Source organism: Macaca nemestrina, chromosome 5 (genome assembly GCF_043159975.1).
Source record: "Macaca nemestrina isolate mMacNem1 chromosome 5, mMacNem.hap1, whole genome shotgun sequence".
Lineage (NCBI taxonomy): Eukaryota > Metazoa > Chordata > Mammalia > Primates > Cercopithecidae > Macaca > Macaca nemestrina.
The window spans coordinates 156,411,335-156,553,462 of NC_092129.1; the positions used below are offsets into that span (position 1 = coordinate 156,411,335).

The following is a 142,128-nucleotide window of genomic DNA, read 5'->3' on the forward strand; positions in this document are numbered from 1 at the left end:
TCCTGGCTGCTTATAGAAGAGAGTACTCCTGATGGTGCAGCTTGTTAAATGTGGGTGGAGATTCAGGGGGAGCAGTGAGAACATTTTGAAAACCTAACAGAATCCTGGGTCCCCTAAACAGTTTGTGTATTTGAGGATGACAGGGCGCTCTTGAATAATTTTCCGCAGGTTTGAATTTTCTCTAAACTGAATTATCTGTTATTTTTCTTCCACTTTTTAATGGATTTGCCCAGGAACTAAAAAGGGAAAACACTTCAATTAGAAAACATAACACATTTAAGTTTGAATTTGAATCTGGGTAGTTGGATTCTTAAGTCAAAGCGACTTGAATTACTGGTGCTGCAATGCAGAAGAAGTCACTCTGACCGTGGAACTTTTCCAAGCTGCAAAATCCCATTCTGTAAAGACATCAGCACATGGAAACTCCTAGGACACAGAACCAGTTTGTAAAGTCAAGTCTGTGTGGTTAAGTTGGGGCTGTAGGCAACCAGCTGTCCTGTGCCTGTGTTACTTGCTACAGTTAGAAACAAAGTTCATGCCCAAACCAAGGAACCCAGTGTCTTTTCTCTTGCAAAAATCAAAGCGTGAACTCATGGGCGAATTTTAAAAAATAACTTTCACCGGATACTTAATAGAAATTTATCGCGACACGCTACTAACTAACATGATGCCCTCAGCCCATTGGATTCTTGTGAAAAGCAGAAGGGATTTTTAAAAATATCTTTCATCAATTGCACGAGATTCGTGAAAACACAAACAAGTATGTGAACCTGGAGGCTGTTTTCCTCCTTTGGAGCTTCAAAGTGCCAAATTCTGTACCGTTGTTTTAAGCATTTAATCAAATTTTGAGGACTAACAAACACAATTTGGGAGTCCAACAGCGAGCGGCGGCGGCCAGAGGGCGGCGGATTGGACGCTCCACCAATCACAGGGCAGCGCCGGCTTATATAAGCCCGGGGCCCGAGCATAGCAGCAATGCAAAACTTGCTCTTTGGATTTTGAGCTTATTCTCTTCTAGCAGTTTCTTGCCACCATGTCGGAAACCGCTCCTGCCGAAACAGCCACCCCAGCGCCTGTGGAGAAATCCCCCGCTAAGAAGAAGGCAACTAAGAAGGCGGCCGGCGCTGGCGCGGCTAAGCGCAAAGCGACTGGGCCCCCAGTCTCAGAGCTGATCACCAAGGCTGTGGCAGCTTCTAAGGAGCGCAATGGCCTTTCTTTGGCAGCTCTTAAGAAGGCCTTAGCGGCCGGTGGCTACGACGTGGAGAAGAATAACAGCCGCATCAAGCTGGGCCTCAAGAGCTTGGTGAGCAAGGGCACCCTGGTGCAGACCAAGGGCACTGGTGCTTCTGGCTCCTTTAAACTCAACAAGAAGGCGGCCTCCGGGGAAGCTAAGCCCAAAGCCAAGAAGGCAGGCGCCGCTAAAGCTAAGAAACCCGCGGGGGCCACGCCTAAGAAGCCCAAGAAGGCTGCAGGGGCGAAAAAGGCAGTGAAGAAGACTCCGAAGAAGGCGAAGAAACCCGCGGCGGCTGGCGTCAAAAAAGTGGCGAAGAGCCCTAAGAAGGCCAAGGCCGCGGCCAAACCGAAAAAGGCAACCAAGAGTCCTGCCAAGCCCAAGGCAGTTAAGCCGAAAGCGGCAAAGCCCAAAGCCTCTAAGCCCAAAGCAGCAAAACCTAAAGCTGCAAAGGCCAAGAAGGCGGCTGCCAAAAAGAAGTAGGAAGCTGGCGTGTGAAAACCGCAACAAAGCCCCAAAGGCTCTTTTCAGAGCCACCCAGAGATCTCTAAAAAATTGCTGTGCACAATGTGTTAGATCAGGCAGGCAGTTTTCGAAGTTGGTGTCAAACTTTTTGTCTGACGCCTAGCTACAAAGAAGCTTCTTAAATTTTAAAAGCCCCGCTCTATAATCTGATTGGTCAGTTTTGTTCCATCATCAGTACGTGGTTTCTCCGCGTTTAAGCCACTTAGGCGCCAGCTACTTCGGCGTTACTGTGTTCGGCATTGATATAGCCAATTTGATATGACTATCATTCTGTACTGGATTCCTTTTTTTCTTTACCCGAGTCAGAGTCTCGCTCTGTCACTCAGGCTGGCTTGCAGTGGCGCGGGCTCGGATCACTGCAGCCTCAGCCTCCCCCACTCAAACGATTGTCTCACTTCAGCCTCTGAAGTGCTAGGACTAAAGGTATGCACCATGCCGCCCGGCTAATTTTTGTATCGGCTATGATGCCTAGGCAGATCTCGAATTCATGAGCTTCAGCGATCTTCCCGCCTCAGCTTCCAAAAGTGCTGGGATTACAGGCGTGAGCCACTGCGCCTGGCCCTGGATTTTTTTCTTATTGGCTCTAGTACATATAACACGCGATGAATAAACACAGCGAACACTCTTGTAAGCCCTGTATTAAATGACTTGTTCACATTCTGACTTAAACAAGTCACCTGAATCCTGTAAGGTTTTCCCTAAAGTCATTACTAAGCTTTAGATGAAAAATGCTTTTCTTTTCACAATAAACGTTCCGAATGTTTAACCAGTGGTCCAGCTCTCCCGCAGAAATAGTAAGTGGCTCTGAAAAGAGCCGTTGTATTGTAAAGTGACGCTATGGAGACATTATTTGCTCTTGGCCTTGTGATGACTCTCCGTCTTCTTGGGCAGTAGCACGGCCTGAATGTTGGGCAGGACACCACCCTGAGCGATGGTCACTTTGCCCAGCAGCTTGTTGAGCTCCTCGTCGTTACGGATGGCCAGCTGCAGGTGACGCGGGATAATACGGGTCTTCTTGTTGTCGCGGGCGGCGTTGCCCGCCAGCTCCAGGATCTCGGCGGTCAGGTACTCCAGGACCGCCGCAAGATACACCGGGGCGCCGGCCCCGACACGCTCAGCATAGTTGCCCTTGCGGAGCAGCCGGTGCACTCTGCCCACGGGAAACTGGAGACCAGCCCGAGAAGAGCGGGTCTTGGCCTTGGCGCGAGCTTTTCCTCCCTGCTTGCCGCGTCCAGACATGACGAAGAAACGATCGGTAGACAGACTGAGAAGAGATTAGAGAACTTTGCCAGAACTCCACTACTTATAGTCAATACTGGGCGCGAAAATAAAGCTGTGCCATTGGCTCAAATTGCAGTTTTATTTAAACCAATGGAATCGCTGTTATGAAACACGTTTCTTTGGATTGGACAAAAATGCATATGACGTCATCTAGAATCGCCACCAGTCCTACACACTAATGTATTAATCACCTCATTTGCATAAGAATTCGTGAATAGGACGTTACAACGCACAGGTTTTTCTTCTTCTTTTTTTTAAAGACATGGTGTCCCTCTGCCGCCCAGGCTGGAGTGCAGTGGTGCCATCTCGGCTCACTGCAACCTCCGCTCCTGGGTTCAAGTGATTCTCCTGCCTCGGCCTCCTGGGTAACCGAGATTACAAGCGCCAGCCACCACAGCCCGGCTAATTTTTGTAATTTTTAGTAGAGACGGGGTTTCACCATATTGGTCATGCTGCTCTCGAACCCCTGATCTTAGGCGATCCGCCTGCCTTGGCCTCCCAAAGTGCTGGGATTACAGGCGTGAGCCACCGCGCCCGGCCACTTTTTTTTTTTTTTTCCTTGAGACAGGGTCTGGCTTTGCCCCCAGGTTGGAACGCAGCGGCGCGATCGTGGCTCACCGCAACCTCTTTCCTGGCTGAAGCGATCCTCCTCCCTGAGCCTCCCCAGTAACTGGGATTACAGGCGTGCATCACACGCCCAGCTAATTTTTTAGATGTTTTTGGAGAGGCATGGTTTCGCCATTTTGTTCAGGCTGCTCTGGAACTCCTGACCTCAAGTGATCCGCCCATCTCCGCCTCCGCCTCCCAAACTACTGGAATTACGGGCACGCGCTGCCGCGCCCGGCCGCTTTTTCCTATTCTTTGTACCTTTTCTGCAGTTAAATTACAGCACGCCTGACCCCACCAAGTCAGCCCCAGCCCTGAAAAAGGATTCCAAGGAGGCTATTACTAAGACAAGAAGCGAAAGCGCAGCCGCAAGGAGAGCTGCACCGTGTACTTGTACAAGGTGCTGAAGCAGGTCCACCAACACCGGCATCTCTTCCAAAGCAATGGGGATCTTGAACACCTTCGTTATGACATCTTCGAGCGTTTCGCTGGCGAGGCTTCCCGCCTGGGGCATTACAAGCGTTCGACCATCACCTCCAGGGAGATCCAGACGGCTGTTCGCCTGTCACGCACGCGGTGTCCGAGAGCACCAAGGCCGTCACCAAGTACACGAGCTCCAAGTCAGCTCCTCTCTGGTTCGTCCACTTGGAACTCCACCAGGTTCTTCCTGACCCACACCCTAAAGACTCTTTTCAGAGATACCCACACTTCCTAAACAACTGACGTTCGTTTATCCCTAGTTTTGAAACGTTCAGTTAGCTTTAACCTAAAGCCTTTCATAAATGCTTCTTAATTTATGCAGTAGATACATTGTGGCCTTATGATATTTCCAATATTATCTGCTACCAAGAATTTTATGTTACAAACGTCAAATACACAAAACGGGAGTTTTATTGTGCGTATTTCACTTATCCGGACTCAATTTCAACGCTGAGGATCCCCTGTTGAGTAAGTTATTCTCTAGAAAACCAAGTATTCTTTAAAGTAAAAGTCCTATCAACCTCTACTGAAATATCATTGGACGTTTTACAGGTTACACCACAATTTTCAGGCCTCCTGGTAGGATGCTCAGTGACTAGCATGTAATCCAGGTGGCATTCTCTTTCAATTTTTCTTTTGTAACATGAATGCTGGGAATGTGCTTTCTTGCTGCCTCCACTTTAGGCCTAATTTGCACAAAATGACCTAAAGGTATTGAGATTAAAATGGAGAAAGAAGAAGGAAAGAAATAAGAACCAATTTACATCACCTCTTCCCACCAGTTAGAAATGAGGTCTGGATCATTCCTTCCACATGCCATGCTGGCAGATGGAATTTTTCTACTAATTAATTTCTTTTACATTTGTCCTAGGTAGACCAAAGTACTCCACACTTCTCCCGACTTTCACACCTGTCTTATGAAGCTCCTCTAAGATGTAACTTGATTATGCTTCATGCTTTCCTCTCACCTTTAATGTCTCACCACTATAAAGAATGGCATTTCTGTTTACTATACTTTTAACATGATCAAAATTTTCCTTGATTAAGAGTTTAGAATGTAGGTCAGTTTCTTTTCTGAGTCAGCTCCACATTTCATCTCACTTTATATTCTCCTTACTGGTTTTTTCTGTAATAAGGGGGAAATTATAAACAAAAAGGCAATATTTTTGAAATGTGAAGGCAGGAGAGTCATGGGAAGGCCTTTTCTCTATGACAGAAGTGCAGTCTCCCAGTGTTTAGGCTGGGAAAACCATTTTGCCTTTTCCAGTAATCAGTGTGGAAATACAAGTCCCAATTGTGCTACAGACTATCAGATACCAGAATCATGAAACTTAACACCTTTGTTGTTTTTCTAGGTATTAATCAATCTTTTCTCATTAAAAAGCTGGAGGTCTTAGATGGGCCTATGTGAATGAAAAGCACAAAATCTAGGCTGAATTTATGAGCTCAGAGAGCCAAGGACAGTTAAGGCGCCAAGCACAGTTAAGGAGCCAAGTCTGCAGTCAAAACCAGTGACTGTCTTCTCTCCAACTTCCAAAATATTGCTAGAAACATTTGCAGAAGTCTATTGCTAGGCTGGCGCTGTAGCTCATGCCTGTAATCCCAGTATGTTGGGAAGCCAAGGTGGACAGATCACAAGATCAGGAGTTCAAGACCAGCCTGACCAATATGGTGAAACCTTGTCTCTACTAAAAATACAAAAAAAATTAGCCAGACCTGGTGGGCACATGCCTGTAATCCCAGCAACTCCAGAGGCTGAGGCATGATAATCACTTGAACCCAGGAGGTGGAGATTGCAGTCTGCCAAGATGGCACCACTGTACACCAGCCTGGGCAACAGGGCAAGACTCCAACTAAAAAAAAAAAGAAAGAAAGAAGTCTATTGCTTTACTAGATCCACCAACATTATTCAATCTGAAATTAGTACTGTTACTGATACAGTCAAGGAATGAAATAATATTAGGCTCTCAAAGTACAATTATTATTTCCTGAAATGTTTCTTATAGCTGTCCTCCATTTCTGTAAAGTCACTTTTTGTCCACACTTTGAGGACCATCCCAAGTCTTACTTCCCCTGAAACCTTTTTTATGTCTATTACAATTTGCATTGTTTTCCTGTCTTGAAGCTTCTCCAGAGTTCCTTCCTGTTTGAACCATTCCCACACATATACGCCCTGCCTATGAGCAAGCAGAGATCTTGTCTTTCCTGTATCTTTATAATTTTTGTTCTGTTAGACCCAATAATCTCAGAAATACAATTTGTTTCTAGATAGTCTTCTATTTGTCTTTAATATTTTTGTTTTGTAATCCATTTTTCTTTTTAAAAATTTTTTGTAATCTATTTTTAACCCACATTACCTATCTTCTCTTTTAAGGTTGGCCTATGGGACTTACACCGGTATTCAGTTTTGAAATTAGGAGACCAACTCCTAAAACAAATGACCATTTCAAGAGGTCAAGATTTTGGTTTATTTGACACCCAGCTTCTATATTTGTAAGTTGGAGATAACAGCAATTCATAGTCGTGTGAGTGTTGTAAGGATCAGTGAGAATACTTTGTGAATTATGATTATACACATATTTCATGTACATTAAAGAGGAATCTTATATATTTATTCAACACTTGAAAGGCTTAGGGCACCCTCACCTATCTATCAAACTGAATCACAAAGCTCCGCCCATGCAGTGCTGTTTTCCAGTTCCTTTTTATTTTCAGTAGATACTTGTTGAGCACATGCTGTGTTCCAGAAACTCTTCTAGACCAGAAATACACACACACACACACACACACACACACACACACATATATATATATATATTTTTATTTTTTTATTTTTTTGAGACGGAGTCTTGCTTAGTCGCCCAGGCTGGAGTGCGGTGGCGCGATCTCGGCTCACTGCAAGCTCTGCCTCCCGGGTTCAAGCCATTCTCCTGCCTCAGCCTCCCAATTAGCTGGGACTACAGGCGCCTGCCACTACGCCCGGCTAATTTTTTTGTATTTTTAGTAGAGACGGCGTTTCACTATGTTAGCCAGGATGGTCTCGATCTCCTGACCTGGTGATCGGCCCGTCTCAGCCTCCCAAAATGCTGGGATTACAGGCGTGAGCCACCGCGCCCGGCGGCCGACCAGAAATATTACAGTGAACTAAACAGACAAAAAGTTATGCACTCACAGTTTATTTTCTAATAAGGGAACTATATATATATATATATCTTTTATGATGTAAGATAATATTAAATGTTGGGGAGGAAAATAAAGCAGAAAAGAAAGATAGGCTTTGTATTTCTTATTTTAAATAACATAATCATAGAATGTTCATCAAGAAGTTGAAATTTTAAAAAAGATGAGATGAGGGAGTGGGCCTTTGGGGATTGTAGGCAGAATAAAAAATGAATAAGTAAAGAGGCCCTGAGGTGTTTGTGGGAAGGAGAGATACCTGGTATTAGTCAAGGAACAGCAAAGTGGTCAGTGTGGCTGGAACTGAGGGAACAAGGAGAACAGTAACTGGAAGTGGAGTAACACAAATGGGGAAGCAGCCTCAAGAATGTATAGGACCTTATATCACACTGTAGTAGCTTTGGATAGTATTGTCCTAAATTTCAAATTTTTAGTAGCTGTAGAAAGCTGTGGGTTTTGTGTGATCAGCTGTACCCATCTTAACCCCCTGTTCCTGGACTTTAAAGGGATAATATGCAAGGTACTCCACATGTCATTACTTCTTTGTTCAACCTTTCAGAAAGGATAGAAGGAAGGAAAACCTCCCAGGGTAAGTCAGGGTATGAAGAATCCCGAAGAAGTGCCAGACTCTTCCCTAAAGATATGGGAACTCAAGGTCTTTCACTCTTAACAGCTGCCTTTTTTCCCAGAATAGTACCCGTTCCCCACAGCTTCCTTAACTAAGCAAATGCTGGTGGGAGAATCACGAATTTTGAATCTGCGTCCAGTTGGGAGCATTAGAAACACCACAAACATGGGCCTGTGACAAATAAGACTGTCTCAAATATTAAAGCCATGCCCACCATGTGATGCATGTCCCTACTTCTGACTTTCAGTGTTCTGCAACTTCTTTTTTTGAGAGGGTGTCTCGCTCTGCCGCCCAGGCTGGAGTGCAGTGGCCAGATCTCGGCTACTGCAAGCTCCCCCTCCCGGTTTCACGCCATTCTCCTGCCTCAGCCTCCGGAGTAGCTGGGATGACAGGCACCCGCCACCACGCCCGGCTAATCTTTTGTATTTTTTAGTAGAGTCAGGGTTTCACCATGTTAGCCAAGATGGTCTCGATCTCCTGACCTCGTGATCCGCCCTCCTCGGCCTCCCATAGTGCTGGAATTACAGGCGTGAGCCACCGCACCTGGCCGGTGTTCTGCAACTTCTTTAGATCAGTACCTTATTTCTACCTGTCTCAGAGCAAGACAGCAAAATCTCTCATATTTCCTTGTGTAGTACATTATCCACTAATTAGGTAATAATCAAATGGCCCTTTCAATGATATATCAGTTTTTTTGTTTTTGTTTTTTGTTGTTGTTTGTTTCTTTGCTCAACCTTTCAGAAAGGATAGAAGGAAGGAAAACCTCCCAGGGTGAGTCACGGTATGAAGACTCTTTGTTTAGCTCTTGTTGCCCAGGCTGAAGTGCAATGGCCCAATCTCGGTTCATTGCAACCTCCGCCTCCCGGGTTCAAGTGATTCTCCTGCCTCAGCCTCCAGAGTAGCTGGGATTATAGGCATGCGCCACCACGCCCAGCTAATTTTGTATTGTTAGTCGAAACGGGGTTTCTCCATGTTGGTCAGGCTGGTCTCGAGAACTCCCGATCTCAGGTGATTTGCCTGCCTCGACCTCCCAAAATGCTGGGATTGCAGGTGTGAGCCACCGTGCCTGGCCTATTTATCAGGTTTATATTCCCTATTTCTCATTCTTCTTTCAACTAATGGTCCCCAACTTTAATCATACATCACAATCGTTGGTAGAAGTTTGTGGGGGAAAAAATACTATTAACTAGACCCTACTGCAGAGATTCTGATTTAATTGATTAGGAGCGGGGCCTGAGCATCTGGTATATGCACACATTTCTTTTTCCAGATGAAGTCTTGCTCTGTTGCCCAGGCTGGAGTGCAGTGCAGTGGCCCTATCTTGGCTGACAACAATCTCCGCCTCCCAGGTTCAAGCGATTCTCCTGCCTCAGCCTCCCGAGTAGCTGGAATTACAAGCGTCCACCACCATGCCTTATTTTTTATTTTATTTTATTTTATTTTTTTGTAGTTTCAGTAGAGACAGGGTTTCACCATACTGGCCAGGCTGGTCTCAAACTCCTGACCTCAAGTGATCCGCCTACCTCGGCCTCCCAAAGTGCTGAGATTACAGGCATGAGCCACCGCGCCTGGCCGCAACTGGTATATTTGAAACTCCCCAGGTGATATTATGCCTGTAAGGACTGAGAGACACATTTTTCAGTGTGTACTGTGGAAACAGCCTAAAAGATGGCTTCTGATATTTGCACCTTTGTGTAGCCCTTTCCACATTGCACCAGGGTTGGTGAGAATATGGCAGAAGTGATGGTATGTCACTTCCAAGATTAGATAAGAGATTTCCATCATTGCCAATCTCTCTTGGATCACTCACTGCAGAGGAAGGAAGCCAGCACTTATTAAGAGTAGCCCTCTAGAGACGTGTGGAAGAAAATGAGTCCTCCAGCCAACAGTTACATAAGTGAGCCTCTTCTTGCAACTTGGAAGTTACAGTCCCAGTCAAGCTTTTAGGTAATCACAGTCATTGACTGCAGCCTCATGAGAGATAGACACTAAGTAAAAACCATTCAGCTAAGCTGCTCCCAGATTCCTGACCCTCAGAAACTCTGAGAGGTAATAACTGTTTACTGTCATAAGCTGCTATATTTGGGGGATAATGTGTACACTGTAATGGATAATACAACCCTTTCTTTCAAGGTTGAGCCTTGTCATATCTCTTCCAAAAAATTTTCTCAAATTGCAGCATTCCAGAATATTTACCCTTTCCAAATTCCTATAGCAGTTATAGTTAATATTAAAGACAGCATAATTTATATGTTCTTATAATATAAATAGACATATAATTTATAAAGATAATATAAAATACTGTAGTCTTTAGTGTCATAGGGAATTGATTCCTCTAGCATGCCAAAAACCCTGGATGTTCAAATCTGTTGTATAAAATGGTGTAGTATTTGCATATAACCCACATATATCTTCCCTATATTTTAAATCATCTCTACGCATAATATTTAAAACATGCAAATGATATATAAATAGTTGTTATATTGTATTTTTTTATGTCACTTTTTTATTGTTGTTATTTTTGATGTTTTCCCCTAAATATTTGGATCCTTGGTTGGTTGAAACCATGGAAGCAGAACCACATATACAGAAGGCTGGCTGTATAACCATAGTATCTTTTGCCATTTCCTGTTTTATGACATTGGTTATTTTATTTAGTATTGTTCAAACTTCAGTTATGTGAGTACCACTTTAAAATTCTTTTTCTTTTTGCTGTATTTGGATACAAGCTACACTATGTATAAAATGAAATCAATTTATTTTAAAAGCTTTACATCAGTATTCCAGTGGAAAATTTCTACCTCTGATCATAAAGAGAAGGTAACTATAAAACAGTATAAAATAAAACAGTAGTATTCAATTCTAGTTATATGCTGCTTGCTGTCTGCTACTTAGAGCCTAAAAACTGTTCTTTGTTACAAAATTGAAAACAAAAAAAAAAAAAGAGAGAGAGGAAAGATTAACAAGTGTTAGAGAGGCCTTAAACATCTGCTAGCACCAAATTGACACTTTTCTTTCCAGTCACTTAATCAGAAATATTTAAAGAGAATAGAAAAGAGAATGATATTCTTATTCTCTGTTCCAACATTTAAAAAACCAAAGTTCATAAACTCCTCATAAACATTGTCCACAGCTCTAGTGGTACTTGATACAGATCTGAGAAAACACTAGTTTCATTAATGTATTATTTATTTGAGCCACTACTGTATGCTCAACTCAGGAAATACAAAAATATATGACCTGGAGAGGCTTACATTGTGGTGGAACATTTACAAAATTATGCTTACTTTTATTTCTCAAGCTTATTTTGTTGAAAGGAAAAGTAAATTGTAATGACTATTTCACAGTAACTTTCATATATACACCTCATCCAGGTTCCAAGAACATGCTTAGAAGCAGTGGACATCATCTCATAAAGTACTTGTAAGAAAAGTGGGAGTTTATTATTATCTCCGTATTGCAGACAATCAAGAGAATTACACACTCATTGAGGTATTTAAGTTACCAGGCTAGCAAATATGGAGTAGGATGTCCATCTCCAAAGGGCTTCCAGGGCTGTACTCCTTCCCTCTGTTTTAGGCAGCTTGGTAGGTTCTTCACTAATGTGGAATATCAGAACAACCTGCTTCAGTGCCACATCTACTTTTTCTATTTTCAGTATTTTGTTATTCACATATTCATCTTGCTTATTTCCCTGTATATCTGAAAATTCTTGATTTAGTTTGCTCTAATACTCTGTTACGGACTCCTGAATGTCAAAATTTGCATTATGGCTCTGCATTTAATGATCTGCCCACAAGGATTAAACCATACGGTACTTATATCTTGCTTTTGCCACATTGGGGAAAAAAATAACATTAGTCATCAGCTGCCATTTATTGAGTGTGTACTATCTTCTAGATACTATGCATTACTTAATTTATTTTTCCAGGCCTGGGAGGTAAGTGCTAGTGGTATCTATGATCCACTAGTAAGTGCTAGTGGTATCTATGATAAGGAGACAAAGGATTGGACATGTAGCATTATAATGTATTAATGTATTGACTGTTGTATTAGTTTGCTAGGACTGCCATAACAAGGTACCACAGACCTAGTGGCTTAAACAACAGAAATTAATTTTTTCACAGTTCTGGAGGCTAGAAGTCTGAGATCAAGGTGTGGTTTCTTTGTTTTTTGAGACATAGCAGTATTAGTTTCTTCGTCTTCTTCCTTCTCCCTCCTTCTTCTCCTCTTCTTCTCCTTCTTCTCTTCCCTTTCCTCCTCCTCCTCCTTTCTTCTCTCTCTCCTAGCTTGTAGATGGCATCTTCTCCCTGGGTCTCCAGGTCATCTTTCCTCTGTGCATGTCTGTGTTCAAATTTCCTCTTCTTATTTTGTAGTTTAAAAAACATTTTTTTAAGAGATGGAGTCTTGAACTCCTGGTCTCAAGCTATCCTCCCACCTCACCATTCCAGAGTGTTGGGATTACAGGCCTGAGTCACCATGCCTATCCCCAAATTTCCTCTTCTTAAAAGGAAACCAGTCATATTGGATTAGGGCCTACTCTAATTACCTCATTTGCATTAATTGCCTCTTTAAAGACTCTATCAACACACGGTGGCTCACACTTGTAATCCCAGCACTTTGGGAGGCCGAGACGGGCAGATCACGAGGTCAGGAGATCGAGACCATCCTGGCTAACACGAAGAAACCCCGTCTCTACTAAAAATACAAAAAATTATCGGGGCGTGGTGGCGGGCACCTGTAGTCCCAGCTACCCGGGAGGCTGAGGCAGGAGAATGGCGTGAACTCGGGAGGCGGAGCTTGCAGTGAGCCCAGATCACGCTGTGGCACTCCCACCTGGGCAACAGAGAGAGACTCCGTCTCAAACAAACAAACAAAACAAAAAGAAGACTCTGTAAACAATTACGGCTACATTCTGAGGTACTGGGGATTAGGACTTCATTTATTAGGGATGGGGAGGCACACAATTTAGCCCTTAATAACTGCTTTCCTACATGAAGAACAGTCCACAGGAGTCAGAAATGGGTGACTCCCTTCTCTGGGCTAGGCCTAAGTTTGGTTATTTGATAATAAGCAATAAGGAAGACAAAAACAAAACAAAACAAAAACTAAGAATGAGGATATGATAACTTTTAAACTGCTACATTTTCAAAAAATGTATTGCAAATAATTAAACATTTATGTCTTTTCCACAATGAGATTTTTCAGCTCTTTACTTGGGCAGATCTAAATTTTCCACCCTCTAGGAGGGTGAAAAAAGAGGGTCTTTCTACTGGGGCTACTACTTTAGACAGAGAGTGCTCATAATTCCCTATCTAAAGTTACTTCATGTTACTTCATCACTGCTTTCAAGACAGCAATGATGGTCAACTGCAAGTTGGCAGACATTTTAGACAAAAGACATATAGGGGGTCTGCAGGCATTATGTGACCTACAAGTTGCAATTTTTCAATAGTCTCTTTTGAAAAAGTTTCATACAGACTTTAATCTGTCTTAATTTCAGTACGATACTCAATAGGCAGACTGCTATACATGCTGGTTTCTCACAGGAAAGGCAAAATTTAATTGTGTGGTGATGATATGGTGAAATTGCTTGATCCTCCCTCATAAAGAGAATTTGTCCAGGGTTCTCTAAGAACAAATTTCTATTTGCCTTTTATCCTAAAATTTGGAAACAAGAGGGAGAAAAACATTTTTTTTAGGTCTAGAATGACATCTTATTTGAATTATTAAAACAAAACAAATACAAATGGCTAGTTCTCATTTGTTTGTAAGTATTTTATTTGATGGTACAAAAGATCATGGAATCTATCCTTTCTACAGGGAAGGCCACCCACCACCACAAAGTTCATAGACTGACTCTCTCACTGATTCTCTAAGTGATATACTGAAAATACTCCCATTCTCTGTCCATCAATTTTTTCACCCATAAACTAGGGATAGGATGATAGCAGCCTCAAAAGGTTATCGCAGGCCATCACCTTCATACATAGAATGGACTGAGATTCCCAGTTGGAGGAGATGAAGTTTTTTCTCACAGTGAATGGTATATATTTTTCAATGTTTCTTAATTCCATTTTTTTTTTTTTTTTTTGAGACGGAGTCTCATTCTGCCACCCAGGCTGGAGTGCAGTGGCACAATCTCGGCTCACTGCAACCTCCACCTCCTGGTTCAAGCGATTCTCCTGCCTCAGCCTCCCCAATAACTGGGATTACAGGCACCCGCCACCACACCCACCACCACGCCTGGCTAATTTTTATATTTTTAGTAGATATAGATATTTTTAGATATAGATATATTTTAGTAGATAATAGTGGTAGATATAGATAGTTCTGAAAAACAAAGCAGAAGTGAAAGTTCTACCAAAGGAAGTACCAAAGGTTTTGCCATGTTGGCCAGGCTAGTCTCGAACTCCTGACCTCAGGTGATCTGCCTGCCTTGGCTTCCCAAAGTGCCAGGATTACAGGCATGAGCCATCGCGCCTGGCCAATTCCATCAAATTACAACAGAAAACTCAAAGTCATGCTTTGTGCCTTGTTAGAAGTCTATGCTCCATGGGTGTGACCACTGCCAAAGCACAACACCAGGACAGAAAGAAGCAACAATTGCATTAAAGGACATGAAGGTAGCTGAAAGAGAGAAGCATCCCTTAGAAAGGCAGGATGGTCTCCAGGGATTGGATCCAGCAAAAATAGATGACAGAATTACCAAAGGACAAAACTGGTAAAGCCATTTCATTGCAGATGTCACTTAGTTCTCTGATGGCTTGAGAAGGATCATCTTAATGTGAAAAGTGGTAGATATAGATAGTTCTGAAAAACAAGGCAGAAGTGAAAGTTCTTCTTTCTGAAGTGAAATATGTGATTGAACAGATGAGACGTTTGATTAAAATGTCCCAGATGGTAAAGTGAATATATTTTGATGGTTCAATGTTAAGCTCTTTGGTGAGAAAAACATAGTCAGGATGAATTGCCTAGCCTTCAAGAGATTTGATTCCAATATGATATGCACTTTTTAAGGTACTTGCTATTTCTTCTACCAATAAGGTAGTGCAATTAATGTCTGTATTTTTATTTTGGACTTCACAGACACTTGAACTATAAAAGTCATTCATTTGTTTAAATTTTGAAACATGATTTCTTGATCCAACAATACATTGTTTAATCTCTTCCTCTAGTTCTATGGCTAGGTATTTATTTATATTTCATTTAGCAACTTACTTCTTTGGTGGTGATACACAACTGAACAAACATGGCAACTAATTTGCTAACTTACACATCATTAGTGGGAATTTGAATTATTATAGGAGAAATCCATCCCTGGACCAGAGAGTATGACAGCACTGATCTATATCATTTTATACAACTACATTTTGAAGATTTTAAGAATTGGAAGTCCTAGAATAATTTAGTTATTGATATTTTTAAAACATGTTAACAAATACTATACTATTGATTCTATTTTTAGTAATTATTTTCAGTAATGGTATGCCAGACATCTTAGATCAACCCTTATGTTTAAAACAACTAGAAAACAATCTGACTGGAACTGTAGGAGAGGGAAGACTCCCTTTGCCCTCTGAGGGTTTGATAATTAAGTGTATGAAATAAATTGACAGCAGGCAGATTAATAAGAGAAAGACACAAAAATTTATTTTGTGGCCGGGCGTGGTGGCTCACACCTGTAATCCCAGCACTTTTGGAGGCCGAGTGGGCGGATCACGAGGTCAGGAGATCAAGACCATCCTGGCTAACACAGTGAAATCCCGTCTCTACTGAAAATATAAAAAAAATTAGCCGGCGTGGAGGCTGGCGCCTATAGTCCCAGTGACTCGGTAGGCTGAGGCAGGAGAATGGCGTGAACCCAGGATCGCGCCACTGTACTCCAACCTGGGAGACAGAGCAAGACTGTGTCTCAAAAAAAAAAAAAAAAAAATGTATTTTGTTCATGGAGGTATCATATGAAAAAGAAGTGAATGCCCCCAAATCCAGTGAGATCTAGAAGTTTATATACTCTCTTCATAGGGAAGACAGGAAGGGGGATGTAGGCAATGTAGGGGAAAGGAAATTATTTTTGGAAAAGATGAATGGTCCCTCCAAAGAATAGGTGACTGCACAGTATCAACTTCCAGTCTCCTCTCCGGTGATACAAGTTAATCTTCCCTGGGTGATGAGATTGATGGGGAGGGGACTGATGACACTCTAGTTCCTTTTGGAGGGATTGTCTATAGGCAAATATGGGGAATTCAGAGAAAACCCCACCTTGCATTTGCTGTTCCCTAAGTGCCGCCAGTGACATATTTTGAGGTGGCATTTTGTGAACTTCTTCAAAACTGTCAGGCAGCTACCAAGACAAGGAAGAACTACAGAGCAATAATCTGAAAAGGAAGAAAACCCAGAGTATTTTGCAGCTGTGAAATAATAAAGGAGGAAAATCTCCACATATTATAAATGATCTTTAAGATATATATGTGAAATAGGCAAGATAGAGAAAATTGTTATGTAGCACATTATTGTTTATCTAATAGAAGGGTGTTAAGAATACAAACATATATGCCTATAATAAACAACAGAAGGATACATCATAACATTTAAAACTATTACTCTAAGGTGAGAGAGGCTATTAGGATGAAGGAGAAAGATTTCTTTGGATATAATTTGATTTGACCTTGGGACTATGTAAAAATATTTTATTTAATGGTAGAACCAAATATTAAAAAATCCAATCCCTAGACATCAACAGCAAAATGAATTAAATAGATTTGTATATCTAGATCATAACATAAGCGTGCAGGAAGGGATACTCCAAATACTTTGAAAAATAGTCATTTGAACATAAATGAACATTACTAGTGTGGTATATACCCTAAGGCAGCAGTTCTTGAACCTTCTGGTCTCATGACCCGCTTATACTCTTAAAAAGTAATGAAGTGATGCAGTTGACAATTTGAGAATGCCTTGGGAATTAGAGTTTGGATGCCAGCAATGACAGTCATTAAAATGAAATATGCTCTCCTGAAATAACATTTCAGTGAACAAAGCACCAAGGAGTTTTCCAGGGAGCTCTCTTTTGAACCTTGATCTATAGCACGTTAGGTGGTGGAGCTTTAGGATCCAAAGAATTTGTGTTTCTGTAGGTTATAACTATTGACATTTACCATATTATAGAGTAAAACAAAAAAATTGGTTAATTCATTTAAAAATAATAAAAAACCCATTTTATATTAGCATACATATTTTATGAAAAATAGCTATATTTTTAAAATAAAAAGAAGAGTGACACTGTTTTACATTTTTGCAAATCTCTCTAATGTCTTGTTTAATAAAAGACAGCTGAATTCTTGTTTCTGCATTCAATCTCTTGCAATATAAATGTCATCTGAAAATAATAATGAAAAAGAAAAATAAGTGTCAGAATTATTATGAAATAATATTAGCCCACAGACCCACTAAAAGGGTCTCAAGGGTCCCCAGATCACATTTTGAAAATCACTGCAATTGTTGCCATTATAGAAATCACTGTCCTTAGGACAAAAAAATAAAGCAAACATTTTTTAAAAATTATGTTCTTAGTAACAATATTGTTGGTGACACTGGTGGGGATGACTATGGCAGAAGCTGATACAGATGATAATTTGAGAATGCCTTGGGAATTAGCGTTTGGATTCCCAGCAATGACAGCCATTAAGATGAAATATGCTCTCCTGAAACAACATTTCAGTGAACAAAGCACCAAGGAGTTTTCCAGGGAGCTCTCTTTTGAACCTTGATCTATAGCTTGGTAGGAGGTGGAGTTTTCCCCAACGTAAATACAACAGAACCTTACAAATGGAAGGATGGGACCCTCCTGGAGAGCATGATGCTCGTCTCAGGGATGTAGGGCACAATGACCTAGGAGAAGACAAATCCTAGACCACAGTGTAAGCTTCTTATTCAGCTCATCATAGTGTTTGTTCCGATTGATTATCGTCATGGATTCCTGGCGTTTTACATGCTGAATCTATTCCAATTGACAACTGTAATTGTTCTGTTTAATTAAAATTCTCGAGTTAGCAATACTAATTCTTAGTGGGGATTATTTCAGGCTTTGTTGCCTCTCTCCTGCCCTAACTTACTGTTTATTGCTTCTCCAGACATCTGAGATTATCCTCACCTCCTGTCAGCATGATGTCCTACACTCATTAGGATTTCCTATTCCCCAAAACTTGTAATTGGATCCTCTTCAAGAACTTTGGGTTCTTGACTAGAAACTAAAAATCTCTACACTACGGTTTACGTTAGATTGTTTTCTGTGTGCACTGATGCACCTGGTTGACTTCTGGGACTTTTAGATGATTTTTTAGTGACAGATTTAAAATACTGACATTTGGCCAGGCGCGGTGGCTCAAGCCTGTAATCCCAGCACTTTGGGAGGCCGAGACGGGAGGATCACAAGGTCAGGAGATCGAGACCATCCTGGCTAACACGGTGAAACCCTGTCTCTACAAAAAATACAAAAAACTAGCCGGGCGAGGTGGCGGGCGCCTGTAGTCCCAGCTACTTGGGAGGCTGAGGCAGGAGAATGGCGTAAACCCGGGAGGCGGAGCTTGCAGTGAGCTGAGATCCGGCCACTGCACTCCAGCCTGGGCGACAGAGTGAGACTCTGTCTCAAAATAAATAAATAAATAAATAAGTAAATAAATAATAATAAAACACTGACATTTTTTGCTTTTATTTCCTCCTCTCTCACATATCAAAGAACGGTGTTTTTAAAGGATGAGTGCATGTTACTCCTTTCACTGAATGTCCTTTATCCTTCCTAAAAAGTTTTCCTTTTTAAAACTAACTCACTTTTCTTCCCGATCTAAAAGCTTCATTCTTCTCTGTCATAAAAAAAATTCCTTTACCAAGGTTAATTTACTATATTATGGGTTGTTAATTTAAATAATGTGTTTAAAGAACAATATTGTTTAAAATTTTAGAAAGCACAACAATGGACTTTTATCCACATATTATTAAAGTCACAGTAGTGACTTTAACATTCTACATTGAGCATTTAGGACAATTAATATACTCCACAGCTAATAAATGTATGTAGTTACTGTGTGTGTGTGTTTTTTTTTTTTTGTACTTTAGAGTTCTAAATGATGCCTCCCAGTTTTTATTATGTGTATAGCAGTGTTTGAAAAGAAAATGAAATGGAATTTTAATTTTCTAACACTCTTACTCCAAGAGAACAACAAAATTACAAAGGTATCATTGATGTCCAGTTTATTATTATTCCATTAACTCCATTAAATATAATATGAATAATATATTGAGTGTATGTATGTATAAAGTGTCATTTGGCTCATGGAATATGTAGCTAAAGCATCAAAAGATTGGACCTATCTATATTCTCCATCTCACTGCTGAGATGAGCTTCATAAGCACACAATAATGTGGCCAAATATAAGTATCTTAATAAACACAGAATTTCTTGATATTCTATAGTTTATTTTCAAGACGTCAATTTAAAATGTTGGAAAAAATAATTAAATTATGATCAAGCTACAATGCATTAAAATTAATATCTAGAATTAAAGTCCAGTGTCAATGTTGTCTCCAAAATTTTAGTGCAATTATTTATATAGTTCAATATTCTTGAAACACCATTTCACAAGAACCAACTAGTAAATGATAGTAGTATACTTGGGTTATAATGTATTTTAGGCGCAACTCCATATATATTCACATCACATGTACAAACTTCTAATATTAATTAAGGTAACTGAGATGTAAATTTACAGGGTTTTTTTTTTCTTTGAAAAGTGCAGACACTTTAGAAGTTATCATTACAGGACCTCCTAGTTCTATGTAAAACTTGAATTTTTGCATTAATAGGTGATGCCTATACTCTCAGTTTTATATTCTGTATTAATTCTACTATTAAAGCAAGCATGATATAAAACATAGCCTTAAGAAATTAAAACACACACAAAAAAATCCCTTAATTTATTAATGGATACTTTTCTTCATTCTAAGCAGCTGAAGAAATCCTCTGGCAAATAGTTTGTATCGATGTTTTAGTATAATATATTAAACTAAAATTATTATTTTTAAAGTAGTGTCTAACATAATATGGCTTCCAGAAAGATATAGGCCATACCTATTTAGCTTTGAATGCTAGGCTTTAAGCAAAAATTCAAAATTTCTCTCTTTTCCATATCTCAAGATCACAGCCTAAGAGACTTTTAATGGGCAACCACTAGCTTATATCTTGGGAATACTGCAAATTAAACAAATTAGGTCACCTATATGTATCTTCATATGCAATTTGAACAAAAGGGAAATACAGCAGTAAGTGGTTAATTGGCCGAATGGTGTATGTTTTTGTTCTTCAGTAACAAGATGTTTTCCAGAAGTTTAGTAGCTAAATAGATAAGAAATACATAAACAACCTTATATTTTTTTTTTTTTTTTTAAGACGGAGTTTCGCTCGTGTTGCCCAGGCTGGAGTGTGATGGCGTGATCTCGGCTCACTGCAACCTCCGCCTCCCGGGTTCAAGTGATTCTCCTGCCTCAGCCTCCTGAGTAGCTGGGATTACAGGTATGTGCCACCAAGTCCAGCTAATTCTGTATTTTTAGTAGAGATGGAGTTTCTCCATGTCAGTCAGGCTGGTCTCAAACTCCCGACCTCAGGTGATCCGCCCGCCTTGGCCCTCCAAAGTGCTGTGATTACAGGTGTGAGCCACCGTGCCCAGCCTATATTGCCTTTTAATTCTTGTTTTTACAATGATGGCAATCCATAATGTTATTTAATTGTTGTTTAATCCTTTCATAAGAATGTTATTCTAGTTTTTTTGGTAATTAAAAAGACAGCTCTGGAAACTTCCATAGACTTACCTATTGTTATTGTTTTGATTTCATATCACTTTTAAAGATTGTGTACTTTGTTTTGTTTTGTGTTTTGTTTTAAGTAACATGGTCCCGTTAGTCGCCCAGGTTGGAATGCAGTGGGGCCATCCTAGCTCACTGCAGTCTTGAACTTCTGGGCTCAAGCTATCTTCCTACTCCAGCCTCCCAAGTAGCTGGGACTATACACAGGAGAGGCACCTCTCCTAGCTTCACTTCCAAAGGTTTTAAAATCTAATCTTTCTCTGGTTTTAGCTTGCTTAATACAAAATTCAGTTATGTTCTATAGGAAAAATTTCCTCTACTTTGGGATCTTGGCAGTGATCCTCCTAGCAATGGTGATGGGCAAAACAAAAGGCTTTTGATTTTGTTGAAATGTGTTTGATAGGCTACATTAAAGCCACAGCACAAAGAAACCTCATAGAGCAAAGGAATAAAGAAATTTTGATGAAACTCTGAATCCTGGAAGGAAACTCAAAGATCATCTTACTAAACCCTACCTTTATTTACATTTGAAGGAATGGAAACCAAGAAGTATTTGTGAAAAGCATGCTGTCACACCAGAACCCAGATCTCTGGGATTCCTGTCCAATGTGTGTGTGTGTGTGTGTGTGTGTGTGTGTGAGAGAGAGAGAGAGAGAGAGAGAGAGAGAGAGAGAGAGACAGAGAGTGTAGGAGAAAATGCAGGAGCAGGGGAAGGAGAAAAGGAGTGAGAAAGCACAATTCTCTCACTCAGCACATATGTATTGAGTGCCTACTATAGGTCAGGGATACACCAATAAATGATATGGATTGTAACACATATTTACTTTTGTAAATGAGCAATTCTATTATAAAATATAAATATGCTTTTAGTTAGTAAATCGTAGGCAAAAACGCTTAAGATGTTTTAAGTAGACATAACTAGTTAGTAAATAGAGAATATGTTGTTAAATATAGATATAAGGGATGGAAGGGTCAAAAGATACCTAATGTTCATGAGGCACAAAATATACAAAAGGAGCCACACATTCAGAATTCACAGATATATGAGACATTGAAGCACTGACTCATTATTCATGAGGCCTTGAGTCAGCCACACATTGGAGACACCATAAGTTCTCTACTTCAGAAACAAAAATAACATCCATGGCTGTTCAACCAACTAATTGGTTGGGACCAGGCATATATATCTCTGTGTCTGTCCTATAGGTTGATTCAACGATGTAAGAGATGATTCAACAATGTAAGAGAGCTCAGATATATGGAAATTGCTCACACTTGATTCAGATAGTGCGGTTCTTCCAATTCACTTACACACTAAACTGTTAACTTGCTCTTCTTTTTCCCCTTGCTGTTTGCTATGTTTTTTAATGAAGCTGTGATTTGAGCATTTTACTGCATAGTCTGCAAACCTATTTGTGCTGTGTCCTCTGGGAGAGCTTGCATGGGACTGTACTTGGAGCCTACCAGGGCATCAAGGTAATTTCTCACATGGTACCAATAAGGACCCTCTATCATAACAAAAATGTAGAAAAGTCACCTTTAGATGGCAACTTGCCAGAAGTAAGGGGAAAATGATGGAGGTGTGTTCTAGTCAGAGGTAAAATAAAGTACAGGGGCTCACAGGGACACAATGCTCAGCAGTTTGAGGAACATCAAGGGGGCCAGGGTGGCTAGAGCAGAGGAAACAAGTGAGACAGCCCTAGGAGACGAGGCCAAATACATCACTGGGGCCAGAGTATGCAAAACCTCATAAGGCAAGGTAAGGGCTTTGGAAGTTTCTGAGTCAAGGAGCAGGTGATCTGACCGAAAATTTTAGAAGGGTGTTAGGATGCTGAGGGGAGCACAGACTGGAGAGGCACAGAGATAGGAGCAGGTACTACAGGTAGAAGCTATGCAATAACCAGGAGACAGGAGGTGGGTGCAGAGTAGGTCAGCACTGGCAATGGAAAGTAAAGGGCTCCCAGTATGGATTATTTATCCCTAGATTACTGCCAAAGAGGTCTTCTTTCCTAGTCTTATTACTCTGTTCAATTCTGACCAATTAAAATCTCCAAATGTCACTTCTTTTTCTTCTTAAAAGCACTTTTCTTTTTTTTTTTTTTTTTTTTTTTTGTGATGAGTCTTGCTCTGTTGCCCAGGCTGGAGTGCAGTGGCGCAATCTCAGCTCACCGCAAGTTCCGCCACCCAGTTTCACGCCGTTCTCCTGCCTTAGCATCCTGAGTAGCTGGGACTACAGGCCCGCCTCCACGCCGGGCTAATTTTTTTTGTATTTTCAGTAGAGACGGAGTTTCACTGTGTTAGCCAGGATGGTCTTGATCTGCTGACCTTGTGATCCGCCCGCCTCGACCTCCCAAAGTGCTGGGATTACAGGCGTGAGCCACCGTGCCCGGCAAAAACACTGTTCAAAACAGTGCTTTCCTTTCCACACAAACAAATCTAAACTAATCAGCCTGGGCATTGTGTTTCTTGAGCCCTGGATGATGGTGCCTGTTTTGTTGAAGAATTTGCCCATTCTGTCTCATCTCTCTGACTTAGGACACACCACACTAAATCCTGATATATCAATTATATATATCATTAAGGCTTCTTTAGTTGTCGTCTATTTTGATGTATGTCCTTTAGGACGATGACCACGTTCTTTTGTACTGACTGTTTCTCCAAGGGCACATTCAATGATAATCAATGGGGAGGATTTCCGAGTTAATGACCCTTTGCCATCACAGGTTGTCCACCTCTTCTCAGCATTAAGACCCTCTGCTTATGCACATGCCCACAGCTCTAGAGGGGAAGAAAAGAAGTTTAGAAATACCCAACCAGGCACATGGACAAATTGACCTACATAGGCCTCCCTCCATGCCTCCTCTTCCCCTAAACCCACATTTATTTTCATTCCTTTCCTTCTAGTCTGGCACAACATGTCAGTAAAAAGGACACAAGACCAGAAAGCAAATTCTGAGATTTGGAGAATCTGTCTCAGAATAAGCAGTTGCAATATGCCTTATCTTTCCCAGAACATGTTCTTGCTCCACGTCTAGCAATAAAGTTCCAAGAAGGGGAATTCATCAACATCTCTCTGACTGATTTAACACAGTGAAGACATATCTGTTTAAGAAGTATTGCTGGTGGCCAGATGAGAGAAGCTATTGAGACATCTGCAGTGAGGCACCTGTTGCAAAGCCCTACCTAGAAGGGGGCTGTAGGGAACTCATTCCTTCTTTGGGATCAGTATGGTTCTGTATTATATTTTTCAAACAGTTGAGTTTCCATGTGTTCTTAAGGTCTAGGATGTATACAGGAGCTCTGGTATCACAGTGGACCCCACAGAAGTGGCCAACTACTTACATTTTAATTAGCTTTCTCTGCTTTTTTGTTTATCAGGCTAAGGCTGAATGTGAATCTGATGGCTGCTGCCTTAGTTCAAAGCCAGTGGAGTGCTATACCTACAGAAGCAGAATTTTAATAAACTGGCCTGAGCAATAGCAAATGGGGAGGACTTCCGAGTTGATGACCCTTTGCCATCACAGGCTGTCTACCTCTTCTCAGTAATAAGACCCTCTGCTTATTCACATGTCCACAGGTAACCTCTAGAGGGAAGAAAAGAAGTTTAGAGATACCCAACCAGGCGCATGGACAAATTGGCCTACCTAGGGCAGATGCCTCAAGTATTTTTCTTCTGCAACTGACTATCAGCACTGCAGACTATTTCTGGGGGACATTCTGGCATTATTAGAAGCCCTCCAGCCACTCTCAGCTTTGACATGTCCTCTATGTAGTTTCTGCAATGAAAGTAATTAATGTAATTGTTCTCATAGAACAGTGATGGTTCTTAGGGAGCATTCTGGAAATTAAATAAGTTGGGTTTTTGTTGTTGTTGTTGTTGTTGTTTTGATGTCCTGGTGATTGGGAGAGGGCACAGTACTGACATTTAGGGAAGGACCAGGGATGCTAGATGTCCTGTGAAGAAGTCTCAACTCATGCATGACTTCCAGGTATCTCAAAATCAATCTGAAGGTGAAAAACCTGATTATTTGAGGCTAAAACAGAATTCCTTTTACACATAAGCATGCAATGCTTGTGTGTGTGCATAATTTAATGTGCACTGAATTTTCCAAGAATGCAATCACTTTACAAATTAAGAGAAGACTGTATTTTGTTGTATTCAAATGTCACTCAGCATTATTGGTCTTTTCAAAAAGAAAAAATCACATTGCTGAGAGTAATGTCCCTTGTGGTATTTGAGTTACCTAAGTCAGTTGGTTTGGTCCTTGTTGCATTCGGGATAGTTCCATACAGAGCTAAAACATCCAACTACTTCATTTTATTTTCTAGTATAGGGCCCAAGCATTTATAGGTTGAAAGTATCTTTATTATTAAAGATACTTTATTATCTTTATTATTAAAATACCATCCTTTATTTAGCTTTTATATCATATTAAGGTGCTTTAGCAATTTTTGAAAAATTAAGTTAAATAGTATTACCTAAGAATTTAATTTTAGGCTGTAAAAAGGATCATAAAAGTATTAGATATAAAAAGGGAGCCTAGGCCTGACAGGTGTGAGAACCACTGCTTTTAATAAATTCTCATTTGTAAGCCCTGTTTAATGAGCTACACAAGCACCAACCTCACAGAAGGTCAATAAATACAGGTCACAACCCTCACTGCTACTTCAAATGGTTACACCAGGACCTGACTATATGATTTCAAGCCTGAGTTGCTGCCCTTGTGCCTTGGGATTTTAAGGCTCTTCCCAAATTAATACACTTAGAATCCCAGTGTTTTCTTACAGCGTTTCTTAATTTCTCCATCAAAAATAATTCCTTTTCTCTAGTATAACTAAAGAACTATGGCTGAGGCACTTTTATTTTTCCTTATATAGGTGGGAATTCTTACTGTCAGGGGATGAAGTTATTTGTTCTCACAGTCTATCCCCATTGTTCTTTGCATTCTCTGACCCTCAATAAAACCTTGTTAAGTTTCATCACTCACATTTACCAACCCCCTAGAGATACTTGTGTGCGTGTTCAACTCTGGAAATTAATAGAAAAATTTTTTTTTTCTTCTGAGATGGAATCGTGCTCTGTCACCCAGGCTGGAGTGCAGTGGCACAATCTTGGCTCACTGTAACATCTGCCTTCTGGGTTCAAGCGATTCTCCTGCCTCAGCCTCCTGAGTACCTGGGATTACAGGTGCACACCACCATGCCTGGCTAATTTTTGTATTTTTCGTAGAGATGGGGTTTCACCATGTTGGCCAGGCTGGTCTTGAACTCCTGACCTCAGGCGATCCACCCACCTCAGCCTCCCACAGTGCTGGAATCACAGGCATGAGCCACCGCACCTGGACAGACATTTTTATCATTATTCAAGTGTGGAAAAATTTTCTCCTGTTTTTTAGTACCACGCATCTGCTTTACCTCATGCAGTCTCCTAACCTTTATGATTTGGTGACAGTATCAGAAAAGGAGAGGCTCTGAAATACAAGTTAAAAGGAATTGGGAAATGAATAAATTGACCATCTGCAGAAGTAACAGATATTTGAGATGGTTTGGAAATGGATGGATGATGAAATTCACACAATGTTTTTTCACATCAAGTAACAGGAAATGGACCTCAGATAAGTTGTGATCACATTAATTTAACATGCCCTTTATCAGGCAATGTTTGCTGTAATGAAATAAACAAACAAAAAAACAAAAACAAAATAAAACAAAACAAAATAAAAAAGGAGCATGTCCAATACTATGTCATAACTGAAGAATGGCAGACTGCATGAAATTTAGAAATGAGTGAAAAAGAATTAGGCTTTGTTAGTATGTTTCTTGCAATCTCCATGGAAGGGAGTGCTCTGTTTCCAATGAGGAAAATATAAATTTTTCTAATCTGGCCAAAGACCATTTATTCAGGTAAATAGTTGTTTTTTCAAGACATAGCTGTAAAAAAAGAAAAAAAAAGTCCTTTAGGACCAGATTCTCTCATATAATTCTATGTTCCAATCTGTTCCTTTTTGCCCTATAAATTGTTTTCAGGAAAAAAAAAAAAAAATTATATATATATATATGTGTGTGTGTGTGTATATATATATACACACACACACACACACAAAAAGTTATTTGGGGCAAAACATGAATCATGTGCTTTCTTGCAGCTACCATATAAAAGTTCCAGTGTAAAGCACTAACGTGACATGCTGGTTTGGATTAGCTCTAATCAATTCCCCAAGGCTGAATAGTAATGTCGTAAATTAATCAAGATTGTTTCAGCAACAGAGGGTACCATGCTTGGCTACGAGGTGCAAATAACTTAAAAGATCTATCTTTGAGTCCTTATTTCTCTTTCTCTCTCTGTTTTAGAAATTTTAACCTTCTTAATAACTGAGAGTAATGGGCCTGATATGTAAACTTTGTAAAGAAGTGTTCAATTTTTTTCTTAATGCTTCTCTCCATTCTCCACGTAGATTTTAGCCACCCCACACACAATATTCTTCTAGACATCTTCTTCCCTGCTGACAATTCCAAGTTATTTAAGTAGTCCCTGATGGCCCAAACTTACATATAGACATACAGATGCAGAAATATAGACATCTATCTATATTCTCTGTATGTTTAATAAGGAGTTACTTCACTATTCTTTATTCTGGTCTGGAGAATGTGTTTAGGTAACTTAATCCTTCTACATCCCCTTCTCACTTTCTCTTCTGGATTTTAACTACAGATTTCTCCATTCCATAAAACAAACCAACAGCAGAATTTCCTGCTGATTATCTGTATTAATGGAGAGGCTCAACGGCACCTGTGCTATGAAAAGTTGTGATGAAAAAACTCAAATGTATGATGAATTTACTGTCCTCAAGTATTTTGGTGTGAAATGGTGGGAGGAGAGAAGATACATAAATGAAAAGAGTATAATCTCTGTTCTAACAGAGAGAGGAGTATACACACATACACATACATAACATATATACAAAATACACATATACATACACACACACAGCCTCCAGAGAGATGTTATAAAGATTTTGCGGGAAGTTAAGTAGAGATTTATAAGAGTTTAGAGGAGCTGAAAGAAGACAGAGCTCAGCTAGGTTCTAATAGAGAGGGCTTCAGAGAGTGAGACTTGTGTGAACTTTGGAGGATAAGTTAGGATTTAGATAGATGGAGAAGCAGAGAGAAAGAACATTTAATTAAATGGATTTCATGAAGTCTGAATTGTTTTTTTTTTTTTTTTTTTTTTTTTTTTTGAGACGGAGTCTCGCTCTGTCGCCCAGGCTGGAGTGCAGTGGCGCGATCTCGGCTCACTGCAAGCTCCGCCTCCCGGGTTCTACGCCATTCTCCTGCCTCAGCCTCCCAAGTAGCTGGGACTACAGGCGCCCACAACCGCGCCCGGCTAATTTTTTGTATTTTTAGTAGAGACGGTGTTTCACCGTGGTCTCGATCTCCTGACCTTGTGATCCGCCCGCCTCGGCCTCCCAAAGTGCTGGGATTACAGGCGTGAGCCACCGCGCCCGGCCATGAAGTCTGAATTGTATCAATTCTGTGCCAAATGCAGATTCAACACATCAAATAATGTGAAGAAATCAACTATAATGAAGCACCATCAAGGTCCTCCAAGCACTTCCTAGGAATCAGGATTTTTGGTCTAGGGTCTTTAGTCTACAGATTGAGAAGCAAGGGTACCTGGAGATTGGTTGCTGACTCTTAATTTTAGCCAAAATCTTGAGCTTTCGGAATCCATCCACCTTCTTAATGTCCTCCGTGAGTCTTCTTTTTCTCCTCCTTAAGAGAGGAGGAGCAATGAACAATATTTAGAAAATGAATAATATTTATGGAAACACTATTAGGTTTGAGTTTCTCATCTATAAATTTTTCTTTATGACAAACTATGTGATGCTTGTAACTTGTTTTTACACTGGGAGTTTTTTCCTATTATATTTTCCAGTATAGTATTAGATACATAAATTTAATATATGTAACATATATTTAAAATGTAAATCAGGCTGGGCATAGTAGCTCATGCCTGTAATCCCAGCACTTTGGGAGGCCGAGGCGGGTGGATCATGAGGTCAGGAGTTCGAGACCAGCCTGGCCATCATGGTGAAACCCCAACTCTACTAAAGATACAAAAAATCAGCTGGGTGTGGTGGCCGGCTCCTGTAAACCCAGCTACTAGGGAGGCTGAGGCAGGAGAATCGCTTAAACCCGGGAGGTGAGGGTTGTAGAGAGCCGAGATTCTGCCATTGCACTCCAGCCTGGGTGACATGGTAAGACACTATCTAAAAAATATATATATACACACACACACACACATATATATATAAAGTTTAAATCAAATTATATCAAAACCCATGATAAAACATCTAACCCAAAACTGGAATATTGGCAATAACTTGTATTTACCTCTGTGTGTTTCCCCATCCCATGTCTTGCCTTTATCACTAAGATAGCCACTGCCAGGTATTTTTAAAAGTCTCTCTTAAAAGTTTTCATTATCACACACTTATGTATACTTATTCTGTATAAGTGCTTCTATATATACTTCAACAATGTATAATTTGGTTTTATTTTCATTTTACTGTTGTTTTTTTTTTTTTTTTTAAGAGATAGGGTCTCACCATGTTGTCCAGGCTGGTCTCAAACTCCTGAGCTTAAGCAATCCTCCCACCTCAGCATTCCCAAAGTGCTAGGATTACAGGCATGAGGACCTGCCCAGCCATGGTTTTACTTTTGAGTTTTAAAAAATGTTATTATATATGAACCTTCTGAGACTTATGTTTCTAAAATTCAACCAGGTACTACTGTGTGTACCTCAATAAATGCATTATTTTGACCATGAACATGTAATTGTCTCTAGTATTTTTATCTATTAAAAATAGCATATTTTCCATTCTCATATGTCTCCTCTTGCATGTGTGCAAAATATTCTCTCATGTAAACATCTAGGAGTCAAACAGTTGGGTCACTGGAGTGCACTTACTGGATAAAAAATACTATCAAAAATCTTCAGCAAATACAATTCGATGTGGAAGAGTTCCCACACTGATTCTTGGCAAAGACCAAAATACTTTTAAATATGCCACTCCTAAGTGTTTAAAATGAAGACACTTACTCTGATTTCCTCAGTTGGGGGTGGGGGAAAACAATGGAGAACAGCCCTTCTCCTCCTCTATTTTTTTTTCTTTTAAAATTTATTCCAATTAATAGAGATACAGTAAATGCAAGTGACACAGATAAGAAAACATGGAGCAGATCCTAACAGAAAAGGTAGGGAATAGAAACTATGTTCATAAACAGGATCCACACAAGAGAAATATGGGAATGAATAAAACGGCAAGAGTCCTCCAAAAAACCCGCACTGCCAAGAATTTTCCCAATTAGAACACTCACCAGAGAAAACGGTGGTCAAGTTTCAAACTGCCCGCGCAGCGTCGGGATTGGCCATCGACATCAACTCGGCCCGATTGACGTGTACTATGCTGTAAACTGGGTTCAAACTTTTTTCTGCTGCCTTTCTATCTCAATATTTAGCAAACTCAAACTGGGAACAAGGGAGGAGAAACAGCACCACTCTCAAAACAAACAAGTTTAAGTCGATTTGTACGTTTCTGTGTGTGCCAACTGCTTCATTACTAAAGTACACATGAAGTTTAGGGACAGAGCGCCGGAAACACTATGGATATTTTACCAGTTGACACTTAAATATTGTATTTTATTTGTAGTCAACAGAAATTGAATTTTCCCTTTACTAGGTTTGTCTGATGATAAACCTGATCCTTCTTCAGATAAAAAATTGTCTCAAGCGTTGCTGCAACATGCAGTACACTGCAGTGCTAATCAATTTTTTCTTTCTTTTTTGAGACAGAGTTTCGCTCTTATTGCCCAGGCTGGAGTGCAATGGCCCGATCTCGGCTCACTGCAACCTCAGTCTCCCGGGTTCAAGCGATTCTCCTGCCTCAGCTTCCCGAGTAGCTGAGATTACAGGCGTCCGCCACCACGCCCAGCTAATTTTTTTGTATTTTTAGTAGAGACGGGGTTTCACCATGTTGGCCAGGCTCGTCTTGAACTCCTAACCTCACGTGATCCACCCGCCTCGGCTCCCCAGAGTGCTGGGATTAGAGGCTTGAGCCAAAATTAGTTTCTAACAAGGATAAAGTAAGGAATCTTGTAAATCTTCTTTGTAACGAGTAACAAATATCTGCTGTAAGAAAAGTGAGTGCCAGCTCTCTTTGGGAAGACTGAGTGGCTCTGAAAAGAGCCTTTGGGGTGTGGGCCGAGACTGACCGAACGTTCCGCGGTGGGCGGGCTCACTTGGAGCTGGTGTATTTGGTGACGGCCTTGGTGCCCTCCGATACCGCGTGCTTGGCCAGCTCCCCGGGGAGCAGCAGGCGCACGGCCGTCTGGATCTCCCTGGAGGTGATGGTCGAGCGCTTGTTGTAATGCGCCAGGCGGGAAGCCTCACCCGCGATGCGCTCGAAGATGTCATTGACGAAGGAATTCATGATTCCCATGGCCTTGGACGAGATGCCGGTGTCGGGGTGGACCTGCTTCAGAACCTTGTACACGTACACGGAGTAGCTCTCCTTGCGGCTGCGCTTGCGCTTCTTGCCGTCCTTCTTCTGGGCTTTTGTCACCGCCTTCTTGGAGCCTTTCTTTGGGGCGGGAGCAGACTTTGAGGGTTCAGGCATGGCTGGTAGTAACTGCCGGAAAATTAGAGAAAAAAAGGGAAGGAAGTCGGTAGCACTGTCTAACTACCGCTTATTCCCTGCTTCTTAACGCAAATGGAGCGGACAATGAAGGCGTGCGTTTAACTAGTGGTGAGTCCTGGAAACGTATATTAACTTTGTCCAATCAAAATAAGTGTTTTTCAAAACCGCAATCCCATTGGTTAAAGCGAAACTGTAATGTTAGCCAATAGCATAGCTTAGTTTTCGTGCCTGTATTGACTATAAGTAGCCGAGCCTTAGTGTTGCATCAGTCTCAGGCACGCTGCTGATTGAGTATATTTGTCATGTCGGGACGTGGCAAGCAGGGCGGCAAAGCTCGCGCCAAAGCTAAGACCCGCTCTTCTAGGGCGGGTCTTCAGTTCCCCGTGGGCCGAGTGCACCGACTGCTCCGCAAGGGCAACTATGCCGAGCGGGTAGGTGCCGGCGCGCCTGTGTACCTGGCGGCGGTGCTGGAGTACCTGACCGCCGAGATCCTGGAGCTGGCTGGCAACGCGGCCCGAGACAACAAGAAGACCCGCATCATCCCGCGCCACCTGCAGCTGGCCATCCGCAACGACGAGGAGCTCAACAAGCTGCTTGGTAAAGTGACCATCGCCCAGGGTGGTGTTCTGCCCAACATCCAGGCCGTGCTGCTGCCTAAGAAAACTGAGAGCCACCACAAGGCCAAGGGCAAGTAGTGGGTCTGGAGTAGTGCATTACTCATACCTCGGTCCAAACCAAAAAGGTTCTTTTCAGAGCCACCTACTTTTTCACCAAGTAGAGCTGTGTTCCACAGTTTTATCCGATGTCGAGTCATCTTGCAATGGCACTGAAATGCTGTATAGAGATGAAGCAAAACCAAAGGGCTTTTACACCACATTGTTTTGAGATAGAAAGTAGACATTGAAATATTCGCTGCACATCAAGAAATTTAGGCGCGGCAGCTCGCGCCCGCAATACAGCTGAAAACAATAGGAAAAGTGGGGCAAGAGAATAACAAAGGGAGCTGGAAGTTGGTTAGAGGGCTGAATAAGTAAAAGCAAAGGGCAGAACTAAGGTGGACGGGCGGGTGAACAAGAAGCGAGATAACAAGCAGTGAACATTTTGCAGCCGAAACAAAGGTGAGATAATGTGAGCAAGGACCTCGTGGCCGGCAAGATCTGGAACAAACCAGTAAAAGGCAGCTCTTCAGAGATGGGCATGCGTATTAGGGAGGAAAAAGTATCCTTAACAAAAGCCCATATGATAATCAGCTACTTAAGGTTCATGCATATGGGCTGCATATCTTGCATGTATTTAAGATTATGAGATAGAGGTGATGCACAAGCCACAGAGGCCAAAGTAACTAAGCAACAAACCTATCAATAAAAGGGCAGATACTGGCTATAGATTAGGCGGCACTGGGAAGAGAAAAACACACGCACACACATAAAAAGACTTAAACTGCAACAAGCTGATGCTGATCTCATCTCGCAGAGGTCAATGCGCTCTCCCCCGCCGAGAGTGTAATACTCTGCTTAATAAACTTTTGCTGCTTTGCTTTGCTATCTGTGTGTGTGTCGACTAGTTTGCTCCTGGCACCAAGAGCCTGGAACTGCTTGGCACCATCCGGTAACACAACCACTTTGGGAAGCCGAGGCGGAAGGACGGCTAGAGCCTTGGTGTCCGAAGTCAGCCTGATCTTTACAAAAGTAGAATAACTGACTGTGCCTGGTGTCTCATAGCCTGTAGTCCTAGCTACTCGGGAGGCTGAGACCAGAAGGATCACTTGAGCCCAGGAGTTCGAGGCTGCAATGAGCTATGATTGCACCACTGCAGTCCAGCTTGTGTGACAGAGCAAGAGTGTTTCAAATGAACCTAGTGTCAGATACTTACTTTCTGTATTACAGAGGACTGAAAGCTAGCTAAATAATAGTTTTCAGTGTACCTGGGTTCCAGAGAGAAAATTGGTAAACTAACCTTTGCTCCTTGCTTGGGCTTTTAGTTTATACTTCATAAGACCATGGAAGCAGAATTTGGGTATCTGACCCTTCTGCAGAATTTAGGACCCCACGTGCGTTTGGCCTACCTATTCCAGTTCAATTGAATCTTTCCCAGCACCTATGGTGTGCCAGGCACCCTCCTAAATGGGAATACAATATTAATCCAGATACATAACGTCTATATCCAAAAGGAGCTTCAAGTTGACTTGGGCAAAGAATACATGTCATAAAGGACTTTATGTAAATGATGGGAAAGGGTTGGGGTTAGGGTGTGAGATTACGTTAGAACGTGTTACTTAAAAACAGTATGAATGATGGACATTGTAAGTCAGGTTTTTTATTATATCATAGTCATATAGCCCTGTTCCTGTCAGTTTTTCCTGCTTCCTTTCTCTCATCAAGATCACTCCCTTCCTCCTCAGATCACCAAGTCCTCCTAGCTAGAGAGGGCCTTCTATTCCTCTCCACCTAAACTTATATAAGCTACTGTGTTCCTCATAAAGACATGTTAATGAAAACGAATTTCTACAGGATCTCTAGTCCATTGAAATACATTAATTTTTGAGTCTCTGCACACATTTTTATTTCCTAGATTTGTCTTAATTGCAATCGCATACAACTAATATTTCTCGGAATAAAACAGCAAACACAACTGTCATAAATATTACTTTTTTAAAAAAAGTTACGATTATTTGATGTTGAGGACTCCATCCTGATTTCAATGAATTAATTCATTCGTTCCGTTTTAAAATGTCATCTGCGTTATTTGTGTGTATAAATTTTCAATAATTGTTTCTGTTACAACCATCAATATAAAGTAAATGATATGGCTCCATAGAAGGCCTATAAGATTTTTGAAATTAAAATAAGTTTTTAAATAAAATATGCTGTCATGATCATTGAAGTTGATGATAAAATTATTCCATTGTTTCTATTTCTCCCAAGAACCACTATCTAATCATGAAAGCTAGCTAAGTAATAATTTTCAGAGTTCCTGAGTTCCAGAAGTAAAATTCTTTAAGCTAAACAGTTTGTAAAGTAACTTTTGCTTTATAATTATTACAATTTTTGGTGTTATTTATGCAAACTCAATGTACTCATAATCAAAACACTGACAAATGCAAACTTATGTATTAAGTAAAATAAAATATACAAGTGTGATATATCATTATTTATAATTCTACATACACATGTAAAGAAAAATGGAGGAGCTGTTAAATGTGTAGTTTCAAAGTAAGTAAACTAGAGGAGGCAACCTTAAGATCAGAGGGATCCAAGGGGCAAAGAGCAATTAGGAAGATTTATAGTGCCTTATCACTTTATGGTATCATATCATCTGTGAAATATTGAATTAAATTAATGTCCTTACTGATTTGGTGCCCTCTGAAGGTTCGTTGAAAAATCGGACATGAGGCAGATTAATAGAAAAAAAAGCAGACAAATTTACAATGTGCATGGGGAGAATCAGAGTGATTGCCCACCCCAGAATGTGGTTCAGAAGTTTATACACCATCCTAGAAAAACAGTTTGAGGGAGGGAGAAGAGGAATTCATTTGAGAGGATTACTAGGAAGAATGAATGGATCAGGGAAAAGAAATTAAATTTCTACCTTATCTTGTGAAATGAGCTCTTCAGGTGTGATTACATTCATCTTACAGGGATTCATTTTTGGTGAGTCTGGATAATAGGCAGATAAAGGTTGGGGAGGGGGAGAAGGTCTAAGAGACTTTGAGGCTTCTGCAGTTCAGCTAGTCACCATGCCATAGTTTGGGGTATTGGTTTCTGAGCCCCGACATTGACAATAAGCGCTAAAAATAAATATTTGTTATTTAAATTAACTACTTAATGTGTTATACATAATTAGATTAATTTATGATGTATTAACGTATTTAAAGTATAATATAAACAAAATATTTGTAAATTAGTTAAAAAGAAAAAATTATATTAAATAGAGGTTGGCTTTCTGCTTGATATTTTATGTACATTATCTCCATTTTTTTTTTATTAATTTTTTTTTTTTTTAGATGAAGGTCTTGTGATGTTGCCCAGGCTAATCTGTGACTCCTGAGCTTGCACAATCATCCCACTCCTGGACTCATGCAATCCTCCCACATCAGCCTCCAGAGTAGCTGGGACTACAGGCAGGTCACTGAGCCTGGCCTCTATTAATTCTTATAGTAGCTCAAAGAGGTAAATACTGTAGGGGCTAAGGGAAGTTTCACAGATAACCAACTGACAAAAGGCAGGATAATGGGAGAAATTTAATAATGTGCACGAGGGAGAATTACAAAGTGATTACCCCAGTCCCCAAAGGGGTACAGGTTATGTAACTTTTTTCATAGGGGAAGGAGGAGATGGGAAAAGTAGACAATTCCTTTGAGGGGCAATAAAAGATTGTTATAGAGAATAAATGGACCACAGAAATAAATTAGCTTGTAAATAATTGTCTTCGTAATTTATGTATTTATTTTGAGATGGAGTCTTACTCCATCACCCAGGCTGGAGTGCAGTGGCACAGTCTCCACTCACTGCAACCTCTACCTCTGGGATTCAAGTGATCCTCCTACCTCAGCCTCCTTAGTAGCTGCGAACACAGGTGTGCACCAGTACACCTGGCTAATTTTTTTTTTTTTTTAGACGGAGTTTCACTCTTGTTACTCAGGCTGGAGTGCAATGGTGCAATCTTGGCTCACTGCAACCTCCGCCTTCCAGGTTCAAGTGATTCTCCTGCCTCAGCCTCCCAAGTAGCTGGGATTACAGGCATGCGCCACCACCTGGCTAATTTTTTGTAAACTTTGTAGAGACGGGGATTCACCATGTTGGCCAGGCTGGTTTCCAACTCCTGAGCTCAAGGGATCCACCTGCCTTGACCTCCTACAGTGCTGGGATTATGGGGAGGAGCCATGGCATCTAGTATGTCTTGGTAATTTAAATGAGATGGAGAGGAAGGCATTATCTTGAAAAGTCCATATCCAGTCTTCTTTTCTGCAATAATGAAATAACTAGGGAGGGGATAGAAGGCAATTCTGTTTCTTTTGTTAAGAAATTTTCTTAGTCCGATTAGGAAATGTCAGAGTTCCTTCGCATGTATAGGACAGAGAAACAAGACGAGGTTAGAGGGGCTTTGATTCTGAAGCTTATTTCTGAGGCCTTTCAGTGTTCAAAAGCACTCAGCATGCCCAAGAACCACATTTTGGGGAATCATTCTGCACCCCAACAGTACCATCACTATCCTGATCTAACTTTGTAGATGAGCAAAGATTTAAAGAGAATAAACAAGTCACTTCGCGTCTGATCGGTAACAAGTCAGCTTGAGTCTGATAGGTAAACATTTAATCTAAAACCAAAGTTTTCTAATTCCAGAGTTTCAGCTCTTAACTACTTTGTAAACAAAGAATTGAATACTAAGAGATTATATTAAAATAGTTATAGGAGTTTTATAATTTACAAAGGTGTTAAAATAATTTCAGAGTGGCCGGGCGCAGTGACCTCACACCTGTAATCCCAGCACTTTGGGAGGCCAAGGTATGTGGATCACCAGATCAGGAGTTAGAGACTAGCCTGACCAACATGGTGAAACCCTGTCTCCACAAAGATACAAAAAAATTAGCTGGGCGTGGTGGTGAGTGCCTGTAATCCCAGCTACTCGGGAGACTAAGGTGGGAGAATCACTTGAACCCTGGAGGTGGAGGTTGCAGTGAGCTGAGATTGGGCCATTGCACTCCAGCCTGAGTGAAAGGACAAGACTCTGTTACAAAAAAAATAAAAATTTCAGAGTATAACCCTGTATTTACTAAGAAAGAAAATTAAATATACGGAAACAAAGTTGTTCCATGATGGTTGATAACAAATCTTTAGTTGGGTCATGTAAAAGTGTCTTTTTTAAAACCTACAAGCGTCCAAGCGCGGTGGCTCACGCCTGTAATCCCAACACTTTCTGAGGCTGAGGCGGTCGGATCACGATGTCAAGAGATCAAGACCATCCTGTCCAACATGGTGAAACCTGGTCTCTACTAAAAATACAAAAAAATTAGCTGGGCGTGGTGGCGCATGCCTGTGCCGCGCTACTCGGGAGGTCGAGGCATGAGAATTGCTTGAATCTGGGAGACGGAGGTTGCAGTGAACCTAGATCGCGCCACTCCTCTCCAGCCTGACGACAGAGCCAGACTCCATCCCCCTCCCAAAAAAAGCGCCCGCCCCACACACAAAACCTACAAACACCAATTTTCTACTTATAAGAACTTGTTTTAAGGATATTAATTCTATTCCAAATAAGTCTTAACGCTAACGCAATTATTATCAAAATCTCAAAGAGATTTTTATTCAGACTTCACAAAAGGTCTCCAAAGTTGCCAAGAAACCTTGGTGAAACAGATTAGGAAACTTGGAAAGGAAATAATGAGGAGACCAGCAATACCAAATCATGAGACCTCTAATTCAGTTTTAAATATTAATGTAGTAAAAATTTAAAGTTTGGTGTAATAAATCATACAAATTTCAATATTGGTCCCAAGCATAGAGAAAAAATAAATTTATTTTGAATGTTGAAAACATTATTCTTAAAATACAGCGGATTAAAAAATTGCTGGGGAACTGATTAAAACTATATTGATAATTCCTAAGAAAGACACTATTTTATGTCTTTAATAGAAATTGATTAAACTGTAATCAATATAAGGAGGTTACAAAACGCCATATACAACACTGTATACATTTTCTTGGAAAAATATGTGCAACTGCTTTGCAAAATACGTTATAAACTAGCACTAGTGATCTCTGTGTGATGGGATAACAGGTTGTACTTTCTTAATTTCTTGTCGTTTCTTGTATTCCCCACAGTATTGATGTATATCTTCTGCGTTCAAAAGCAATTTTTTAAAGCCTTATAACGTGGTAACAAAATAGTTTGCACATTACAAAATTCAGAACACGGAAACAAGAAGCTCGCCTTTTTTCCCTATTTCGGTTTGGCCCTTTCGATTTCCCCTCCCCCACCGGGGCGGGACTTCCCGCCGACTTCTTTCAGGTTCTCAGTTCGGTCCGCCAACTGTCTTATAAAGGCCCTGCCTCAGGCCAGAGTCCTCACAAGGCGTTGTGTACGACTCGTCTTGCTCATCATGTCTGGCCGCGGCAAAGGCGGGAAGGGTCTTGGCAAAGGCGGCGCTAAGCGCCACCGCAAGGTGCTGCGTGACAACATCCAGGGCATCACCAAGCCGGCCATCCGGCGCCTTGCTCGCCGCGGCGGCGTGAAGCGCATCTCTGGCCTCATCTACGAGGAGACCCGTGGGGTGCTGAAAGTCTTCCTGGAGAACGTGATCCGGGACGCTGTGACCTACACGGAGCACGCCAAGCGCAAGACGGTCACCGCCATGGATGTGGTTTACGCGCTGAAGCGCCAGGGTCGCACCCTCTACGGTTTCGGCGGTTAAGCGTCCTAGTCTACCAAGAAAAGGCCCTTTTCAGGGCCCCCACTTTCTCAGTTGAGGAGCCGTGATGCTTGTTTGCCCAGATTCTCTTTACTGTTTGTCCGCACCTGCTGAGTTTGCCCTATCGGAGCATGCGTCCCTCCCTAGTCGCTGTAAGTAGGTATCAGTCACTAATCGCTTTCCAGTACCAGTAAATACAATACTCAACACAGTTTCTTTCAGGTGTTCCAGGGCTTACTGACATGGGGTGTCGCGCAGACCGTAGTGCAGTGTCATGGCTCACTGTAGCCTCCCGATTAGCTGGAACCTCGCGCGCGCCACCACGCAACGCTGTTTTTCCAAAGACCAGGTCTGCGTATGTTTCCCAGGCTAATTTCAATATCCTGGCCTCAAATAATTGTCTCGCCTATACCTAGTGTTGGCATTACAGGAGTGAGCCACCACACATGGCCACGATACTCTTTGAGGTTTTAAAGTTAGTTATATTTAAGTGCCAATTTTCGAAGTATAGCTGGGGAAGAAAGTCAAGCAGTTGTTACATGTTTCTGGCACTGTAAATCCAACTGCTGAACACAAGACCTTCTTATGCAACAACCTTTAATCCGTGAACCGTAAATAAGTTTAGTTTATCGGTTTTGGCCCAATTCTTGAGAAAAGTGAGAATTTGAATCCTTGAGTAAAAATATGTAGCTACTCAGTACAACAAAGAATGATCACAACAAAGACTAACTTACCCTTTGTTACTGAACGTGGGTCAGAGCTTTACCGCTGAGAATTCCTCAGCCTTTGAGTGTTCTCTTATTTAGAATTGAAGTTGATAAGATGGTATTAAAAGTGAGATTCCTAAGTAAATTTAAAGGCCTGAAGGAGCAGTGATTAATGGGAAGTGCTAATAAGTCATATTTGAGGTTATCCAACCCGAGATTCTGATTTAATTGGTTTAAGGACACCATCACCTTGTAGGTTAGATTTAAAAAATAATAATCGCATTAAGGAAAGAAACTGTTAGTATTTAAACAGAAAATTTTCCTTCCTGATTCTTACATGCTGTCACTTAGACAAATCTCTGGTCTACATGGCTGGATCTCTTTCTGCTAAATTCTGTGCTACCCTGTAAAAAAGAACTGAGATTAATAAAACGGTAGTGAGAACACAGGGAAAGATAAAAATCATAGCAAGCCTATCCAGTCATGCTGTAGTCATCCTCATAAAGATAGGGAAGGATCTTGCCTTTCATTTACCACACAAAGTATGAGTACAAACTTTAAAAAGATAGGATACTATAGGAATAATGAAGATGTCTCCACTGGCAAAAACTGTGTGAAAAAATGCCCTTGACACAGGTCTTTCCTATGGCTTCATAATAGACAAAGATTTGATTACACAATTGCTGGCTGAATCTAGAATACTAAAATGTGGCTGTTAGAAAATGTTGCTGTCTGGGCCTGGTGTCATGCCTGTAATCCCAGCAATTTTGGAGGCCAAGGCTGGCAGATAGATTTAGGCCAGGAGTTGGAGACCATTCTGGCCTACATGGTGAAACCCCATCTCTACTAAAAATACAAAAAATTAGCCAGGCGTGGTGGCACACGCTTGTAATCCCAGCTACGCGAGAGGCTGAGGCTGAGAATCGCTTAAACCTGGGACTCAGAGGTTCCAGTAAACCGAGATCACGCCTCTGCCCTCCAGACTGGGTGACAAGAGTGTCACACACACACAAAAAAAGATTGCTCTTACCCAGGGATGATGGTCAGATGCAATTACGGGTTATGGGCCTGGCATAAATGAGTAATGCTAAGTGTTTCACACTAAACATACTATTGTCAGTGTCCTAAGTGCTTTTTATTTACCAATTCATTTACACTTATTCTTTGTCTTTTTTTTTTTTTTTTTTTTTTTTTTTTTTTAACTTTTTGTGGTAAACAGGGTTTCACTACATGGCTTAGGCAGGTCTCCAACTCCTGGGCTCAAGCTGTCCTCCCACATCTACCTCCTTAAAAGTGGAGATTACAGGCATGAGCCACCTGGCCCAACTCATTTAATCCTTACAACAACCCTTAGAGCTAGGAACTATTTTTATCATCATCACATAATTGTTTACAAAAATACAGAGGCTTAGAGAGCATATGCACCTCACCCCAAGATCCCACGACTAGAATATGATTGTTACAGATTTGATTGCAAATAATCTGCTTCTTATGACTGTGCTTAAATTTTTCACCATGTCACATCGCTTTGGTGGTGTAAAGTTATAAAACATTTACGTCTTAACTTTAAAAATGTATTTTTGGCCCAGCGCGATGGCTCATGCCTATAATCCTAACACTTTGGGAGGATGAGACAGTCAGATTGCTTAAAACCAGGAGTTCGAGACCAGCCTGAACAACATCCTAAGACCCCTTCTCTACTAAAAAGACACAAAAATTAGCTGGGCATGGTGGCTTGCATGTATAATCTCAGCTACTCCGGAGACTGAGGCACCAGAACCGCTTGAACCCAGGAGGCAGAGATTGCAATGAGCGGAGATCCTGCCATTGCTCTCCAGCCTGGGTGACAGAGTAACGCTCTGTCTCAAAAAAAATATATATATATATACATACACACACACACAGATATACATAGTTAAAATATATATATTATTTTTTACATCTTAAAGAGAAACATTATCATTTATATCCAAAAAATTTATTTAGGCCCATGTAGCAATTCCAGATCTGACAAATTTTTGAGATTTAAAACTGTTTTTCATGTAAAATACAATATTTTTCCCTTAACAAAACTTCAAGTTAAAAAAAAAGTATAATTTAAATTCCCCTATGGTAATTACTTGGACTACAAAGTTTTGTACTTTTGCTTTAACTGAATCAATGCCACTATTATTGTCCTTCCAGATCTTTTGATATCACCAATTACACATCCATCATTTTCATGATCATAACGAGTGACTGAGCCTCACCAAAAAAAAAAAAAAAAAAAAAAAAAAAAAAAAAAAAAGCTTTACTCACTGGATTTCATTTATGAATTTAAACTTATAAAGCTCTTTCAATAAATCAAGTATCCAATGCCAGATGAATGGATACAGAAAATGGGGCATATATACAATGGAATACTACTCAGCCTTAAAAAAAATGAATCTTGTCATTTCTTACAACATTATTCTAAGTAAAACAAACCAGGCACAGAAAAACAAAAACAGCATGATATCACTTACATGAGGAGTCTAAAAATGTTGAACTCAGTAAAATGGTCCCTGCCAGAGAATGAGGATGGAGGTATAATGGGACTCAAGAGATATAAATTCTGGAGATCTATTTTAAAGCATGGTGACAATAGTTAATGTACTTTATACTTGAAAATTGCTGATAGTAAGCTTTAAATGTTCTCACCAGAAAGTGAGATGGATGTTAAGCTCGATGTAATCATTCCACAATGAATGTATGTCAGATCAGATTGTACATGTTGTAATTTGTCATACGTTAATGAAAGTGGAGAAAAGTAAAAAATTCTCTTAAAATCCCTTAAGAGGCCGCACGTTAGGAGGCCGAGGCGGGCGGATCACGAGGTCAGGAGATAGAGACCATCCTGGCCAACATGGTGAAACACCATCTCTACTAAAAACACAAAAATTAGCTGGGTGTGGTGGCGCATACCTGTAATCCCAGCTACTCGGCAGGCTGAGGCAGAATTGCTTGCACCCAGGAGGCGGAAGTTGCAGTGAGCCGAGATCGCGCCACTGCACTCCAACTCGCTGACAAAAAAAAAAAAAAAAATACTTGTGGATTTAGGGGTTTTATCAAAAACCATTTCCGATGACCATTGTCAAGCTCACTACAGGGACTACAAGAGTTACTGGTACTGCACATTCCCCATTACGTAAACAAGCTCATGAATTTTCAGCAAATTTAGACTGCATTACAACTCGTAATTAGTTCTACCAACGGTGACCGCGGGTGAATGACCTCGTGTGCCGCTGTCTTCAGAAAACTGCTCGCCCCAAAACTGACTTAGAAGCAAGCAAAATTCCAGCCCTACCAAATCCAGTGTTACCACTCCTCAGCTGAGAAAGTAGGGGGGCCCTGAAAAGGGCCTTTTATTGATAGAAAATGACGACGCTCAGCCACCGAAACCGTAGAGGGTGCGACCCTGGCGCTTCAGCGCGTAAACCACATCCATGGCGGTGACCGTCTTGCGCTTGGCGTGCTCCGTGTAGGTCACAGCGTCCCGGATCACGTTCTCCAAGAAGACTTTCAGCACCCCACGGGTCTCCTCGTAGATGAGGCCAGAGATGCGCTTCACGCCGCCGCGGCGAGCAAGGCGCCGGATGGCCGGCTTGGTGATGCCCTGGATGTTGTCACGCAGCACCTTGCGGTGGCGCTTAGCGCCGCCTTTGCCAAGACCCTTCCCGCCTTTGCCGCGGCCAGACATGATGAGCAAGACGAGTCGTACACAACGCCTTGTGAGGACTCTGGCCTGAGGCAGGGCCTTTATAAGACAGTTGGCGGACCGAACTGAGAACCTGAAAGAAGTCGGCGGGAAGTCCCGCCCCGGTGGGGGAGGGGAAATCGAAAGGGCCAAACCGAAATAGGGAAAAAAGGCGAGCTTCTTGTTTCCGTGTTCTGAATTTTGTAATGTGCAAACTATTTTGTTACCACGTTATAAGGCTTTAAAAAATTGCTTTTGAACGCAGAAGATATATATCAACACTGTGGGCAATACAAAAAAGTGACCGGGCTCGGTGGCTCACGTCTGTGATCCCACCATTTTAGGAGGCAAAGGTGGGAGTGTACCTGGACGTCAGGAGTTTGAGATCAGCGTGAGCAAAATAGTGAGACCCCCATCTCTACCAAGAAAACAATTAAATTAAATTAAAACATTAGCCCAGCGTGGTAGCACTTACACTTTAGGAGACCCTCTTTTTTTATATATTCATATTTAAAAAAAAAAAAAAACCAGTACACTAACAACAGCCTGTTATCCCCATTTTCCCATCACACAAAGAGCTCTACTGCTAGCTAATAAGATATTTTGGTGAGCAGATAAATGCACATTTTTTTCCTACAATATGTATGCAGTATATGGCATTTTACAACTTCGCGCTGTTATTTTAATCAATTTCCCTTATCTAAAGAGTTTACAAAAAGTGATTTTAATGTCTGCTTATTATTTCTCCTCCTGAATTCTCCCTACTAAAGTGTTAACCAATTCTCTAGGAATTTATTAATCAACAAGATTTTTAAAATAATTCATCTTCTCCCTGCTGATTAAGTACCACCTTTAATATTATACATACTCGGAACTATTACCAAAATTCTATTCTGTCTATAATTTAATCAAGATGGTTTGCAAAAGGGAATCTTTGTTCACAGTTAAAAGTTTAGAAATTTCACATTAGGAAAATTTTTAAAAGCAGTAATTTATATCTCCTTAATATTCCATCATAGGAATTTTCTAGATCCACTTTAACAATATTTCTAGTATTTAGCAAAATGTGCTTTCTAATTTTCTTTTTCCTATTTTAAAGGAGAACTGTACAAAATTTACTTCCTGAGGAAAATGTAGAATTGAAGTGTTTTGTCACAAAGGATGCAGATTTTAAGGTATTTTGATGACTGTTACTACATTTTCCTCAAAAGTTTTATTCCATTCACTTTTGCCAGCAGTAACTGTTCTTGTGTATGTTTACCATCATTGAGTATTATGGTTTTTAAATTCTGTGTTACATTCAGAATTTACTTTTGGTTTTGTTGATTGAGTCTTGAGTTAATGAACTAGTTACTCAGCAAGATTTATTGATTTGTTTATAAGTAATAAATTGTCATCTTTAATATAAGCTTGTTTAGGCTGGGTGTGGAGGCTCATGCCTGTAATCCCAGCACTTAGAGAGGCCAAGGCAGGCAGATCACTTAAGGTCAGGACTTCGAGACCAACCTGGCCAACATGGTGAAACCCTGTCTTTACTAAAAATATAAAAATTAACAGGGCATGGTGTCACACGTCTGTAATATCAGCTACTCAGGAGGCTGAGGCAGGAGAATCTCTTGAACCTGGGAGGCAGCGGTTACAGTAAGCTGAAATTACACCACAGCACTCCAGGCTGGACAACCAAGCGAGATTCCATCTCAAAAAAAAAAAAAAAAAAGGAAAAGAAAACAAAAGAAAAAAGAAACCTATAAACTTTATTTTTTCCTGTAAAAACTGGCCACAAAGAAATTATTTAACTTACCTTGTTTGACTGTAAGTCGTAAGACCACCATTCCATGTACAAAAGAAATACTGCACAGACAGCCCAAGAATCTAGACAGGCCTGGCTGGATTTCCCCACTCAGTCTCTTAGCATTAGATCATACTCCTTATGTCCAATCATATTTCTACATAGGTATCCATACTTTGTTGAACCTAAGCATAAAAATGGACAATTTCCCCTGTATTTTTAGGTCTTCATTCTGAAGGCTCCTGTGTACATGTTAAATAAATGTGTATGCCTTTTCTTCTGTTAATCTGCCTCTTGACAGGATTTTCAGTGAAGCTTCAGAGTACAAAGGGAAAGCTTTCCCTGGGCCCCAACACGTTCAATCATACGGTCAAGGATTCAATCAATCCTGCCTACATAATGAAACCCTCATAAAAGCTCTGAATACCAAGGTCAGTAAGTTTATTGGTTTGTGAACACATAGATATCCTAGGGAGGATATCTGCTTCCACATAGAGATGGCACAGAAGCTTTGCTTTCAGGACCCTTCCAAGACTTGCCCTATGTGTCTCTTCATCTGACTGGTCCTGATTTGTATTCTTTACGATAAAACTATAATCATAAGGATAGCACTTTTTATATTCTATGAGTCATTCTAGCAAATTATTCAACATGAAGGGGTAGTGGGAATCCCTGGATTTGAAGCCAGTTGCTCAGAAGAGCAAGTGGCCTGGGAACCCCACTTGCAGCTGGTGTCTGAAGTTGGGATAGTCTTGTTGGGAAATGTGCCCTTTAACTGGTGAGGTCCAGCTAACTCCAAATAATTAGTGCCTGAATTGAACTGTAGTAAATCAGTTGGTGTCCAAATAATTAGAAAGCAATTCATGTACGTAGTTAAAAATTTAGGAAATTCAGATTAGGGAAACTGAAAAATATCTATAAATCACAGTCCAAAGATTATCCTATTAACTTTATGATATCTATCTATTGAAATAGTCATCTTTTCATATATTTAATATTTTTTACATGCATGGATACACTGTGAAATTCTTTTAACTCTAAAGAAACTGTAATCCTGACACAATTTAAAATGTAATTTCTTTGTTTTTCAGTGTTTTCATGTAGATATTTACTTTGGAGAATAGTGAGGAACTCAGCCTCTGCAATGGAACAAACCTAGACTTAAATTGTGACTTCGTTGCAGACACTTTTGCTGTTTAAGTCTTAATTTCCTCATCTTTATAATGAGAGTAAAGACAATAAGAGTTACTCCACAGGAAGCTGTAGGAAATAATGGAGATAATTGAGCAAAATGGCTAGACTAGCTTAGTAAGATCTCACTAGTCATACATATATAATTTATATTTATTATTTATTGATTAATATTTTACTGATATTCAATTACTTAACTTTTTGTATAGATTTAAATTCACATTTATGCTATTTGCACTAGTCCAAATAAAGTACTTAACAATTCTTATGTCATTTACATTTCTAATATATTTGAATAAAGGGTTAGAGTTTTATGTTTTGATATAACTTCTAAAACAGCTATTAGAGGATATTAATAGCTAAAATAAAAATAAAATATAATCAAATGAAGACTTTTTTTTTTTTTTTTGAGATGGAGTCTCACTCTGTTGCCCAGGCTGGAGTGCAATGGCTGGATCTCAGCTCACTGCAACCTCTGCCTCCCTGGTGCAAGCGATTCTCCTGCCTCAACCTCCTAAGTAGCTGGGATTACAGGTGCGTACCACCAGGCCCAGCTAATTTTTTTGTATTTTTAGTAGAGATAGGGTTTCACCATGTTGGTCAGGCTGGTCTCAAACTCCTGACCTCGTGATCCACCCACCTCAGCTTCCCAAAGTGCGGGGATTACAGGCATGAGCCACCGTGCCTGGCTGAAGACTCTTTTTGAGGCGTGTTCTTCATTTCCCACTTCGAACATCATCACAATAACAATAAAGAGAATATGTTTATACATACAGTTAAAATCAAGACATACATTCATATCATAAATCAGATTTAAGATATGAAAGAAAAACATTGGAAAATCAAGAAGATAACTAAGAGAGTAGAAAGTTTGTCAAAGTATGTCATTAATTTTGTCAGGAAGACCTGGTTTTCCTAGAAGCCTCATGTGGGAGGAAAAAATTATTTTCTCTCTACACTTCTGAGTTCTCAGCTAGAGCTCTTGTGACAAAAGACACATTAAGAAGAAAAAAACAAACAAGTTTATTAACATGTGTACAGCACATGTCACAAGTGGGAGTACCTAGAAATGAGTAATTTAAAATGTGACTTAAAACTCCAGTTTATATACAGCATCTTTAATAAGATCAATAAGTTTTTAGAGAAATTAAAAGACAAAGGAAAAGGATTTTGAGTCTGTAGGAGTAACAAATTGTGGGAAGGCAAATGTATAGTAAACTAATGGTAGATAAAGGCTGGTTAGTAAAGTTGTTATGCAGATTGCTCTGGTGCCCTCTCTAGGCTGACGAGTCGTCTCTGGTGATTATTTTTTGTCCTCTCTGGTAGAGAGAGGAGAAGCGACACTTCTGCACATTTATGTCCTGCTTTTAGGCAAATAGGGAGAGGGCAGAGTTTTCTTGTATCTGCTTCTTCTCAGTGGCCCTCAACTCAAATAATCTTTATGTCAGTGTGGTATATTTTGGGGTGGTGTGTCATGCCACCCTTCACTCAGAAAAAGCTAATCTCTACCGGAAAAGAGAATCCAGGCCGGGCGCTGTGGCTCACACCTGTAATCCCAGTACTTTGGGAGGCCGAGGCGGGCAGATCACGAGGTTGGGAGATTGAGACCATCCTAGCTAACACGATGAAACCTCGTCTCTGCTAGAAATGCAAAAAAATTAGCGGGGCGTGGTGGCGGGAGCCTGTAGTCCCAGCTACTCGTGAGGCTGAGGCAGAATGGCGTGAACCCGGGAGGCAGAGCTTGCAGCAGTGAGCCGAGATCACGCCACTGCACTCCAGTGTGGGCAACAGAGCGAGACTCCGTCTCAAAAAAAAAAAAAAAAAAAAAAAAAAAAAAAAAAAAAAAAAAAAAATTGGGGCAAGGCATAGTGGCTCACACCTGTAATCCCAACATTTTGGAAGGCGGAGGAAAGAGGATCACTTGAGCACAGAAGTTTGAAAACAGCCGCAGCAACATGGTGAAACACTGTCTCCACCAAAAAAGATACAAACATTAGCTGGGTGTGGTGGCATGTGCCTGTAGTCCCAGCAACCCAGGAGGCTGAGTTGGGAGGATTGATTGGGCTTGGGGAAGCCAAGGTGCAGTGAGCGGTGATTGTGCCACTGCACTCCAGCCTGGGCAACAGAGTGAGACCTTGTCTCAAAAATAATAATAATAAACAATTTTGCCAAGATTTCTGGAAAGTATTTTCCTACTTTTTTTCTTTTCTTTTCTTTTAGGTGTAGTCTTGCTCTGTCGCCAGGCTGGAGTGCAGTGGTGTGATACCAGCTCACTGCAGCCTCTGCCTCCTGGATTCAAACAATTCTTCTCCCTCAGCCTCCCAAGAAACTGGGATTACAGGAGCATGCCACCACACTCTACTAATCGTTGTATTTCTGTAGAGATGAGGTTTCACCATATTAGCCCGGCTGAACTCAAACTTCTGACCTCAAGTAATCCACCTGCCTCAACCTTCCAAATTTCTGGGATTTACAGGCATGAGCCACCACACTCAGCCTAATTTTTTTAAAAAATCTTTTGAGCTTTTTTTCTAACATGATACTTATGTATCAAGAATAGATGCTTCATCTAATGAGATTGTATTGTTGGGGCTCAGAAACCGATTCCCCAAAATATGGAGTTTTGACATACTGAACTGAAGAAAAATCCTGAAGGTCTTTCTGAACTTCCTCCTATTCCTGTCTCTCATTTCTCTATCTGAAATCACAAAATGAAGTTGTTCTCTGAAATTCCCTTAGCTCTCTAAAGTATAGACCTGCTAAAGAAGAAAGCAATTACCTCTGGTCCCTTCTCTGAGTCTTCCTTAACTGAAAACTCATATTGCAAGAAGACTGAAGTCTGTCAACACACTGAGACAAACCTTTGTCACAAACCGTTGTCTGGTCTGTGGGCCAAATAGACTTTGTCCTAGGCTGTTATATGTTATTCAAGTCTATTGAATTCCCCTACAAATCACTTAATACCCTCTAAAATAATCCACAGTTACCCATCTCCCTTTTCCCTAAGAAAAAGGGTATGTAATTATCTCTATTCTATTGCTTGGGGCATGGGGGGGGGAGGGGGAGGCAGTAATCACTGATTCTCCCCTATGCACATTAATAAATGTGTATGCTTTTTCTCCTATTAATCTGCCTTTTGTATGTTGATTTTTCACCAAACCTTCAGAGGACAAAGGGGAAGTTTTCCTTTGGATTCTACAGTTTCAATAGACAACCAAAAGTAAAAGTTAGGAATTATGTAAATATGCTTCACTCTTTGAACGTATTATTCTTACTTATTCCATTAACATTTATATGTCTTTGCTAACATTATGATAATTTATTGAATAGAATCCTAAATTGGAAATTCCTAGCATAAATCACACATGCGTTAGAAAATATTTTTCAGGTTGGGTTTCTTTAAAGAAGTGTGAGGATTCAAAGGCTCTGGAAAAGCAATCTCAGTGCAGATGCCTTTTTAATCTTTACAGGTATGAGTTTTCTCACAATTTTAAAAATTGATTTAAGCATAACTAGAATATTTCTGGCAATTTAATTATAACACATGTACAGAACACTCACTAAGTATTCACAGTAATATTAAGAGCAATTATTTTTTCCAGTTCATTTTCTTTGATTTACCTGATTTATTTATTTATTTATTTATTTATTTATTTATTTATTTATTTTGAGATAGAGGCTTGCTCTGTTGCCCAGGCTACAGTGCAGTGGCACAATCACGGCTAGGCTCACTGCAACCCATCTGCGGGTTCAAGCGATTCTCCTGCCTCAGCCTCCTGAGAAGCTGGTATTACAGGCACGTGCCACCATGCCCGGCTAATTTTTGTATTTTTGGTACAGACGGGGTTTCTCTATGTTGGCCAGGCTGGTCTCAAACTCCTGATCTCAAGTGGTCCGCCCGCCTCGGACTCCCAAAGTGCTGGGATTACAGGCGTAAGCCACCGCGCCTGGTCTAACCCTCCACATATTGATTTATGACTTTACCTATAACTTCTGCTTCCCTAAAATGTATAAAACAGTTGCATTCTGCCTGCCTCAGAACCACTTTCTCATGGTCTTGGGGGGTTGTCTTCCCTAAGCCACGGTCACTCATACTTGCTAATAATCCTCTAAAATATTTTGGGCTGGGCGCGGAGGCTGACACCTGTGATCCCAACACCTTGGGAGGAGGCAAGTGTATATCACCTAAGGTCAGGAGTTCGAGACCTGTCTGACCAACATGGCGAAACTCCCTATCTACTAAAAATACAAAAATTAGCAAGGCATGGTGCCACACGCCTGTGGTCCCAGCAACTCGGGAGCCTGAGGCAGAAGAATCGCTTGAACCGGGAAGGTGGAGATTTCAGTGAACCGAAATCGTGCCATTGCACTCCAGGCTGGGCAACACAGTGAGACTCCACCTCAAAAAAAAAAAAAAAAACCACACACACACACACACACACACACACACACACGTATGTGTACATTTATATGTACGAAGCGAGTCCTAAAGGGTACCTAAGGGGAGACAAGCTAACAGCGAACTGGCTCTTTCTTGAGAAACGTGGACGGCTCTGAAAAGAGCCTTTGGAGTGTGGGTCAGAGCGGACCTGTAACTGCAGCGAGGGGCTCACTTGGAGCTGGTATACTTGGTGACGGCCTTGGTGCCCTCCGACACGGCATGCTTGGCCAACTCCCCGGGCAGCAGTAGGCGCACGGCCGTCTGAATCTCCCTGGAAGTGATGGTCGAGCGCTTGTTATAATGCGCCAGGCGTGACGCTTCTCCGGCGATACGCTCGAAGATGTCGTTGACAAAGGAGTTCATAATCCCCATAGCCTTGGAGGAAATGCCGGTGTCGGGGTGGACTTGCTTCAGCACCTTGTATACGTACACGGAGTAGCTTTCCTTGCGGCTGCGTTTCCGCTTCTTTCCATCCTTCTTCTGAGCCTTGTTAATGGCCTTCTTGGAGCCCTTTTTAGGGGCTGGAGCAGATTTTAGTGGTTCAGGCATGGTGAAAAACGGAAGACAACAATCCTAGGGCTGTTTCGTCCTCTTTATTTAAACGCTATTATGCAAATTAGGAGTACAATAGGTCACTGCTTATTGGTGGTTATCCTTGGATGACGTCCGATGCCAGTTTTGCCCAATCAAAATAGGTATCCTGCATAATTGAGTCCTATTGGTCTAAATAAAAATAAAACGTTAGCCAATCGAACAGCTTCCTTTTCGCGCCCAGTAGAGGCTATAAAAACTGCGTTTTTCTACTTTCATCTGTCCTTTTTAACTGTATAGATATAGATCTTTTGCCATGTCTGGGCGTGGTAAGCAGGGAGGCAAAGCTCGCGCCAAGGCCAAGACCCGCTCTTCTCGGGCCGGGCTTCAGTTTCCCGTGGGCCGAGTGCACCGCCTGCTCCGCAAAGGCAACTATGCCGAGCGGGTCGGGGCTGGGGCACCGGTGTACCTGGCTGCGGTGCTGGAGTACCTGACCGCCGAGATCCTGGAGCTGGCTGGCAACGCGGCCCGCGACAACAAGAAGACTCGCATCATCCCGCGTCACCTCCAGCTGGCCATCCGCAACGACGAGGAGCTCAACAAACTGCTGGGCAAAGTCACCATCGCACAGGGGGGTGTTCTGCCCAACATCCAGGCCGTGCTGCTGCCAAAGAAGACCGAGAGCCACCACAAGACTAAGTAAAGACCGAGTTGAAAAGCGTATAGAAACAAAGGCTCTTTTCAGAGCCACTTTAATAATCATAAAAAGATGACACGAGTCCGTTTTCAGCTGTTCACCACTCGACAACACACTCATGACGTTTCGGTTTTAATTTTAACCTCTCTGTGTACGTTGCCAGAATTTTAAGATTTTTTTTTAAGTCCTTAATGTAGGTATTAACAAGGTACCTTTGCTAACATCTATTTTCAGGGGTTTTGCCTTGGTGGCCAGGTTGGTCTCAGACACATGACCTCAGGTAATCCACCCGCCTAGGCCTCCCAAAGTGCTGGGATTAACAGGCGTGAGCCACTGTCCCAGGCCAGTTTGTAGTAGCTTAAAGGCATTTTACTGGGACACAACTTTGACAAAAATCAGCATCTTACTGGGAGTTACATAGTAGATACTGGTGGGATTTTATTTATGATTCTGGGAAACTGGGCTGTAAGGAATGTAGTATAGTACTCAGTTTTTAATATGCTTACTAGGAAAAGTATAAGTATATGGATTGCTACTAGACATATTTCTCTAGAGTTTCATAGTCTCTAGATTGGAAACGGTAGAGTTCTCAGCCCTATTTCCTGGCCTCTAGGAAAGGAGCTACTTGATGGGTATGTTTAAACAAAAACATGAAGTTTTATGTTTACCAATGTATACACTTGTCATGTTTTATTTTGTTTTCTATTTTTAATTTTTGCACTTACAAGAGTTTGGAATACAAAAAGAAAATTGGCCTTAGAAGCCTTCCAATTAAGGGTCTTTCAAACATACACATATTCTGTAGTGACCCAATAATTACATGTACATATGTTAGGGTACTGCTGAAATAACATGTTAAAAAATAATAGTTAACTTCATTGTATGTGCTCTGATATTTTTGTTTAATTCTGTATGTAATTAACCTTTTCGTACCTGAGTGGTATGTTACAAACGTATCCTGTAAACACTGCTACAATTAGTAAGTGAGTTAAATACTTAGTAACTGCCGGATAAGTAGATGGTCAAGCATAGTAGTCCAAGGTGGTGATGACTGACAGTAAGGATGGTTCTGAATACTTAAGTTGATTCCAAGAGCACTAATGGGTGAATACCTACATTCAGAAAAAATATCTCTTCTGAGAAAAGCCAAAGGCTATTTTGAGAATAGTGAGGTCAGTTCCTCATGTTATCTTTTTTTTTCTTTTTTTTTTTTTGAGACAGAGTCTCGCTTTGTGGTCCAGGCTGGAGTGCAGTGGCCGGATCTCAGCTCACTGCAAGCTCTGCCTCCCGGGTTCACGCCATTCTCCTGCCTCAGCCTCCCGAGTAGCTGGGACTACAGGCACCCGCCACCTCGCCCGGCTAGTTTTTTTTTTGTATTTTTTAGTAGAGACGGGGTTTCACCGTGTTAGCCAGGATGGGCTCGATCTCCTGACCTCGTGATCCTCCCGTCTCGGCCTCCCAAAGTGCTGGGATTACAGGCTTGAGCCACCGCGCCCGGCCAATCTTTTTTTTTTTTTTTTTTTTTAAGACAGGGTCTCGCTTTGTCACCCAGGCCGGAGGACAGTGATACGATCTCGGTTCATTGCAACCTTCGACTTCTGGGCACAAGCGATTCTCCCACCGCAGCCTCCTGAGTATCTGGGACTACAGGCGCACACCACCAGGCCCGACTAATTTTTTTATTTTTTGGAGATATGGGGTTTCGCCACATTGCCCAGGCTGGTTTTCAACTCCTGGACTCAAGCGATCCACCCACCTCGGCCTCCTAAAGTGCTTGGATTACAGGCATGAGCCACCGCACCCGGCCTGTTGTCCATATTACTGTATGGGCATGTCAAGGTCCTTTTATTTTGGGCCTTGAAAAGGATTGTTATGCCACTTATGAGTTTTGCCATCTCAGGAAATTCAGACACAAGAATTATGTCCTTTTTTAAATTTATTTTTTATTTGTTTGTTTTGCGTTTTTGAGATGGAGTCTCCCTATGTCGCCCAGGCTGGACTGCAGTGGCGCGATCTCGGCTCATAGCAACCTCCACGTCCCGCGTTCAAGCGATTCTCTTGCCTCAGCCTCCCAGTAGCTGGGACTACAGGCACATGCCACCACACCTCGCTAAATTTTTTGTATTTTTAGTAAAGACGGGGTTTTACCATGTTGGTCAGGCTGGTCACGACCTCCTGACAAACGAGCTTAGTTGGATGGTTACCAGACTATTGTAATTTAGTGCATGGAGTGTTTTGAAAAGACATAGAGTATTCATTTCCACATAACTAGAACTACTCACGTCCCCTGAATAAATAATTCCTCATGTAATCATAACTGGAAATTTAACTGGGAGTATATTGGCTGCATATCTCCAGGAAAGGATGCCCTACCCAGCCAGCAAGAGTATTGATTAGTGAGCCCTTCTTGATTTATTACTAGCTGTTAGTTTCCCAGCACAGAAAGAAGGAATTCACTACTTACACACTCAACAATACCCATCGGTTTAGCAGTTGGCCCCACTTAAGTGTCCCAGAGGCATTGCTTCTCTCCAAAATAGTGTATCTTCCTTTCCAGAAGAAAGCTAATTTCTGAGAGGGGAACACTCTATTTTGTTTTGCTTAGGGTGTTGATTCCAATTAAAAGTATTAAAGCATTATTTTAATTTGTAAAATATTAATCATAAATTACTTATCGTTCTAAATTCCATATATGTGGAAATAATGAAATCATGAACCCACATACAAGAAGATGTGGATGAGCAGATTGTGAATGTTGCAGTAGTGATCTTGATATTGAATTTCCAAAAAAGTGTATTAAGAATGTAACCAATTCTAATAACTGAAGATACATAAATAGCCAACTGAAACAAGAGAGTTAAAACTGCTTTTTAAAACTCAGTGTAAAAATACTATGATCTTTCCACTTACATCCTTCACAAGCTAAGCTAAGGAGAGACAGAGATGATAACACACATACACAAGCCAACTTGCCAGGGAAAGTCTTGAATACTTGTAAGAATGCTAGAGAGCTCACAGAAGAAAAGTTATAGAAATCTAGCATTCTAAATACAAGAATGGATGAGGTAAGGGCTTTCATGGCCCACAAGAAGCTGATTTCAGCACATCTAGCAAGCTGATGTATTTCTTTCATTTGAGATTTTCCATGTGGTTATCTTTCCTTACTATTATAGAGCCATGCATTCATTCATTTATCCAACAAATACTGATCAAAAGCTCCTATATTACTGGAGATATGCCAGTAAACAAAAGTTCCTCCTCTCATGAGCCCGTATTTTAGAACACACAGGCAATACATCAACAAACTATTGTACAGCATATAGTGACAAATCCTAGGGTGAAAAAATTAGGTGGGGATTATACAGATTTTATTTAGTCATACAAAGCCTCAATGAGAAGGTAACATTTTAGTAAGACTCAAGTATTTTATCCTATGCTCAAAAAAATTACCACAGAATTCCCTACAAGGCAGTGTTAATTTTGGATACTCCTGACAGTTCAAAGTTTTAGCCACTGTCAGAAGTCAGATAAAACACTTTCTCTCATACACATATTTTTATATGGGGCTTCAAAGGGAATTTTCTCTGGCGGGCTTTCTCCAGACGACTTTTAATCCCCAAACCATCTGTCATTAACTACACTTAAGAGATTTAAGCAGGCCCAAAATTCGACTTGAAAATTTCAAAAACAACACTGCTTAGGAAACGGGGGGCGGGAGAGGGGAATGTTTTCACTTTAGCCAGCATGAGCTACATTACCCTGAATTTCTCCAACTTCAATTCAACCTTAGTTTTATTCTTGGCGTGTTGGCAAGGAATATACACACACTACAGTATAGGTTGGCAGAAAATTAGAACCACCATACGGTCAAAACCGGGCTGCGGAGATGGGCGGGTAACACACAAAGGAACTTTTGGCTACACCCAATGCTTGCGGAAAGCTCCCAGATTATTAAATGTTAAGATTTACAAAACTAACATTTTAACAGGGATAGGCTGAGCCTTACAAAACAGATTGTATAACGTTTGGAAATGGACCCTATCTGCTATAGGCAAAACAAGTACCAGAAGAATTCCTCAGAGAAACAGATCTTTTCAGCGCGCAAGTGGGTGGCTCTGAAAAGAGCCTTTGGGTAATCTGAGCCCTTGAGACTCAAGCCCTCTCGCCGCGGATACGACGTGCGAGCTGGATATCCTTGGGCATGATAGTCACCCTCTTGGCGTGGATGGCGCACAGGTTGGTGTCCTCAAAGAGCCCCACCAGGTAGGCCTCGCATGCCTCTTGCAGCGCCATCACCGCCGAGCTCTGAAAGCGCAGATCGGTCTTAAAGTCCTGCGCGATCTCTCGCACCAGACGCTGAAAAGGCAACTTTCTGATCAGCAGCTCGGTGGACTTCTGGTAGCGGCGGATCTCGCGGAGAGCCACTGTACCAGGCCGGTAGCGATGGGGCTTCTTGACGCCGCCAGTGGCCGGAGCGCTCTTCCGAGCCGCCTTCGTAGCCAGCTGCTTACGCGGAGCCTTGCCGCCGGTGGACTTACGAGCAGTCTGTTTTGTACGCGCCATTCTTTCAGAACTAGATTCAGTTAAGGACAAAGAGAAAGCTAGCCGCTTATTTATAGTGAGAGTCTAAAGCTGATTGGACAAAAAGTATGCTGAAGGCCTACCCAACAGTAAGCGGATTGGCCAAGGACTCAAATTTTTGTTGTCCACCAATTCCTCTGACAGTCTTAGCAGTTCATGGCCTCCATATTTTATTTTCTATTTTCGCTTTAGAGTTGTTCACTATACCAGTGATTTCCAGTGGAAATAAATGAGAGCAATATAAGTAATTTACATTTAGGAGCAACATTATAACAAAGCAAGAAAAAATTAACTTTTAATATTTTGCTTAATCAAAAATAGCCAACATATTTCAGTATGTTATCAAAATTAAAATTGTTAGGTATTTTACACTTTTTGGCACTAACTTTTCCAAATGCAATGTGTATTTTATATAAAATTCATGCTATGGAATTTCCAATGATCACTCTACAATTGACTAGTGGCTACAATACTGGACAAGACAGCCATATACACCTCTCCCCTCAATTGTCTATTTTTTGATCACTTAAATTTTAAAAACTTTTGTATTTTTTTAACCAAGAAAAGCTGATTCACATGTGAGAAATTCAAGGCCTAAAAATGTCAAAGAAACAACCTTATGTGAGCTTTTCGCGTTCAGATTAAAGTAATTCCATTACAGCTTATTTTTCCAATACTCTAGAAACGTAATTCATTTTCTCTTAAGTATCTATTCCATTTGTACATCCAGATCTGATTTATTAAATCAGATTAAAAACATCAAGTCAGATATTTTAAAAGTGGAATTTACCATGCTGAAACAAATTAATAGTCATCTCTCTACTAAGAAATCAATTTGTGTGGCTGGGGGTGAGAAAGCTCGAGAAATTTTAATTTCAATGAATTTTCAGAAAATGCTTCAAAGACAACTACCTGGCACCATAATTAACTGTTCTAATTAATCTAATTAGAAATTATTCTCTCAACTCAGTCATTAATGTTCAAGTGCAATCTAATTATTCTGATTCGAGAGATCTTTCTCAGAAATAAAGAATCCAAGCCGTTGATCTAGATTTAGACTAAACGCCGAATGCTCGGTTTGTCATTTACTAAGACCAAGAATGCATTTGGCCCCAAAGCAGTCATGTTTGCTTCCAACAATCTAAAAATGGTTGAGTGTCAGTAAAACCCGACAGTGAACCATATAGAATAATATACTTGGATAATGCCAAATTAAGAAAAACCAAATCTTCTTGTGTTAAGCTTAAGATGAAGGCGGTTTAATACTTTTAACGTTATCCAGGCTTTATAAAAAGCTAATGAGATTGCCGCTACCTAACCAAGTCACCGAAGACTGATGTACGTTAACCTTTGGAGTGCTTTACTAGTAGGCGAAGACGAGAAATCATATTAAAAGTAGTGCTCAGTTCTTCCACAAAATTGTAGGTGGCTCTGAAAAGAGCCTTTGGTTCCATTGGGATTGAGTTGCTGCAAACTAATCCAGCGTTCTACTTGCCCTTCGCCTTGTGGTGGCTCTCGGTCTTCTTTGGCAGCAGCACGGCCTGGATGTTGGGCAGAACACCCCCCTGTGCGATGGTGACTTTGCCCAGCAGTTTGTTGAGCTCCTCGTCGTTGCGGATGGCCAGCTGGAGGTGACGCGGGATGATGCGAGTCTTCTTGTTGTCGCGGGCCGCGTTGCCAGCCAGCTCCAGGATCTCGGCGGTCAGGTACTCCAGCACCGCAGCCAGGTACACCGGTGCCCCAGCCCCGACCCGCTCGGCATAGTTGCCTTTGCGGAGCAGGCGGTGCACTCGGCCCACGGGAAACTGAAGCCCAGCCCGAGAAGAGCGGGTCTTGGCCTTGGCGCGAGCTTTGCCTCCCTGCTTACCACGCCCAGACATGGCAAAAGGCCTGTATCTATACAGTTAAAAAGGACAGATGAAAGTAGAAAAACGCAGTTTTTATAGCCTCTACTGGGCGCGAAAAGGAAGCTGTTCGATTGGCTAACGTTTTATTTTTATTTAGACCAATAGGACTCAATTATGCAGGATACCTATTTTGATTGGGCAAAACTGGCATCGGACGTCATCCAAGGATAATCACCAATCAGCAGAGACCTTCCCCCCTACCTCGTCCACATAAACTGTTACATAAAAAGAGGAGACCAAGTTCTTGTTTTCTTCTTACCAGTATTATTTCATCATGCCCGAGCCGGCCAAGTCTGCTCCCGCCCCGAAGAAGGGCTCCAAGAAAGCGGTGACCAAGGCCCAGAAGAAGGATGGCAAGAAGCGCAAGCGCAGCCGCAAGGAGAGCTACTCCGTGTACGTGTACAAGGTGCTGAAGCAGGTCCACCCCGACACCGGCATCTCTTCTAAGGCCATGGGGATCATGAACTCCTTCGTCAACGACATCTTCGAGCGCATCGCGAGCGAGGCTTCCCGCCTGGCGCATTACAACAAGCGCTCTACTATCACCTCTAGGGAGATTCAGACGGCCGTGCGCCTGCTGCTTCCGGGGGAGCTAGCCAAGCACGCGGTGTCGGAGGGCACCAAGGCCGTCACCAAGTACACCAGCTCCAAGTAAATTCTCAAGCTGTTTGTCAAACCCAAAGGCTCTTTTCAGAGCCACTCACTATTATCTAAAGAAGAGCTGATTCGCTCTTCCGAACGCTGGGGGCGAGGGATCATAAATCATTTTGTTGGTCTATCTGCTAAATTAATTAAGCTCTTTGAAAGCCTTTTCAAGTGAAATATACATGAGGTACGTGCATATAGCTGCCAACACCATAGAGGGTCCGACTTTGGCCCTTGAGGGCATAAACTAGGTCCTTAGCAGTGTCTTGCGTTTTGCTTGTTCCGTGTAAGTCAAGCGCACCCGGGATCACGTTATCCGGAAATGCCTTGAGTATCCACGGGTTTCTAAAAAGATGAGACCAGTGAAGCGTTTGACACCGCCCGGCCAGGCGGTGGGTTTGGGATACCTGGATGTTGGCGCAGCAACTGCGGTGGCGCCCCCTTTACCCAATGCCTTCCCACAGTTGCGCAACCAGACATGATTTTAAGGCCCGACAAAAGACCCAAGGTAAAAGCCAAAAACAGCACTAGGGAAACAAGGCTGGCCTTTTTAATCATTCAGACTAAATTGGAAACTACAGGGCTAGGTGCGGTAGGCTTATGCCTGCAGACCAAGCACTTTGGGAGGTGGAGGCGTGCTGATCGCTTGAGCCCAGGAGTTCGCAACCAGCCTCGGCAACATAGCAAAACCCCGGCTCTGTAAAAAGTACAAAAATTAGCCAGGAGCGGTGGCGCGCCCCTGTTGTCCCAGCTACTTAGGGGGCTAATGTGGGAGGAGGGCTTGAGCCTGGTAGTTGGAGGTTGCAGTGAGCTGAGATCCGCACCACTGCACTCTAGCCTGGGCAATAAAGCCAGGTCTTGTCTCAAAATAAATAAATAAATAAATAAAAAGTGATCAGTGAAAGTTAGCACCTTGCCTTCTCCTAATTGTCAATACCTGCTAGCAAAAGATGCCAAAGCAGATTTTTTAAAGTTTTTCTTGCTGTCACCCAAACCCAACTGTTTTTCGTATACTATTTACCATCAAATTTACTAACATTTTTTAAGCATCTGCTATTCACCATGGGCCAGTCATAGTATTCTGCTATAGGTATGGGAAATCCTGAATAAGTCTCCCAGACCTTAATTCTCAATCACTGCTGGTGGCCCCACAAATTGGTAGTGCTTTCATAAAGGAAAATTTGGTAATACCTGTCAAAATTTTTAAAATGAATCTATCTTTGCATCAGAAATTTCACCCCTAGGAATTTACTATTTTTGAAAATATGCAAAATAACATATACAGGGGTTTTCAGCAGTACTGTTTGTAGTGTAAGACTAGAAGCAATTTGACTGATTAGCAATAAATTACAGTACCTCATTCTATCTAGTAAAAAATAAGAAGGCTCTTTTTGTAATTATTTACTGCTTATTATGTGCCAGATAATGTCCTAAAAAGCTCTCTACATACATTAAATCATTTAGCTTTCATAACAACTTTATGATAAATTACTATTTTTATACCTGTTTTACAGATCATAAAATGGGGGTTCAGAGAGCTTGACTAAATTGCCTAAAGTGTGAAATTGTACAATGGGAAAGTTGTCAATCAAAATGAAATCACTAACGTTAAGAAAATCCTGACACACAGAACCAAGAGAGGCCGTAAAAAGAAGGTTCTCATGCTTGTATGCCTAATAACAAAAACTATCACAAAAGACGGTAAGAGCCACAACCATAAACACAGGCCATGAAAACCTTACACAAAAAAATACTTCTACAAGACCATTTGCCGAACAACTGCCTTCCCAACTTTAAACTGGCATCGCCCTTGTTATTGTAACCCTCCTCGTTTTTTTCTTTAAAAACCTTTGTCTTCCTTTACCTCCCTGAATACACATATACTTTATAGCATATGGATTCCCATTACAATGCTTTATTCCCAAATAAATATATTTTTCTTTAGAGAGCCTCTACGTTTGTTACTTAGGTTGGTAACAGGTGATAAGTAGTGAAAACATGATTCAAAACCAGAGTCTGGTTTCAGAATCCCTATTTATAACTGTAGCAGGACCAGCCACAGACAAAACCTCTCAGACACTGAGTTGTAGAAGGAAGGGCTTTATTCAGCTGGGAGCATCAGGAAGCTACTGCCTTAAAATCTGAGCTCCCTGAGTGCACAATTTCTGTCCCTTTTAAGGGCTCACAACACTAAAGATTTCATATGAAAGGGTCGTGATTGATTGAGCAATCTAGGGGATACGTGACAAGGGTTTCATGCACTGATAGTTAGAGAGAAACAGAAGAGGGCAAGGAGTTTCACAATGTTCTTCTATACAATGTCTAGAATCTATGAATAACATCGGTTTGTAAGTTATGAGTTGATTTTTAACTATTAGGTTTAGGCCAGACAGACCCAGGCCCTGTTTTAGGCCTGGCGCCGGGCTGCCTGTCTTTGGTTTCACTTCCTTGTTTTTTTCTTAAATCAGGTACTGAGTGTGAAACAATATAAAACAATATAAGAAGGTCTTTCTCTTTTCTCATAACCAGTGTATACTATACGGCTTCTCCAGGTACTAATAATGGGATGATCTCCAAAATTTGCTGTAAAATGCAAAAAAAAAAAAGCAAGATACAGGATAATGTGCAGTAGAATTTTGTGTGTGTTTGTGTGTGTGTATAAATGTAAAATATTTTTGGAAGGATACTGGATAAATTGCTAACAGTGGTGGCCTCTGAGGAAAGAGAAAGTTGGATGTCTTAGAGACAGGGATGGATGGGATGGATGGATGATCTTTTCATTGTAACCTTTTTATGGTCTTTGAATTTTGAATCCTATGTATGTATTGTCCACCCATAAAAAAAATAGTGTAAAGAATCACTTCATTTGATTATCAGTAAAACACACATTATAAGATGATAAATGCTACAGTAAAGATATGAATAAAAAGCCTAAGGAGCACAGAATAAATAATATTATGGGTGGGAGTGGGAAGAGTGCCAAATAGCATTCTAGGCAATAAGAAAATGGGTGTCACCTTCAAAATAGCAGAAATATTGTGGTGTGGCTAAAGTCAGGGGTAGGCAGAAGGGAGTACCCATGGGCCTGGGCAAGTAGTCTGTGACTATGCTACACCAGTGGCCTCCTGTATCATGGCAGGCTTCTCAAAATGAGGACTTCAAGATAAAACAACTAGATATAACCTGATAAGGACTTACTAAGTGAGATTCTGAAATACTATACACACAATTCCAGATGCCAATTTAACACTATTTATATAAATGTTGTTTAAATGAGCAGACTCTAAAGTTATTTGCTAATCCAGCAGTCATAGTTTTCTTTGTTGGTCAGACCATGTGGGACAAAAAGCAAAAGAAATTATATTAGTACCTTTTAGACTCTTACAAGTATTTATCACCAGTTAAAAAGAGAAATGTCAAATAGAGCATCGTTTTTTGTGGTTGTTGTGTTTTTGTTCTGTTTTTTTGAGACGGAGTCTCACTCTTGTTGTCCAGGCTGGAGTGCAATGGAGTGATCTGGGCTCACTGCAAGCTCCGCCTCCTGGGTTCAAGCAATTCTCCTGCCTCAGCCTCCTGAGTAGCTGGGATTACAGGCAGGCGCCACCATGCCCAGTTAATTTTTGTACTTTTAGTAGAGACAGGGTTTCGTCATGTTGGCCAGGCTGGTCTTGAACTCCTGACCTCAGGTGATCTGCCTGCCTCAGCCTCCCAAAGTGCTGGGATTACAGGTGTAAGCCACCGTGCCCAGCCCAAATAGAGCATTGTTACCATCACAACATATAACTAAATAAGCTAATGAATCAAAATTGCACACTGAATGGATATGTATCTATGGGATATTCAACAGTGTCTGATATTGGACAAACCCTTTTCAAGTGATTCTCTGCAATTATATTAACTTAGAACAAACTATTTGGTGGCAGCTTTGGATACTGGTACCACTATGATCTGAATGGTTACCTCTAAATATTTATGTTGAAAACAAAAACAAAAAAAACAAAGAGTTATGTTGAAGCATACCCCAATGTGGTGGTATGAAGATGTGGGGCCTTTGGGAGGTGAATAGGTCATAAAGATGTTGTCCTCATGAATGGGATTAGTACCCCTATAAAAGAGGGAGCTTGTTCACCCCCTATACCATATGAAGTTGCAAGAAGACGCTATCTATGAAGCAGAGAGTGAGCCTCATTAGACCTAGAATATGGTGTCTCCTTGATCTTAGACTTCCTAGCCTTTAGAACTGTAAGAAGTAAATTCCTGTTACTTGTTAGTCACCTAGTTTAGTATATTTCGTTACAGTGGCCCAAACAAACTAAGATGCAAAACCCCATATTGAACAGGAAAGAGAAAATCTAACACATCAGATCACATCCTTTGGCTATCTTTGTGAAGAGACCATGCCCTTACTTTTTTTTTTTTTTTTTTTTGGTGAATGATTTTGTTCATTAGGATTTTACAGGGCCAAGCGTGGTGGCTCACGCCTGTAATCCCAGCACTTTGGGAGGCCGAGGCGGGCAGATCACCTGAGGTTGTGAGTCTGAGACCAGCCTGACCACATGGGGAAACCTCGTCTCTACTTAAAACACAAAATTATCTGGGCATGGTGGTGCATGCCTGCAATTCCAGCTAGTCGGGAGGCTGAGTGAGGAGAATCGCTTGAACCAGGGAGGGGGAGGTTGCTGTGAGCCGACATGGCTTCATTACACTCCAGCCTGGGCAACAAGAGCGAAATTCCGTCTCAAACAAAAAAATAAAAATTTATAGCCAGGCGCGGTTGCTCATGCCCTTATTCCCAGCACTTTGGGAGGCCGAGGAGGGCGAATCACTTGAGGCTAGGGGTTCGAGACCACCCTGCCCAATACAACACGGTAAAACCCCGTCTCTACTAAAAGTTTTTTCTTAATTAGGCAGGCATGGTGGCCCGCCTGTAATCCTAGCTACTCGGGAGGCTGAGGCAGGAGGATCGCTTGAACCCGGGAGGTGGAGGTTGCAGTAAGCCTAGATTGAGCTACTGTACTCTAGCCTGGGCGACAGTGCTAGATCCTGTCTCAAAAAAAAAAAAAAAAAAAAATTTTTTTTTTTTTGCAAGGCTATGTTCTGAAATTTTATTAGTAGGTATTAAATTATAAGAAATAGTAGGCCTGAATGGATATTTGACATCAGGAAATAGAAAAAGACTGGAAGAGGATTTTATTTCATAACAGGAGAATAAGAGAGCATACATATCCTTCAACAGGGTTTTATTGTCTACCCTCTAGGTGATCCTTCTCTCAAATGAACATTTTGGTTTATTGTCAGGAATAAGGGTATTTTTTTGTTTTTGTTATTTTCATGTTTAACGTAGGTACAGTCCTCAACTTCTTTCACAAAAGCTTTCTTCTAAATTGATTTTTTTTTTCATTACAACCTCACGTTCCCCTGTAAGAACTTACTCTTCAGCCTGTCTCAGAACAAATTTACAAGATACGAGCTATAATTGAATAATCATAGCGTTTAAGGCTAGAAAACCTTAAGCAACGTCAGTACATTTGTGCTGCTATAACAGAATATCTGAGACGGAGTAATTTATAAAGAAATTTATTTTTCTCGGCCAGGCGCGGTGACTCACGCCTGTAATCCCAGCACTTTGGGAGGCCAAGGCGGGTGGATCACGAAGTCAGGGGATCGAGACCATCCTGGCTAACACAGTGACACTCCGTCTCTATTAAAAAAAAAAAAATAGTCAGGCGTGGCGGCGGGCGCCTGTAGTCCCAGCTACTCCGGAGGCTGAGGCAGGAGAATGGCGAGAACCCGGGAGGCGGAGCTTACAGTGACCTGAGATCGCACCACTGCACTCCAGCCTGGGCAACACAGCGAGACTCCGTCTCTGTGGGAAAAAGAAAGAGACATCAGACTGTTACTGTGTCTATGTAGAAAGAAGTAGACAGAAGAGACTCCATTTTGTTCTGTACTAAGAAAAATTCTTCTGCCTTGAGATGCTGTTAATCTGTAACCCCACCCCCAACCCTGTGCTTGCAGAGACTTGTGCTGTGTTTACTCAAGGTTTAATGGATTTGGGGCTGTGCGGGATGTGCTTTGTTAAACAAGTGCCTGAAGGCAGTATGCTTGCTAAAAGTCATCACCATTCTCTAATCTCAAGCACCCAGGGACACAAACACTGCGGAAGGCCGCAGGGACCTCTGCCTAGGAAAGCTAGGTAATTGTCCAAGGTTTCTCCCCATGTGATAGTCTGAAATATGGCCTCATGGGAAGGCAAAGACCTGATCATTCCCCCACCCCGACACCTGACACCCGTAAAGGGTCTGTGCTGAGGAGGATTAGTAAAAGAGGAAGGCCTCTTTGCAGTTGAGATAGAGGAAGGCATCTGTCTCCTGCTCCTCCCTGGGCAATGGAATGTCTCCGTGTAAAACCCGATTGTATGTTCTATTTACTGAGATAGGAGAAAACCAGCCTTAGGGCTGGAAGTGGGACGTGCTAGCAGCAGTGCTGCTCTTTATGCACTGAAAATGTTTATGGAGATGGTTGCATATATGAACATCAAAGCACAGCACTTTTCCTTAAACTTATTCATCACACAGAGATCTTTATTCATATGTCTTCTTGCTGACCTTCTCCCTACTATGATCCTACTGTCCTGCCACTTCCCCCTTTCCGAGATGGTAAAGATAATGATCAATATGTACTGAGGGAAGTCAGAAACTGGTGCCAGCCTGGGTCCTCCATATGCTGAGCGCCGGTCCCCTGGACCCACTTTTTCTTTCTCTATACTTTATCTCTGTGTCTCTTTTCTCAAGTCTCTCGTTTCACCTGATGAGAAATGCCCACAGGTGTGGAGGGGCAGACCACCCCTTCACGTCTAAAAAAAAAAAAAAAAAAAAAAAAATGATTTTTCTCACAGTTCTGGAGGCTGGGAGTACAAGATTCAGGTCCCAGAAGGTTCCATGGCTGGTGAAGTTCAGGTCTCTGCTTCCAAATTGGCACCTTGTGTCCTGTGTCTTTAGGGGAGGGTTGTGGGGGGTTAACGCTATGTCTTCCCATGGCAGAAGGGCAAAAAGGTATGAACTCCCTTCCTCTGTCAAGCCCTTTTATAACAGCATTAATTCATTCCTGAAAGCAGAGCCCTCATGACTTAAACATTTTCCAAAAGACTCCACCTGCCAACCTTGTTGCACTGGGGCTTAAGTTTCCAACACTTTAATTTTGGGGGACACATTCGTACCATACCAAAGAAGTTCCTGCAAACCTGACAGTCTCCCTAGCCTGTCTTCCTCTGCAATGTTTCCATGAGCCTCGGTTGTTATAACCTGGATATACTGATGGGATACTTCAAGCGGGGATTTTATTTATTTATTTACTTATTTATTTATTTATTTATTTGAGATGGAGTCTCGCTCTGTCACCCAGGCTGGAGTGCAGTGGTGCAATCCCGGCTCACTGCTACCTCCGCCTCCCAGGTTCAAGCGATTCTCATGCCTCAGTCTCCCAAGTAGCTGGGAGTACAGGTGCACACCACCACGCCCAGCTACTTTTTGTATTTTTAGTAGAGATGGGGTTTCACCATGTTGGCCAGGCTGATCTCAAACTCCTGAGCTCAGGTGATCTGTCTGCCTCGGCCTCCCAAAGTGATGGGATTACAGGCGTGAGCCACTGCACCTGGCCTTTTCAAGCAGAGATTTTATTGGGATGTTTGCATCTGAGGGATATATTCACAATAACAAAACTTATAAGAAAATAGTAAAGCTAGAACTCATTGTGTCAATTATAGTGGAAGATGTGCCTAGACTTAGAACTGACCATAAATTGTTAATCAGAAATTGCTTTAGTAAGTAACGAATCAAAGTAAATGAAACAGCCTGGTTACTAAGGAACAGTTTCATAATTTTGAATGGGATTAAAACTTGTCTCTCTTACTTTTGTCTTAAACAGCCACGCTGGCAATCTAGCATGAACTAATAGTCCTTCCTTGGTTGGTTTTGGGCTACAACTCATTAACAATCATCATGCTCAGTTTGCCTTTGTTCCAATTCCAAGCAGGCCAACCACTTTCCCATGTACATATTGTAACTGCCCAAGGGGTTAACCTTGCCTGCTGCCTAGACAGAGCTGATTCATTAATTGCAAGAGAGAAAGAGTAATTCACACAGAGCTGGCTGTGCAGGAGACTGGAGTTTTATTACTCAAATCAGTCTCCCCAGGCATTTGGGAAGCAGAATTTTTAAGGATAACTTGGTGGAGGGCAGTGGGAGCGGAGGAGAAGCCAGTGAGCCAGGAGTGCTGAATGGTCAGAGATGAAATCATAGGGAGTTGAAGCTCTCTTCTTGTGCTGAGTCAGTTCCTGGGTTAGGGCCACAAGATCAGATAAGCCAGTTAATAGATCTGGGTGGTGCTATCTGACCCATCCAGTGCAGGGTCTGCAAAAAATGTCAAGCACTGATTTTAGGCGCAGTTAGGGAGGGTCAGAATCTGGTGGCCTCCAGTTGCATGACTCCTAAACCGTAATTTCTAATCTCGTGGCTAATGTTAGTCGTACAAAGGCAATCCAGTCCCAAGGCAAGAAGGAGGTCTGCTTTGAGAAAGGGCTGTTACCATCTTTACTTAAACTATAAACTACAAACTAAGTTTCTCCCAAAGTTAGTTCAGCCTACACCTAGTAATGAACAAGGATGGCTTGGAGGTTAGAAGCAAGATGGAGTTGGTTAAACTCCATCTCTTTCACTGTCTCAGTCATAATTTTGCAAAGGCGGCTTCAATATCTGTCATTAAATTGCTGGAATTTTACTTTGTATTATTTTGCATTTGACTATTTCTTTTTTTTTTTTTTTTTTTTTTTTTTTTTTTGAGATCTGTTGCCCAGGCTGGAGTGCAGTGGCACGATCCCTGCAACCTCTGCCTCCCAGGTTCAAGAGATTCTCCTGCTTCAGCCTCCCGAGTAGCTGGGATTACAGGTGCGTGCCACTGCACCCGGCTACTTTTTTGTATTTTTAGTAGAGATGGAGTTTCACCATGTTGGCGGGGCTGGTCTTAAACTCCTGACCTCAGACAATCCGCCCGCCTCGGCCTCCCAAAATGCTAGGATTACAGGCATGAGCCACCGCGCCTGGGCCAATTATTCAATTATTTAATATCTGAGAAACATAAGAGGCTAAGAAAAGCTTTGAGAGAATGTCATCTATTTTATTTATGCTTATATTATGGCCAGGTTATATTTCTTCTTGTTCTTTTTTTTTTTTTTTTTTTGAGATGAGTCTTACTCTGTTGCCCTGGAGTGCAATGGTGTGATCTCAGCTCATTGCAACCTCTACTTCTCGGGTTCAAGAGATTCTCCTGCTTCAGCCTCCCGAGTATCCCAAGTAGCTGGAATTACAGGCCTAGTTTTTTAAAAATTTAAAAGCTTTTAAATTTTAAAACTTATGCCTACTTTTTGAAAAATTTTTAGTAGAGATGGGGTTTTGCCATGTTGGCCAGGCTCATCTCGAACTCCTGACATTAGGTGATCCACCCGCCTCAACCTCCCAAATTGGTGGGGTTACAGGCATGAGTCACCGCACCTGGCCAACCAGGTTGTATTTCTATAGTCTTTCCAAATTTTGGGAACGAATCCCACTTGACGCCTACAACACTAAATTCCCACAGCCCCAAAAGATGTACTCAAATATTGGAGCAGTTAGCCCAGTTCAGACTATCAAATGTGTTGACCTGGAATCTCATTTTCTGTATGGACAAGAAGACTACAGACTGAGAATTTTAAAATAAGATTCTGCCATTTAAGAGAATTGTGCTGCAGGAAGGAAAGGAGATGAGAAAACCTACAGGCTTAACCAAATAAATGGATCTAACCTCCCATTCAGTGGCCTCCAGATCTTCCTGTTCCTCTCCATGCAATGAACAAACATAGGAGCTAGAACCTGGTTCCTTGGTTTAAAATAAAGCAAAACAAAACAAAACAAAAACAGCCAAAACTGAGGATTTAAGGTCATCTTGACCTTTGTGAGATCACCACAAAGAAACAAATGCCATTTTGGCCACTGTGTGATCACAAACAAGTCAGTGACACTCATTATACCAGTTTCCTTATCAGCAAAATAGTGGTGAAAATCAGCCTCGTTTTATCAGGAAGTTGTATGATTAAGACAATAAGATATATGTAGGCCAGGTGTTGTTATGCCCAGACCGTTTGTTCCCTAAAGAAGACCACCAGAGTCCAGAGTCAAAGCCAAGCGGCAAGGATCTTTTACTACAAGTTCGAACTTGGTCCCTCCGTTCCACCGCATACAGGAGGGCCCCGAACAATGCGAGTGCTTGCCTTTTATAGACCGAGGTAGATAGGATAGCAAAGTTACAGAGGAACAAAGGAATTCTTTTGGTTACAGCATTACAATTGGTTTCCGTGCTTTCATTAAAACTACAAACGGCTGTGTCCTTATCGGAGATTTTCCAGGTGGTGTTTGTACTGGGCTTCAGGAAATTGAGAGAGATGTGTTTGTACTGGGCCTGTTTGTGTTGAGCCCGGGGCTGAGGAACGTGCCTGATTTCTTTTCAGTGTGATGGCTGACGCCTATAATCCCAGTACTTTGGGAGGCCAAGGTGGGCAGATCACTTCAGGTCAGGAGTTCAATACCAGCCTGGTCAACATGGTAAAACCCCGTCTCTACTAAAATTACAAAAGTTAGCTGGGCATGGTGGCATATGCCTGTAATCCTACTCGGGAGGCTAAGGCAGGAGAATCACTTGAACCCAGGAGGCAGAGGTTGCAGTGAGCCCAGATCGCGCCACTGAACTCCAGCCTGGACAACAGAGCGAGGCTCTGTCTCAAACAAACAAACAAACAAACAAAAAAGACATACGTAACAGGGAAATAATTATCACCATGCATTAAGAGGAAAAGAATAATATAGCAATTACTGCAAATTATATTTATAAGTGAGGAAAATCACTGTAGAGCCAGTAATTTTACCTATATATGACCCCATCAGCCAACTTAACAGAAATTAATTTACTTAACCAAAAACATTTATTGAGCACTTAATATATGAGAGAAAATATATTTGCATTGAGAATACATGGTGAAAATAGCCTGCTAAAATTCCTGTTCTTGTGGTACTTTGAGGTGGGATTAAATTCCATAACATGTCATCACCTTGATAAGTGGTTTAGATAAAAACACAGCAGGAAAGGGGACAGGGAACTGGAGATTGCATTTTTAAGGAGGGTATACAAATGAGGTCTCACTGAACTGTCATTGGCATAAAGTAGTGAGAGAGTATTGCTATCTGGGGGAAGCTGTTTGGGGCAGAAGGAACTATGAGTGCAAAGTAACAGAGGCAGGCCTCTGCTTAGCATGTTCTGGGAACAGCAGGTTAGGCCATAGTGGTTGGAGCAAAGAGAGCCACGGGGTGGGTAAGAAGTTTTGAGCTTCATTGTCCACCTTTTTTGCTCTTAGCCTCAAAAACCTGCACGTTTTCTAAATAGCTGCTGAAAAAATGCACCACAAAATAAGAAAGAGAAAGTGTTTCTGCCCCTGCTAAGATCTAGATCTAGGAAAGCAAATGATATTCTTGTACAATGATGCATAAAGGGATAAATTCTAATAAAGGAGTCTTGTTCTCAGCCGTACCCCATCACCAAGACCAGTGCCTGAAATGCATACTGAGTGAATGATACCCAACAAATGTCTCATTGTTGCTTCCTATGATAACAGTACATAGCACATAGAGGGTATCTTTGGGAGGATTTTCTTATCTCTAATCATCTACTTAAAGTTTTTTACTTTTCCACATTTTATCCCACTCTTTCAGACTCCCAGGCCAACAATTTTGTAAACACCATTTTGGAAGATACGTAACAAAGGAAACATGAACACCGATATTCACTAAGGCATTATTTATGGTGGCAAAAAATACGAGACAGGCTTATTGGGCAACACAGAGAGTAGTGTGAACCCAAAGTATCTGAAACCAGTCTCAATCAATTTAGAAAGTTTATTTTGCCAAGGTTAAGGACACGTCCGTGACACAGCCTCAGGGGCTCCTGACGACATGTGCCCAAGGTGGTAGGGGCACAGTTTGGTTTTATACAGGGAGACATGAGACTTCAGTCAATATGTGTAAGATGTACATTGGTTCAGTCTGGAAAGGGACAACTCAAAATGTGGGGTAGGGGGAAGGTTCCAGGTCATAGGTAGATAAGAGACAAAAGGTTGCATTCTTTCGAGTCTCTGATTAGCCTTTCCCTTAATACACAATTTACATGTGAGGACGGATAGAGAAATAATCACTTATTCCTTAGTCCTCTTAGTGAATCTGCATTTTTACATAAACAATAGGGCAGAAGAAGCAATCAGATGTGCATTTGTCTCAGGTGAACAGAGGGATGACTTTCTGTCCTGCCTCTGTGAAGATAAGCTATGAACTTCCATTGCCAGGGTGAAATTCAACAGAACTGTTTTAGGGTAAAGATCTTGAGGTCCACAAAGAATTTCTTTGTGGGCAAATTGAGAGGGAGGTATGTAGCTTAAAAACAAAAAAACAAAAACAAAAGCAGAAAAACAAAACAAGACCAAAAAAAACTTTGTAGCTATCTTATTTAGGAATAAAATGGGAGGCAGGTTTGCCTGTCACAGTTCCCATCTTGACTTTTCCCTTTATTTTAGTGATTTGGGGTCCTGAGATTTATTTTCTTTTCACAGTAGATAGATACAATTCCTGTTTCTGGAGTTATTCTGGTTATTATTACTGCATAACAAGCTAGCCCCAAACTTGATGGCATAAAACAAGCATATTATATTCATGGATTCTGTGGTCAGGAAATTGGACAAAGCACAGCAGGGATTGCTACCTCTGCTCCAAGATGTCTGAAGCATCAGGTATAAACTCACCAGTTTAGGGCGATTCTTGGGATAACCACTGAGGACTGGGATCATTTGGAAGCCTCTTCACTCATATAACTGGTAAATGATGCTGACTGTGGCACTGGGACTACCAGCCAGAGCATCTACATGTGTGGCCTGAGTTACCTAACAGTATGGTGGCTTCAGAGTGGTCAGACTTGTCATAGAGTAGCTCAAGATTCTGAAGGTGAGTCTCTCAGGACATCGAACCAGAAGCTGTGACTTCTCATTTCAGAATAAAAGTCAAAACCCTAGCAAGGTCCTACACAGCATTGCAATTGTATGTGAGAGGATGATTCAGTGGGAGAGTACAAACAAGCATGGGAGCACGGATTTTACTGTTAGAAAAGGCCCCAGAAAACCTAGATGAAAGATCCAAGGTCGTTTTGCAAAAATTGTGCACTCCTATGGTTAATTCTTTATGCAGTATTGTCCTGAGCATTGCAAGATTTCCAGCATCTCTGGTTCTGACCTGTGAAAGGCAGTTGTACCCTAATCATTGAAACAAACAAAACACCCAAGCATTTCCAAAATACTCCTGTAGAGGGCAGTACAGTTTTGTTTAAAAGCCCATTGTTTTATATTTAGCAGTTAAGAGCTAGTGACTCAGGGATAAATACTTGTCAGAAGAAAAGCTTATCAAAGAGGTTCATGTGGGGCCCCATGGTGTAATGGTTAGCACTCTGGACTTTGAATCCAGCGATCCGAGTTCAAATCTCGGTGGGACCTTCTTAACTGTTTCTTTTCTCACTTCTCCCAGTAATCTTTCTCTCAAAACTAGAGTGCTTCCTCGTAATCCAGTCCACCATACGTTCATAGTATCTGCTTAGCAGTAGTATCTATGTTAGTCCTCAGAAGTGTGAGACCACCTGTGGAAGCAAGCCCATGTGCACTATCAACACTACCAGGAACAACTCCCCAATTCTGTAACCTGTGCCCAGACGCGTATGGGAGAGAGGCACCTGTCTGAAATGTCTCCCCATGTCTTGATTCCTAGAAAGGAATGTATGTGTGCATAATAAATAAACGCCTGTTTTTAAAAGAATGACCACATTACTCTATCACTGGAAAAAAAGGTGTCTGACGTGAGAAGCGATAAATACCTGATTTGAGGTCAACAAACTTGTAGTGGTACTGTTCTCCCTCCAGGCTTCACTCTTTCCATGGAACGCTTTCAGTGAGGATGGGATTCAAGCCCACACATGAAAAGTGTAATGGATTAGCAAATGGTCAGGCCACCTCATCCTATCCTGGTTGCAAATTTCTTAAGTTCTTTCTTTTGGTAAAGCCTCTGCACTTTAAGTTGATAGGCATGGTACTGTTCAAACTGCCGGTAGCAGCTCATCAGCGCACAGGCCTTGCTGTCATCTTAGAGACTGTCACACAAGTCCTTTCCCTTTTGCTTGAGACAGCTTTTTACATTTGCGTGATTGCTGCCCTAACTTGCACACATCTCCAGCCTCATCCATCACCATTCCTGCCACACACAGAGCCCAAAATTAGCTTCTAGTCACCAGCCATGGTAAAATTATTTCTATTCTTTAATTTTTCCCTCTCTTCTCATTTTGTACCTGCAAAACATTTTTGTCCTCCCCTCTACCCTCACGTTATGAGAGCTAGTTCTTTTACTCATTCTTCAAATATTAACTTAGACCTTCCAACCTTCTTACTGATGCCTTCACTGAACTCCCTTTACAGGAGCTTACATGCCCATCTATGTCTCTTCAACACCCTAAATTTCCTTCTCACACCACCTCATAATTTAATTCTCATTTAATAAGCTCTCCCTCTTACTCTAGACAGCAAGTTCTCCTAGGGGAGAGATCAATACTGTGGTCTTTTTCACCTTTCATTTCTCAGTTTCATTGTGCCTGGCTCATGTTAGGAGTTCAAAAATACTTGCTGAGTGCATAAACTTTTATCTAATGTGATTTGATTATCCTGGAACCCAGGGTAGCCTGTCTCCACTTGGTTACACATCTTTCTGCTCTGCTTCTTCACAAGTTTCTTTTCACTCTTTTTCCTTCACTGATCCCAAGTCTACATCCACTCTAAGAACAAGTCTTCGCCCAAGACTGGAGCAGAAGTCTCCCTGGGATGAATTTCAATTATGACAGTGTCTTAATGAGGGCTTTCAGTTAATAGCTAAAGTAGGGATGGGAGGTATATGATTAGATCACTATATTTTTCACGTTTTTGGAAGATAATTCACCTTGGACGGAAGGTTCCTTTCACTACATTCTTGGCCAGTGGTCCAGAAGTCCATACATGCCTAGTTTGGGTACTTACCGGTTGTAGGGAGCCCAGGGCCTGACACCAGCCTAGCCTCGGGAAGGTAGTAACTAAACATTCTGGATTAAATTGAAGATTTTTTATTGCTACCAAAAAGCAAAGATTTAAGCTGATAAATTCTGCGTCCTTTCTGAGAATACAGGGAGAAGACAGTAACCTCTGAACCCAGCACTTACTCTCACCATGCTCAATAGAGTTTCAATTTGCTGCTCTCATCACAGTTGGTCTGAGAATGAGAATCTGAGAAGGCTATGGGAGATAGCACAGGAAAAGCACAGATGTATTCTTTATGCTAACCCAGAAGTCACTGCTCAAGACACAGGCACCGTACTACACGTGGTGCACTTTTTTTTTTTTTTAACCTATCAGGAACCCCACAAGGTCAAGAACATTGGGACGGGGTTCAGTGGCTCATATCTGTAATCCCAACATTTTGGGAGGCCAAGGCCAGTGGATCACTTGAGGTCAGGAGTTCGAGACCAACCTGGCCAACATAATGAAACCCTGTCTCTACTAAAAATACAAAAATTAACTGGGTGTAGTGGCACACGTCTGTAATTCCAGCTACTTGGGAGGCTGAGGCACAAGAATCGCTTGAACCCGGGAGACGGAGGTTGCAACACAGTGAGCCAAGATCAGGTCACTGCACTCCAGCCTGGGTGACAGAGGAAGGTTGTCTCAAAAAAACAAAAACAAAAACAAAACAAAACAAAAAAACAATTGGAACTATTTTCCTCTTTCGCATTGGAAATTGTGATTGAACTAGTATATTCCTGTCTGGCTGGTTATGTAGAGGGGCAAGAAATCTATGGAACTTTCTCCACTCAGGTTTGAAATCATCCTCTTTGTAAGGACTTTTTTATGTTTTGTTTTGTTTTGTTTTGTTTTAAGGAACTTTTCTTGTCTCCATCACGGTTTGAAAGTTTGGAATCTGCCTTGGAGAATTTTTACCCTCTCTCCTGAGAGTTTCCTGCCACCTCTGTGCAAACGGAACTGTCCTTGACCATCCTGGACCTGAAGGAAATAATGTATACAGCGGTCCATTTCTAAGACAAAGTGCCTTAAATCTTCTTAGGTAAGCAAAATACAGAAGAAACAGGATATACGAGGCCCCTGCTTGAATAGCGATGCCTGCTTGTCGGGCCCTCTCTCTTTCCCGCCGCCGCTTAGTTGCCCTCACTCGAACCAAAGTTCAGTCTAAGATGAAAGTTTACTAGTCTGCAAAATAGCTCGTTTTGTCTGTTCTTATCAGCCTGCCCAGCTACTTAGGTCATGAGTCAAATACTTGAAGAGCCCCTGAGCTAACTAGGATTGGAATTCTTTGTGGGCTGCAACAAAAATGCAGCAAGACAACCCTAAAGGAACGCCTAAAGCCTCTACTCAACAATCTGTAGGCGACATCTGGGAAGGTTGTGACCCCATAGTACTCACCCTATGAGGAACCCGGGGAGGGACCTGCGCACTAGGGCATAAATTAGTTGTTCAAAGTGTGCTGGGTGTGCCTGCTCATCAGACAACCAATCTTTCAAGACCGTCGTTAAACTCTCACTTTTGCTATTCTCCGGGTCTCTGAGTTCATTCTTTGTGTTTGGACGGTGAATTTGTTTCTCACAGACCTAGTCTAAGACTGAGGAACACTCCCAACCCAGCTTTCCAGAAAACACTGAATTTAAAGATTTTGCCTAATGACAGCCAGTTGCAAAAATTCCGTTGCAAATAAATCCAGCAGGAATCCTGATAAAAGAAGTCTGTATTATTTGCAGGGAGAGTTACTGGGTTGTGGTTTTCTTGTTTGTTTGGCGTCGGGGGCTGGGGGGTGGGGGCGGTGCTCCTTATCATCCACAAGAGGGCGCCTTTGGTCCTCGAACACCACTTCCAGCGTGTCCGTGTGTCCGTTTAAAAATCTGAAATCCCGGAAACCAGCCCCAACCTGCAAACTATTAGATTCAATTTGCACTAAGCACGCGCTCCTTGAACAGGCGTCGAATCCAGGTTAAACTACTTGGAGCAGAGCTGAATTCCTCTCTACTATTAAGGAAATTGCTGAAACACTCGCTTCTAAATGTGTACTGAATATCGTGGCGCTCCTAGTCAGCTAAAAGCCACCAGGAGGCGTTTATAAAGATGCTAGGGTAGGGCCGACTGAGAACATCTCCAGAGACCCATCACAGCAATCAGCTGTGGTGTAGGGGGTGGATTTTCACAGTACGGGCTCCCGTGTATGTGCGAAAAAGGGGCTAGGCAAAGCAGGGGTGGAGAATCTTTTTTGTGTCCGTTTGGGAGTCTCCCCTGCGTATATTTCTGGTTGGTGAGCCGGCAGTAGGAGGCCCGTGGGGCCGCGCGCTGTCCTGGGAAACTCCCGAGGGGCTTTCCCCCTTCCCTTCGCCCCCTCAGTTGAGCTCCCAGGAATGCTGGGATTTTCCTCCAGTCTCGTCTTGCAAGTTCACTTATTTCGGTTTTCCGTAAACACCAACGTCTCCTCTGCGACTTTGGGAAATCTTTCCATGCACGTCCTCAAAAGCTCCATACACCACCCTAATAAACGACGATTTTTGTAAAGCAATAGGATCTGATAACAAAGCAGAATGAAAGATCTCAGGTCTCTCACAGGCTCCTCACCTGTAAAATAACGACAATAGTTCGCATCTCACCAGGGTTCTGTGAGCGTTTCATGAGGTAACAATACAAAACACTAGTCACAAAACCTGGCACACGGTAAGGGCTCGGTTTTGTTCGACAACTTCACTTTTTTTCCAGTGCAGAAACAGAGGCCCGAGGGGGCACCAAGTTTCTGAACCCCTTGGAAGAAAAGGTCTGGGGTGCGAAGGGTGGGGTGTGCCGACATTGGAAAACCAAATCAGACTTTAGAAAGGAAGAGCTATACCATAGCAGGTTGGCCCCATGGTGTAATGGTCAGCACTCTGGACTCTGAATCCAGCGATCCGAGTTCAAATCTCGGTGGGACCTAGCGTTGGATTTTAAGTTTCTATTATGGGAAGAAGCAATCATGCAATTTCTACACATCCTTCTCATTCCTTCCCAGAGCGCTTACTCACAAACACATGAGTTTAACGGGTGTGCGAAGTTTTATCTCTTTTGTTTAATGATATATTTTCAACACAATTTTATTTTTATGTATTTATAAGTACTTAAACATTATGCACTCATTTTTTATTGATTGCATACTACCACCATTAAATTTAAAAACAACTAAAACCAGGGGAAAAACACTTAAAATACAGATAATTACTGGTAATGACTAAAAATTATATATCAATTTTAAATCTGTTTCAGAATGTTATGATGGTGTGATCAGTTGGCCTTTAAGCATAAACGTGTAACATAGTGGGTTTAAAATTCTATGGCAGATGTGGAATAGAAATATCTTTTAAAGATAGAAAAAGAATTTATGCACATTTTCAACTGTTAAATAAAATTATGCTAAGTATATTTTTAAAGAATTCTAGTACCTGCCAAGTTGTGAGCTTTTAGGTTCCAAAGGACAAAATTCACTGAGTCATTAGACACTTCTAATTTGTATTTCATCAGATGCTGGCAATTACATGCTTTAGAATGATTTAAATTTGTAAAGAAACATTTTAGAACACCACTGGAAAGCAATGTGTGAAAGCATAAAAATATTTTTACAATTCTTAAAGATTCCAAGGGATTAAAATAGCTTAAAGATACTGTTTTGATGAAAATAATACCATAACAGGACAAAGCAATTCCCTTGTCATCTCATACTCAGACTCTTTTGTTTCTATTTTTCAAACGCATTTTTTTCTGTAAATTTCCTATTTGTGTACATTTGATTTAAGATGATTTGTATTTTTATTGTGATTTTTGTAGACATTCATAGAAGCATATTTTTATTAAGCCATTCTTGCTCAAATATGTCTTATGTAACAGTTTCCAAGTCAATATTTTTTTTCTTCTGAGTTCTCTTATTAATTTCCACTGCATGTTTTGTTGTTTTACGTTTTGTATTTAAATCAGTAATCTATCTGAAACTGAATTTCTTACACACTTGAGAGATCTACCTTTGTTTTCCTTCATAGGTAAAGTTAGCTGTGCCATCACAATTTATTTTAAAATCACCTTTGGGCCGGGCTTGGTGGCTCACGCCTGTAATCTCAACACTTTGGGAGTCCGAAGCAGGTGGATCACCAGGTCAGTAGATCGAGACCATCCTGGCTAACATGGTGAAATCCTGTCTCTACTAAAAATATAAAATAATTAGCCAGGCATGTTGGCATGCGCCTGTAATCCCAGCTACTAGGGAGGCTGAGGCAGGAGAATCGCTTGAACCCGGGAGGCTGAGCCTGCAGTGAGCCAAGATCTTGCCACTGCACTGCAACCTGGAATCTTTTGATTAGTTTTTTTAATACACTTTATATCCCCAAAGCATTCGTCCTCTATAGTATTCAACATTTTCAGGCACGGGGAATAAAGAGATAAAGAGGAAGAGGTTGAAGACTCAAATATTCCATTTTGTAGTGTCCAGTTTCCCGTAAAGAACTAAGAACCCATTAGGCTGTTGATGAGCTTACATATGAACCAGTAGCCTGGAGTGCAGAAACCCCAGGAGTCGGATTCCAATGCTTTGGCCCAGGGGTCAGTTACCCTACTCATAATGAAGATGTTGGCGCCATTAAGCACAGCAGAGTTTCCTTGGTGAACCCTGCAGGCTTTGAAGAGATCCAGAAAACAACAATAGGTCACAAACAGGCCTTGGTGACTTTTGGCATTCATTTGAGCTATTTGGAATATGTCCCAAAGTTGGGCCAAGCTAAAAGATAAAAATTTTCTTAAAAGAAAAAAAGATATTTGGAAATACGATAAAGCTCAAGTTTGTATAACAAAGCTTAATATTGAAAACAATGGTTAATTTGAAAACAAGGGTTAATTTCTTAATGACATCTTTTGATTTTCATGATCCATACCTCAAGGGCAGTCTGGCCTTCCCATTTTTCTTTTTCCTTGTCCCACTATTCCCTTTTCCTTCTCTATTTCTTCCATTAGCCCTGTTTTGTTTTCTTTATTTCCTTTCCAGCCTATGCACAAAGTAAACCAATGATAAAATATTGTCTTTGTGCTCTTTTTAAGTATATTGAAGGACTACATTTAAGGTTTGAAACTGTCAGAAGCACTAGAATCACAGCAAGCTTGTTTATGACTTGTAGCTAAAGACCTACAGATTAAATGGCAGTTTCAAATCCTAAAGTTCCATGGATGTGTTTATAGTATGCATGAATCTAAGAATTTGTGTGGGTAAATTTCATTCTAAACTGTGATACATCTGAAAGGATGACAATAAGTACAATTAATGACACCCATTGCCTTCACTATCATTTTTTTTTTTTTAATTTTCAGACAGGGCCAAAGGTGAACGCTACCAATTTTATAATTATGCACAGTTATTAGACAAGTTTGTTTGTTTGCTTGTTTGTTTGGAGACAGAGTCTCGGTCTGTCACCAGGCTGGCGTGCAGTGGCCCGATGACGGCTCACTGCAACCTCTGCCTCCCGGGTTCAAGCGATCTCCTGCCTCAGACTCCCGAGAAGCTAGGACTACAGACACGTGCCACCAAGCCCAGCTAATTTTTGCGTTTTTAGTAGAGATGGGGTTTCACCATATTGGCCAGGATAGTCTCGATCTCTTGACTTCATGATCTGCCCACCTCGACCTCCCAAAGTGCTGGGACTACAGGCGTGAGCCACCGTGCCCAGCCCAAGTTTTATAAATCTTGATGACATTTGAAAACCTATATGATTGTGAGACCAGGAGTGTGGCTCATGCCTGTAATCCTAACACTTTGGGAGGTCGAGGCAGGTGGATCACCTCAGCTCAGGAATTCGAGACCAGCCTGGGCTACATGGCAAAACCCTGTCTCTGCCAAAATACAAAAATTAGCCAGGCGTGGTGGCAGACACCTGTAATCGAGACAGGAGGATAGCTTGAGCCCGGGAGGCAGAGGTTGCAGTGAGCCGAGATCGTGCCACTGCACTCCAGCCTGGGCAACAGGGTGAGAATCTGTCTGGAAAAAAAAAAAAAAAAAAACGGAAACCTATCCGATTCTGATTGATAATACAATCTCACAGAAAACAATTTGACAAGATAATTCCTGTAACTTTACAATGAATGCCAAGAAAATGCAGCAGAAAAAAAATTATCACTGATGAAAGGACAGAGCTCAAAGTAACTTTACTTGGGACTGCTGTTTCAACAGGATTGGTAATTTGCTAATCAGTTTTCTAGTTCCTAAATTCCTTTTGCTTATAAGCATTCAAATGAAATTGACACCACCATAACTGGTTTTCAAAAGCATTTAGGTCTTTTGAGGAAGCATCACGGTTTACATGTAATTATAAGCTGATTTATTTCCTAAAGAGAGAGCTTTTTCTGATTTTATATTGCCTCCGATTTATCATTAAAAACTAAAACGAAAACCTGGATGCTGGGGAATGTAGTTCATTTGTAAGAAGGCTCACCGCCTTGTGAACTCAGATGGTTAGCGGGCAAAAACAAAACCGAAACAAAACGAACAAACAAACAAAAAAACACTCCCTGCAGAATGTAGACTTTCTGCATGAAGTTTGCCCCAAATAGAAACACACACTTGAGAAAGTCTTGGATTTTAGCTCATCTGAATAGCACAGGTGAGAATGTGCTTCCGTCATTGAGTTTCTAAGCAAACCAAACCCAGAACGAGGCTGGCTAAGAATTGTTCATGACTTGCAAGCACGGAAGCAGTAGACAGTGAAAATTCTCCTCCTGGAATTCCAAACTGTAAAACCCTGGAGGTGGCAAGGGAATGATCCTAACAAATGGGAAGATTTCAGACTTTCATGGGGAGACCTCATTCTGTTTCTCGTCTAAAACTAACAAGACATGAAAATCTTTTCCAACACCAAAGGTGAAAATCATCCCAGCTGGTGTGGCCTGGGGAAGTAAAGGTCAGTTTCTCAAATGCAGCGCATGCGACAATGCATGACCTGCAATGTGACAATGACAGCTTTTCAGAAAGATGTCTACTTGCACTACCAGGGCCTTGCACCTCCCAGGCCCTGACCAGACTTTCCCTTGAGCAAAGCAGCGATGAGGGCAGCAGAACCTAGTCTTTCTGAGAAGTGGAAAGGAGTCAGGATTACTGAGAGGACAAGCTCTCCTTTGTGAAGCCTTGGGAATGAAATGGCTGGATAATGGAAAACACGTTCCTTATAAGTCTTTGCTTACTGTGGGTGAGGCCTCAAAATGTTCCATTCATTTCCACAAACTTTTGATAACTCCTCCAGGTGCTGGTCACTGAAGCAGAAGATGAGGCCTCTGCAATTAATGACTAAATGTATACAACTAAATATAGAATCTCAGCCGGGCGCGATGGCTCAAGTCTGTAATCCCAGCACTTTGGGAGGCCGAGACGGGCAGATCACGAGGTCAGGAGATCGAGACCATCCTGGCTAACACGGTGAAACCCCCTTTCTACTAAAAAAATACAAAAAACTAGCCGGGCAAGGTGGTGGGAGCCTGTAGTCCCAGCTACTCGGGAGGCTGAGGCAGGAGAATTGCGTAAACCCGGGAGGCGGAGCTTGCAGTGAGCTGAGATCCAGCCACTGCGCTCCAGCCTGGGCGACAGAGCCAGACTCTGTATCAGAAAAAAAAAAAAAAAAAAAAAAAAAAAAAAATATATATATATATATATATATATATATATATATATATATATATATATATATATAAAATCACACTTGTGGATCTCTTTCTCTAGAGGCCACTGGCCAAAAATGATGTGAACTAGAAACTTTTCCATCATGAATTCAATCCCCACCATGCAAAAGAAAGGTTCAGTGACTCCACAAGTTCTTCTATTTTAATCATGGTTAAACATGAGCTCTTTAAAAGCAAGCAGGGTTGGGATTAGTGAAGAAGGAAGAATAGGCAGAAGAAATTTGGGAACAACCGGTGCAGACAGCCTTGGGGCAAAAGGTAAAACTGAGCCATCCTGGGTTCTGGTGAAGACCATAACTAGGTGAAAGTCTTATCCCCAGCAAAGTGTTGATGAACTGTTATCCTGAACCAGGCACTGTGTTAAGCAATGGGGACTCTAAAGGGAACAAGATCTCAAGACTGGTCCCTGCACTGGGGGAACTTGCTAGAGGGTAAGAGGGAGATATCAAAAAGAAACTAAAACATGTGGTATTATGATGACAGCAATTTGGGTGCTGAGGAATCATAGATGGAGGCAGCTAAGCTGAGATCATGGAAGCCAGAGAAGTCTCACTAAAGTCTAAGTTGAGATCAGAGGAATAAGCACTGAAGTAAAGCAAGTAAAGTGAGGGCAGAGGAGAGGGCTAAAGAGTGTTGTGGGTAGAAAATGAAAAGGAGGAGAACATGGAGTTTGGGCAGAAAAAAAAATTCACCGTAGCTCATGCTTGGAAGTCAAGTGTGAGGACTGAGGGTAGAGATGCAGCAGGTTAGGGGAGCATCATCAAAGTTTAAAGTGCTCCCTGGAGCCTTCCCTACTTATTTGCTAGTCTGCACACAACATTCTGTTTTAAGTAAGAGTCCTCCCTTTTCTCTATTTCACTTAAATGCCTATCCTTGATATGGACTCACAACATCTTTTTCCCCCAGTGGTTTATAACTCATTATTGTCCTTAATTATATTGGTGTTCAACTTTACCCATATTTAATTAGGGAGAGCCCCTTTTTGGGAAAATAGCCTTTGCCTTGCAAGAGTAAAGCCATCTTGAAGTAAAACAGTCATAACGACCAATATTTGACTCCTGCATACCAAGGCATTCTGCGGCAAGGTCAAAAACAATGTACGTAGCATGAATAACCCCTCATAAAGATGCTTATTTAACTTCCCCAGTGGCCATGGGTTTTGCAAGACAGTCTGAGGTGTGATCAGTTGTTCATGTTTTACCCTAAAAGATTGCAATAGAAAGGATACTTTCTGCAGGGCAAGTGTAGGATCCACCCTCTGGGGCTGCAGCCCAAGATGTGCCTTCTGTTTGTAAGTCCTTATTAAATGTTTCTTTCTGAGAAACTGGATTTGTCAACCTTTGTTTGGCCTCCCAGCTCCCTGGGCCTTTGGAGGTCGCTTTGCCTATACCTGCTCATAGTGGAAAACCCTTCGAGTGGCTTCTGGATCCTTGTAGCTTGCTACCATCATTCTTTTTTTTTTTTTTTTGGAATGAGACGGAGTCTCACTCTGTCGCAAGGCTGGAGTGCAGTGGTGTGATCCTGGCTCACTACAATCTCCGCCTCCCTGGTTCACGCCTCCCGAGTAGCTGGGATTACAGGCTCACGCCACCAGGCCCGGCTAATTTTTTTTTTTTTTTTTTTTTTTTTGTATTTTTAGTTGAGACGGGGTTTCACCATGTTGACCAGTATGGTCACGATCTCCTGACCTCGTGATCCGCCTGCCTCGGCCCCCCATAGTGCCACAATCATTCTTTTGAACATGTTCTTATTTTCTGCATAACAAGTTGTTCCAGACTTAATTTGCATCTACCCTGCCCCAGCCCAAAATTCAGTCATTTCTCAGTAATTTCCTGACTTCTTTCAGTGGGTAAGAGTATTAGAGAGGAATACCTGGGGGTTTAGTGTATTAACTGCTTCTATGATATCTGCTTCTTGGTACTTTTAATGGAAAAACCTAGGAAATACATGTATATGTATACACATATAATCATATGTACTTACACATGTGTATGTGCATATACACATATATTTGCATGTATTCATGCCCATACAAGTACATACACATATTTTAAAAATCATGAGCTCGGCTGGGTGAGGTGGCTTACGCCTTTAATCTCAGCACTTTGGGACGCCAAGGCGGATGGATCACCTCAGCTCAGGAGCACGAGACCAGCCTGGGCAACACGGTGAAACCTCGTCTCTACTAAAATACAAAAAATTAGGTGAGTGTGGCGGCATGCACCTGTAATTCCAGCTACTGGGGAGGCTGAGGCAGGAGAATCGCTTGAACCTGGGAGGCGGGGGTTGCAGTGAGCCGAGATTGTGCCACTGCACTCCAGCCTAGGTGACAGATACTCTGTCTCCAGGAAAAAAAAAAAAAAAAATCATGAGCTCACCTCCATACCTCCCATTTCTATCCATTAGTCTCTTCAGGATTCTTTCTTACATTCTCCCATTCTATATTTTTATGTGTCCCTTTTGAAACCCCTAATTCCAACAAGATTAGCATATTTACTCACTTGCTCTATCATATAATACATGTACGATAGTTTTGGAATTGCTTTGCCCATCTACTAACAAAAATTATCCATTAAAAGAGATTCAGTAGGTACTTGTAACAACTAACCAAACAAATAAATAGAGTTAAAGATTTGTTTGCATTTCTCCATACACACACCCCTGTCCCCCTACCATCCTCACTCTCTTGGCCAAAGAGTGAAGGTGTACTGTCAAATGCCCTGTCCACAAATTATGTTCTTTTCCTTTCCATGTAGTCATAATATGGAATAAAATTGAGTTCATTTGCTTTAACTTGCTTTCAACCTTAGTTTTCTCCACTCCCCATCCTTAATATTAGTTTTTGAAAATGTAGGTTGGCCGGGTGCGATGGCTCATGCCTGTAATCCCAGCACTTTGGGAGGCTGAGGTGGGTGGATCGCCTGAGGTCAGGAGTTTGAGACCAACCTGGCCAGTATGGTGAAACCTCATCTGTATTAAAAATACAAAAACTAGCCGGGTGACGTGGCACGTGCCTGTAATCCCAGCTGTTCTGGAGGTTGAGGCAGGAGAATCATTTGAACCTGAGAGGGGGAGGTTGCAGTGAGCCCATATCGCTCCACTGCACTCCAGCCTGGGTGACAGAGTCAGACTCTGTCTCAAAAAAAAAAAAAAAAAAAAGGTAAAATATTCATACGCTTTCAAAAGTTAAAGGTCTAACAAAAGGTGAACTCAGAGAAGTGGCCTCCCATATTCCTTGCACTCCATTTCCCCCAAGTCTCTTAACACCATTTTAGGTAACTGGTAATGGTGGAGGGTGTCCAGGTTCTGGCATCTCAAATGAAGAATTGGACAAAAATGCACAAACAAAGCAATGAAGAAATAAAGGGTTTTATTGAAAATGAAAGTACACTCCACAGTGTGGGAGCAGGCCTGAACAGCGGCTCAAAGGCCCCAGTTACAGAATTTTTGGGAGTTTACCCCCTGGAGAATTCTATTTGTTATTTTGGAAGTCCTATGTAAACAGAGAAGATGAGGTAAAGTTACAAAGTCATTTACAGCATGTGCCCTATGGAGAGGATATTTCCTGTTATAGCTGAAGTATGAACTGGCCTTATGTTCCCTCCTCCAGACCTTATTTTCCTGTCTCATCTCCTCCCTGAGAGATGTGATCCCCATAAATCTTTATGGGAGGCAGAGGGACTGATGGTCTTTTTTCTGTAACTGCTTCATGCTACCTTGGAGTGTAGCCCCTACCTATTGGGGATCATGGAACTCTCTCCCTGTTCTGTCTAGTGGAGGGTAGCTTCTTGATGGCCAGGGTGGTGTCTTCACATGGAGCTGGCTGGAACCTTTGTTTCATGATCATCTGAAGCTTGGTGGTTTCTAAGCAAGAGGAAATGAATTTGGTTAAAATATTTAATGGGAACTTCAGGGGTGGATATCTATGCTCTCAGAAATGTTTGTTAAAGAGATTTGCAGGAGAAAAAACAAAACCTGGTTTGTTCTAGAATCTATGTGTTTCCTTAAAGTCTTAGCAGAAGTGACTCCATTTTGGTTTGGTTTGGTTTGTTGGGGCCTAGTGTATAAGCCTAGTCTGAAACAATGGCCTCCCAGAATTTTGTTAAAAAAATTTCCCCTTTTTGGTCAGGTTCTCAGTTAGGTGACAGTGTAACCAAAACTTGGGGCCTTAGCGCCACTCTCAGTTACCATCATTTTGGGCTTCCGGTCTCAGTATATCATTCATAGGTTAAGGGGCCTCATAGTTGCACATTTCCTTCAGCTCTTATTATTCCAGTTGAAGAAAGACCATTTGACATTCTAGAGATGGCTGCATACAAGCATTTAAAACCTTTGAGGGAATACAGTGCACCAGGGAGAGTATTATTATGACTATTGGGAGGATGATACCAAGAGTTTGGAGTGTGCTGCTCACCCAAGGTCCCCATAAACCAAACCTCCTAAAATCAAATAGATCAAAGGATCAGCTAGATAAACAGTTTACCCACTTGACTGAGCAATTTCTTTGTCAATCTTCTACCACTGAATTTCCAGGTAATCTTCATTTGATGTATTTCTCCATAGGCCACAAGTGCCGGCAGCTGCATAGATACTTCTCTGTTTAGCCAATTCTGTCATAACTTTCACAAGAGAATTTAGAGTCTATTGTGTAACTATAGCCTTTACAGTAGAATTTGCTATAAGACCTATTGTGAGGGATATATTTCTAATCATTGCTTGCTTCTTTTACTTTAAACCATGGAAAAAGGACCTAACAAATGATGTCTTTTTAGAAGAGTGAAGGCCTTCCAGCAATGTTCTCTTTAACCCATGATGTGGGTTAAGAGGTGTGAACCAATGTTTTGTTTTTGATTATGAGGCAAAGCATGTACCTTGAAAGTTTCTTACCTACATTGGGCCTTCATCTTTTATCTATCAAAGTACAAGTTTATCCATGTAAAAAGCTGGCTATAAACTCCTTCACAAATAAGAGTATACACCATAAGTGCCCATAACAGACACCTTTTCCACTTCTATTTTTTGTAGAGGCATGAGCAAGAAAAAAATATTCAAAGATAAGTTTCATGACAGTAGAAATCTAAATCTGTGAACTTGAGAAAAACTGTTCACATTAAGGATGTCATCCTCTTCTTGGGAGAAATTTCTCTGGTTAATTTTATCTTAAGGTTTCCAGTGGGTACACAGCTCCAAGAGCTTGGAGGGACCCTTCTCAGTTGTGAGATTATGAACTCAAAGTTCAAGGTCCCAAAGTTTTGTTGTAGTGTGAATGGCAAGAACAGTCTTTCTCTGATGCTTCTAGAAGATTCAAACCATAAAAAGCTTTCTTTACCTGTTGAAAATACACTGTAGCATAATAATCTACTGTTACAGCATCAGCCTTCTTGCATAGGAAACCTTTTATACAACCAGAAAGCATGCACTGAAAATAACAAATGAGCTCTCAAGCTTGGTGTTTGGTTGGTGGGGACCCATGCAGGTTCAACATGTGTATCGAGAAGTGTTATTTCTGTTCAGGGCCCATCTACCCTGGTCACGGCATGATGTTCATCCACAATGATTGCAAGGTGTTCAGATTTTGTAAATCTAAATGTCATAAACACCTTAAAAAGAAGTGCAATCTCGCCAAGTTAGGTGGATCAAAGCATTCCAGAAAGCAGCTGGTCAAGAGCTTACAGTGGATAATTCATTTGAATTTGAAAAACGTAGAAATGAACCTATCAAATACCAGCAAGAGCTACGGAATAAAACTATTGATGCAATGAAGAGAGTTGAAGAGATCAAACAGAAATGCTCAGCTAAATTTATAATGAACAGATTGAATAAAAATAAAGAGCTACAGAAAGTTTAGGATATCGAGGAAGTCAAGCAAACATCCATCTTATTCAAGCCCCTCTTGCAGGCAAAGGGAAGCAGTTGGAAGAGAAAATGGTACAGCAGTTACAAGAGGATGTAGACACGGAAGATGCTTCTTAAAATCTCTGTAACCATTTATTTTATGTACATTTGAAAATGTCCTTTACAGACTTGGAACTGCTAAATTATTAGTTTATTTTTTACATAAGGTCACTTAAATGAAAAGTGATTAAAACATATCTTTCCTACATTGCCATCTGCAAAACACCAGATATTACGAATGTTAGATTGCATCCCAGTGTTAAATCTTCACTGACAGATGTACATATGTAAATCAGGAAAATTCTACTTCTAACTATAGAAGTGAATTGTGGATGCAAAATGGTTATGCCATTTGGATAATGACACAAGGCAGCATTTGCATAATAACTAATGGCAACAATTCATGGCTAGTGATGTATAAAATAAAATATTCTTTGCAGTAAAATATTCCCTTTATTAATGTTATAGAAGGGGGGCTACAACAAGGAACTAACAATTTGTATGACAGTGTCAAATGTTACTTTGATTTTAGTATTTCCTGTTTTGGTTTAGTTGCATCTTAGAAGAGCATAATGACATTGTTTAATGACACCTAATTATGCTGGACTGTTTTGACCTGGTTTAACCCTTCTGATAGGTAGTTGTGGATGTTGGGGATGAGAACTGAATAATCTTTGCCTGGAGTGACACTGTACTCTAGAATTTCCGGTTTGGAGAATACTCAGTTCTAATCTGTGATTCCTGGTGGAATACACTTTATTTTTCTAACGTAGCAATGATCTAGAAGCAGAGGAATCCTAGTGTCTTTTACAAGTTATTACATGATTTTATTTTAAAAAGCTCCTGTTTTTGGAAAGTAAAATTTATGGGTATAACATCTGTTCATTATTTGCACATAAAATAAAACCATTTAAAAAGAAAAAAAAACAGAAAAAGAAAATAACAAATGAATAAAATTCCTTTATAAAATGTTTAAATGGCCAACCATGTGACCAAATATACCTGAACTTTGTTTTCCCAGGAATATGGCATCAAGCATTGGTTATAAACTATTTTAAACAACTTCCGTATTAGTTGGTTTAACATGAAATTATTTTCTTGATATTTAATTAATTTTTTGTTTACTTGGGTTAGTAGCTTTATACGAGAAAATTTCGTTGTTTCTGCAGTTTACAATAACTTAACATAACTATAATTAATAGCTTATACTATTTTAGAAATCCTATACAATTTTGAAATATATATTAGTGTTACAAAAATATAGCTTAAAGAAGATTGAGCATCATTTTGGCAATCCCATGTACCTAAACATGTCAAATAATCCTGTTTACCTCTCTTTTCTGGACACTTTAGAGGCCTGCTGAAGTATTCAAAAAGCCAGATGCCAGGGTAGAGATTTTTGAAATTGATGTTTGATTTTGGGAATTCAGATTACCATAAGTTATTTATTTTGCCAAAATGATGACTCAGAAATTTTAAAGCAGCAAAAAACCTTTTAAAACCCTTTTGAATTTAGTCAACATGTTCACACAGAGAACCTCTTCTGTTAAAAAAAAAAAAAAAAAAAAAGTAAAACATTCACACGCTTTCAAAAGTTAAAGGTATAACAAAGGTAAACTCAGAGAAGTGGCATCCCATATCCCTTGCACTCTATTTCCCCCAAGTCTCTTACCGCCATTTTAGGTAACCAGATTCTCTGTTTTCTGGTTTATCTTCACTATGTTTTCTTTTCATAAAGAAAAACAGGTATGTGTATGTTTTCCTAATTCCCCTTCCTTCTTGAAGAAAAGGTAGCCTACTATAATATTCATCTGCACTTTCTTTACTTAACACTATCTGCTAGAAATTATATCTCTTTTGTAGCCCCATAGAGCTTCTTCTTTCAGTTCATGTTACAGTTTATTCAACCAATCTCTTTCCTGGACATTTAAAGTTAGTTAAAATGCTTCTAGAAGGTAATCAGACAAAATAAAGATTATTGGTCTTCTGAGTTTGCCCATGGAATTCTGATTCACATAATGCTTTAAATGTACCCCAATGTTTTCTACCATTTACATTTTTTTTTAATCTATCAAAGTAGAATCAACCATTTTACATTTAACTTCATTGTTGCTTCTCTTTCTCATAACATTCCATGTGTCTAGTTTCCATAAGTATGGAAGGAGGAGAGTATAAAAGATGTCTTTTGGCCATTGTAACAGATTGCTTTAGAGAAGAATTCACAGTACATGAAATGAAATAAATAAATAATACATAGAAATGAACAAAAGAGGAAAAGAAGCAGGAGGTTCCCGTAGAAGCGAAAAGACAATAATGATTTACAATAACCAATGGTCTCAGGCAAAAGTCTGTAACAGTGTTTTGCCTTGGAGTGCGAGAAAATATAAAATTATATTCAACCTCAGTGTATTTTCTATTCACTGGAAGATAGGTAGTTTGTTGGAAGTTAACATGGGAATTGTCACCTCTTCTTCCCAAATAAGATATGCCTTTCCTCTGAAATGAGTGAGAAAGGAATTATGCAAACATTTGGAGAAAGGAGAAGGAAAATGCTGAACACATATCTAAAAGTGAGATACAGCCTCTGAAAGGACTTTTAAGAGATCAAGCGTATGTATATATAGAGAGAGAGAGAGACAGAGGCCATCTTCTCCCCACAACCGCGGAAGATAATTCCTCAAGGAAAAAAAAAAAAAAAAACCCACCACCTTAGCAGAGGATGGTTTCGATCCATCGACCTCTGGGTTATGGGCCCAGCACGCTTCCGCTGCGCCACTCTGCTGGCGAAATAGCGCTTCTACTCTTCTTATTTATCATGTAAGTGATCAGCCATTTTTGTCACACTGCTTTACTTCTTTCTATTTTTCTTTCACCCTTTCTTTCCCGGTTTTTCCTTTCTCCTCTTGGCCTCTTAAGATCAGCTCACTCTAGAACCAGTTGACTCCAACAATCCCCTTCAAATGGTGAGTTGCCCTTTCCCAATCTACCAAACATGCTTCAAAACATGACATTTCTTTCTTCAAGAGCTGCTTTGAGCTCAGGAGCAGAAACAGGGGAAAGTCGAGCAAAGCCCTCACAAACCCTTACTTAGAGAGAATCGAGGAAGGCATTAAGTCAGACTTACTCTCCTTAGAGAGAGAGTATATTAGTCAGTTGGCTTTGTTTCCTGTCCCCAAGAAAATTTCTTTCCCAACATGGGTATTAACTATCACAAGTATTTTTGCATATTGACCTAGAAGTATTTTTGCATATTGACCTAATGCCCTTTGCAGCTTTCCGGGCACCTGGTGTACCCAAGCAGCTCCACCTTACCCCCACCCCTATCCCCGCCGTTGAATTCATGAAAAGTGGCTTCCTACTCTAACCCTTTGGTGTTATGTCTGCAAACAGCTTTCTCTCACTCAGCGAATGTGGGCTTTCCCAGACAAGGGCCCAAACAGAGACCTTTGATACTCTTTCATCCTGTGCTATGTCAACAAAGTCCCTTCTGAAACTTTTCTTTTGCTCTTTTCACCGACTTGCTTTTCCCGTTTATTCAGAGTTTCTCTGTCTTCAGGAAAGCCTTGTGTTTCCAGTTCCAGGTCAGGCATAGGATTAGTGGCCACTACTCTCCAGCAATTTCATTTACGTTTGTTTGTTTGTTTGTTTTTTCCTTCTCTAAAAAACAAAACAAAACAAAACAAAAAAACAGGCTGAGACACTGAGGCAGATATACTGGGGTTAGGAAGATGTTCCAGAATAAGAGCATGAGAAAACTGGCTGGAATGGTTCATGTGGACAAGATGGGTACTAGCAAAAATGAACCAGGTCCCACTAGGACCTGACCTGGGGCCACTAGATTTGGAGCCATGGGTACTAACTATCACAGCAGGGATCCCCAACCCCTGGGCCACTGACCCGGTACTCCTCCTCCTGGTAGCCTGTTAGAAACCGGACCACACAGCAGAAGGTGAGCAGCAGGAGAGCCAGTGAAGCTTCATCTGTATTTACAGCTACTCCCAATCACTCTCATTACAGCCTGACCTCCACCTCCTGTCAGATCATCTGAGGCATTAGATTCTCATAGGAGTTCTAACCCAATTGTAAACTGCCCATTTGAGGGATCTAGGTTTCCCACTCCTTATGAGAATCTAATGCATGATGATCTGTCACTGTTTCCCATAACCCCCAGATGGGACCATCTATGCAGGAAAACAAGTTCAGGGCTCCCTCTGATTCTACATTATGGTGAGTTGTATAATTATTATATATCACAATGTAATAATAGAAATAAAGTGCACAATAAATGTAATGCATTTGAATCATCCTGAAATGATTCCCCACTCCCCCCTACCCCTGTCTATGGAAAAATTGTCTTCCATGATACCAGTCCCTGGTGCGGAAAAGGTCTGGGACTGAGGCATCACAGCACTGAATTGCTGCTTACACTACAGGTGTTGCCGGAGGGCCCAGAAGGGTTTCCAGAAGCCAGTGAGACCCCAGCCCCAGCCCCAGCCAGTTTCCAGGTTCTTGACACCTTCGTAAGAAAGAATTCAGGGGGGAGTCAGAATGAAGCCAAAGGCAAGAAGCTTTTATTGCTAAGCAAAAGTACACACTTAGGGAAGTGCAGGTGAGCTCGTGAGAACGAGTCATGACCAACAGAGTTTGAGTTTTCTATTTTTATGGGCTCTTGTAATTAGAGGGTGGACTAATCATGAGGTTTTCTGGGGGAAAGGTGAAGATTTCATAAAATTGAGATGCCACCCATTTTTATATTAAATATGAGCAGGTTCAATCTGTCAGGGCCTTGGCGGGTGTGTAATTTCATATGGTAATTAGCATATAATTAGGTCTTGGGTAGGGCATGGGTCAAATCCAGTGCCATGTTGGACCCAGACGGTTTCAGACAGCTTAGCCCCCATCCTGTTTGTTAGGGTCTTATCAGCCCAAGCTCTTCCTTGTCCTTGTAACTAATTTTAACAGCTCCTTTTTTGCTGATATGTGAAATTACTGCTTGATGTTTCTCTTATGACCACCCAGCATTCCTATCAAATAGGGATGAGATTTATCACTTTCCTTGTTCCCCCCGCCCTCTCACTCCACTAGCATGAACCCTCCAGAGACTCAGGAGGCTGCAAACTAGGTGCCTGATCTCAGCCTCTTTCAGAAAATAATCTGAGTGGAAAAACATTTTTATACCCACAAGCCAGGACTCCTCCCCTCCCCTCTACCAAATGCCCTCTTTTCCTCTCAAAGAGGTTTAGGTCTGTGTTGCATGGACCTCCTTTCTTCACAGGAAAACCAGTGAGGAAGTGGAAGGAGGAGACTGAGCATCTGCCATGTAATATGCAGTGGTGTACCTCACTTATTGCTCACCTCCGTTAAAAGTGATGAGGCTGTCTTTGTCTTACAGATGAGAAGACTGAGGCATAGATCTATCATCCTTCACCCGTATGTTTCAATTTCATGTCTATGTTTATCAGGATGCTTTTTTTTGGGGGGGGGGGACAGGGTCTTGCCCTGTCATCCAGGCTGCAGTGCAGTGGCACGATTGTAACTCACTATAACCTTGACCTCCTGGGCTTAAGTGATCCTCCCACCTCAGCCTCCCCAGTAACTAGGACTACAGGCCCACACCATCACACCTGGTTAATTTTTTTTTTTTTTTTTTTTTTTTTTTTTGTAGAGATTAGGTCTTGCTAGGCATGAGCCACCAGACCTAGCTTTCGTTTTTAAAAGGTAAAGGATCCGACACTTCAGAAGAAAGGTAAAGGAAGAATTTTTAGAGAAACCAGTTCAGAAGAAGCTGTTAATGGTACTTACAGGAAACATAAATGTTTGAATGACAAGACTGGGAAAGAATTAATGCACCATGGGACAATTATCATAAAGACAGTGGTGAGGAGATGGTGTGGAGAGTTGGGGGAAGGGAGGAATCAGCAGTTTCCCAGATCTGGAATTACAACAGGGCCCCAAGTTCCCATCCCACCATCAGGAAAGATACCCGATGAGAACCCCAAATGGACCTGCTGATGTTTCTTCACCACTACCTTGCAAGTCCCTTTCCTCGTGTTCATGTGGGGACCTGCAGGTCATTAATTTACAAATCATGAGGAGCTTTTTCCCAAGAGACATTTAGCAATGAGCTTGGGCGATATCCTTAGCGCTGTAGTGGTGGCCGAGCTTTCCTCTAAGCATTCAGAGAGCTTTCCTAAGCTCCTAACACCTCCTAAAGGAGCTGTTAAAATTAGCTACAAGAACGAGGAAGAGCTTGCGCTGATAACACCCTAACAAACAGGATGGGGGCTAAGCTGTCTGAAACCGTCTGGGTCCAACATGGCGCTGGATTTGACCCATGCCCTACCCAAGACCTAATTATATGCTAATTACCGTACCCTAATTACACACCCTCAGAGAGCTTTCCTCTGGCTGCTTGAAGGAAAGCTCTGCCTACCACAAATGCAACGAGTAACCCTGGCACCCAATTGCGTTTTCGCGGCTTGCTAAAGGCCTGCTTTCCAAGGCTGCCAGGCCTTGCTGAGTTTGCACAAACGCACGCGGCCTGCGGGAGCAGGCGTCCGGCTTCCTGGGGCGCGCTGCCTGGTGGAGACTGCGGGGAAGGAGCGACACGAGCAGGTAACTCGCCAGCAGGTTCTCGTTTGCTGAAAAGGTGTTTGGAAATGGCTTTGAAAAGTGACTCTCACGTAAGCCTTTGGTTGCTGCTCTTCCTACACATCACGAGTAAGGCCCTCCTCCTCTCAGCGAAGATTCTACAAATCAAGAGGCCAGGATGAGGTTAGTTAAGGATTGCTTTGTGTGTGCACGACGGGTATAGGCCAGGAGGGAGGCTGAAAATGCACCGCGCGTCTAGGGTCATACCACCCTGAACGCGCCCGATCTCGTCTGAAAATGCACCGCGGGCGGTTCACAACTGTCAAAACGTAGGACAGGATTGTAGCCGGCAGGTTCGAACCTATGCAGACAGACGTAATTATATTTTCATCGCCTTAAGCATCCGGAGGCTGCACCACATTGTCTGCCAATCACTTCATGTTATGTTGTCTTGCCGGTTGTTACCTGTTTTAAAGCTAAGGAAACTTAGGGATGGGGGTTGTTGTGGACTGAATTGTGTCCATCAAAATTCCTGTGCCAAACCCCTAATCTCAATGTGACTGTATTTGGAGATAGGGCATTTAAGGAGGTAATTAAGGTTAAATGAGGTCAAAATGGTGAGACCCCAATCCAAAAGGATGGGAGAGGGGGAGACGGAGGAAGGGGCCTACTCTAATGACCTCATTTTAACCACTCCTATAAAGACTGTCACCAAACATGGTCATATTCTGATATATTGGGGGTTAGAACTTCAACATACGAATTTGTGGGGGGCCGGGCAGGGGGACACACGGTTTAGCCCATTACAAACGTATACACTTTAAGGATTGTTATATCTTCCTGAAGAATTGACCCTTTTATTATTATATAATGCCACTCTTTATTCCTGGTAATTTTCTTTGCTCTGAAGTCTACATTGTCTGAAATTAAAATTACTCCAAGCTTTCTTTTGACTAATGTTAGCATAATATGCCTTTTCCCATGCCCCATTACACTGTGGCTTGTGTTTCCCTAATCATGCAGCTGAAAGTCCTACAACCCAAGATCGCTCTCCAGGAATCAATGTGCAGTTCTGAAAGATATGCACGCCTCCCACTGTTCATTCACAGTGAATGACGGTAATAAACACCAGTGCAGCAGCCTAGGTTGTGTACCATCAGGTTTTCCACATTCACAGAGAAGAACCAAAGCCCTTTGTACATGGCACTGGCTGAGCTCCCATGCAAAAGCCACTTCCACTTTGCCAACCACACAAGTGAGCCAACTCAAAAGTGGATTCCCCAGCTGACACCATGTGGAGAAAAGACAAGCTGACCCTGCCCAAACTGCAAATCAGGGAGCAAAATGATGTTGTTATTGTTTTAAGCCACTATGGTCTTGGTGGTTTGTAATGCAGCAATATATAAACGGAGAAATAAAAAACAATAGTGAGAGGGTAACATTTTTTTCCATCCTTTTTGGGGGTAGGGGAATTAAGTACTCAGTTTCAAATATGTTGAATTTAAGGTACAGGGTAACTCAAGTAGAGATGCTTGAGTAGGATAATAGGATATAAGGAATAGCCTCAGGCAAGTTCTGGACTGCAGATATGAGAGGAGATAGTATAAAACTGAAGGGCCAACAAGGAATTATAGTGAGGTATTATATAGGAAACTGAGAGGGGAAAAAGGGCCAAGACTAACACTTGAAAAATTGCTTTTTTTTTTTTTTTTCTTTTTCTCGAGACAGAGTCTCACTCTGTTGCCCAGGCTGGAGTGCAATGGGGCTAATTTTTGTATTTTTAATACAAACAGGGTTTCGCTACATTGGCCAGGCCTGTCTCAAACTCCTGATCTCGTGATCTGCCCGCCTTGGCCTCCCAAAGCTGGGATTACAGGCATGAGCCACCACGCCCAGCCCTGAAAAATGTCTTTTATTTTTTTTTGAGACGGAGTCTCGCTCTATCGCCCAGGCTGGAGTGCAGTGGCTCGATCTCCGCTCGCTGCAAGCTCTGCCGCCTCCCGGGTTCACGCCATTCTCCTGCCTCAGCCTCTGGAGAAGCTGGGACTACAGGCGCCCGCCACTGGCTTTTTTTTTTTTTTTTTTTTTTTTTTGTATTTTTAGTAGAGACGGGGTTTCACCGTGTGTGCCAGGATGGTCTCCATCTCCTGACCTCGTGATCCGCCCGCCTCAGCCTCCCAAAGTGCTGGGATTACAGGCGTGAGCCACCGTGCCCGGCCGAAAAATGTCATCTTTTAAAGCTTGCGGTTGGCCTTACAGGAGAGAATTTGTAAGGAAAAAAGGATTTGGTGTCATTGATGCCATGGGAAATGTTTTAGGAAGTGTAAATATCAAGAAGGCAAGTAAAATGAAGACCAAAGGATATCAAATGGATTCAAAAATGAGGTCATTAGCAAAAATTATCACTATGTGGACCATCAGGAATAGGAGTCAGAATGCTTCCACCCATTGCCTCCTGGGCTACAGTCTTACCAATTGCTTGAGTCAGGTGAGACAGCACATACTCACACACCACAAGTTATATAAAGCAGTTTATTACTTACAGATAGGCAGCAAGAGACAACAGAAGCCTAAGATTCATAACAAGCTAGTCCTCCTGCATGACTGGCACCTGTTGATTCTGTAAACTGCAAGGGCCTCCCTCTGATTGGTTCCAGTAGCATGTATCAGATGTGGGGAGGCCATCAACCTCTTATTTAGGAACCTAAATAAGTCTGTGGAGTAGGGGCACTTGGAGGCAGCCCCACTACCAGCCCTTGGATTGCCTCCTCCCAAGTTAGCCTTTTGTATTTAATTGTCAGATTAAATTTGTCAAATTTGATCCCCATTCTGCTGCCAGGCTAGCAAAGTATGATAAAGTTTTTCAATGGCCTTGCCAAAGGCTATTCCAAGGGGAAGAAGTAAAATCAATTGGTTATGCCAGGGCCAAGGGCTCTGGTCTATTAAATCATCAATATTGCAACTAGATAATATTGTATCATCCAATTCTCCCTTCTGGAGGTTGGATAGCCATCAGCCTGGGGCCACCCTGCACAAGGCTGTGACAGCCTCATGTCCTGACTGCCAAGGGCACAATGGAAGGTTAGGCAAACCACCCTGGATGGGAAAAGAGCCTAGAATGCTAGACACCAACCAAATAAGAAAAGATTCCAGGTTGTGGCATGGTGATCTATAGCCATGGCTCGTTGGATCACCCTGAACATCTGCTGCAACACTGGGTTGTGAGCCAATCTACCCAGGCTGTGCCATTCTTTTCATGACAGCAGAATGTTCTGCCACTCCTCATCAACTACCTGAGATAGCCAAGAAAACATGTCTTCTCTTGGTTTTTGCCCATAGCTGTCCTTGAGATCACTAATTTGTCTTTCTGTGAAGGAGAGCATTTTGATGATTTCTTGCTGAGCTACCCCAACATTCTTGCACTGCTGGGTAAAGATGGGCTGCGTCATGCACATTCATTCCTTCTTAAGTGCCTCAGAGACTCTTCTTATAGCCTCTTGGGTGTCTTAGGGTCTGAGTATCCATTTCCCAAGATCTCCATCCTGGAGAATGAGCAATCGCATATGTGTCCCAAAGCTAGAGGACAGAGTTGCATATTCCTCTGTTTCCATATTCCTTTCTCTCTGCCTCAATTCATGCAGCCAGCTCATTCACATCTGTGGGGAGGTGACATATGTCCCACTTATCATTCCTCCTTCCCCATAAAACATCCTGAAGCATGTCTGGCTCCTGCAGCCCTCTGCCCTGGACTGGGTACTAAAGGGCATTGCCCCTCCCTCTTAGCCCATAAGTCATGGTTCTGTCAGACCAGACCCTACTGCTATACCAATTTTATGAAGCAGGTTCACTAATTACCCGTCCCAAAGGAGAATTCTCACTGCATGAAGAATAGCAAAAATCATCACTGTGCTAACCACCGGGAATCAGAACATTTCCACCCACAGCATCCTGGGCTGCAGTTTTACTAATTGCCTCAGTCAGATGAGACAGACTACATTCACATGCCACAAGTTATATGAATCAGGTTTATTATTCACAGATAGGCAGTAAGAGACAACAGAAGCCTAAGATGCACAGCAAGCCAGTCCCCCAAGGTTCAAGAAAACTGCCAGGGTGGATGCAGTCTCCACTGCATGCTCCCCATTTGTACCACACCTAAGGGACCCTGAAAGGTAACCCACCCTGGGTTATATACCTCAGGGGCAACAGGATGCACTGGGCAAAGCTTTGAAGGACATCTTTTAGGGAAGGCAATCCAGGGCCCTATCCCAGCTTCTGTCCCCTTGGTCTCTAATGCCAGGAGTGAGGATACAGAAGGGACCCCATGGGGAAGGAGAGATTGGGGGAGGCAATTTCTCCTCTCCCCACCCTCTTTCTCACCCCTTGTACATTAAACTCCTCCTTGCCCCCGTGCTGGGGGGCACTTGGAGGCTTTCTCTGGGAAAGGGTTTTTAGCTTGAACTTTAATAGACCTGGGTGGATCAGGAAGAAGGACCCTGTACTTCTGTCCTTAATCAGATGAGGGCCAGGCATGTGAGAACCTTATATTCAGGCATGTCCTGGAGGACCGAACCCACAAAATGATGATGGCGCAAAGTACCACAAAAGAGCGGAGGAAAAGTCTCTCTGACTGCACCCTAGGGTTTCATTTCTGCAAACAGATGACTGGGCCCCTGTTCATCCCCAACCTCACTGGCAGATTAGGCCTAAGAGGAGGGGATACCACCACTTGCACATGTCCCTGTTGAACAGCTCTCATATGCTGGAGCAGCTGCGAGTTGATGGGTGTCTGATTTCTGAATATGATTTATCCAAATTCACTCACATTTCAGATGTGGATTTATTTTCCAAGGGAATGTTGAGATTGCCACCATTAAAGGAAACTCAGTTACTTGCATAAAGTGGCAAAGACCTTCTTGACCCAACTCTAGTCAGCCTCCTTTGTAAGTACTGAAAGCCCAGACCATGGGTTTTTCTCTTTGGTTCACTTATTCTAGTTTTAGCAAGAATCCTGCTAAGTTTAGTGAAAAATCTTCACCCTTGGTCTGATCACCCTAGATATTTTATCAAATTCCTTATGTCTCACCTTGATATCTTATTACCCTGGCCTCCTGGCTTTTTGTTGTTGTTGTTGTTTGCTTATTTGTTTGTTTTTGAGACAGAGTTTTGCTCTTGTTGCCCAGGCTGGAGTGCAATGGCGCAATCTCAGTTCACTGCAACCTCTGCCTCCCAGGTTCAAGCGACTCTCCTGCCTCAGCCTCTCGAGAAGCTGGGATTACAGGCATGCGCCACCACACCTGGCTAATTTTGTATTTTTAGTAGAGACAGGGTTTCTCCATGTTGGTCAGGCTGGTTTTGAACTCACGACCTCAGGTGATCCACCCACCTCAGCCTCCCAAAGTGCTGGGATTACAGGGGTAAGCCACGGTGCCTGGCCTTCCTGGCCTGTCTTTAGAAAAAAAAAAAAAAAAAAAAAAAAAAATCTGTTAGATCAGTTTAGCAAAGAATTACCCTACTTCTCAGTAATTTTTCAGCCACTAACCCCCGCCCTGATCCTTTGCTATAAACCTTCACTTGTTCTTTTATATTTGGAGTTAAGCCTGATCTCCCCTACTGCAAAACTCCATTATAGTAGTCCCTTGAATAAAATCTGCCTTACCATGTTTAGCTAGTGTCATGAATAATTTTTCTTTAACTAAAAAACATAACAGAATAGCACAGATCAATACTAATAAATCCAAAAACACTAAAGAAAAAAGGTATAATCTAATTGGCTTACAGTAAGGGACAGTTGAAATAATATTAATTGATGGCATATAATCAATTAGTAATAAAATGTAAATTAATTTTATTTCAGATATGCTCTAAATTCCAAAAAAGCATAGGAGAAGGAAGAGACTTCTTATCTGGATACAAATATTTTAATGTAACCAAATAACTAAATTTTATTAAACAAGTATGAAGTTTAACCTAATTTATGAGTAAAAACATATGCCAAAAAGAATAAACTGGAGTGCATCAATCTCCTGAGAATTTGAGACACAAATAGTTTTAAACACATATGAAAATGGGTACTTCTAATAACAAATAGGTAATAAAGGAATGTGACTTTTAGAAATAAGTCCATTTAAATACCATCTGTGAACAATAAATTCTTCAAACTCTTTCAGAGCTGCCGGTGGCTGGAGCCCTGTCTTCCGAATGGATGAGAGGCACCTACCGGCCAAGGGTTCAGGTGACATCACAAGAAATGGCGCGGATTCTTACTGCCCTGTGTCTTGGCTTCCGCATCAGCGAACTCCGCCTTCGGTCTTCCAGGCGGCCTGTATTGCTTAGGTGGTAGCAGTGGCCCCACCAGCCCAGCCCCACAGTCCCTGGGACTCCAGTCTTTGGCTCTTACCAACCCTACCTGCGCTGTGGTGCTCGGGCCCAACTCCTCACCTGGATGCAGTGGCTTAGGGGTTGGGTGAACAGACTGACTTGAGCTCGGAGTCCTGAGCCCAGACCTTTCAGGCCAGGGGCAGTCCAAGTTTGGAGACCCAGTCCCTTCTATGTTTCCAGATCTGCGAAATTCAGTAAAACTATACCCAAATGACCAGTACGGGCCACGGGGCACTGAGAATGCAGAGAATCATGAGAGCCACTCTCCTTCCTCGCGCCCAGATCCCAACAGTCACCAGAACACTGCGGATCCCACTCTCTGCTCCCCAACGACAGTTACCTTGGCAAGTCAAGACCCCAGCCATTGTCACCAGAGGAGAGAGGCAGAGGGAGATTTGGCTACAAAGAAAAGGAAGACAATGTGATCTTGAATCAGGATACTACGCTGCTGACTTTGAAAATGGGAGGAGGAGGTATGAGCCAAGGAATGTCCTTGTAGAACCTGGAAAGACCAAGGAAAGCTGCTTCACCTCTGGCACTTCTGGAGGGTGTTAGAAACCCTGTCTGACATTTTCATTTTGGTCCACTGAAACTGATTGCAGATTTCTGACCCCTAGACCTGTAAGGGAATAAAGACATATTTTTTAGGCACCAGACCTGAGTTTAAGAGACCTTAGTCTCTTAACGCCAAGTTAGAAGCTGCATAGTCAAGCCACCTACAACCCCCGGGGCAGGGCAAAGATAGGGACCCACATGATACTCCTTTTAGAACAACTCTGTATTCACACCCTTAACTCGAGTTGAGTTTAGTGAAACAAGAAATTATCCAAGCTGAAGTAGAGAGAGAGAGAGGGAGAGAGAGAGACCCATAAGGGAATATTTCTGCCCAGTTTCCATTTCGCGTGGGTGGCACACGTGACAACCACTACATTACAAAAACCACCATACACCTAGGAGCTATCTTTAAAATTTAAAATGGACATTTCCTGAATGGCTTGCATTCAGTATTGTGAAACTATTTTTTCTTTTAGAGCATTTTCATATTTGTGGCCCTTTTTTTCTTTCCTTCTGTATTCCATTTATCAAAACCAACAATACCCAAAATCCATGATTCAAGACAAAGGAAGGCTTTCGCCCAGTGACCCAAATCCTCACAAATACCATGTCATCATGTCAGGAAACTTCAGGCAGAATAAGGAGGAATTTTATTTCAATACCATTGTCCATACTGTCCTATGCCTTTTTCTGTATCCTTCCAATACACCCAAACATTAACCTCTTGATTACAAAAAAAAAAAAAAAAAAAAAAAAGACTTTTTAGAAACCAGGATGCAAAGGGAGGGGCTTTGGAGACCTTTAGCATTTTCTGTCAAGGAAACGCTTTGCCATAAGAGACTGTGGAATGAGGTGGGGTGAGGGGACCACCTGTGACCAGTTATCTTCCTGGCCAGCAAGACGGCAGGGGACTGAGTGTAATCAGGTGTCTTCCAAGAGGTGGCAAGCATGCCAGTCAGATAATTTAACTTAGTTTCTTCCCCTCCTCACACAATTTGCCACCATTCCCTCTGGCATTAGTCATTCAGCTACTGCCTCACCCACTGTATTTTGTGTAACTCTGTAATTTTAATTTTGGTATTGTACTGTACATCCTGATATATATTTTGTTTCTTAGATTTTACTTTGCCCTGAAAACTCCACCTGTTGTGGTATATATACATCTGCTTCATTAGCTGTGACTCCCGCAGAACATGAAACTTCATACAAACTTGTATTCACTGCAGTATTTACTCATTCTGGTGATGGACATGCAGGTTACCCCAACTCTCTGCTGCCTGAAGTTGCTGCAGTGACTAGATTCTATGAAGCCACTACAGAGCTAAGCTGGAATTTCACTGAGAGACATTCGTAGAAGTGGAATTGCTGGGTAGTCGTCAAAAAGGCTAAATAAACAGAAATAAACACTTGTTTAATGCCCATACAGTGAAATCTAAGACCTAGATTGTTAAGATAAAGATCTTACCTTAGCCAGGTGTGATAATGGGCGCCTGTAGTCCCAGCTACTAGGGAGGCTGAGACAGGAGAATGGCATGAACCCATGAGGCAGAGCTTGCAATGACCCGAGATCACACCACTGCACTCCAGCCTGGGCAACAGAGCAAGACTCCATCTCAAAATAAATAAATAAATAAATACATAAATAAATAAATAAAATAAACGATCTTACCTTCATTTCATGTAGAAATTCATACTTTTAAGATTTTTAGTATGACAAATCAAAACACAGGAAGTATACCTAACTCACAGTGGTCTCAGAAAAATTCCCAGGGGAAAGTGCCTTGCGGTAAATCTAAAACAATGAGTAAACTTATGGTAAAGAATGACGGATTTGGGAGAATCATCCAACTGAATGAAAATTAGACATGAATGAAATGTCCTCCCATAGTAATTGAATCTGTCAGCAGTGACCTAAACCTGTGAAACCAGAGAGCTTACACGGCTCCGTCACCCCCACAACCCTCATGGCCTGATTTCAGCCCTTTAGGGAGAGCTTTGTTTGGTTCTAGGGCTTCCTGAGGGATGCAGGATAAATTCTCTGACTTTAACACCTTCTCTGTGGATTTTTCTGGGCCAAATTCACAGAAGTGGAACACTAGAAACTTCCTTTTTCAGTTCTTTGAATTTGGTTTTAAGATCAGCGATATTTTTCTGTGAGGAAGCTGCCTCTCTTTTTATTTAGACAGAGGTACAAGGCAGGAAAAGACTTTTTCTTTTCCTTTTTTTTCTGTTTCCTTAAAACACACAAGATTGAGCTCAGGCGTTCTCTTTATCAAAGTCTTCCTGTAGCCAAAAGAGGGTCTGGCTGATTGTCACTTGTAGAAAAAAGCCAAAAGAACAAGAATGAGGTATAATTAAAAACAGAGTGAGTTTTATTATCCATGCTAGCAACAGGGAGTGTGGCCGGCCAAAAGTTGCCACTCTTCAATTTCTAGAGAGAGGCCAAACATTTTAAGAAGAGGAGCTTGTAATGCAGAGGGGCAAGAGGCAGGAGGTGCCCAGTGGGTGTCTCATTCTGATGGCTTATCTTGAATTATTGTTTCAACTGGTGAAGGGGCCAGTGACACGTAGGCCCAATCAAGTTACAAATTAATGATGGTCAATCTAGCAGATAATCTCTAGCCAACAGTGAGTATTGTCCTTGAATTAATCTCCTACTGGAGAGATAATTCTGGAGATGCCTGGTCTGCATCAGGATTCAGCCCCTGAAGCTTCTAAGGAAATATATGACCAGATAAGAGGGCATGGTATGAGCTTAACAAGCATCCAGGTAAATAAATGAGCATAAGGCATGGGAGCATAATATGGGAAAGGGAAGGCAGTTTTAATGCCCATTCCAAGGCAGTAATTCAAGACAAAAGAAAACACATCTGCAGTTTGTCTCAAAGCTATGTCTAGAAACTGGGGAGAAAGAAGGAAAGAAACAAAGTTTTTAAAACATGGTTTGAAGCTAAGCTGTTTGGTTACATTCCAACCTCCCACAAGATTTTGCTGTTTTTTGTTGTTATCAAAACAAGTAATAGGCCAGGTGCAGTGGCTCACACCTGTAATCCTAGCACTTTGGGAGGCTAAGGCGGGCGGATCGCCTGAGGTCAGGAGTTTGAAACCAGCCTAGCCAACATGGTGAAACTCCGTCACCACTAAAAACACAAAAAAAGTAGCCAGGCATGGTAGTGGGCACCTGTAATCCCAGCTACTTGGGAGGCTGAGGCAGAAGAACTGCTTGAACCCAGGAGGCGGAGGTTGCAGTGAGCCAAGATCATGCCACTGTACTCCAGCCTGGGCAACAGAGCAAGACATCATCTCAAAAAAAAAAAAAAAAAAAGGTAATCAGAGCCTGGACAACATAGTGAGACCTCATCTCTACTACAAAAAAAGTAGAGACCAGCATGGTGGTGCTCATGGTTGTGCATGCCTGAAGCCCCAGCTACTTGGGAAGCTGAGGCAAGAAGATTGTTTGAGTCCAGGAGTTCGAGGCTGCGGTGAGCTAAGATCGTGCTACTGCACTCCAACCTGGGTGACAAAGCAAGGTTCTTTCTCATTCATTCATTCATAAGTACATACAGAAACTACAATAATTTGGATGGAGAGTTTATTGAAACAATTGGGTAAGGAGTTACATGTTGATTATAGAGGAAAAAGAAAGTTATGGAATTGTCTTCTTTACTACAATGAAACTTTAAATGGCAAACTTTAAGTGACACAATCTTAAATTATAAAAGAGAAGAGAAATTGATTTGTTTCTAAGTGTCCACTCACCTATTTTATGAAAAATCCTCTCTGTGCTTAGGGGTAAAGAGCAGATTGTCCAATTCTCTGCTTTGCTGAAAGCAGAACCCTCTTCCTTCTTAGAAATCCCTGAGAAAATTATCTTGGATGGAAACTCACAAGTCCAACTCTTGCTGTTTTAAGGAAGCCAGTCTCATTGGTGAGCACGCCCCAGGTGCCTACTCAGATAGACACCATGGGAAAGTGGGGTGGGGCTCAGAGCAGGCAGGCAATTGCAGAGCATGGCAGGAGAGGAGGGCGCTGGTGATGTGAGCTTCAGCTTGCTCAGGATAAAGGAAGGAGAACAGAGGTTCTTGAGATGGCTCTGGATGAAGGAGGGAGAATGTAAGTTGTTTTATGCGTTTGATAATCTAGGAGTGAGGAAAAGCTACAATGTTTCCACCCAGTTCTGAACTAGCGGTCTTTTGTGTGTTAGGCAAGTGTGATAACCATTATACCATGAAACATGTCGGTAGAATTCCCTCCAAGTGGAGGATGGTATGTGTATGTCTGGACAATTCAGGTTTGGAAACATTTCCTGTTCACATGATGGTTTTTTTTGTTTGTTTTTTTGTCTGTAATCTTTTCATATCTCTCAGACTTTTCACTTATAAAATCAACAATATCACATCCTGATTGATATTTGCCTACCACAAATGAGTAGCTGTGTTCACTAAATATATTTGCTAGATTGCCCAGCAACCTATTCATAATACCCAAAAGAACTAGAGACATCCCAAGTGCCAGCCATCACATGAATAAGTTTGCATAGAATAATCAGTTCCAGTAAGAAAGAACAATCTACAACTGTATGTATGAACCTCACAAACTTGACCAAAATAAACCAGACACAAAACAGGATGCATTCTGTGGTTCCACTGATTTAAATTACAAAGCTAGCAAGACTCCCTTCAGCTGTTAGAAGTCAGAATAGTGATTCCCTCTGGGAAGAGTGGATAGTGACTAGAAAAGGACCAGAGATGCTGTTGAGCCATGTGCTGGTTAGGTGGGTATGTTCAGTTTAAGTAGAATCATCAACATAGACATTTACATGAGGGAGAGATTGATTTTTTGAACAAGGAATTGGCTGATGCAACTGTGGGCTGTCTAGTAAGTGCTAAATCCATAGGACAGGCTGTTAGAAAAGGCAAGCCATCAGGAAGGGCAGACCAGAAACAATGAAGAAAACTAATGAAACCAAAAGTTGGCTGTTTGAAAAGTTCACTGAAATTGACAAACATTTAGCAAGACTGACCAAGGGAAAAAGAAGATTCAGATTACTAAACTCAGCAATTTAAGTGGAGGCATTACTACCAATTTTGCAGAAGAAAGGATTATTAAAGAACACTATGGACAATTACATGCCAGCAAATCGGATAACCTAGATGAAGTGGACAACCTCCTAAAAGCACACAATCTACCAAAATTTAATCATAAACAGAAATCTGAATAGATCTATAACTAGTAAAAATATTCAAGAAGTAATCAGTAATATCCCAGCAAAGAAAAGTCCAGAACCAGATGGCTTCACTATCGAATTCTACCAAATTTAAAGAATTAACACCAATCTTTCTTACATTCTTCCACAAAATCAAAGAGGAGGGAATATTTACGACTCATTTTATGAGGCTAGCATTATCCTGATACCAAAGCTAGGCAGAGACATTACAGAAAATGAAAATTACTGAGCAATATCCCTTATGAATATTCACGCAAAATTCCTCAAAAAAATACTGGCAAACTGAATTTAGCGAAGTATTGAAAGGTTTATATACCATAACCAAGTAGGATTTGTTCCTGGAATGTGAGGATGATTCAGCATACAAAAGTCAATGCAATATATACCACATTAACTGAATGAAGAGAAAAAAACTATAATCATCTTAACTGATACAGAAAAAGTATTTGACAAAATTCAGCACCTTTTTGCCAGGTGCGGTGGCTCACACCTGTAATCCCGGCACTGTGGGAGGCTGAGTCAGGCAAATAACTGGAACTCAGGAGTTCGGAGGGGAAAAAAAAAAAGCCTGCCCGCTCTGAGCCCCACTCCCCATTTCCCATGGTGTCTGAGTAGGCGCCTGGGGCGAGCAGGATCCCTCTTCACAGGTGACACTGGCTTCCTTGGAAAAGGAGTTTTCCTCCAAGATAATTTTCTCAGGGACTTCTAAATGTGGTGGTGTACACCTGTGGTCCTCACTACTTGGCAGGATGAAGTCGAAGGATTGCTTGAGCCCTGGAGGTCCAAGCTGTAGTGAGCCAAGATCACGGCCACTGCACTCCAGCTTGGGTGGCAGAGCAAGACCCTGTCAAAACACACACACACACACACACACACACACACACACTCCAGCTTGGGTGGCAGAGCAAGACCCTGTCAAAACACACACACACACATACACACACTCCAGCTTGGGTGGCAGAGCAAGACCCTGTCAAAACACACACACACACATACACACACTCCAGCTTGGGTGGCAGAGCAAGACCCTATCAAAACACACACACACACATACACACACTCCAGCTTGGGTGGCAGAGCAAGACCCTGTCAAAACACACACACACACACACACACACACACACAATTTAAACCAGGAACAGAAGGAAACTTCCTCAACATAATGCCCAATTATGAAAAACATACAACTAATATCATTCTCAACAGCAAAAGACTGAAAATTTTTCTCCTACAATCAGGAATAATGGATGCCCACTTTCACCATGTCATTCAGCACAGCATTGGCGAGGAAAAAGTAAAATTATCTATGTTCACAGATAACATTACTTTTTTTTGAGAGATGGGATCTCTCTTTGTCACCCAGGCTGGAGTGCAGTGGAGCAATTATGCCTCACTGCAGCCTCGACTTCCCTGGCTCAAGCGATTACCCTGCCTCATCATCCGGAGTAGCTGGGACCACAGGCGCGTGCCACCACGCTCGGCTAATAAAAAATAAAATTAAAAAAAATTTTAGAGACTGGGGTCTCGCTATGTTGCCCAGGCTGGTCTCGAACTCCTGGGCTCAAGCGATCTTCCTGCCTCGGCCTCCCAAAGTGCTGGGATTACAGGTGTGAGCCACTAAGCCCGGCCGTGACATGATTTTTATATATAGAAAACCCTGAAAATTACACACACACACACCCCCAAACTGTTACAGCAAATAAAGAAATTTAGCAAAACAAGGATAAACAATCCACATGAGTTTCAGCAGAGAGCGCGGTGGGAAGCGGAGCGCGGCCAGCTGCTCTGGGGCCCTGCAGACCCTCTGGTCTTGGACCTAAGGAAGAGGCGGAGGCCCGGTCCCGCGGCTGCTTCTGCTCTGCAGGCTCCCAGAGTCCTTGCTGTGTCTCCCACCGGCCAGGCCCAGGCCCGAGGCAGCGGCGAACCTCTCTTCCCTTCCCACCTGGGTGACCTGGTGGCGGTCTGGTCTCCCAGACAACCCTGCCCCGCCTAGACTAAGCCCCGGCTAACCGCCAGGACGCAGCGTCTTTGTGTGGCGGCGGGTGGTGGGGACGGGAAGAACCGCGCAGAGGCTGCCGGGGTGTGCAGGGACCGGGAAGGCGGAGCTGGGGCTGCAGATTCGTCCGCCTCTTTCCGCCACTGCGCCACGCGAATTGGGTCCAGAAGATGCAGTTAAGTTTCTTCCCAGAAACTGTCAAGGTGGTGGTATGTTTCTTGCCCTTGCACTTTTAGTGTACTAAAATCAACGGCCAAACTCTACTATTTATAGCAATCGAAGTATTCACCCATGCGCCCAATTTCTTTGCAAATACCAAGCAGGAAAACCTCAGGTAGATGGAGGGAGCAGATAATTTGATTTTTGTTTTCCTTAATTTCACTATAGTGTCCTCCTCCACACATATAAGGGTGAAGTTTTCTTTTTTAAGATGAAACAAATTTGTCATTAATGAAAGCATTGTCAAAATCTTACTTCTCAAAGATCCTGAGCTTCAGAATCACCTGGAAGCTCTAAAAATTAAGACTTCCACAAGCCTTAACCGTACCAGAGACCCTCTGCACTAGAAGAGGGTATGGCAGGGAATCTTAGGGATAGTCCACCTGGAGAATCACTAGCATAAGTTCTGGGCTTCACATTCCCTCAGAAGAGTCCCATGAACCTGTGGTCAGCAGCTTAGGGCTGGTCTTCTTTACTGATCTGAGGGACAATAGGAAGCTTAGGACTCCCTGCATGGCATCTCTCCCGCCCAGTGGAGAAGAGCTCAACAAATTTCCTCATTAACTACAAAGTCAAATGGAAGCATATGCTACGAAAATGCCACAAAAAAGCTGTTGCTAGATGAAAATGTCTAAATTTGCTTTAAATTATCATGGGGGTTGGCAGAGGGAGGAGAGCCTAACTGTTGAAGTAGGATCATGGAAATAAGGAGGTCCATAATATTCTCTATAATCATTTTTGTGTGTGTGTGCCATAAACAGAGGTTTATAAAACTACCTAGTATAGCATGGTGGTCAAAAACACCAGTTCTGGAGACAAACACACCTGGTAGTGTCCCTTCCTAGCTAGCATAACCTCAATACATTGTTCTAAGCCTTAACTTGCTCAAATGTAAACCGGAAATGACAAGGATAGATCTTGACTAAAGAGGCTTGACAAGGCTAAAAGTAATTCTAAAAATAAAAGCAGTAACTACTTTTGTAAGTTAAGCACTGTCTGAAACATTTCAGGGAGTTTTTCTTAATTGAGTTTATAATTCTATGAGGTAGACACTGTTTCCGTATCCATTTTACCAACTCGGATAGAGTCATGAAGAAGCCAAAGAGCTTGCCTAAAATCCTACATATGATGAGAAAGTGGCAGAGGAAGGAATTGTACCCCGATATTTTGGCTCCAAAGATCCCTGCCAGATCTGCCCTGCCAGTTCATAAGGACTGGGGAGATGCCTCCTCTCTATACTCCCATCCAAATTCTCCGCAATCTGTACGTCTGTTGCTCCAGTTTTTGCTTATGGCGTATTGACTGCTTGTGTGCCTCTTTCTTCTCCTTGAGAGTTAGGATTGTGTAATCTTGTCCTGCATGTCTCTGGCACTCCTAGTGACAACATAGGGTCACAATTGTCTGGCACATTGTTTGTAGCTCAATAATTTATTTTTCTTTTTTAAAAAAAATTGAAATGGGGGTCTGGCGATGTTGCCCAGGCTGTCTCAAACTTATGGCTCAAGTGATCATCCCGCCTAAGCCTCCCAAAGTGCTGGGATTACAGGTGTGAACCACTGCGCCCAGCCAATAATTTATTTTAATTAATAAGAAATAAATGTGTTTACAACAATTTTTTTTTAAATTAGAGATGGTGTTTCCCTATATTGCCCAGGCTGGAGGGCAGTGGCTTTTCACAGACACAATCATTGCACATGCAGCCTCAAACTCCTGGGCTCAAGGATCTTCCTGATTTACTTAGTCTTCAGAGTAGCTAGAACTACAGGTACACCACTATGTCCAGTTTAACAATATTTTTTATCTTTTTCTTTCTTTTTTCCTTTAACAATATTTTTAAAGATCATTGTTGCTGCTAATCTGGTCTTGATTTGTTAATTGGGAAATACAGTCTAATTTGTTAATTGGGAATTACAGTCTTTCTTTCAGTTGTTACCCACAGCATTCCAATTATTCATGATCCAGCTGCTACCAGCTCACATGATCTCAAGGTGAGAAGGGGCTTTCTGTTCCTGGCACCCATGGAAGAAAGAATACTAAGTAGGGGAAAAAGTAAGCACAGACTTTCTCCAGACTGGTCTGGCAGCCCAACCACCATCTCTAAGCACAGAGAGTTTGTGGTGTTTATATGCAGTCTGGGGGAAGGCAGCTTGCTTCTAAGTGTGCAGTGAAAGTAGATTGAGGAAGACAGTGAAAAGGGAGAGAAGAACAAAGAAAAGAAAAAATATACTAGCATTTTATCCTCCTTTTCTAAATCAAATAACATTGAACTGTCACATTCCAGAGAAATAATTATTTGTGACATAGGGTACAATCTTGTAACCTTGTGCCTGTTCCCCAGTATATCTCATCCTGAAGCTTCCCTGCTCTGCAGCAAATGCTAATAGTCCCAAGAGCTCAGTCTTACAGGTCCTGGTTCCTAAAAGGCTCATTTTCTGGCACTAGAAAGGTGAAGATCAGAACAAGTTGCATAGATAAGATTAGGACACTGTAGTAGAATTTTTTTAAAAAGCCAAATCATCTGCTCCCTACTCCTCTATCTAATTGAGGTTTTCTTGCCTGGCGTTTGCAAAGAAATTGAGCTCATGGGTGAATACTTTGATTGCTAAAATGATAAAGTTTGGCTGTTGATTTCAGTTCACTAAAAGTACAAGGGCAAGAAATATACCACCACTGTGACAGTTTCTGGAAAGAAAGGGCAGCTTTGAGATTACAGAACCTGGGGCATCTGGAAAACCTCTATTTTTTTCCTGTGGAAGAGGCATTGGACCAAAGGCAAGTTTTACTGGTATTGTGGCTATCACATTTGCCCAATACAGTAAAGACCCTTGGTTTGAAACTCAGTAAGATTTTTTTTTTTTTTTTTTTTTTTTTTATTTGAACAGAGCTCTTTTGTTTTCTCTACTGTCCTGGACTTGAAATCGGCTTATCCAAACCCTAGAGAGGCTGACACCCGCATGCTTTCCCCTGCCACCGTTCAGGGCGTTGCCAGCTCCTCCCTCCTGCATGGTCGGCTGGGTTCCACCAGCCCCGCTAGTGTTAACAGGAGGAAGGGTCTCCCTGGTCTGCATCTCCCTGATGGATCTGGTTCTCATCCCAATGCAGACAGCGGAAAGGGAGGGTTTTCCGCAAGGAGGTGGGCAAGTATTTCTAGAAGGAAAAGAGCTTCTTTTCTAATTAGATCACCAAATACTACACTATACTAGGTTAAGCCATTAGCCAGTCATTTATTATTTTTGTTATGGGAAGCATAATGCTCTATTTTTATAGAATTCCTTCCAATTGAGTTATCATTGAAGCTACTAGTTGGTTACAACTAAACATTAAAACAGGTACAAATTTGAAAACTAATCAGTATTTTTTAAAGTATAAAACAATGGGAAGAACATCTAAATACTAAAAATAGGTTTAAAAATTAGTTCATAGATTCATAGATGCATAAATCTTAACAAATTACCTTTCCAAAATTAATTCTATGCCTCTTCTTTATATAAGTAACTACTAGGAAATATATTTTGTTATACAAAAAAGTACAGACCAATTATTTATCAAGTGTTCCCCAACTTAAATTAGGTCATCGAGTTTTTATATTATAAATAGCAACTGTGAAAGTGTGCAATTCACCATAATAAAAAAAAAAAAATTATCTGGGGGTGTGGAGGGAAAGAGGGAGAATTCAGGACTAGTCTTTTAAGTGAGAAAGAAGACTACTGTTCACAGGAAGTTTCCGTAGTGTAGTGGTTATCACGTTCGCCTAACACGCGAAAGGTCCCCGGTTCGAAACCGGGCGGAAACAAGAAGTGGTGTTTTTCTTTCACCGCTAATTCTACTTTTGAGTATTTTCATTTAAACCAATAGAATCTTTGATTTTGCCGAGCACGTGAACCCTCAACTTCTGTGCTCCTTCTGTCACCCAGCAACGTGGCGCTGAATCCCGCGTCACACCATTCCCTACCCCAAGCCGAACCCTCACTTTCATCTTCCTTTTCTGATCTCCATCTGAGTGCCCCGGTGGTGGCAACCCCAATAGGCACCGGAGCCCCAGAACCCCACTTGCCTGCACCTCGCAGGTGAGACTGGCTTTCTTGGAATCCAGAGAGCAGCACTTGCGGGTTTTTCGCGGAGGAAGTTTCCTCGGGGATTTCTAAGGAACAGGGTTTCGCTTTGAGCCCGTCGGGGAATTATTGGACTTGCTCTTTTTTTGCTGAAGCACAGAGAGGAAACACTTTTTTTTTTTTTTTTTTTTTTGGGACGGAGTTTCCCTCTTGTTGCCCAGGCTGGAGTGCAGTGGTGCCATCTAGGCTCACTGCAACCCCCGCCTCCCGGGTTCAAGCGATTCTCCTGCCTCAGCCTCCCAAGTAGCTGGAATTACAAGCGCCCACCACCACGCTCGGCTAATTTTTGTATTTTTAGTAGAAATGGGGTTTCGCCATGCTGGCAAGGCTTGTCTTGAATTCCTGAGCTCAGGTGATCTACCCGCCTCGGCCTCCCAAAGTGCTGGGATTACAGGCGTGAGGCACCTCGCCTGGCCGAAACAAGATTTTTGACGTCTCTTAAACTTTCACCATGGATTGTGCACTTGAACAAGGATATAAGAGTGTGTTTGAATTCGAACCAATCAAAATAAGTTCAGCATTTTCTCTTCTGTCTGGTTATCTATTTATTACCTCTTAGCTGCAAAATCACTTTTCCTTGCGCGGTAACAATGGAATGGAGGGGGGCCCTTTAAATATTTTCTTTCGCAGTTAGCTCAATGTTACGTTTTGTCAATAGAGGGCGATGGAGAGACATTGCTGGAGGAAACAATCTCGCGTTAGTGTGCACAATGGCCGGGCTCTCGCAGCCTGAGCAGTTTCTCTAGTAGGAACCTCCTGCAGTGCACGGTGGCCAGCAGTACTTTGGGGAACCTCCTTTAGAGCATCTCTGGTAACAGACTTCCCCATGAACAGTTTTCCTTGGTAATCTAGATGGCACATGTCCTGCACCTTCCGCTGGAGCACTTTTTTCCTACCCTTCCCACCTGGATGCAGGTCTGGATCTCAGCCCTGGTGGGAAGAGAATACTTCTTTGTGTGCTCTAGCTCAGCCCTCAGCCCTAGGGGTGGTAGCTGCTTCTTATGCGGGCTAGTCCTTTATTATTATTATTATTATTATTATTATTATTATTATTATTATTACTCTTCTTCTTCTTCCTCTTCCTCCTCCTCCTTTTTTTCTTCTTCTTTTTCCTTTTTTTTTAGACAGAGTCTCCCTCTGTCGCCAGGCTGGAAGGCAGTGGCACGATCTCAGCTCACTGCAAACTTTGCCTTCCGGATTCAAGTGATTCTCCTCCCTCAGGCTCCCAAGTAGCTGGGATTACAGGTGCCCGCCACCACGCCTGGCTAATTTTTTGTGGTTTCACCATGTTGGCCAGGCTGGTCTGGAACTCCTGACCTGAGCTGATCCGCCCACCTCAGCCTCCCAAAGTGCTGGGATTACAGGCATGAGCCACAGCTCCCGGCCAAGTCCTATATTCTTTAGACTTCTCTGTACTTCTTACTAGCCAATCCCTCCTTGTTCTAATCCTCTGATGTAATTACTAATTCCCTGTAATAAACTTTCCTGCTCAAATTACTCTCTCTCTGGAGTGGACCCAGATTGATATACCTCCCTTATGTGGCTCCCTTTAACTGTTTTCTGCTGCTTCTTAGTCTAACCACCATTCTGACTGGCAAGAGCATAGATTAGTTTTGCGTGTTATTTAAATTTATACAAAGAGAATCATATAATATGTGCACTTTTTAGTTTGGCTTCTTAAGTTTAACATTTGGGCATTTTCATATTTTTGTTACAAATTTCATGTTTTAATTACAAATTGTGCTACTTACAACATTCTCTTTAGGCAAATAGATTAATACATTCCTGTAGAGAATATAAATATCAGTGAAATTTTAGGTGACAGAGTTTGCATATGTTTAGTTTATTAGATATTGCCAAATAATTTTTCAAAAAGGTTGTACTATCTGAAGTTCCCTCTAATAGTATATGAGGGGAATTTAAAATGTGGAAAAATGGAATTAAAAGATAAAAAAATTATAAACTTTATTTCTCAATATAATCATCATCAAGTTCAAGACACTTTTGTAAGCAATGATATAAGCCACTTAGTCTATCCCTAAAGAATTGAGGGTCCTGGGAATTTAAACATGTCAATGCAGTGTTTTTTACATTATTAGCTAAAGAGAAATGGGTGTCCCTTATTGATTTGTTAAGATTAGGAAACAAAAGCCAGAAGGAGCCAAATCAGGACTGTAAGATGGATGCCTAATGATTTCCCTTTGAAACTCCTGCAAAATTGCCTTTGTTTAATGAAAGGAATGAGCAGGAACGTTGTCATGGTGGAAAACTCTCTGGTGCAGCGTTACTAGGAATTTTTCTGCTACAGCTTTGACTTTCTCAAAAAACTCTAATAGTAAGCAGATATTATTGTTCTTTGGCCCTCCAGAGAGTCCACAAGCAAAATGCCTTCAGCATCCCAAAAAACTATTACCATGACCTGTGCTCTTGACTGGTTCACTTTTGCTTTGACTGGACTATTTCCGTCTCTTGGTAGCCATTGCTTTAATTTTCTTTGTCTTCAGGATTGTACTGGTAAAGCCATGTTCCAACCGCTGTGACAGTTGTTTGAAGAAACGCTTCAGGATCCTGATCCCACTTGTTTAAATTTTCCATTGAATGCTATCGTCTTGTTTACAACCAACCTGGATGCAATGGTTTGGATACCCGTCAAGTGGAATGTCTGCTCAACTTTAATTCTTAAGTCAGAATTGTGTAAGCTGAATCAATTGAGATGTCTATGATGTTGGCTATCATTTCTGCTGTTAATTGTCATTCTTTTTCAATTAGGGTATAAACAAGATGAATTTATTCCTTGCAAATTGATGCAGATAGTCTCCAGCTGTGGGTTTCATCTTCAATGTTGTCTTGTCCCTTCTTAAAATGAGCTATTCATTTGTAAACTGCTGATTTCTTTGGGGCATTGTGCCCATAAACTTTTTATAAAGCATCAATGATTTCACCATTTTTCCACCCAAGCTTTACTGTAAATTTTATGTTTGTTCTTGCCTCAATTTTAGCAGAATTTATGTTGCTCTGATAGGAGCTCTTTTCAAATTGATGTCTTAGGCTTCTTAGCAACTCAAACTAGATCCTGTTCAGATATATATATATTTTTTAATATTTATTTATTTATTTATTTATTTATTTATTTTTATTTTTGAGATGGAGTTTCATTCTTGTTGCCCATGCTGGAGTGCAAGGGTGCAATCTCAGCTCACTGCATCCTCCATCTCCCCGGTTCAAGCAATTCTCCTGCCTCAGCCTCCCAAGTAGGTGGGATTACAGGCATGTGCCAACTCACCCGGCTAATTTTGTATTTTTAGTAGGGACGGGGTTTCACCATGTTGGTCAGGCCAGGCTGGTCTCAAACTCCTGACCTCAGGTGATCTGCCTGACTTGGCCTTCCAAAGTGCTGAGATGACAGGCGTGAGCCACCACACCTGGCTCAGATATGTTATAAGAAGTTAATACAAGTTTATTTTGGTGCAAAAAAAATTTGAAATACGCATAGTTTTTCTTAATACTCATTTTCTATGAACTTTTTGAAGTCCCTTATTTATGAGAGTTTTTGTGTTTCTCATCTTTGCAAATGATTTTTTTTTCTGTCTTTTTAATTTTGGTCATTCTACTGGTATGCCAGTATGGTTTCAATTTGCATTTCTTTGATGACTAATAAAGTTGAGATGCTTTTTGAATTCTAATTGCCATTTAGATGTCTTATTTTATGCAGTGTCAATTCAAGTATTTGCCAATTGTTTTATTAGACTATCTTTTTCCTAATGATTTGTAGGATTTCCTAATATAATTTAAATATAATTTCTTTTCATATACTTGAATTGTAATTCTCTTATTTACAAGCTTTGCAGCTTGGGCAAGTAAATGAACCCATTTGAGCCTGAAGGCTCCCTCTTGAAATTGATATAATAATACCTACCTAGTAGTACCACAGTGAAGGTGACACGTTTCTTTCACTAATATTTATTGAGTGCCTATTATAAACTAGGCTATGTGTTAGACAGTAGGGCTTCATTGGTGAACAAGAACAGACATTGTACCTGCCTTAATAGAACTTACATTCCATTGAGGGAGAAAAACATTAATCAAGTGGCCTTACAAACTAATGTAAAACTTGCTATGAGGAGAGATACATTTTGCTATGAGTAATGCAGGTGTCACACACTTAAATGTTTAGGAAAGTCCCTAGAAAATTATTTATTGATTTGGAGTCTAGAGAATGCATTGGAGAAGAGTTTTCCAAGAATAGGAAATGGCATGTAAAAAGGCCCTGTGGTAGGAGATAACCTTATAAATCAGAGGAATTAATACACTAGGGCCAGTATAGCTAGAGTACATAGAGCAAAAAAAGGTATGATTTTAAATAAGACTAGAGAAGTAGTTAAAGGTCTAGCATGCATGACATTTCAGGCCATTTTAATAATGGCCTACTCTACCCTTGGTCATCTCAGAATATACAGAATCTGAAATATGGTCTGATTTTATCTAAGGGACGGTCTATTACATTTACTTCCAAGAGTCTGAGAGAATTCATAAAATCAGAACAATCATCTAAGTCCTCTTGGTCCACTAGGAACAAAAAACTACAGTCCTACTGGAATCTCAAGTCTCTGTTGCCCCTTGGTGTTTTGAGTTTTGTCCTTTTTACCTAAAGTTATAGATGTTAAGTGAAGTAAGAGGTCATGATAATTAAAAGTAGAAAAAAATTCCCTGACTTACCTGTCTAGGGAGGTCATAGTCCCCATATTCTAGCCATATGTTAAAAATCAGAAGAAAATCAAATGTCCCTAACAGACCTATTCAGAACATTCCACCCAACAGCAGCAGAACATACATTCTTCTCAAGTGTACACAGAACATTTTCCAGGGTAGATTACATTAGGTTACAAAGCATGTCTTTAAAAAATTAAGAAGATCAAAGTTATACCAAGTTTCTTTGTCTTCTTTCCTTTTTTTTTTTTTTTTTGCATACAGGATCTAGCTCTGTCACCCAGGCTGTAGTGCAGTGGCAGTCTCGGCTCACTGCAACCTCCCAGGTTCAAACAATTCTCATGCTCAGCCTCTCCAGTAGTTGGGATTACAGGTGTGTACCACCACACCCGGCCAATTTGGGGCTTTTTTTGTTTGTTTTTTTGAGATGGAGTTTTACTCTTGTTGCCCAGGCTGGAGTACAATGGCACAATCTCAGCTCACTGCAACCTCTGCCTCCCAGGTTCAAGCAATTCTCCTGCCTTAGCCTCCCAAGTTGCTGGGATTACAGGCACCCGCCACCACACCCAGCTAATACTGTGTTTTTAGTAGAGACAGGGTTTCTCTATGTTGGTCAAGCTGGTCTGGAACTCCCGACCTCAGGTGATTTGCCTGCCTCGGCCTCCCAAAGTGCTGGGATTACAGGCATGAGCCACTGCGCCTGGCTAAACAATCTAATTTTTAAACCTCAAAAAAGTAGAAGAAAAAATTAAGTCCAAAGTTAGCAGAAGGGAGGAAATAATAAAGGTTTTTTGTTTTGTTTTGTTTTGTTTTGTTTTGTTTTTTGAGACAGAGTCATGTTCTGTCACCAGGCTGGAGTGCAGTGACACGATCTCGGCTCACTGCAATCTCTGCCTCCTGGATTCAAGCAATTCTCCTGTCTCAGCCTCCTAAGTAGCTGGGACTACAGGCGCCTGCCACCACGCCTGGCTAATTTTTGTATCTTTAGTAGAGATGGGGTTTCACCATATTAGTCAGGTTGGTCTCCAACTCCTGACCTCAGGTGATCCACCCACCTAGGCCTCCCAAATTGCTGGGATTACAGGTGTGAGCCACCGCGCCTGGCCTTGCACTCATTTTATGAGGCTAGAAATACCCTGATACCAAAGACAGATACATTACCAAGAAAACTACAAGGCAGTATCCCTGGTGAACATAGATGCAAAAATCTTCAACAGAATATTAACAAACTGTATTACTGTATTCAACAGCACATTAAAAGAATCATACACCATGAACAAGTGGGATTTATCCTTTGGATGCAAAGATGCTTCACATACAAAAATCAATTAATTGATGGCATGGCCTTATATAGAGAACACCCTAAAGACTCCATTTTTTAAACTGTCAGTTAAGTTGCAGGATATGAAATCAGCATTAAAAAGCAATTGTGTTTCTATGCACTAACAAACTAGCTGAAGAGAAAATTAGGAAGATAATCTAATACAGTGGCACCAAAAATGATAAAATACTTAGTTAAACTTAACTAAGAAAGTGAAACACTTTGTGCACTGAAAACTATAAAGCATCCATCAAAAAGACACAAACAAATGGAAAGACATCCCATGGGCATAGATTGGAAGACTTAAAGTTTCCATACTACCCAAAGTGATTTACAGATTTAATACAATCTCTATCTGGCATTTGCACAGATATAGAGAAAACAATCGTAAAATTATATGAAACTACAAAGGACCCTGAATCACTAAATGATCTTGAGAAAAAAATAAATAAATAAAGCAGGAGGCATTACACTTCTCCTGCCCTCTCTTCTGGTCTCTATGTTTGTCTTTGTACCAGTATCATACTGGGGTTTTCTTTGTTGTTGTTTGGTTTGGTTTGTTGTTTTTGTTGTTGTTGCTGCTGCTGCTGCTGCTATTGTTGTTTAAGACAAGGTCTTAGGCAGGGCTCAGTGGCTCACACCTGTAATTCCAGCACTTTGGGATGCTGAAGCAGGTGAATTGTTTGAGCCCAGGAGTTTGAGACTAGACTGGGCAACATGGTAAAACCCCATCTCTACAAAAATTACAGAAAATTAGCCAGGCCTGGTGGCCCACACCTGTAGTCTCAGCTACTCGGGAGGCTCAGGTGGGAGGCTTGCTTGAGCCCAGGAGGCGGAGGTTGCAGTGAGCAGAGATTGTGCAGCTGCATTCCAGGTTGGGCGACAGGGCAAACATTAGGGGAAAAGCTTCAGAACATTGGTATTGGCAATTACTTCATGGGTAAGACACCAAAAACACAGGCAAAAATAGAAAAATTGGACTATTCCAAATGAAGGAGCCTCCACACAGCAAAGGAAACAATCGAGTGAAAAGGCAGCCTATAGAATGGGAGAAAGTATTTGCAAACCATATACCTGTTAAGGAGTTAATTTCCAAAATACAGAAGGAACTGCTACAACTCAGTAGCAAAACAAACAAACAAACAAATAAACCTCTATTAATCTGATTTAAGAAGGGCTAGTAGACATTTCTCTAAAGAAGATGTGCAAATGAGCAACAAAGTTCAATGTCACTAATCATCAGAGAAATGCAAATCAACCTGTCAATGAGATTCACATCACACCTGTTAGGATAGCTATTATCAAAAAAAAAACAAATAACAAAAACAAAAGGCAACATGTGGAAAATTGGAACCCTTTTTTCTACACTGTAGGTGGGAATGCAAAATGATACAGTCACTGTAGAAAACAGTATGGCGGATCCTCAAAAAAATTTAAAATGTAACTACCTTTTGATCATCCTGGCTATTTATCCAAAAGAACTGAAATAAGAATCTGGAAGACACATTCCACTTCTGTATTCACTGCAACCAATGAATTCACAACTGTCAAGACATGGAGGCTGGGTTCACGGTTGCGCATGCCTGTAATCCCAGCACTTTGGGAGGCTGAGTCGGGTGGATTTCTTGAGGCCAGCCATTTGAGACCAGACTGGCCAACATGATAAAACCCCATCTCTACTAAAAATATAAAAATTAGCCGGACATAGTGGCGCATGCCTGTAATCCCAGATACTCGGGAGGCTGGGGACGAATCGCTTGAACCCAGGAGGTGGAGGTTGCAATGAGCCAAGATAGTGCCACTGCACTCCAGCCTGGCCGACAGAGCAACTCTGTCAAAAAAAAAAAAAAAAAAAAAAAGAAGGAAGGAAGGAAGGAAGGGAGGGAGGGAGGAAAAAGTGGAAACAGGCCTGGCACAGTGGCTCACACCTATAATCCCAGGTTTTTCAAAGGCTGAGGTAGGAGATCAGGAGTTTGAGGAACAAAAGAAAGAAAAAATTTTAAGTTTTAGTTATTTGAAGTGGGTTTTATTATACATTTTGCTAGGAAGAGTAAAGGTCAATTTTTCTTTTGATTTAAAATACGTATTTTATTATAGTAAGAACACTTGACATGAGATTTATGTTCTTGACAAATTTAAATGTATAATATAGAGTTGTCCCTTGCTTTGTGGCAGAGATTGATTCCAGGACCTCAGGCACATACCAAAATCCCTGCATAATCAAGTCCTGCAGTTGGCCCTCTGAAACCCGCCCTGCCTACGTGAAAAGTCAGCTCTCTCTTTGTGCAGGTTTCACATCTTGCCATACTGCATTTTTAATCTGCTAGTTTGGTTGGAAAAAAATCCACATATAAGTGGACCAATGCAGTTCAAACCTGTGTTGTTCAAGAGTCAACTGTAGTATTGTTAACTATAGGCACAACATTGTACAGAGATTTCTAGAACTTTTCCGTCATGTATGATATGGTTTGATTGTGTCCCCACCCAAATTGCACCTTGAATTGTAATAATCCCCACGTGTAAAGCATGGGGCCAGGTGGATATATTGAATCATGGGGGCAGTATCCCCCATACTGTTCTTGTGGTAGTGAGTAAGTCTTAGGAGATCTGATGGTTTTATAAACGGAGTTCCCCCTGCATAAGCTCTCTTGCCTGCGGCTGTGTAAGACATGTCTTTGCTTCTTCTTTGCCTTCTGCCATGATTGTGAGGCCTCCCCAGACACATGATACTGTGAGTCCATAACACCTCTTTCCTTTGGAAATTACCCAGTCTCCAGTATATCTTTATTAGCAGTGTGAAAACAGACTAACACAATGTATAACTGCAACTTTGTTGATTAGCAACTTCCTATTTCCCCTTCTTCCAAGCCCCTGGCAACCACCATTCTTTCTAATTCTGAGTTTGATCATTTTAGATATCTCAAGTAGAATTAAGTAGTTAACAAATTAAGATTAATAAAGGTTAATCTAAAATAGAATTAATTTGTTCTTTTGATGGCTTATTTCGCTTCACATACTATCCTTGAGGTTCATTTTCTTTTTTATTATTATTTTATTTTATTTTGAGATGGAGTTTCACTCTTGTCATCCAGGCTGGAATGCAATGGCGCAATCTCGGCTCACTGCAACATCTGCCTCCCTGGTTCAAGGGATTCTCCTGCCTCAGCCTCCCGAGTAGTTGGGACTACCGACGTGCACCACCACATGCAGCTAATTCTGTATTTTTAGTAGAGACAGGGTTTCACCATGTTGGCCAGGGTGGTCTCAAACTCCTGATTTCAGGTGATCTGCCTGCCTCGGCCTCCCAAAGTGCTGGGATTACAGGCATGAACCACCACTCCCAGTCAAGGTTCATTTTCTTCATCCACTCATCTGATGGTGGACATTCAGTTTGTTTCATATTTTTTTAAAAAAATTTTATTTTTGTAGAGACAGGGTTTCGCTATATTACCCAGGCTGGGCACTTGGTCCACTTATACATGGATTTTTTTCATCCAAACTTGCAGATCAAAAATGCAGTATTGGCAAGATGCAAAACCTGCACAAAGGGAGAGCTGACTTTTCATGTAGGTGGGGCAGGTTTCAGAGGGCCAATCGCAGGACTTGACTATGAAGGGATTTTGGAATATGCCTGAGGTTCTGGAATCAATCTCCCCCACAAAGCAAGAGACAACTGTATAGCATACATTTAAATTTGTTAAGAACAGAAATCTCATGTAAAGTGCTCTTACTACAATAAAATACATTTCTTAAATCAAAAGAAAAATTGACCTTTACTCTTTCTAGCAAAATGTATAATAAAACCCACATCAGGCCGGGCCCAGTGGCTCACGCCTGTAATCCCAACACTTTGGGAGGCCGAGGTGGGCGGATCACAAGGTCAGAAGATCGAGACCATCCTGGCTAATAAGGTGAAACCTCGTCTCTACTAAAAATACAAAAAATTAGCCAGGCGTGGTGGCAGGCGCCTGTAGTCCCAGCTACTCGGGAGGCTGAGGCAGGAGAATGGCGTGAACCCGGGAGGCGGAGCTTGTAGTGAGCCAAGATCCTGCCACTGCACTCCAGCCTGGGTGACAGAGCAAGACTCCATCTCAAAAACAAAATACAAAAAACAAAAATAAACCCACATCAAATAACTAAAATTTAAAATATTTTCTTTCTCTCATTCCTCAATTCTGATAAATCCTGCCACTGTCCCAGCAAATCTAGGGTGCCACAAATCTAGTACATACCTACACCACTGCAACCCCAGAAAAGGCTGAGCTCTCTCCCCCAGCTCCTGACTGTCTTGAATTTCTGAAGACCACCTCACGTACAGAACTGTGTGACTGCCCATTTAACCCACTTAAGAATAGTCTCCCCATAATCATTGGACACTGATGGCAACTGCTGAGTGCCCAACCTAGGAGACCTTATGGCTAGAGTGACTGATCCCACTCTACTACCCCACCCAACATCCCAGACAGATGCAGGCTGGCATTGACACAGAGCAGAAATGTCTGGAGCAAAGAGATGTAGATCAAGCCCAGCTATGAACTAAGTCTCTGGAGGTCTTTTTAGGTGATGGGGATTAGAGGGATGGAGGGAACTGAAAAAGAAAGGGGGATCAGCCAAATCAGGTTAAGCAGTCTGATTAAAGGACAGATATTCCTGAAGATCCTGAAGACAGAAACCTTGTCTTAACTCCTTCATCTGCACTCATCCCAAACCACAACTTCACCCCTCCCCCAGACAAACACAACCTTCACAGAAGAGTTTTGAAAAGATTTCTGGCAAGAAAATAAAGTTTCCAGAGACTATTGAGGTCTTTTGTCTGGTCGCCACTGGTTAAAATAAATAAGCAAATTTTTATTGATATCACAACATCTGCTTATGTGCTTACTGGCCATTGACATATTCTATTTTGGAAGTGCCTGTTCAGGTCTTTTGATCATATTCCTAAAAATAAAAGGTAAATGATGTGGCCGGGCACGGTGGCTCACGCCTGTAATCCCAGCATTTTGGGAGGCCGAGGCAGGGGGATCACCTGAGGTCGGGAGTTCGAGACCAACCTGACCAACATGGAGAAACCCCTTCTCTAATAAAAATACAAAATTAGCGGGGTGTGGTGGCCGGAGCCTGTATTCCCAGCTACTCAGGATGCTGAGGTAGGAGAATCGCTTGAACCTGAGAGATGGAGGTTGTGGTCAGCCATGATGGCTCAAAAAAGTAAATAAATAAAATAAAATAAAAATAAATAAATAAAAGGTAAATGATTATGTAAGTGGGTGGGGGGGTGTGGAGCATAGCCTACTTCCATGACCTTGGGGAAACAAATATTTCATAGGGAGATAAAAAATAACTAAACAAAATTGAAATAAATTTAACTTTGTGAAAATTAACAATTTTATCACAAGACACCATTAAGCTGTTTCTCAGACACAGGTAGGAAGAAGATATTCACACTACAAATATCCAGCAAAAAACTCTTACGTGACATACACAAAATCAATAATAAAAACCCCAACAAAATATGCTGTTGTGATTCAAAAGGGAGCTCTGTTCCATTTTATAAACCTTGAGAGGCTAGGCACAGTGGCTTACACCTGTAACCCCTGCACTTTGAGAAGCCGAGACAGCAGGATCCCTTGAGCTCAGGAGTTCGAGAGCAGCCTGGGCAATATGGCGAAACCCCCGTCTCTACTAAAAATACAAAAATTGGCGGACGCAGGTAGTCCCAGTTACTGGGAAAGCTGAGATGGGAGAATCATTTGAGCCCGGGAGGCAGAGGCTGCAGTGATCCAAGATCCTGCCATTGCACTCCAGCCTGGGGACAGAGAGAGACTTTATCTAACCGCCACACTCCCAATAAAAACAAACAAACAACAACAAAAACCTTGAGAGCCTCACTCTTTCCTAATTGAGAAGGTGACCAGGCTCACCAGCAAGTGGGGCCTGTAACGTGGTGGTGCCTTAGGCTACTAACCTGCGTCACATCAGCATAGAGACTGAGATTAGTTAGGGCCCCACAGCGATCCTTCTCTTGGGACATTGGCTCCTTCAGCTGAGGTGGAGTTCAATGAAACAAGTTACCCAAGCTGAAATAGAGAGGGGAGTGGGAAGAATCCGGGAGGTATTTCCGCCCAGTTTCAGACGGAGGGTCCTTCCAGGGTGAAGTGAACTTGAGAACCACTACTCTAGAGAAACTCCTATAACAACCATTGTCATATTTGCGGCGCTTTTCCCCTTTCCTTATACATTCCACGTTATCAAAACTGAAAATACCAAAACTCTAGACTCAAGATCCAGGAAGGCTTTCCCCAGGGACACAAAATCTCACAAACGCCAGGCCAATAAACCTCGGGCAGAACACACAGAAATGTGATTTCAATTTCAAAACTGTTATACAGTCCTATGACTGTTTCTGTGTCCTTTCAACGCACGCAGACATTCACTTCTTGATTACAGAGAATGACTTTTAAAACCCACTTTATAAGGAAGGTGCCCAGGAGACCTCCAGCATTTTTCTGCAGAGAAATGCTCACAGGGAGAGACTGTGGAGTGAGATGGGGCCAGGGGGCTGCCTGTGACTGGTTATCTTCCAGGTCAGCAAGAGGGCAGGGGACAGTGCTACGCAACTGTCTTACAACAGGTAAAATTAGGACCACTTGACTCAGCTTCTTCCGATTCTCACACAGTTCCCTGCCATTCCCATTCAGTGATCGTCTCACTCAATCTGCTTTTTACGTATTGCTATAATTTTAACCTTGGTATTGGGCTTTTTGTTTTGGTTTGTTTGTTTGTTTTGATCTTTTGGTTTTCATTTCTTAGATTTTACTTCACATTGAAAAATCTACCCATCTTGGTGCATACGCAGCTGCTTCGTTAGTTGTGACTACTGCACAGCATTGAAGTGTATACCCACCTATTCCGATGACAGACATGCAGGTTGCTTCAACTTTGTTACCCCATATCACTACAATGATTAGTCTCATTTAATCCACTAGAATGATAAGCTGAAATGTCATTGAGGGACATTCCTAGAAGTGGGATTACTGGGTTCTAGACAAAAAGCTATGCAAAAATAAAAACTCACTTAATACCTGCACAGCAAAATCTAAGATCTATATTTTTAAGAATTAAATCCTACTTTTATTCCATGTAGAAATTCATACATATAATATTTTTCTCGTGATAAATCAGAGGAAGGACATCTAACTCACAATGCTCTGAGGAAACCTCCCAGGGAAGATTCTTGAGGTATATCTAAAATTTGAGTAAACTTGTGGTGAAGAAGAAGGGAAGGTGTTTTGAGCAGATGGAAAATTTAAGTTTAACAAGTTATTTACTGTTAATTAACATTTCTTTTACTTTAATGATTTAGCAAAATTTTCTGCAATGTGATAATATTTTGTGGGGCTGTCTTTTTCAGAGTTTCAAAGTAAAGTAGAAAAACTTGTTTTATAGAATCTGATGGCAGATTATTCTGCATGTGGGGGAGATCAGTGAATTTCCCAGTAATTCTGTCCCCAGCAAAACCCCAGAACTCCAACTATGCCTGTCCTGACAATTGACACTCTTAGCTTGTCATCATGTCTTTCTTCCTAGCGTTAGTACAGTTTCAAGTATCCTTTGTTTTGTATGAAGCAGGGTTCAATCTCTGCAGTAGAAGCGTAAGTTTTGCCTTGGCCTACAACCTCATCTAGGTCAATCCTAGATCAGAGTTTTTTATTTGTATAGCATGATCTTTCAAGCATTATTCATGGCTAGAATACCTTACTATTTATTTATTCATTTATTTATTTATTTTTGAGATGGAGTTTCGCTGTTGTTGGCCAGGCTGGAGTTCATTGGTGCAGTCTTGGCTCACTGCAACCTCCGCCTCCAGGGTTCAAGCGATTCTCCTGTCTCAGCCTCCCAAACAGCTGGGATTACAAGTGCCTGCCACCACGCCAGGCTAATTTTTGTATTTTTAGTAGAGATGGGGTTTCACCATGTTGGCCAGGCTGGTCTCAAACTCCTGACCTCAGGTGATCCACCAGCCTCAGCCTCCCAAAGTGCTGGGATTACAAGCGTGAGCCACCACACCCAGCCACTTTTTATCCTTCTACAGTCTTCATGGATTGCCTGATTTTGCTTCATAGTTGCAACAGATAATCTAATATTGTGCAAGTGTGATATTGAGTATGGCCAGGATCCTGTTTTATTGTGCTCACCACAGAGAAATAAATCACGCTCAGCCCCCTGCAGAGGGCAATTTGGCAGAATCCATCAACATTTCAAATGCATATATCATATGTCCCTTGATGTGCATTTCACGTGTGTACAAAGGATGCTTGCAGGCATAACCATTATGTTCAAATTATTCACTTGATATTATTTGTAATAGAAAGATTAAGAAAAAGCTATTTATCTTAAGTAATCAGTTAAATAAATTATGCCATATATACAAAATAGAACAGTTTTTATTTGTTTATTTAGAAGTTGCACAATCTCGGCTCACAGCAACCTCTGCCTCCCTGGTTCAAGAGATTCTCCTGCCTCAGCCTCCTGAGTAGCTGGGACTACAGGAGCCTGCCACTATGCCTGACTAATTTTTGTATTTTTAGTAGAGACAGGGTTTCATCATGTTGATCAGGCTGCTCTCAACCTCCTGACCTCAAGTGATCTGCCCGCCTCGATGTCTCAAAGTGCTGAGATTATAGGCGTGAGCCACTGGGCCTGGCCCCTCCTTATGTGTGGGGAAAAGAGAGATCATACTGTTACTGTGTCTATGTAGAGAGAAGTAGACATAAGAGACTCCATTTTGTTCTGTACTAAGAAAAATTCTTCTGCCTTGAGATGCTGTTAATCTGTAACCCCACCCCCAACCCTGTGCTTGCAGAGACCTGTGCTGTGTTTACTCAAGGTTTAATGGATTTGGGGCTGTGCCAGATGTGCTTTGTTAAAAAAGTGCTTGAAGGCAGTATGCTTGTTAAAAGTCATCACCATTCTCTAATCTCAAGTACCCAGGGACACAATACACTGCGGAAGGCTGCAGGGACCTCTGCCTAGGAAAGCCAGGTATTGTCCAAGGTTTCTCCCCAAGTGATAGTCTGAAATATGGCCTCGTGGGAAGGGAAAGACCTGACCGTCCCCCGAGCCCACCCGTAAAGGGTCTGTGTTGAGGAGGATTAGTAAAAGAGGAAGGCCTCTTTGCAGTTGAGATAGAGGACGACATCTGTCTCCTGCTAGTCCCTGGGCAATGGAATGTCTCAGTGTAAAACCCGATTGTATGTTCTATTTACTGAGATAGGAGAAACCCATCTTAGGGCTGGAGGTGAGACGTGCTAGCGGTAATGCTGCTCTTTAATGCACGGAAATGTTTGTGGAGATATTTGTATACATGCACATCAAGGCACAGCACCTTTCCTTAAACTTATTTATGACACAGAGATCTTTGTTCACATGTTCTCCTGCTGACCCTCTCCCCATTATTACCCTATTGTCCTGCCACATCCCCCCTCCGAGATGGTAAAGATAATGATTAATAAATACCGAGGGAACTCAGAGACAGGTGCCGGTGCCGGCGCAGGTCCTCCTTATGCTGAGCGCCGGTCCCCTGGGCCCACCTTTCTTTCTCTATACTTTGTCTCTGTGTCTCATTTCTTTTCTCAAGTCTCTCATTCCACCTGACAAGAAACGCCCACAGTTGTGGAGGGGCTTGCCCCCTTCACTTATGCTTTTTTTTTTTTTTTTTTTTTTTTTTTTGAGACGGATTCTGGCTCTGTCGCCCAGGCTGGAATGTAGTGGGGAGATCTCCATCTCCGCTCGCTGCAAGCTCCGCCTCCTGGGTTCACGCCATTCTCCTGCCTCAGCCTCCTGAGTAGCTGGGACTACAGGCTCCCGCCACCATGCCGGGCTATTTTTTTTAATATTTTTTAGTAGAGACGACGTTTCACCGTGTTAGCCAGGATGGTCTTGATCTCCTGACCTCGTGATCCGCTCGCCTCGGCCTCCCAAAGTGCTGGGATTACAGGCGTGAGCCACCGCACCCGGCTGAAAGTTTTCATTTTCTTTTTCCTTTTTTTTTTTACATACGAAGTCTCGCTCTTGTCCCCCAGGCTGGAGTGCAATGGCGCGATCTGGGCTCACTGCAACCTCCGCCTCCCGGGTTCAAGCTCTTCTCCTGCCTCAGCCTCCTCAGTAGCCAGGATTACAGGTGCCTGCTACCACGCCAGGCTAATGTTTGCATTTTTAGTAGAGCCGGCGTTTCACCATGTTGGCCAGGCTGGTCTCGAACTCCTGACCTCAGGTGATCCGCCTGCTTCATCCTTCCAGACTGCTGAGATTATATGCATAAGTCACCACACTCGGCTCCATTTTCTTTTAAGACTGCATTAAACCATCATTGTCATGTAAAGTTTCACTATAATAAAGGAAGCAATTCTCTCTTTCCATATCCACCTTCCATAATCCCCAGGTCACACCTCACCTGTGTCAGTAAAGTCTATCCAAATGATTGTAAGTTACTTGTTTTAATAAGGAAATACAAAGACAAAAACCTATTTTGTTTGCAGCTCCCTCACAGAAAATCCAATCTCTAAATCCAAAACTCACAGATTTGAAGGAGCAAGTTTCTGTTGTTTCACTTGTTTGAATTTGGCCCAGAAAATTCTTAGAGAAGGTGCTAGCTGGGGTGACAGAATTTCTTCTGCATCCTTGTGAAGTCCTGGAGCTAATCAAGGCCACTACTCTTGATTCCAAGGGCTGGATTCCAAAAGCTGGAATCAGAGCATGAGTGTCTTGTGGATCTGACTCCCTGAGTCATGTATGCACCCTGGATTCACAGGTCCAGGTCACTACTGATAGATCCAATTAACATGGAAAGACATTCCATGTGGGTCTATTCTTTTTTTTTTTTTTTTTTGAGACAGAGTCTCACTCTGTCACCCAGGCTGTCCAGTGGCACAATCGCGGCTCATTACAACCTCAGCCTCCCAGGTTCAAGCAATTCTCTGCCTCAGCCTCCTGAGTAGCTGGGATTACAGGCACCTGCCACCACACCCAGGTAATTTTTGTATTTGTAGTAGAGATGGGGTTTTACCATCTTGGCCAGGCTGGTCTTGAACTCCTCACCTCATGATCCACCCTCCTTGGCCTCCTAAAGTGCTGGGATTACAGGCGTGGCCAGCCAAGAGTGCAGTGGCACAATCATGGCTCAATGCAGCCTTGACCTCCCAACCTCCTGGGCTCAGGCAATCCTACCCTCTGCCTCCCAAGATTCTGGGACTATAGGCACAGGCCACCACTCCTGGATAGTATTTTGCTATTTTTTGTAGAGACAGGGTTTCACCATGTTGCCCAAGCTGGTCTCAAACTCCTGGGCTCAAGTGGTCTGCCTGCCTCAACCTCCCAAAGTACTGGGATTACAGCATGAGCCACCGCACCCAGCCTAGGTCTAATTTTTGTTCAATCCAGTGATTCTCCTAAAATTCCCAGGTCTCACTTAATAGGATGTCCAAAGCCAGTCTTGGACGCCGTTAGGGAAGACTCCTATCCTTTTTGCCTTACCTTTCTTGCACATCAAAGTACTTCTGTGAATCACTGTTCTCTAGCTTTTCAAGTGGAGTCTCCTTCCTAGTTGGAGAATAGTGGCTCCTTGTCACTATTGCAAACACCCTTAGGGAGGATGCCTGTGGTTTACTGCCTTGCTTATTATATGTCTACAGTTTTTTCTTAGATTATTTTTTGAATAAATAACTTGGCTTCATTCACCACTCCAGAGACTATTATTTCGCCACTTTACTATATGCTTACAGCGTTTGTTAAATTATTTAATTTTATTAATTAAAAAAAGTTTTTTTGAGACAAGGTCTTGCTAGGTTGCCCAAGCGGTCTCGATCTCGTAGGCTCAAGCTATACTCCTATCTCAGGCTCCCAAGTAGCTAGAATTATAGGTACATAACACCCTGCCTGGCTTAATTTTTATAATAAGTAACACATTCACTTGGTTCAAACATCCTGAGTATAGAAAAAAAAATGCAGGTACTCTCACCTTCCTCTTTCTCAACCGCCCAGTTCCCAGCTTTGTAATTTTATTTATTTATTTTTCTTACGTGCTATCATGTCAAAGTACAGTTCCTAGCATTTTAAACAGGCTACCATTGTCATGAATTTCCTGCTCTCTTTTCAGAGGTTTTTAGAAGTGCAAATACAGTCTAATACAAATACATATTCTCTTCCACCTTGGTACAGTATGTACATTTAAAAGAGCATAAGGAGGCCGGGTGCGGTGGCTCACGCCTGTAATCCCAGCACTTTGAGAGGCCGAGGCGGGCGGATCACGAGGTCAGGAGATCAAGAACATCCTGGCTCACACGGTGAAACCCCGTCTCTACTAAAAAAATACAAAAAATTAGCCGGGCGTGGTGGCTGGTGCCTGTAGTCCCAGCTACTCGGGAGGCCGAGGCAGGAGAATGGCGTGATCTCGGGAGGCGGAGCTTTCAGTGAGCCGAGATCAGGCCACTTCACTCCAGCCTGGGCGACAGAGCAAGACTCTTTCTCAAAAAAAAAAAAAAAAAAAGAAAAGAAAAGAAAACTTTCTTAGTTAAAACTGATTAGCTTACTTGATTAGAGCATCGTGCTAATAATGCCAATATTAGGGGTCCCATAGAGGCCAGGCCAATATATATATATATTTTTTCTTTTCTTTTCTTTTCTTTTTTTCTGAGACAGTCTCACTCTGTCTCCCCAGAACGATCTTGGTTCACTGTTATCTCCACCTCCCGGGTTAAAGCAGTCTCCTGCCTCAGCCTCCCGAGTAGCTGGGACTACAGGAGACTACCACCACGTCCAGCTAACTGTTTTTTGTATTTTTACTACAGACGGGGTTTCACCATGTTGACCAGGGTGGTCTTGAACTCCTGACCTTGTGATCCGCTTGTCTTGGCCTCCCAAAGTGCTGGGATTATAGGCACGAGCCACCCCACCCGGCCCGGATATAATTTCTTTAAAGCCTTGACAGTTTCTAAGTATCAATTCACACATCCACATGAGGTTGCCACGTATCTATTTCTTGAAAACTCCTTTCTGTCATTCAGGGTAAAGAATGTCCAGTTCCCCACTTTGCTCAAAATGGAGCCCTGTTCCTTTTTCAAGATCCCCAAGGAAACTCTGCAGAAAACTGTTGACAAAGGTCTGCTCTCGGGACTCCAAGTAAGCCAGACTCACCTGCATTGCACAGATGGGATCCTGCACATTGGCACCTACTCCGGTAGGCACCACCTGGGCCTCTCAAAGCATGCAGACAAACACAGAGTAAAAAGAAAGGGAGCGGCCGGGCGCGGTGGCTCGTGCCTGTAATCTCAGCACTTTGGGAGGCTGAGGCAGACGAATCATCTGAGGTCAGGAGTTCAAGACGAGCCTGGCCAACATGGCGAAAACAGGTCTCTACTAATTATCTGGGCGTGGTGGCACGCGCCTGTAATCCCAGGAGGCTGAGGCAGGAAAATCGCTTGAACCCGGGAGGAGAAGGGTGCAGTGGGCCGAGATCGCTCCACTGCACTCCAACCTTGGCAACAAGGTGAGACTCTATCTAAAAAAAAAAAGTTAAGAGGGTAATGGATTCAGGGTTCAACAACATAGCTCAGGACAAAGAAGGGACAAAGGTTCCTGAGATAGCTCAAGATCAAGGAAAGAATACAAAAAGTCTTTCCGTGTTTATGCTTAATAATATGCAAAGATTCTATCGGTTCAAACAGAGACTCACAGAAGCAACATGACTAAAAGAAAAGGCATCATATTTTTGATCCAAAAACCTTTTGCTTGTTAGGCAAAATAGTAACCTCTATACGACAGAAAAAAATACTCTGGAAGATCTCAGAATAGAAGGAGCTGGCGGGGCGCGTTGGCTCACGCCTGTAATCCCAGCACTTTGGGAGGCCGAGGCAGGTGGATCACTTGAGATCAGGAGTTCAAGAACAACCTGATCAACATGGTAAAACTCCGTCTCTACTAAAAATACAAAAATTAGCCAGGCGTGGTGGCGGGCGCCTGTAATCCCAGCTATTCGGGAGGCTGAGACGGGAGAATCGCTTGAGCCCGGGAGGCGGAGGCTGCAGTGAGCCGTGATCGCGTCACTGCACTCCAGTCTGGGCAACAAAGAGGGAAACTCCGTCTCAAGAAAAAAAAAAAAAAAAAAAAGGGGAGCTATGTCTATACAATCCAGCTTCAAAGATCTGATGCGCAGTGGCTCACGCCTGCAATCCCAACACTTTAGTTAGTTGAGGCGGAAGGATCACTTGAGCCAAGGAGTTAGAAGCCAGTCCTGGAGTTAGAAGCCAGCCCTGGCAACACAGTAAGACCCCATCTCTACAAAAAAAAAAAAAAAAAAAAATTAAAAATTAGCTGGCCTTTAGTGGCTTATGCTGAGGCGGGAGGATTACTTTAGCCCAGGAGTTCAAGTGAGCTGATTACGCCACTGCCCTGCAGCCTGGACTACAAAGCAAGAGCTTGCCTTTGCACTGGTTGAAGGGGGTGAGTCACAGTAGTGGAAAGGAACTTGGAGTGCTCTTGAGTTGCGTGGTGATAGGCGGGGTTTATTCGGTTTGTGGAGAATCATCCAGGTGAATATTTATATATGAGAGGTTTTTTTTTTTTTTTTTTTTTTTTTTTAAGGAATTGGCTTATGCAACTGTGGACCTGGCTAGTAAGTGCTAAATCCATAGGGCAGGCTGTCAGGAAAAGCAGGCCATTGGAAAGGACAGGCTGGAAACAATATAGAAAATCAATGAAACCAAAAGTTGGTTATTTGAAAAGTTCACCAAAATTGACAAATATTTAGCTAAATAAACCAAAAAAAAAAAAAAAAAAAAAAAAAAAGAAGAGAGGGCCAGGCGCAGTGGCTCACGCCTGTAATCGTACCACTTTGGGAGGCCAAGGTGGGCGATCACCTGAGGTCAGGAGTTCGAGACCAGCCTGGCCAACATGGCGAGCTCCCCGTCTCTACTAAAAATACAAAAGTTGGCGGAGCATAGTGGCGGCGCCTGTAATCCCAGCTACTCAGGATACTGAGGCAGGAGAATCGTCTGAACCCAGGAGGCGGAGGTTGCAGTGAGCCGAAATCGCGCCACTGAAGTCTGGGAAACAGAGTGAGACTCTGTCTCAAAAAAAAAAAAAAGAGAGAAGACTCAAAAGACTAAAATCAGAAATGAAAGTGGAGGCGTCTGCTCTACCTACGCTGAACCCGAGGCGGGAAGCTCAGGACATAGCCGTTGATTGGCTGGCTGAGGCGCAGCTTGATGGCGTCGGGTTGACGAGCCGCAGGCGGCACCTGGGCGAATGCCGGCTGTGTGAGAGGCCGGTGGCCCCAGGGTGCCGCGGCCTTGGAAGTGGGAAATGGAGGCAGGAGCCCTCCCTACACTTCACCATAGGCTTCCTGATAGATTCCAGCATCATGATTACCTCCCAGATACTTTTTTTTTTTTTTTTAATTTGGGTGGCTTTTCTTCATGGGCCAATTGTTTTAAGAACTATGAGGTGTGTCAGTATGTTGCACGGGTGACCTTCTCTGTGATGTTTGCATTTTCTTGCACTATGTTTGAGCTCATCATGTTTGAAATCTTAGGAGTATTGAGTAGCAGCTCTCGTTATTTTCACTGGAAAATGAACCTGTGTGTAATTCTACTGATCCTGGTTTTCATGGTGCGTTTTTACACTGGCTATTTTGTTGTGGGCAACATCCGACTACTTTTGTCTCCTCTGTCTTAGTGCATAAACAACAACTGCTTTTTTCCTGTGTCTTGTGGTTGACCTTTAGCTATTTCTTCTGGAAACTAGGAGATTCCTTTCCCATTCTCAGCCCAAAACATGGGATCTTATCCATAGAACAGTTCATCAGCTGGGTTGGTGTGATTGGAGTTACTCTCACGGCTCTCCTTGCTGGATTTGGTGCTGTCTACTGCCCATACACTTTCATGTCTTACTTCCTCAGGAATGTGACTGACACAGATATTCTAGCCCTAGAATAGTGACTGCTCCAAACCATGGATATGATCATAACCAAAAAGAAAAGGATGGCAATGGCACAGAGAACAATGTTCCAGAAGGGGGAGGTACATAACAAATCATCAGGGTTCTGGGGAATGATAAAAAGTATTACCACTTATTCAATAGGAAGTGAATGCTTTGGAAGAACTAAGCAGGCAGCTTTTTCTGGAAACAGCTGATCTGTATGCTACCAAGGAGAGAACAGAATACTCCAAAACCTTCAAAGGGAAATATTTTAATTTTCTGGGTTACTTTTTCTCTGTTTACTGTGTTTGGAAATTTTTCATGGCAACAATCAATATTGTTTTTGATCGAGTTGGGAAAATGGATCCTGTCACAAGAGTCATTGAGATCACTGTGAATTATCTGGGAATCCAATGTGATGTGAAGTTTTGGTCCCAACACATTTCCTCCATTGTTGTTGGAATAATCATCGCCACATCCATCAGAGGACTGCTGATCACTCATACCAAGTTATTTTATGCCATTTCTAGCAGTAAGTCCTCCAGTGTCAATGTCCTGCTATTAGCACAGATAATGGGCATGTACTTTGTCTCCTCTGCGCTGCTGATCCGAATGAATATGCCTCTAGAATACTGCACCATAATTACTGAAGTCCTTGGAGAACTGCAGTTCAATTTCTGTCCCCATTGGTTTGATGTGATCTTCCTGGTCAGCACTCTCTCTAGCATAGTGTTTCTCTATTTGGCTCACAAACAGGCACCAGAGAAGCATATGACACCTTGAACTTAGGCCTACTACAGACTGTTAGAGGCCAGTGGTCTCAAAATTTAGATATGAGAGAGGAAAAAATGGAGGGGACAAGGGTCTAACATTTTATAAACAAACAAAATGCTGTGGTAGCATTTTTTACCTCTAGCATCCTCTTTCCTACTCAGGTGATACTGTGATCATGAGTAGCATCAGCTAGAACATGAGAGGGAGAAGTAACTCAAGGCAATACTCAGCAGAGAGCATCCTATGTGGACCTGAGGCTGGTGCAATGGCAGAGAGGAACCAAAAAACTAGAAGGAAAAAATACACTGGAACTCTGGGGCAAGAGATGTCTATGGTAGCTGGGCCAAACACATAGGATATCCATTTTAAGTTTCACTTGGAGGTGGTCATAGCTTTCCCTTGAGATTGACTGTCATTAAAATCAGAGATTGTAATGAAAAAAATAAAGAGAAAGAAAGGGAAGGAAGGAAGGAAGGAAAAGAAAAGAAAGAAGAGACATTACAAATTTACAGAAATCAAAAGGATTATAAGAGAATATTGTGAGCAATTGTATGCCAGCAAATTGGATAATCTAGATGAAGTGGATAAGCTCCTAAAAACAATCTATTAAAATGTAATTACAAAGAAATAAAAAATCTGAATAGACCTATAACTAGTAAGGATACTGAAGCAGTATGATACAAAATTTCTCCACAAATTACTAGCAAACTAAAGTTAGCAATGTTTTTGGGTTTGTTTTTGTTTTTTGAGAGGGAGTCTCGCTCTACCGCCCAGGCTGGAGTGTAGTGGCGCAATCTCGGCTCACTGCAACCTCCACCTCCCAGATTCAAGCAATTCTCCTGTCTCAGCCTCCCGAGTAGCTGGGACTAAAGGCACACACTGCCACATCCGGCTAATTTTTTGTATTTTAGTAAAAACGGGGTTTCACTGTGTTGCCCAGGCTGGTTGTGAACTCCTGAGCTCAGGCAATCCACTGACTTGGCCTCCCAAAGTGCTAGGATTACAGGCGTGAGCCACCTTGCCTGGCTAGCAATATGTTAAGAAGATTATACACTATGAAAAAGTAGGATTTATTCCTGGAATGTGAGGATAATTCAACATATAAGTATCAGTCAATGTAATATATACCCCATTAACAGAATGGAAAAAAATTACATAATCACCTCCATTGATACTGAAAAAGCATTTGACAAAATCCCACACCCTTTTGTGAAAAACAAACAAACAAAAAAAACCCACCCAATGAACTAGAAATAGAAGAAAACTTCCTTAGCATCATAAAGGCTACTTATGATTAACTTTCAACTAACATCATATTCAATAGTGAAGGGCTGGCCGAGCATAGTGGCTCATGCCTGTAATCCCAGCACTTTGGGAGTCGGAGGCAGGCGGGTCACCTGAGGTCAGGAGTTGAAACCAGCCTGGCCAACATGGCAAAACCCCATCACTACTGAAAATACAAAAAAATTAGCCGGGCATGGCGTGCGCCTGTAGTCCCAGCTACTCAGGAGGCTGAGGCACAAGAATCACTTGAACCTGGGAAGCAGAGGTTGCAGTGAGCTGAGATCTCACCACTGTACTCGAGCCTGGGCGACAGAGTGAGACACCCTCTTAATTTAAAAAAAAAAAAAAAAGAAAAGAAAAAAAAAGTAGTGCAAAACTAAAGCTTTTTTTCCAAGATCAGCAAAAGACAAAAATGCCCATATTCACCACACTATTCAGCATAGTGTTGTCAGTTCTAGCCACAGAAAGTAGGCAAGAAAGTGAAATTAAAAGCATACCAGCTGGCCCTGTAGCTCATGCCTGTAATCCCGACACTCTGGGAGGCTGAGACAGGAGGATCACTTGAGCCAAGTAGTTCGAGACCAGCCCAGGCAATATGGCCAAACCCCGTCTCTACCAAGAATACAAAAATTAGCTGGGTGTGGGTGGGAGGATCACTGGAGCCCGGGAAGTCAAGGCTGCGGGGAGCCATGATTGTGCCACTGCACTCCAGGATGGGTAATTGCCTGTCTCAAAAAATAAATAAAATAAATTTAAAATATTAAATTTTTAAAAAGAAACTTGCATGCCAGTGTTTCACAGCAGCATTATTGATTTTGGTTGATTCTACCTGTTGACTATTCAGAAAGCCTAAAAAGGAGTAAAATTTTGATACAAGCTGATACATGATATATCAATAAAGAGTGAGAACATTATTCAAAGTGAAATAAGCCAAACATAAAGGACAAATATATGATTTACACAATAGTAAAATTCATAGAGACAGAAAGAGTAGTTACCAAGAGCTAGGAAAGTGGAGAGAAATGGGGAGTTATTATTGAAAGGATACAGAGTTTCAATTTTGGATGATAAAAAGTTCTGGAGATGGATAATGGGGATGGTTGCACGATGATGTGAATGTACTTAATTCTACTGAAATGTATACTTAAAACTAATTCAAATAACACATTTTATGTTATGTATATCTTACCACAATTTTTAAAAGGCCCTAAAAATATGTAAGGATGTAAATTAAATGGTTTAGAAAAGTAAAGGGATAGGCTGGGCGCAGTGGTTCACACCTGTAATCCCAGCACTTTGGGAGGCGGATCACGAGGTCAGGAGTTAGAGACCAGCCTGGCCAATATGGTGAAACCACGTCTCTACTCAAAATACAAAAATTAGTCAGGTGTGGTGGCGCACGCCTTTAGTCCCAGCTGCCTGGGAGGCTGAGGCAGAAGAATCGCTTGAACCCAAGAGGCAAAGGTTGCAGTGAGCTGAGATCACACAACTGCACTCCAGCTTGGGTGACAGAGGGAGACTCTGTCTCAAAAAAAAAGAAAAAAGAAAAGTAAAGGGATAAAGCAAAGGTTAGGCTGGGTGTGGTGGCTCATACCTGTAATTCCAGAACATTGCAAGGCTGAGGCAGGTGGAACACTTGCGACCAGGAGTTCAAGACCGGCTTGGCCAAAATGGTGAAACCCTGTCTCTACTAAAAATACAAAAATTAGCCAGGTGTGGTGGCCCACCCCTATAGTCCCAGTTACTCAGGAGGCTGAGGCATGACAATTGTTTGAACCCAGGAGGCAGAGGTTGCTGTGAGCCAAAATCGCGCCACTACATTCCATTTATGAGAGTGAGTCTCAAAAATAAATTAAATAAATTAAATAAAATAAAGTTAAAAACAATAACAACGCCCCCCCAAAAAAACCACAAAGGCTAACCACAAAAAAGTTAACGTAAAACATATGTATTAACATAAAGTGTAGATTTTAAGACAAGGAGTATTACCATAGAGACATGACATAATAAAAAAAAAAGGAGGCATTTCATACTGATAAAACAGAGACATTTTATAAAACAGAAATATGTGAATGCTACATGTGTAGCATTCAATATATATTGTATATATTCAATAATATATAACAACACAAAATGATATGAAAACTTATGTCTACACAAAAATCTATCACAATTATTTGTAACACCTTTATTTATAATAGCAAAACACACTACTAAAATGTACCTCAATAGGTAGATGGTTAAAGAAACTGTGGTACATCCATACAATAAACAACTACTCAGCTATTAAAAGGCAGGAACTGTTGATACAACAAATTGGATGGATCTCAAGAGCATTAGGCTGTGAAAAAGGCCAACCTTTTTTTTTTTAAGACAGAGTCTTGCTTTGTCACCCAGGCTGGAGTGCAGTGGCACCATCTCCACTCACTGCAACCTCTGCCTCCCGGATTCAAGCAGTTCTCATGCCTCACCCTCCCGAGAAGCTGGGACTACAGGTGTGAGCCACCACGACCAGCTAGCTAATTTTGGTATTTTTAGTAGAGATAGGGTTTCACCATGTTGGTCAGGCCGGTCTTGCACTCCTGGCCTCATGTGATCCACCTGCCTCAGCCTTCCAGAGTGCAGGGATTACAGGTGTGAGCCACCACACCTGGCCTATTTCTATAACATTCTAAAAACAAAATAAAAAACAGAGATTAAGAACACATTAGGCCTGGCACAGTGGTTCATGCCTGTAATCCCAGCACTTTGGGAGGCCAAGGTAGGTGGATCACCTGAAGTCAGGAGTTCAAGAACAGCCTGGCCAACATGGTAAAACCCTGTGCCTACTGAAAATACAAAAAATAGTCAGGTGTGGTGGAATGTGCCTGTAATCCCAGCTACTTGGGAGGCTGAGGCAGGAGAATGGCTTGAACCCGGGAGGCAGAGGTTGCAGTGAGCCGAGGTTGTGCCCCTGCACTCCAGCCTGGGCAACAGAGTGAGACTGTCTCAAAAAAAAAGAAAAAAAAAGAACATATTAGTTGTGCGGGGGTGGTTGGCATGGGAAGTGAGTGTAACTAATTAAGTGGTGGCACCCACAGGGAAATCTTTGTGGTGATGAAACTTTTTTTCTGATTTCCAGTGATAGTTACACAAATCTACACATGGTAAAATGACCTAGAACTACATACAAACATTGTACCAACGTCAGATTCTTGGGTTTAATATTGTACTATAGTTATATAAGATGTAGCCATTGGGGGAACTAAGTTACGGGTACAGGGAACTTCTCTTTGCTTTCTTTGTAATTGCCTGTAAATCTATAATTATTTCAAAATTTAAAATTTTAAAACCTGATGGTAATGGGGCATGGTGGCCCGCACCAGTAGTCCCAGCTACTCAGGAGGCTGAGGCAGGATAATCACTTGAACCTGGAAGGCAGAGGCTACAGTGAGTTGAGATCATACCACTGTACTTTAGCCTCTGCAATAGAGTGAGATTCCATCTAAAAAAAAAAAAGTAATAAGAATGTTCTTTAATCAATATAGAATTAAATTAGAAGTCAGTAACAGAAACAAAGGAAAATATCCCCAAATGCTTGGGAAAATAACATCACACTCCTAAACAACCTATGGGTTAAAGACAAATTACAAGAGAAATTAGAAAATAGTTTGAACTAAAAATAATAAAGTACAACATATCCAAACTTATTGATAGTTGCTAACACTGTTCTTGGAGAGAAAGCTATAGATTTATATACATATAGTATCCAGTTGGGCAAGTAAGAAGCTACAAGTCATCACTAAGTCCTAAAAACAAGTAAAACCTGAACAAACTGAAAACCCAGCTCTTCCTATGTCTGTCAGAAAAAAATGAGGTCACAGGGCAAGCCACTGCTTCCAAAATTGAAAAGACAAATACAGAGAATCACAACTTACCAGAGCAGAAACCCACAGAACAGACACCATGTGAACTAGTGCTGGAGCAGGGAAATCTGAACTCTAATTAGCAAATTGTTGGTGGCTCAACATTGCCAAGTCTAGGAAATAAAATCTCAGAACTCAGTCATCTTCACCTCACAAATTTGTTAATTTTACCTCAGGAGCTTGACCAGATTGTCACAGTGAATATGGGTGAAAAATCCCCTCTACTTCTGGTAGCAGGTGGGCAAGAACCAGTTTGCAATAGGCCAAAGCATTTTGTTCTCTTAACAGGGTCTGCCCTCAGGAGAAACCATTTAACCTCAGCCTAACCTGCTGGGGTTTTATCAGAGCCCAACTGCTCTGCGGGAAGGGAAATAACGAACTCCAGCCCACTCTAGCCATCTAGTCCCACCTAAAGTGGGGGAAAACTAGGAAGCATGTTTAAAGTTGACAGTCCAGAGACACAGGATCACTAACAGACTGAGACCTACTTGTGGGACTACAGAATGCTTTATTCCCCCAACACCTTTCCACCACATTACTAAAGGCCTGCTTATAGCACCTCACTTTACCCAGTGGAACATATCCTGCTATCAAGAAAAAATAACAAGGCACAATAAAAAGCAAAATGCACAGAAGAGACAGAGCAAGCATCAGAATCAGACTCAGATATGACAGGGATGTTGGAATTCTCAGACCAGAAATTTGAAACAACTGATTAAGATGCTAGGGGCTTTGGCCAGGCGAGGTGGCTCACACCTGTAATCCCAGCACTTTGGGAGGCTCAGGTGGGCAGATCACGTAAGGCCAGGACTTCCAGACCAGTCTGACCAACATGTTGAAACCCCGTCTCTACTAAAAATACAAAAAAAAAAAAAAAAAAATTAGCGGGGCCTGGTGGTACATGTCTGTAATCCCAGCTACTCGGGAGGCTAAGGCATGAGAATTGATTGAACCCGTGAAGCAGAGATTGCAGTGAGCCATTGCACTGCAGCTTGGGTGAGAAAGCGAGGCTCTGTCTCAAAAAAGAAAGATGGGAAAGGCTCTAATGTATAAAGAAGATGACATGCAAGAACAGATGGGCAATGTAAGCAGAGAGATGGAAATTCTAAGAAAGAGCCAAAAAGACATGCTAGTGCTCAAAAACACTATAACATCAAGACAATGAAAAGACAAGCCACACACTAG

At 41.8% G+C, this 142,128-nt stretch overlaps 11 protein-coding genes, 1 long non-coding RNA gene, 5 other non-coding genes and 3 pseudogenes across 18 annotated transcripts; 11 read left to right on the forward strand and 9 right to left on the reverse strand.

Moving 5' to 3' along the window:
* Positions 1-966: 966 nt before the first annotated feature.
* On the forward strand, positions 967-1,781 carry H1-5 (H1.5 linker histone, cluster member). The gene has a single exon (XM_011758219.3). The coding sequence runs from the start codon at positions 1,034-1,036 to the stop codon at positions 1,712-1,714; it is 681 nt and encodes a 226-aa protein (XP_011756521.1). The 5' UTR covers positions 967-1,033; the 3' UTR covers positions 1,715-1,781.
* Positions 1,782-2,543: 762 nt separating this feature from the next.
* Positions 2,544-3,044, reverse strand: LOC105491640 (histone H2A type 1-H-like). The gene has a single exon (XM_011758220.3). The coding sequence runs from the start codon at positions 2,993-2,995 to the stop codon at positions 2,603-2,605; it is 393 nt and encodes a 130-aa protein (XP_011756522.1). The 5' UTR covers positions 2,996-3,044; the 3' UTR covers positions 2,544-2,602.
* On the forward strand, positions 2,994-6,907 carry LOC139363244 (histone H2B type 1-M-like; annotated as a pseudogene).
* Positions 6,908-22,869: 15,962 nt separating this feature from the next.
* LOC105491643 (uncharacterized) lies at positions 22,870-30,159 on the reverse strand. The gene is made up of 3 exons (XR_011623917.1): positions 29,181-30,159; positions 28,461-28,559; positions 22,870-23,564 (listed from the first exon to the last, which is right to left on the reverse strand). It is a non-coding gene; the product is annotated as an uncharacterized protein (transcript).
* Positions 30,160-31,015: 856 nt separating this feature from the next.
* Positions 31,016-31,576, reverse strand: LOC139355286 (histone H2B type 1-N). The gene has a single exon (XM_071097444.1). The coding sequence runs from the start codon at positions 31,463-31,465 to the stop codon at positions 31,085-31,087; it is 381 nt and encodes a 126-aa protein (XP_070953545.1). The 5' UTR covers positions 31,466-31,576; the 3' UTR covers positions 31,016-31,084.
* A 165-nt stretch (positions 31,577-31,741) lies between these two features.
* LOC105491642 (histone H2A type 1) lies at positions 31,742-35,285 on the forward strand. Its single transcript, XM_011758222.3, has one exon. It carries the CDS (start codon positions 31,789-31,791, stop codon positions 32,179-32,181), a length of 393 nt encoding a protein of 130 aa, XP_011756524.1. The 5' UTR covers positions 31,742-31,788; the 3' UTR covers positions 32,182-35,285.
* A 3,228-nt stretch (positions 35,286-38,513) lies between these two features.
* LOC105491641 (histone H4) lies at positions 38,514-38,938 on the forward strand. The gene has a single exon (XM_011758221.3). The coding sequence runs from the start codon at positions 38,583-38,585 to the stop codon at positions 38,892-38,894; it is 312 nt and encodes a 103-aa protein (XP_011756523.3). The 5' UTR covers positions 38,514-38,582; the 3' UTR covers positions 38,895-38,938.
* A 4,019-nt stretch (positions 38,939-42,957) lies between these two features.
* Positions 42,958-43,396, reverse strand: LOC105491644 (histone H4). The gene has a single exon (XM_011758225.3). The coding sequence runs from the start codon at positions 43,314-43,316 to the stop codon at positions 43,005-43,007; it is 312 nt and encodes a 103-aa protein (XP_011756527.3). The 5' UTR covers positions 43,317-43,396; the 3' UTR covers positions 42,958-43,004.
* A 7,403-nt stretch (positions 43,397-50,799) lies between these two features.
* LOC105491645 (histone H2B type 1-M) lies at positions 50,800-51,318 on the reverse strand. Its single transcript, XM_011758227.3, has one exon. The coding sequence runs from the start codon at positions 51,281-51,283 to the stop codon at positions 50,903-50,905; it is 381 nt and encodes a 126-aa protein (XP_011756529.1). The 5' UTR covers positions 51,284-51,318; the 3' UTR covers positions 50,800-50,902.
* A 227-nt stretch (positions 51,319-51,545) lies between these two features.
* LOC105491646 (histone H2A type 1-J) lies at positions 51,546-52,035 on the forward strand. The gene has a single exon (XM_011758228.2). It carries the CDS (start codon positions 51,582-51,584, stop codon positions 51,966-51,968), a length of 387 nt encoding a protein of 128 aa, XP_011756530.1. The 5' UTR covers positions 51,546-51,581; the 3' UTR covers positions 51,969-52,035.
* A 1,877-nt stretch (positions 52,036-53,912) lies between these two features.
* Positions 53,913-56,686, reverse strand: LOC139363475 (histone H3.1). Its single transcript, XM_071097446.1, has one exon. It carries the CDS (start codon positions 56,523-56,525, stop codon positions 56,115-56,117), a length of 411 nt encoding a protein of 136 aa, XP_070953547.1. The 5' UTR covers positions 56,526-56,686; the 3' UTR covers positions 53,913-56,114.
* Positions 56,687-57,895: 1,209 nt separating this feature from the next.
* LOC105491648 (histone H2A type 1) lies at positions 57,896-58,488 on the reverse strand. The gene has a single exon (XM_011758230.2). The coding sequence runs from the start codon at positions 58,421-58,423 to the stop codon at positions 58,031-58,033; it is 393 nt and encodes a 130-aa protein (XP_011756532.1). The 5' UTR covers positions 58,424-58,488; the 3' UTR covers positions 57,896-58,030.
* Positions 58,489-58,612: 124 nt separating this feature from the next.
* On the forward strand, positions 58,613-60,361 carry LOC105491649 (histone H2B type 1-F/J/L). Its single transcript, XM_011758231.3, has one exon. The coding sequence runs from the start codon at positions 58,725-58,727 to the stop codon at positions 59,103-59,105; it is 381 nt and encodes a 126-aa protein (XP_011756533.1). The 5' UTR covers positions 58,613-58,724; the 3' UTR covers positions 59,106-60,361.
* Positions 60,362-72,638: 12,277 nt separating this feature from the next.
* Positions 72,639-72,710, forward strand: TRNAQ-UUG (transfer RNA glutamine (anticodon UUG)). The gene has a single exon. It is a non-coding gene; the product is annotated as a tRNA-Gln (tRNA).
* A 4,458-nt stretch (positions 72,711-77,168) lies between these two features.
* TRNAQ-CUG (transfer RNA glutamine (anticodon CUG)) lies at positions 77,169-77,240 on the forward strand. The gene has a single exon. It is a non-coding gene; the product is annotated as a tRNA-Gln (tRNA).
* A 10,247-nt stretch (positions 77,241-87,487) lies between these two features.
* Positions 87,488-87,977, forward strand: LOC105491650 (probable ribosome biogenesis protein RLP24 pseudogene; annotated as a pseudogene).
* A 2,632-nt stretch (positions 87,978-90,609) lies between these two features.
* Positions 90,610-90,681, reverse strand: TRNAM-CAU (transfer RNA methionine (anticodon CAU)). Its single transcript has one exon. It is a non-coding gene; the product is annotated as a tRNA-Met (tRNA).
* Positions 90,682-94,143: 3,462 nt separating this feature from the next.
* Positions 94,144-108,695, reverse strand: LOC139363476 (uncharacterized). 2 transcript variants are annotated; one of them, XR_011623919.1, is made up of 4 exons: positions 105,186-108,695; positions 102,892-103,038; positions 99,577-101,490; positions 94,144-94,648 (listed from the first exon to the last, which is right to left on the reverse strand). It is a non-coding gene; the product is annotated as an uncharacterized lncRNA (long non-coding RNA). The 2 variants fall into 2 exon arrangements; XR_011623918.1 differs by lacking the exon at positions 94,144-94,648 and adding an exon at positions 96,914-98,146.
* Positions 108,696-112,588: 3,893 nt separating this feature from the next.
* Positions 112,589-112,661, forward strand: TRNAV-AAC (transfer RNA valine (anticodon AAC)). Its single transcript has one exon. It is a non-coding gene; the product is annotated as a tRNA-Val (tRNA).
* Positions 112,662-134,463: 21,802 nt separating this feature from the next.
* Positions 134,464-136,044, forward strand: LOC105491655 (Golgi pH regulator pseudogene; annotated as a pseudogene).
* Positions 136,045-142,128: the final 6,084 nt, after the last annotated feature.

Excerpts from the sequence above, each read along its gene's own strand:
- H1-5 (XM_011758219.3), top strand. The coding sequence starts at position 1,034 with ATGTCGGAAACCGCTCCTGCCGAAACAGCCACCCCAGCGCCTGTGGAG.
- LOC105491640 (XM_011758220.3), bottom strand. The coding sequence starts at position 2,995 with ATGTCTGGACGCGGCAAGCAGGGAGGAAAAGCTCGCGCCAAGGCCAAG.
- LOC139355286 (XM_071097444.1), bottom strand. The coding sequence starts at position 31,465 with ATGCCTGAACCCTCAAAGTCTGCTCCCGCCCCAAAGAAAGGCTCCAAG.
- LOC105491642 (XM_011758222.3), top strand. The coding sequence starts at position 31,789 with ATGTCGGGACGTGGCAAGCAGGGCGGCAAAGCTCGCGCCAAAGCTAAG.
- LOC105491641 (XM_011758221.3), top strand. The coding sequence starts at position 38,583 with ATGTCTGGCCGCGGCAAAGGCGGGAAGGGTCTTGGCAAAGGCGGCGCT.
- LOC105491644 (XM_011758225.3), bottom strand. The coding sequence starts at position 43,316 with ATGTCTGGCCGCGGCAAAGGCGGGAAGGGTCTTGGCAAAGGCGGCGCT.
- LOC105491645 (XM_011758227.3), bottom strand. The coding sequence starts at position 51,283 with ATGCCTGAACCACTAAAATCTGCTCCAGCCCCTAAAAAGGGCTCCAAG.
- LOC105491646 (XM_011758228.2), top strand. The coding sequence starts at position 51,582 with ATGTCTGGGCGTGGTAAGCAGGGAGGCAAAGCTCGCGCCAAGGCCAAG.
- LOC139363475 (XM_071097446.1), bottom strand. The coding sequence starts at position 56,525 with ATGGCGCGTACAAAACAGACTGCTCGTAAGTCCACCGGCGGCAAGGCT.
- LOC105491648 (XM_011758230.2), bottom strand. The coding sequence starts at position 58,423 with ATGTCTGGGCGTGGTAAGCAGGGAGGCAAAGCTCGCGCCAAGGCCAAG.
- LOC105491649 (XM_011758231.3), top strand. The coding sequence starts at position 58,725 with ATGCCCGAGCCGGCCAAGTCTGCTCCCGCCCCGAAGAAGGGCTCCAAG.